Source organism: Rana temporaria, chromosome 1, assembly GCF_905171775.1.
Source record: "Rana temporaria chromosome 1, aRanTem1.1, whole genome shotgun sequence".
Taxonomy (NCBI): domain Eukaryota; kingdom Metazoa; phylum Chordata; class Amphibia; order Anura; family Ranidae; genus Rana; species Rana temporaria.
Window position 1 is genome coordinate 532,531,080 of NC_053489.1, and position 144,179 is coordinate 532,675,258.

The window sequence follows — 144,179 nt, forward strand, 5'->3', positions numbered from 1 at the left end:
TTACTGTGCTTAGCCAGAGATTTATAACTACCTTTTATGGTATACATCAGTCATAATTTTAGATATCCATAGATTGAAATGTTCACAACAATCTGCCAATCTGATCATATCTGGGGTGACTACTATTGTAACATGTGATTTCTGAACATAAGAAATTAATCTACACAGGTTGTACATTTTCAGTCAATTTATTCTTCTTGGGATAGAATAGAGGTGCTGCATATTAATACCGATAGGCTTTATTTTTTGCATAGGAGCACATCAAAAAGATGTGAAGGTTTGAATCAGACAAAATGTAGAGGATCTATGATCACATTACATTATTCACAATGTCGACCTTTTCTCACACATAAATTATTTAAAGTGACCCGTCACCAACTTAAAATGTTCAGGCAAAAGCATTGAAAAATCAAGTATTTTAAATGATTTTAAGTATTTTTATTTCCTTGCAATGGGTCTCTAAACGTTGACTATGTTGTAGCCCTCTCCTCTTCTGGGAGTTCTGATTACTCTCTGTGCTGGCCCAGCACCTCTGCCCCTCCCTTTGCCCACATACACAAACTTTTATGTAGCTGCCAAGGGAGGAGCAAATAGGAATACTATAGAGTGTTACTTGGGTGATAGCTCTAAATTTGTTGGGGCTAACATGATAGTAGCACAATAAAGCAATCATAGTTCTTTTGGAAGTCTACTTTAGACATGCTTTTTCAGTTAAACTACTAGGTTCATCCAATCTGTTGTGCTTTGTGCAATTTGGTAGAGCCCAGAGGTTTGCTATGCTCCTCTAATGAGATAAGAAAACTTTGTACACTAAAAATGATGCATCTTTATATTCCTACAACATAGCCAAAATGTAACAGAATTTGTAAAAAACAAACTGTTTTTAGTCACAAGTCTCTTAGGGCCAGATTCACAGAGCAGATACGACGGCGTATCTGTTGTTCTATCTATGCGACTGATTCATAGAATCAGTTACGCATAGATAGCCAGAAGATCCGACAGGTGTAATTGTTTTACACTGTCGGATCTTAGGATGCAATATCGCGGCCGCCGCTGGGGGGAGTTTGCGGCGTAATACAGTGTCGGATATGCAAATTAGGAGTTACGGCGATCCACGAAGATTTTTTCCGTTGTTACGTCGTCGCGAGTGTTAGATTTCCGTCGCAAATATAGGGCACCTTTAACATTGTGTAAAAGTATTCCACCATGTAAAGTATGCCCGTCTTTCCCGCGTCGCTTTTTTTTTTTTTTTTAATCTTTTCTTTTTCCCGGCGCAAGTCTTTTTTTCACGTCGCGATTCACAAAACGTCAGGGCGTCGTAATTTCGCGCAAAGCACGTCGGGAAATTTGCGACGGGAGCATGCGCAGTATGTCCGGCGCGGGAGCGCGCCTAATTTTAATGGTACCCGCCCCATTTAAATTGGGCCACCTTGCGCCGGACCTGTTTACGATACACCGACGCAAATTTCCAGGTAAGTGCTTTGTGAATCGGGCACTAAATCGGAAAATTTGCAGCGGTGTAACGTAAACGGGATACGTTACGCTGCGCCGCCGGACTGTGAATCTGGCCCTAAGTCCTTCCAGGGGCATCTTGAAAGACTGATGTCATCAGGCTTCCTGCCCTTTTTTTGTCCAACCCCTGGATTTGGATACATCTAGAAGAAAATGCTGAAACCAGGAAGTGCTAGTGATTCAATCTCTTTTAATCAGTGTAACAGGATGGATAATCAATTGAATTATGAGACAGACAGTAATTGTAAGGCAGGCCATAGGGTCATCAGCACAGGCAGTGCTACCAGGGGAATCCCTCTTGCTGAGACCTCTTGCATTATCCTGGTGGGGGGATGAGAGTGATTATTGAGAGGATGTACACTTGGAGGGTAAATCTAAGGGGTAGAGGATTTGTGCTAGGATAGGTGACTTTTTTTTTGGGATGGGGCATTTGTGTTGGGGGAATTTGGGGGATGGGGGGCAAAGATTTGTGCTGGTAGGGGGATTTCAGCAGGGGGCGGATTTGTACTGGGGGAAATTTGTACATGCAAATAAGTGCTCAATTTTTTTTTTTGGAGGGGGGGGGTATTACTGACACACTATGCTCATACTGTACATTTTGAGGAGGGGGCACAGTTTGGCATGTTCGCCCTGGGCTCTAGATGACCTTATCCTGGCACTGGCTGCAGATAGTTAGTTAGTCAGGTTGAAAAAAGACACAAGTCCATCCAGTCCAACCACAAAAAAAAATAATAAACAAACAAAGTAAAAAACACAGTACAATCCCATACACCCAACTCCATACCCACAGTTGATCCAGAGGAAGGAAAAAAATCCCAGCAGAGCATGATCCAATTTTCTACAGCAGGGAAAAAAATTCCTTCCTGATCCCCCAAGAGGCAATTGGATTTACCCCGGATCAACTTTACCTACACATCTCAGTACCCAGTTATATTATGTACATTTAGGAAAGTATCCAGGCCTTTCTTAAAGCAATCTACTGAGCTGGCCAGAACCACCTCTGGAGGGAGTCTGTTCCACATTTTCACAGCTCTTACTGTGAAAAAACCTTTCAGTATTTGGAGATTAAATCTCTTTTCCTCTAGACGTAAAGAGTGCCCCCTTGTCCTCAGTGTTGACCGTAAAGTGAATAACTCAACACCAAGTTCACTATATGGACCCCTTATATATTTGTACATGTGGATCATATCCCCCTTATTCTCCTCTTCTCAAGAGTGAATAAATGTAGTTCTTCTAATCTTTCCCCATAGCTGAGCTCCTCCATGCCTCCTATCAGTTTGGTTGCCCTTCTCTGCACTTTCTCCAGTTCCCTGATATCCTTTTTGAGAACTGGTGCCCAAAATTGGACTGCATATTCCAGATGAGGTCTTACTAATGATTTGTACAGGGGCAAAATGATATCTCTCTCTCTGGAGTCCATACCTCTTTTAACCACTTAAGCCCCGGACCAATATGCAGCTAAATGCCCAGAGGTGTTTTTACAATTTGGCACTGCGCTGCTTTAACTGGTAATTGCGCGGTCATGCAATGTTGTACCGAAACAAAATTTGCGTCCTTTTCTTCCCACAAATAGAGCTTTCTTTTGGTGGTATTTGATCACCTCTGCGGTTTTTATTTTTTGTGCTATAAACAAAAATAGAGCGACAATTTTGAAAAAAATGCAATAAATATCCCCCAAAAATATATAAAAAAACATTTTTTTTCCTCAGTTTAGGCCGATACGTATTCTTCTACATATTTTTGGTAAAAAAAAAAAACGCAATATTTTTTTTTTTACTACTAATGGCGGCGATCAGCGATTTTATTCATGACCGACATTATGGCGGACACTTCGGACAATTTTGACACATTTTTGGGACCATTGTCATTTTCACAGCAAAAAATGCATTTAAATTGCATTGTTTATTGTGAAAATGACAGTTGCAGTTTGGAAGTTAACCACAGGGGGCCCTGAAGGAGTTATGTTTCACCTAGTGTGTGTTTACAACTGTAGGGGGGTGTGGCTGTAGGTCTGACATCATCGATTGTGTCTCCCTATAAAAGGGATGACACGATCAATGCAGCCGCCACAGTGAAGCACGGGGAAGCCGGGGAGCGATCGCGAGGGGGCGGCTAGAAACGAATAGCCGCGCCCTCATCCCGGATCGCTCCCAGAGGCTTACCGACCGCCGTATGTACCGGGGGGGGGGGGTCCCGATCGGACCCCCCGACCCACGTCTAGGCAGCAACGTGCGGGCACGTCGTTCTGCCTGTCTGTGCCATTCTGCCAACGTATATGTACATGCGGCGGTCGTTAAGCGGTTAATACAAGAAAGTACTTTGCTCGCTTTGGAAACCGCAGCTTGGCATTGCATGCCATTATTGAGCTTACTATCAACTAAAACCCCCAGATCCTTCTCCACTACGGATCCCCCCAGTTGTACTCCCCCTAGTATGTATGATGCATGCATATTCTTAGCCCCCAATAGCATAACTTTACATTTATCAACATTAAACCTCATCTGCCACTTAGTCGCCCAATTATCTAGTTATCTAGTCTAGATCTAGTAGGGATGATTAAAATATTCAGACTGAATGTAAGTTCGGACTGAACAACGTTTGTCAAGTCTTTTGTCCAAACACCTAATGTTTAGGGCATCCAGCATGGCGAACATGACATCTTCCAGCTGTCAGTGCAGCTGCTGTGTTTTTACTAACCACTGATGGCCACATGGCCAAAGCGGGGAAAGGAGCTTTATATCATTGCCTAATGATAGCCGCATGATAATATTTGGGCAATAACATTACCCAAGTTTGGTCATGCCACATTTGGGCAGTGATGTCACCAATATATACTGTCTAGATAGATAGATAGATAGATAGATAGATAGATAGATAGATAGATAGATAGATAGATAGATAGATAGATAGATAGATAGACGATGACAGCACGGGGAGCTATCATTTGGCTAGTGTTTCTATTAGGACTTGGTCCTACGTGGCAGATTGTCACATTTCCAGTGAGTCACAGTGGCGGGCATCGTAGTTGATGGTGGATTTACAATGAAAGACTTTTTTTTAGGATTTTTTTTTTTATAAAAGGCTTGTCAAATGCTTGGGTTTCTCTTTTTGATACCCCTCCACCTGGTCTCCCCCCACTCTTCCTGGCCAGCCAGGCTGCATGCATGGATAAAGGATCTAGTAAGGATTTCTAAGGAAACTCTTAAAGGGTCTGATATGCCTTTTGGGGGCAGCTCTATGCCATTTTTTTCCTTATTGGTCTACCATGTGCTATAGCAAAAATTACATTTACAAAGGGAAAAAACAAATCAGTTTAAATTGCTGGCCAATGACATTCCTTGCCAGCAACTTTAAAACATTTTTCTTTGCAAATGTCAATGCTGCTGCAGCACTTTCTGTGCATCATAGAGATGTGCCCCTTCACAGACAGGATTAGGACATGTTATTGAAAATAATTTTACATTTAATGTTTCACTTTAAGCAATTAAAAATCACTGTTCCCGGCAAAATGAAATTAAAAAAAAAAATTTGCATTAGTATATGTTCCCCAGAGCAGTGCCTACTCCAGCGCTATTTTGTTTACATCACCCTTGCATATATAGCCCTCTTTTTTTTGGGCTTGGAGTGGGTTTAATTAAGAGGGATTAAAGCCTTGTACAAACAATCAGATTTTCAGATGGAAAAAGTGTGATGACAGGCTGTTGTTGGAAAATCCGACCGTTTGTATGCTCCATCGGACAATTGTTGTCAGATTTTCCGCGGACAAATATTGGATAGCATGCTTTAACATTTTCCGACAACAAATGTGTGTTGGCGGATATCCGATCGTGTGTACACAAGTCCATCGGAAAAATACTCCAAAGTGCAAACACGCATGCTCAGAAGCAATGCTCACCATAACACAACATTAGCAGAAGTTGCCCAAAGGGTGGCGCTAAAGAGCTGAAACAACACATACTTTCTTGTTTGTTGGCCGACAATTCATTGCCTTTTGTATGCCATTCGGACAAAATCCCTACACTTTGTCTGTGGAAAATCCGATCGTGTGTATGAGGCTTTAGAGTGGGTTTGATAATAAAGTTGGCAGGGCCTCCACCCAGGACAGGGCCTCCGTGGTCAGAAGAGATTCCCTTCCTGGGAAATGATCAGCAATCTAAACAAAGTAATTGGGAGCAAAATAACTATTACACCCAGCATAAAACATTATCCATACAGTAAGCATAGAGATGCACACCAGTATAGAAATATTACACGCTTTATATAAAAGGAGATTAATAAAAGTACATATAATCAATGTACAAACCGGTATTATCATCAAAAGGGCCAGATAAGAGTCCTGTTATATATATTCATAAAAAGGGATACCTCTAGATGAACCTTGCAGCAAAGTCCAGTTGCAGGTGCCCCTGAGGATGATGTGGCGTATGTCTGAGGCCTGAAAACAGAATCAACTTATTCCTCCTTTCCTCCTCTCTTTCCAGAGTTTTCTGCAGTGGCGGAGGGCCTGCCAGGGGTATGTGAGCATGCAGCCACTTGGGAGATGTAGCTTGGAAGGAAGCACTGGACCCGAAGGTGAACTAAGGTGGAACTACACGCAGATAAAACCCCAGAGGAGGAGAAAGATAGTTTTTCCTGGGATTTGCAGCATGGAGCAGAGTGGGAGGAGTGGAGCTGGAGAAACCTGTCATTGGTGTGCAGTGAACAGAGGCAAGCCACTGGGAGGCAGAGTGCTGGAAACAAGCCACCAGATTGCTCAGGACTGAGCCACCACATTGCTGAGGACTGAGCCATCAAAGATACAGTACCTGAGGTTCAGTGACAGAGTGTGGCCAGGACTGGTGGGCAGTTGCATCCAAGATTATTTTGTTACTTTTAGGACTGGTACACACTAGAAGTTCTTTTTTGTTCAATCCAGCGGGCTAAACGGAAAAACAAAACTGAAGAGATTGGGAGAAGCGGCTGTACCGATGATCTGATGTTAGTATAGCGATCTTCCACGCTGAGCTATTGTGTTCTGACAGGGGGGTGTCCCCCCCGCCTGAAAACACTGGTCAGGCTGATCAGATGGCGATCAGCAGACCTTTTTCAGTCATGCCCCTTTGGCAAAAGCCAGCCAAATGGCCAGCTTCTGTCAGACTGGCTGCCGTACACACGGGCTGAATATCGTCCAGTTTCTATTGAACTGGTGGATGCTGTCCAATATTTGGTCCATGTGTATGGCCCTTTAACAGTTTAGTATCATAGGAGACTGAACATTACCTTAGTAACCCCTAAGATCAATCACTGCATGCAGAGCCATTATTAGGTGCACCACTGTACAGATTGGACCCCACCGCTGAGGTAGGCTGAAGTTGCATCAGATAATGTACAGCAACTTTAAAAAGGAAAATAAAGGGTTAAAAGCACTTACAAGATCGTTGAGTGTTAAAAAACATGATAAAATCAGGAGTCCTCATCTGTGGCATGTGTCCATCCCCGGCACGGCAGTAGAGAGCAGTGAAGAGCCGTCCAGCAGCTGTAAAGCGTTCTCGTATGTGCTGGAGAGAGGAGGCAGCAGCGAAGTCTGTGTTCACTGTGGGACACACAAGGCTGATGGCGTCAGTGGGGAGACAGGGCCAGTAATGCGTTTCGGAGCATGTGTGGCTCGCCCTGTCAATCTTGTTTCTAGACTTCAGCTCAACACACATTTCCATTTCCTATGTTTATGATCTGGTTTTGACCTTCTTGATGGTCTTTGAAATCCTGGCCCTAGACACAGGGTGTTTATACCTGTTGAGTTCTTTAAAAACCAAAGAACGTTACAAGCTTTTCTTATGATGAGTGTTGTCTTTGCAAATGGTTGTTATCGATGACTGGAGTTTCATGCACCTTTGCATACTCTCAGGCCCTTGGACCCATGTATCTACACTTATTTTCACATAAAGAATTTGTGGAATAAACTGAACTCTGAATAGTTACTGCACTCTGCAGTCAGTATTGTGCTTATCTCTTTCTTAAAGACAAAATCCAAGCAACTAAAAAGTCATCCCTTGTAGTGGGGCTGTGCCTGCACTGCAAGGGTTAATTTTTTGTTTAGGTCTAGGTAGGGTGACCAAATTTCCAAACGGCCATTCAGGGACACCCCCCCCCCCCCCCCAACCCCCACAAAAAGATGATTTTTGACATATTTTTTTCAGATTTTTGGGGCAGAGGCATATGAAATTAGCGGGCCCGTGTGCAAGATTTTGGTAGGACCTTCCTGAGATACAAATAAAATCCTGTGTATCCGGACTAAGGGTCTGTTTATACCAGAATGCTGTGAGGGAATCCTGCGTTTTGTGTGCATTTCAAAATGCACTCCCATAGCTATCTTTAGTGGGTGTCAACTTAACCTCTTTACACTTTGCCCCCTGGCACACACGATCCAAAAACTCCTGATCGCTTGCAGCGATCTTGCTTGCTTAGACGCCGGTAACTGTGAAGGGGGTGCTCAGGCTGTGCACTCTCTGCACAGCGCTACTGATCGCAATTCATTCAAATATGTGACCTCTCTGTGCCAAGGCCCAGGCACAGAGAAGCCGCATATTTGTGTGTGGCCGGTGCCAAGGGGTTAATGACTACCCAAATGCAGGTAGCAAATGCAGTGTTTGCCTGCCCCAGAATGTATGATCAGCAGTACCATGTGATCCAGTGGCTGTGCATTTTGTAAACTAGCGCATGCACAGCTCTTGGTGCAGACCGACATGGTTTCAGCCCATTCAAATGAAAGGACTGAAATCGCACAGCACCTGGAAGGCATGTGAATTGCAATGGAACGCACAGCATATTCCTATGTGATTTGTGGTGTGAACCAGCCCTGAGTCTTGGAGCCCATTGCTGAAAAAAGGTCTGGCACCTCCTGCTCTGATAGAGGCACTAACTTGCCTGACGGGGGGGGCACTGGCACCTGGAGCAATTTCTCTGAATCTCTAGCAAAGTTTCCAGATGGTACAATTGTCCCCTCAATAGCAGACATTGAAGATGGGAAGGGGGAAAGTTGTCAAAGAAGAATACTTGCAGTGATTTTGGGGAATAAGAGCATGCTGTATGTGTTGGGGGGGCACACTTTGAGAGGGGAGAGAAATTGTGCTGGAAGGGGGAGTTGAATAAAAAACAATTTCTCTCCCCTCCTAAAGTGCCCTCCTAGCACATACAGCATGCTCTTATCCCCCAAAATCATTGCAAGTATTATTTTTTGACAACTTGCCCCCTGTCTCTGTGTCTCCTTCTCCTGCAAGTGCCAAGCATTAATATTTTGTATGTACTGACCTCAGATCAGCATGTCCCGTCCTCTTGAGTGCCATGTCTATTCTCCTCCCCCCTCCTTCCCTCCTGGGGACCTCCAGGGGACTTAAGTCTGTGTGTTAGTGTGAGGTGGGCAGGAAGGGGGGAGGAAGAGAGAAGGAGAGATGCCTCGCAGCGTGTCAGGAAACACCCAAAAGGAAGCAGCAAGCCAGTCACTGGAGCAGAGGTGAGAGAACCAGCAGTGACTCCCCAGCAGCACTAGCGCGGAGGAGGAGGAAGTGAAATCCTCCTCCGCTTTCAACGTGGGCAGTGACGTCACTGGTTGCCAGACGCCAATCGGCTATAGCAACCAGTGATCAGGAGTAGGTGGGGGCGGAGCCAGAGCCAGCGATATGGCGGCTCGGTCCGCCCCTGTTCCCACACTGTCAGTTTCATTGCGGGACACTGTATAGTCCCGCAATGAAGGTGTCCAGGACCGGGGACAAATATGTACATTACAGGATAATCCCGGGCAGACCGGGACACGTGGTCACCCTAGGTCTAGGGTACATTAAAAAGAAGAGTTACGTACCTGACCCTTCACTTCTCTACGCTGCTAGATTTGTCCCCACAGCATCTTGTTCCCCACGCTCTAGAGGTCCAGAGTCTTAACGTCATGAAGAGCTGTGCGTTGGACATGAAGATTTCGAGGGACAGTCCCCTGCCAAAGGAGGAACGGGGGAGTGAAGGATCAGTAAATAAAAATACGTCACCTCTCCCTAGACAAAACCAGCAATAATACCTTGAAGTGCAGGTGCAGCCCCACAGCTAGGGATAATTTTAACATTTCTTGGAGTTGGACTTTAATAAATAAACCTGTATATGCATCTATGAATTCTGATCTAAAAATTCTGACAGTGAATGAATGAAGGCGAAAAGGAAACTGCATTTGTACTTATAAAGATGCTACACGGGTTTGTTACATAACGTTCATCAGGCTTTTTGCAAATACGTTAATTGATGAAAGAAACCTCCGAGGAGCTTTTGACATGACTGGAAAGTAGAATGTTTTCCTACTCGATATTTGGCAAGGGAAGGGGGCAGGGAAGGTCACGTGACATACTGCTCTCCAGGGTGTCTCTGTTGTCACAGTTCAGCGGCACACACTGAAGTGATCCTGCATGGCAGATTGGTGTGGCTAATGCTCTTAGTTTGTATTCTGTAAGAGAATTGAGGAGGCACAAATCTCGCCTGAGCCTCTTATTTTTTCCACAATTCTCTGCAGCCATACTTTTAAAAGCTGTCTACCGAGAAAGATTTTAATAGCATCACAAAGATGCTTGTTTACTTTGAGGAACTCTGTTCAAAGAGAAGTATCACTAACATCAAATAGGCCAGTATCTTTGTGCTGTGTGCTAAAGCTAATATAGATACCTTTTCTGGGATATAATACTGGCCTTGTGATCTCTACTCTATTAATCACATTAGTAAGTACACTACTGGGCAGGTGGGTGAACATCCTAGTATAGCCCCTGCCCTACCTCCTTAAAATCCCCATAGTTTTATTTCTCAGATCAGGTCAATTAAACAAATATACACTATGGCCCGGATTCACAAAGCACTTACGCCGACGTATCTCGAGATACGCCGCGTAAGTCTATCTATGCGCTGTCGTATCTATGCGCCATGCCCACAATCTGAGATACACCTGAACATAGGCTGCATACGGCCGACGTAACTTTCCGACGCCGGCGTATTGTGGGCGCATATTTATGCTGGCCGCAAGGGGCGCTCCCATTGATTTTCTATGCACATATGCAAATGAGGGAGATACGCCGATTCACAAACTTACTTGCGCCCGGCGCATAATATACACGGTTTGCGTAAGGCGTACGTCCGGCGTAAAGTTATTCCACATATAGGAGGTGCAACTCATGCAAAGGTATGGACCAGGGAACAGAGCCGTCGTATTTTACGTAGTTTACGTAGTACGTGAATAGGGCTGGGTGTAGGTTACGTTCACGTCGTAGGCAGTGATCCGTCGTATCTTAGGGAGTAGTTCCGACGTGATACTTGGCATGCGCACTGGGTTGTGTCCACGGGACGGCGCATGCGCCGTACGTTATTCGTATCTTTATGACGCTAAGTCTATCATTTACATGGGGTCACGCCTCATTAGCATGGCTCACGCCCACTTCCACCTACGCTGCTTACGCCAAGGAAACCCAGCGTAGATTTGGGGGCGAGTGCTTTGTGAATCCAGTGCTTGCATCTGTGCGCTGCGTCGGCGTAGCGTATATTAGATACGCTACGCCCGCATAAATATGTGCCGATGTATGTGAATCCGGGCCTATATTACCAAAAGTATTTGGAAGCCTGCCTTTATACACACATGAGCGTTAGGCTGGGTTAACACTGGTGCGACACGACACTAGTACTACTTTGGATCCGACTTTGCCCTGCGACTTGAAGACGACATACGTCCGACTTTCAATGAACAGGGATCTGTCTTGGATCCCTGCCAATACCAGGCACTGTGTTTGGTATGAATCTTGAGGGGGAACTCCACGCCAAATTTAAAAAAAAAAAAACGACATGGGTTCCCCCTCCAGGAGCATGCCAGGCCCTTTGATCTGGTATGGATTTTTTTTTTTAACAAAAAGGTTGTTTATTGATGTAAACAGACAGAGCAAATGAACAGTTGCCAGACAGTAGTCATACATAAATCAGCAGTAAATGCAGCATTGAATACAAGGAAAAGCATAGTAAATTAACATATAAGGTGAACGTCCATGCATGGGCGCACTCCCCTGTACTACATTCATTAATAGAAATCACAAAAGAAGAAAAAAAAAAAAAAGGGGAAAACCCAAATAGTAAAAGGGAAACAAAAAATATCAGGTCACAGAGTGGATATGCAGTACATGGTCTGAAAGACATCAAACATTCCAGTGACTGTGGAACCCCAGTGGTCCCCGCCATCCCCTCCCACACAGATACACACATGTCGGGAACTATAGCTGCGTGACAGAGTTCCCACTTTAAAGGGGTCCAGTTTCCCCCTCCAGGGCAAAAGGTAAGACCTCCACCACTGTACCACGGAGCATGCATCTAGGAGAGTAGGAAATGGGTGGAGGCAGGGGAGGGGTGATTCAGGTTACTACCCCAGTGAGGCCCCACTTGGCTCCCCTTGCATCCAGCCCCAGGGTTCGCAAAGGGCACCCAGGCCATCTTGAGATACCACCCATTAATCCAGCTCCAGCCTTTCAGCCTTCACCCAGGCCGTCCAGATTTTATCAAACTTCCCAAGACAGTTGCGACCCAAATATGTGAGTTTATACAGGGGGAGAGCCGCATTGATCAACGCTCGCCATTGCTGCACCGAGGGGGGAGGGGCCTCCTTCCATTTTAGCAGGATTGCTTTCCTGGCATAGAAAGCTGCGGAAAAAAAAAACAGTTTCTTAGCTTGAGTACCGGGTAGTGTATCGACTATACCCAAGAGCAGCGGCAAGGGGTCACAGGGTACACTTATCTTACTCACGGATTGGATCACCTTTACTACCCCCTGCCAGTAGGTTTGCAACGCGGGACATGACCAGACCACATGAAAAAACGCTGGTATGGATTTTAAGGGGAACCCCCTACACCCAAAAAAATGCATAGGGGTGCCCCCAAAATCCATACCAGACCCTTATCCGAGCACGCAGCCTGACCGGTCAGGAAAGGGGGTGGAGACGAGCGAGCGCCCCCTCCTGAACCGTACCAGGCCACATGCCCTCAAAATAGGGGGTGGGTGCTTTGGGCCAGGGGGAAGCCCTGCTGCCCCCACCCCAAAGCGCCCTGTCTCCATGTTGATGAGGACAAGGGCCTCTTCTTGTCCACCCTGGCCATTGGTTGTCGGGGTCTGCGGGCGGGGGGCTTATCAGAATCCAGGAGCCCTCTTTAATAAGGGGGCCCCCAGATCATAACCCCCCACCCTATGTTCAGTTCTGTGCTGATGGCACTGCTGGACATCTTCTGATGTGATGTGTCTTTCATCTGATGCATTAACTTTCCTTAGCCAACCACTGCATCTACAGTCCTCATCATTGCCCCTTTCTTTGTGTTTCTTCAAAAGCGCTTAAACAGCACAACTTGAAACCCGAGTCGGCTTTGAAATTTCGACCTTGCTTATATAATGTAACTACCTTTTATCTTGTTGCAGTGCTCAGTCTTGGCATGGTGTATGACCTGTGCCTTCCACAACCTCATATTAGTAGTAGCTAAGTTTGGCTGTTCCTCACCCAGTTTTAAATCTACTACACATCTGTTTCTGTTTCAGTTAATGACTGTGATTCAACCTACAACAACATATTTATATTGAAAGCATTCTTACTTTACTACATTTCTTCACACCTGCCTAAAACAGTACTGTGTGTGTGTATATATATATATTATAATATATTCAACACTATTGTGTTGAATATTTACCTGTGCTGGCAGCTTACACAAAACCTATACTAGCACCTACCTACCTGGTACTGTTTGTCCACACTGTGATCCCCAAATCCTCATGCAGGTATCTGGCTGCCAGTGGGAGACAGAGGAGACATCCTGTAATAGAGAAAGTGGTGTGTTATTTGTATTTAGTAATTTTGTTGTGTTTTTGCATCTTGTTGAGTTTATTGTTGTGATCTTGTGTTGTCTTGTTAAGTGTGTGTGTGTCGTAAACATTTCCCAATTTCCCTTTGGGATTAATAAAGTATTCTGTATAGTAAACCTTGACTATTGTATAACAGATGTACTAAACTTCCCATACTGCCTGACCAACCACTACTCAACCCCCCATACCATTTTCAATTAATAGAGACCACACCAAGTTGGAGTAAATATTGGCCGTAAATATAGGCCTCTAGCCGACATACTGGCTCGGAGACAACCAACTGACCGCAGTGCACCCGTACCAGCTTAACCACCGTTGGAATACCACCGTCGGGACTCATACCACTGATGGGTCCCGAACTCTCCTTATCCGAGGTTTCTTCATTCACCCAAAAAGACCAACACTCGCCAACTGCCATGACATCCTGAGGACACACCGATCTGTGGAAAAAGATATATTGAAAAACAAAACAAAGAGGGAGGGTGGGTGGAAAGCTTGTTCCTCCACGTTGCTCTGATGCTGAGGGGGAGGGGCCAGCTCCTTTTACTCCTCTGACCCCTCCTTCCCCCAATTGGATAAGACCTTTCCTTCCTGTCTGTACCCTGTTAACCCTGTCATGCCCAGCCCTCTGCTATTTTTCCCTTTGTCCTTTTTGCTCCGGGCTTTCCTATTCTTTCTTTCCTCAAATGGTACCTCTCTCTAACACTATTCCAACTCTCTCCTTAACCAGTTGAGGCTCTGTTCCAACCTACTCCCACACTGCAGACACACAGGACTATCCATCTATTTTTCGACTCTTTAGTCATATTGGCTGCCCAAATTTTGCATGAGTTTGGTATCCAATAGAATATTTGTTCCAAGGTGACTGTCTGGAGCCTATAGAATGAGACAATCAGGCCCAGATTCTCATACAATTACGTTGCTCCTGGGCAGCGTAACGTATGTGATTTACGTTACACCGCCGCAGGTTTACAGCGTTAGTGCCTGATTCTCAGAACACTTACCTGTAAACTTGCGGCGGTGTATCGTAAAAGCGCTCGGCGCAAGCCCACCCATTTCAAATGGGGCGGGCACCATTTAAATTAGGCGCGCTCCCGTGCCGAGTGTACTGCGCATGCTCCGTCGGGTAAATTACCCGACGTGCATTGCGCTAAATGACGTTGCCCCGGCATCATTTGCTTAGACGTTAACGTAAATGGCGTCCAGCGCCATTCACGGACGTCTTACGCAAACAACGTAATTTTTTGAAATTTCGACGCGGGAACGACGGCCATACCTACCATTGGTTGCCCCTCATAATAGCAGGGGCAACTTTACGCGTCGCTTAAGCTACGGAAACGTCGTAAATTCTCAGCGTCGACCGCGCGTATGTTCGGGAATCTCGCGTAATTACCTAATTTGCATAGACGACGGGGAAAACGACGATGCGACACCTAGCGGCAGGAAAAAAAATTGCATTTAAGATCTGACAGCGTAAGAGCCTTACGCCTGTCAGATCTAATGGGTATCTATGCGTAACTGATTCTAAGAATCAGTCGCATAGATACCCGGGGCCAGATTAGGACTTACGACGCGGCAAATGGTGTTGCGCCGTCGTAACACCATTGAGAATCTGGGCCTTAGTCTTCAAAGGGCTCCTGTCAGCCTGAGGAAATGGCACAGTGCCACCTTTAGGTTGGAGGATATATTGCAGCCTCTGCCTATACCTACGTAGATAGTCTCAAAAGCTGAATATTACGGGCCTGATTCCCAAAAGAGATACGCAGGCGGAACTGCTGTTCAGTCTGTGCCTAACTTTGGAAACGATCCTCAAAAGGCTTTTTCCAAAGTTAGGCAGAAAATCTGACATGTGTAAGACACTTACACGGTCAGATCTTAGGATGCAGTACCCCATCCGCCGCTGGGGGCATTTCTCATTGAAATGCAGCTTTGAGTATGCAAATGAGGACTTAAGCAGATCCACAACGCTTTTCAGCACTGTGATTTCTGCGTAAGTTCCGATTTGCTTGCGCAAAACTAGGGCTGGTTTTACAATGTGGAAAATTAGTCACACCTTGTAAAAGCCCATTCAAGCGACGGCATTTGGTATGCATTCCTGAGGGAGAACTCCACGGCAATTTTTAAATTCAAAACCGGCATGGGTTCCCCCCCAGGAGCATACCAGGCCCTTAGGTCTGGTATGGGTTGTAAGGAGACCCCCCTACGTCGAAAAATCGACGTAGGGGTCCCCCTACAATCCATACCAGACCCGTATCCAATGCACGCTACCCGGCCGGTCAGGAATGGGAGTGGGGACGAGCGAGCGCCCCCCCCCTCCTGAGCCGTGCCAGGCCGCATGCCCTCAACATGGGGGGGTTGGGTGCTCTGGGGCAGGGGGGCGCACTGCGGGCCCCCCCACCCCAGAGCACCCTGTCCCCATGTTGATGAGGACAGGACCTCTTCCCGACAACCCTTGCCATTGGTTGTCGGGGTCTGCGGGCGGGGGCTTATCGGAATCTGGGAGTCCCCTCAAATAAGGGGGCCCCCAGATACCGGCCCCCCACCCTAAGTGAATGGATATGGGGTACATCGTACCCCTACCCATTCACCTGTAGGCAAAAAGTAAAAGTTATTAAACACACAACACAAGGGTTTTTAAAATAATTTATTAGTCTGCTCCGGAGGCCCCCCCTGTCTTCTTTATTAGCTCTAATACCAGGGGGTCTTCTCCGCTCTCCGGGGGGGGTTTCTTCTTCCGCTCTCCGGGGGGGGGGTCTTGACCGGCCGGGTAGCGTGCTTTGGATACGGGTCTGGTATGGATTGTAGGGGGACCCCCTACGTCGATTTTTCGGCGTGGGGGGGTCTCCTTACAACCCATACCAGACCTAAGGGCCTGGTATGCTCCTGGGGGGGGAACCCATGCCGGTTTTTTATTTGAAAATTGGCATGGAGTTCTCCCTCTCAGGAATGCATGCTGAGCGACGCTGTCATTTTTTTTTATAATTATTTGTTTTCCCGGCGTGTATATTTTTTTTCACCCGTCGCAACTTTAGTGTCCCGTCGCAATCCACAAAGCCCGGCGTCAATTACGTTCGCGCGCTGCACGTCGGGAAAATTACGTCACACGCATGCGCAGTACGGCCGGCGCGGGAGCGCGCCTCATTTAAATTTTAAACGCCCCCCGGAGAGGAGGACCGCTTTCCGACGGAGGCACTTAAGTTACACGGCGTGAAATTTCTAGCTAAGTGCTTTGTGGATCAGGCACTTAGGTAGAAATTTTAAGTCAGTGTAACTTAACTGCTGAAAGTTAAGTTAGGCAGCTTTTTTGGGAATCAGGCCCTACATGAATATACTTCCATTGCAGGCACCAAAGACCCACCTGCATGAAGATATCCTATTAGTACAGGCGCAGACAACAGCATTAAGTTCAAGGATAAATGAACTGCACACAGTCTTCACTCCAACATACAGTATCTATATCGGTGCATCATAAGGTGTATACAGTAGTCGCCAAGAAAAAGTTGATGTATATCATTGGAAATCTTAGGTATAAAGTGCCCCACTGAGGGTGATTTACTGCAGTAATGCTTTTTTTATTTGAACCTGTGTTTACTTTGAACACCCAATCACATATAGAGAAAGTTCCTTGTCACGTCACAGGTTCATTGTAGTGTACAGGTGAAACTCGAAGAATTTGAATATCGTGCAAAAGTTCATTTATTTCACTAATGCAACTTAAAAGGTGAAACTAATATATGAGATAGACTCATTACATGAAAAGCAAGATAGTTCAAGCCATGATTTGTCATAATTGTAAGGAGTATGGCTTACAGCTCATGGAAACCCCAAATCCACAATCTCAGAAAATTTGAATATTGTGAAAAAGTGCAATATTCTGGGCTCAATGTGCTAATTAAGCCATAACACCTGCAAAGGGTTCCTGAGCCTTTAAATGGTCTCTCAGTCTGGTTCAGTAGGAATCACAATCATGGGAAACACTGCTGACCTGACAGTTGTGCAGAAAACCATTATTGACACCCTCCATAAGGAGGGAAAGCCTCAAAGGGTAATTGCAAAATAAGTTGGATGTTCCCAAAGTGCTGTATCAAAGCACATTAATAGAAAGTTCTGTGGAGTGAAAAATTGTGGAAGAAAAAGGTGCACAAGCAGCAGGGATGACCGCAGCCTGGAGAGGATTGTCAGGAAAAGGCCATTCAAAAGCGTTGGGGACTTTCACAGGGAGTGGACTGAGGCTGGAGTCAGTGCATCAAGAGCCACCACACACAGACGGATCCTGGAAATGGGCTTCAAATGTCATATTCCTCTTGTCACCCCACTCCTGACCAACAAAAAACATCAGAAGCGTCTTACCTGGGCTAAAGAAAAACACACCTGGTCTGGTGCTCAGTGGTCCAAAGTCCTCTTTTCTGATGAGAGCAAATTTTGCATCTCATTTGAAAACCAAGGAGCCGGAGTATGGAGGAAGAATGGAGAGGCACACACTGTAAGATGCTTGAAGTCCAGTGTGAAGTTTCCACAGTCTGTGTTGATTTGGGGAGCCGTGTCATCTGCTAGTGTTGGTCTACTGTGCTTCTTTAAGTTCGGGGTCAATGCAGCCGTCTACCAGGAGATTTTGGAGCACTTCATGCTTCCTTCCACAGGCGAGCTCTATGGGGATGCTGACTTAATTTTCCAGCAGGACTTGGACCTGCCCAAACTGCCAAAAGCACCAAAACCTGGTTCAATGACCGTGGGATTACTGTGCTTGATTGGCCAGCAAACTCGCCTGACCTGAACTGCATTGCCAAGAGAAAGATGAGAGACATGAGACCGAACAATGCAGGAGAGCTGAAGGTAGATATTGAAGCATCCTGGTCTTCCATAACACCTCAGCAATGCCACAGGCTGATAGCTTCCATGCCACACCGCATTGAGGCAGTAATTGCTGCAAAAGGGGCCCAAACCAAGTACTGAGCACATATGCATGCTTCTACTTTTCAGAGGTCCGATTTTGTTCTATGTACAATCCTTGTTTTATTGATTGCATGTAATATTCACATTTTCTGAGATTGTGGATTTGGGATTTTCATGAGTCTATCTCATATTTTAGTTTCACCCTTTAAGTTGCCTTAGTTAAATAAATGAACCTTTGCACGATATTCACATTTTTCAAGTTTCACCTGTATATAGCTTCAGTCTATCAATCAATGTGGTGCTCATTAGTACAATGCAGTCATCTACTGCAGGAAATCTGCAGCTAACGTAGAACTGTCATGCAAATTTTACAACTGCATTCATATCTCTGTGTTGCAGTGCAGCATGCTGTTGAAATCGTCTCTATACACATTTTAATGCAGGAATTAATGGTAATGCAGCAGAAGAGACACAATGGGGGTTATTTACAAAAGGCTAATCCACTTTGCACTAAAAGTGCAAACTACAAGTGCAAGGAGCACTTGAAATTTCACTAAGGCTAGGTTCACACTGCTGCGAATTAAAAATAGCGGTAAAATCGCGATTTTACCACGATTTCGCGGCTGCAGTTTTGCTGCGATTTTGCCACGATTTCGGCCGCGATTTAAGAGACATCTGTGCAGGGTTCAATGTAAATCGTGGCCCGAAATTGCAAAAAGTAGTACAGGAACTACTTTTTGAAATCGGTGCAGCGCCGCAGATGCGGCGTTGCACCGATTAGGCCGGTGCCATTGCGGACAATTGCCGCCGATTTAAGATGTGCTGCAGTTTTGCCGCGATTTTGGCTGCGATTTAAGAGACATCTGTGCAGGGTTCAATGTAAATCGTGGCCCGAAATCGCAAAAAGTAGTTCAGGAACTACTTTTTGAAATCGGTGCAGCGCCGCAGATGCGGCGTTGCACCGATTAGGACGGTGCCATTGCCGACAATTGCCGCCGATTTGAGATGTGATTTGACATGTGAAATCGCATCTCAAATCGTACCCAGTGTGAGCCTGGGCTGAAAGATTTGCAGCTCTGCCCAGAAACCAATCAGCTTTAATTTTTTTTGGCAAAGCATAATCGAACAAGCTGAAGTTAGAAGCTGATTGGCTATCGTGCACAGCTGCACCAAATTTTGCACCCTCCAGTCTTAGTAAATCAAAATGCTGGTAAAACACAATAAAACACACACTGGGGGTTATTTACTAAAGGCGAATCTACTTTGCACTACACGTGCAAACTACAAGTGCAAAGTGCACTTCAAATTGCGCTGAAAGTGCACTTGGAAGTGCAGTCGCTGTAAATCTGAGGGGTAGATCTGAAATAAGGGGAAGCTCTGCATATTTTATTATCCAATCATGTGCAAGGTAAAATGCTGTTTTTTTTATTTACCTTGCATGTCCCGCTCGGATCTATAGCGGCAGGGCTTCCAAGTTCACTTTTAGTGCATTTCCAAGTGCACTTTAGTAAATAACCCCCATTGTGTGTTTTAACAGCATTTTATCTTACTAAAGCAGGCCATACATGGTCAAATTTGGAATAAATTTTCTTTTCAAAATCAGAAAGTTCGTTTTTTTGTGATCCAATGATGCCACCATTGATTTTCGAAATTTGGCCGACCAAACCTTCATGTTGCCGGGAATATTCAGTTCTCTACGGAAATATTCTTTTCTCTCCGGGAATATTCTTTTCTTGCACATGCGCATTTTTTTTTCTATTACATTTCTCGCACGATTCTCCCATCATTGATCAGAAAATCGTTAGTTTTTCAAAAAATTTACAACATGTCGGATTCCTCAAATTTGTTTGCCGCACGAAAATCGGATGTTGCTAAGGGGGCGAAATTCGTACGAAAATTTTTTGATACGATTTTCAAAAGAAAATTATTTCGAAATTCATACCGTGTATGGCCGCAAGACCGGAGGGTGCGAAATCTGGTGCAGCTGTGCATGGTAGCCAATCAGCTTCTAACTTTAAGCTGATTGGTTTCTGTGCAGAGCTGCACCAGATTTTGCACTCTACAGTTTCAGTAAATTAAGCCCTATGTGAATAATATCCACGGCAGACAGACTATTTTATTTTTTTACAGGAAAATACATACAAATGCATGTTGTAAAATACAGCAACAAGTGCATTAGCTCACACCAATGCATGAAAAAAAGCATAGGAAACTGTGTGCATTTCCACAATGAAGTGTGAATCTAGCCAAGCTGAAGGGAAAAATGAACTCATACAGTAAATAAAAACTATCCTTAAAGTGGATGTAAACCCCCAAATTTTTTATTTTTTTTGATGTCACAATCTAGAGAAAAAGATTTCCTAACATCTGTGCCCAGTCTTGCCACACAGAGTTAATCCAGCGCTGAGCAATCCTCTTTTTATTGTTCAGTGAAATAAAACAGACTTCCAGATAAAGACCAAAGTCCTTGCTTGAGTGACAGGTTATTTACATATCTCGTGCACTAGCTTGCAGACATGCACAGCGTCTGTAAAGTGCACAATTCACATCCCCCTCCCCTCTCCTCCTCTCCTCTCCCATCCAGCTCTCCCAGGATTGGCTGTCTTTCCTGTGTTTTGATTAAATGTTTTCAAAATATGGGGTGATCCACAGTTCAGTGTAAACAGCCATCAGAATATACATAGACAAGAAGCTGTGCATGTCTGCAAGCTAGTGCACGAGATATGTAAATAACCTGTCACTCAAGCAAGGACTTTGGTCTTTATCTGGAAGTCTGTTTTATTTCACTGAACAATAAAAAGAGGATTGCTCAGCTCTGGATTAACTCTGTGTGGAAAGACTGGGCATAGATGATATGAAATCTTATTCTCTACATTGTGACATCAAAACATTTTTTTGGGGGTTTACATCCACTTTAAGCAAGATGCTCTGTCATATGCGCCAGAAGTTTTCTTTTGACTCCTGTCCTTAGTAAAGACGAGTTAGGCTTCTTTCAGTTTGGCTTACTGCCCGCAGATCGCTTTTCAGGGGGCAGTATAGCAGCAGTTGGCATGCATTCAGGAGGTGATCCTGCCATCTCCTAAATGTCTGTTTTTGAAAAATCCCAAAGTAGATTCTGTAGAAAAAATTGCATTGCAACCGTGAACCGAGTGTTTGGCTCATGGTTTCGGTACATTCCAAATAAGCTCAATAGGCAAGTTTGACAGGTGGTGGTGCCTGTTTAACTCTTTAGCCCAAGTTATAAATGCCACAGCTTCAGAATGTGCACAGCCCTGTCAGGCTGTAATGTTAGCATTTTGGAGGGTGGTAAAACCTCAGCTCAGCCTCAGCCGCCTGTTGAAAGAGCCCTTGAAATACACATTTTGTGTGATAATCAGTTTTCTTGCACTGAATTCTGTTCTAGGCAGAAAGCTTTGCTTTAGCTTACAATAAAAATAATCAAGTATAAACTACAATGCAATGATGATACTACCCATTTGGAGCAGATAGCCTCTACTTATTTAGATACATTATACTCACAGGTTAATGAGATGAGCGCTAATGTTCAATAAAATGTGGCTTATCATGCGGACCCTGCAAATATAATACTCATATAAATACACTAAACAAATAACTTCTTGCATCCACTGAATATAAACAAGAGAAAAGAATGGCTCAAGCAGACTGGGTAACTTGAGTGTAGAAAAACACTGCTTTAGACAGCTCTGCAACACAAAACAGCACACCTTCATCCTATTGAGAAAATAAACCTTTGAAAGCTCCCTGAATGAATTCATATCCTAGAGACATCTATTGGACCTTTTCCTGTAGTGAAGAGCCTCTCAATAAATACAATGTGCAACCATGTACAAAAGCAAGAGGGCAATGCGTTGGCTGTACTGTGTGCTCCAAATTGTTTTCTTTTATCCTGTGTTTTTTATTCTCTCTCTCTTTGTAAATCGTGGTAAACAACATTATCATTACACAAAAGTAGCAGCTTGTGTTTTTTTTCCAGCAGTTCTTTTTGGTCGTGGTGCACTCTGTCTTCAAACATTTAAAAAAAAATGTTTTGTTATGTAATAAAATATTATGCCAGATCCCCACATCTACAAATAGAGTGGAGAAAATAATTATTTTATCCCCCACAGATTTTGTACGTTTGCCTACCTACAAAGAAATAAAGGGTCTATAATTTTTATCATAGGTGATATATAGACAGAATATCAACCAAAAATACACAAAAAACACATAAAACAAATGCTATTAATTAAGTTGCAGTTCAGTGAGTAATGTTGTCACTTTTGTGGTAAATGAGTAGGGGTCCCCTTGTTAAAGGGAGGCTTCCAGATTCTGATATGCCCACTACCCGCAGACCCCCACAACCACCGGGCAAGGGTTGTGGGGATGAGGCCCTTGTCCCCATTAACATCGAGGACAAGGTGTTTTGGGCGGGACCCCAAAGCATCCTCCCCATGTTGATTGCATGTGGCCTGGCACGAGGCGCTGTCTCGCCCCCCTTTTCCTTCTGCCTGCCAGGTTGCGTGCTTGGATAAGGGTCTGGTATGGATTTTGGGGGGACCCCTACACCTTTTTTTTTTGACACAGAGTTCCCCTTAAAATCCATACCAGACCTGAAGAGCCTGGTATGGATTTTGGGGGGACACCCACGCATTTTTGTTTTTGGTGCAGTGTTCCCATTTATATTCATACCAGACCCAAAGGGCCTTGTAATGCACTGGGAGGGGGACCATGCCGTTTTATCAATGATTGTTATCTGTATTGCCTGGGATCCGACAATACATTACAGCTGCGAGCAGTTGTAAATTACTTGTTTTCATTTAGAAATTACATTTTTCTGTGGTATTGTTCTAAACACTGGAAAAATGCACAACTTTACAGGCATACTAAGGACACCCCCAAGACACAATATTTAAATGAATATTTCATTTTTATTTTTTCACTTTAAGCATTATTAAAATCATTGCTCTTTAAAAAACTGCAGTTTTGGGGGCATGGCTACCGCGCGCGGCTGTATGGATGTGTGATTCCACAGCTCCGCTCCAGGCAAGGAAACCGCCAGCGATAGCGACATCACCATCGCCTGTAACCCCCTGAGTCTTCCGCATAAAGGTCCCAGGACACCCGCGGAATGACCCGCAAAAGAAAGGAGACGACAGCGTCGAGGAAACTGAAGGAATTCTATCCGCCAAAAGGATGCGGCCTGGTCCAAGATGGCGCCGAAGCGGGAGATGTCTCCCCCTCCTCCTCCTGTGGCTCGCGGTCTGCAGCATCCAGCCCAGGAGAGCAGTCGGGCTCGACGCAGTGCTCCCCAGCAGCATCAACCCCTCTCTCCAGGAGCCCCAGCAAAATCTAAGCCATGATGTACTGTATGCGCAACTTTAAATCTGAGATAGGAGAACTGGGGAATCGGCTGGCACATGTTGAGGAGAAAATGGGAGAATTTGCAGCTTCCCACAACACCCTGATTGACGCTTACTCTGATCATTCAGAGGAACTGGCTTGGCTTCGGGCAAAGGTAGCTGACCTTGAGGACAGGTCAAGGAGGAACAATGTCAAGATTAGGGGGGTGCCTGAGACTGTGCTCCCAGTGCAACTTCACCAGTACGTCCGCAACTTATTACAGCAGATTCTCCCCTATGTTCCTGTGTCAGAATTGCAAATAGATCACATACATAGGCTCCCTAAGCCGGCCCACCTCCCAGACAATATACCCTGGGATGTCTTAATGCGTGTGCACTTTTATCAAGTTAAGGAGCAGCTCATGATGACATTTCGTAAGACACAACAACTTGCAGAGCAATTTGCGCATATTCAACTCTTTGCGGACTTATCACAATTCACAATGCAAAAATGTAATTCTCTGCTCCCGGTGACCAAGGCCTTGCGTAATCATAATATCCCTTACCGCTGGGGTTACCCAGTTAAGTTCACTGTCACACATGATGGAAAGAACTCGATGGTGACAGATATAGAGGAGGGCCTTGCATTGCTCCGTTCTCTGGATATTCTTCCGGACCAGACACCTGCAGGCCCCTCTCCTCCTGCGAAACTCAAAGCTCAATACGAATGGCAAACAGTGTCGAAAAAGAAAAGCGGTAAAAAGCACAACGCATAATTTGTCTCTCTAAGTTCAAACGTGCTTTCAACAACCAAGGTTCCCACTGTGACCTGGTGTACCATGTACGCAGTTTTTGTTTACCCCTTCAGTTATGGGCAGAGGTTCTGCCCTCAGGTTCTTGCTTGAACAAGTTTTTTTTTTACTACATTACCTGTTGTTTTACTTTGTTTTTATTTTCCTATCTGCTTCCTTTCCCCATTGCCGGTCTGCCCTGCGAATGAGTCATCCTCTCTACACAAGTTTGGATTGGTTCGTCTCACCCCTCCCTGCTCGTCATCGACGGCAAAAAGCTGGACGACTCTTTACCATTGAGAGTAAGGTACTGTTATCATCTGCACCTACACTGTGCACATGGCGCTTAAAATAGTTTCTTTTAATGTAAACGGCCTCAACCACCCGGCTAAAAGGGCCTCGGTCTGGAGAGAAGTGCTCAAACTCCAGGCTGACGTTCTCTGCATTCAGGAGATGCACTTTCTGGCTGTTGAGCCCCCACGCTTTAAACACAGAAATTTTCCGCATGTTTTATTGGCTTTAGCTTCTACTAAACACAAAGGCGTATTGATTGCTGTCAGAGACACTGTTGCCTTTAATATGATGGAAGTCCATGACGATCCTGAGGGGCGGTATCTTATTCTGCTTGGTGAACTCAACAACAAACCCTTTACTATTGTTAACTTTTATGCTCCAAACTCCCACCAATTTTGTTTTTTAAAGATACTTTACTGTAAAATTGCCACCCTTCGGCGTGGGTCCCTGGTAATTTGTGGGGATCACAACCTGACAGTGGATCATTCTTTGGACTCCTCTTCCAATGTGAAACATCCTCCTCCCCAGCTTCAATGATTGCTCCATTCTGAAGACATTTTTTGATGTTTGGAGGTGTCAGCATGCTAATGAGCGTGATTATACCTATCACTCTGCTAGACACAACTCTTACTCGAGAATTGATCTCATTTTGGTTGATAAAATGCTCTTGCAGGCAGTGTCCTCCTCCACCATCCATGACATCTCATGGTCTGATCATGCTCCTGTCTCAATTACGGTGGTGGAGGGACACACTCCCAGTCCTGCCTATGTGTGGCGGGCTAACCCTTGAGTTCTTCAGATGCCCTCCCATGTGGCTATGTTATCTGACAGTTTATCTAAATTCTTTGCCGAAAATACGGGCTCAGTTTCAGACCCTGCAATGCTATGGTGTGCCCATAAGGCATTTATTAGAGGTATCATTTTGCAAATATGTGCAAGTGAGAAGAGGCAGAGGACACAACAAGTAGGCCATCTTCTTAATGACATCAAAACCCTAGAGGCAAAAAAAAAAAGCTCAGGGCAACTGCACAATTGGCACAACAACTTTCCCAACATCGCTCTGATCTCAGACTCCTACTTATTGACCGTTATGATAAACATCTCCACAACTTGAAATTAGCCCATTACTCCTCGGGTAATCGAGCCGGCAGATTCCTGGCCCAGAGGCTTAGAGCCGCAAGTGTTAAATCTAAAATCCAATTTTTACTTCATCCGTCTAATAATCATAAAATTATTAATCCCAAGGAAATAGCAAATTCCTTCGAGGAGTATTACTCAATGCACCCATTGAGGAGTCTGAGATTAGAAAGATCATTAAGACACTTCCATTGGGCAATTCTCCGGGCCCTGATGGTTTGCCAAATGATTACTATAGAGCTCTTCAAAGCAACTTGACGCCTGCTTTGCAGGCAGTTTTTGCTAACGCAATGTCCTCTGCCTCGTTTCCCTCTGAGATGCTTAAAGCGTATGGGGTCAAGATTCCCAAACCAGGGAAGGATCCCACTACTCCGGCAAATTTCAGGCCAATCTCTTTACTCAATACCGATGTCAAGTTGTATGCAAAGATTCTAGCACATAGACTTCTGCCTGTCCTCCCTACTCTAATCAGATCTGACCAGTCTGGCTTTACCCCGGGGAGGCAGGCGTCGGATGCTACCAGGCGGGTCATTGGAGTTGTTCAATATGCCAGATCTTGTTGAACGCCTTCTCTGCTGTTATCTTTGGATGCGGAGAAGGCGTTGGACAGGATACATTGGGGCTACATGAAGAATACCTTACAGAAATTTGGCTTTGTGGGGCCTATCCTCTCGGCCATACTTGCTTTATACTCATCTCCCTGCGCCCAAGTTTACACATCCAATTTGCTACCAGACAACTTTGTGATCTCTAATGGTACGAGACAGGGGTGCCCCCTGTCCCCCTCGATCTTTAATCTCTTGATAGAACCCCTGGCAGAGAGGATCAGGTCCCATCCAGGTATCACAGGTTTCCCCATCCAATGTAGATCTCATACTATTAATCTATTCGCAGATGACCTTATTCTTTTCTTATCTTCCCCTTCTGTTTCTCTTCCAAATGCCCATGACACCTTAACAGCATTCATCAACATCTCCTATTATGAGGTGAATTTCTCGAAGTCAATTATTCTTGACCTTGGCATTTCACCTTCTATAAAAGCCCAACTTCAGACAACTTTCCCCTACTCTTGGAGCAAATCCTCTATTTCCTACTTGGGAATTAAGGTAATGGCGGATCCGCAACATTTAGCGGACACCAATTACTTGCCACTGATCGACAAACTAGCTAAGGACACTAAAAGATTTTCCAATGCAGAACTGTCCTGCACTGGACTGGACGTCTGGCCACATTTAAAATGATGATCCTTCCGCAAATACTTTATATTTTTAGAACACTCCATGTTCCCATACCCAACTCACATCTTAAAGCACTAAATGCTTTGCTATCTAAATTTGTCTGGAAATCAAAGAGACCGCGATGCTCCAGGGTTTTGCTTTGTTAAGCATAGAGCGGCGGGAGGGATGGGTCCAATTAATAACCTTAGGCTCCTTCTTTTACTAGATGTATGGAAACCATTTCCCATACGTACTCTGCCGCCCACGCTCCAGGCCTCTCTGGCGGTCTGGAGAGACCTTCGTAATACACCGTCCCTACCCTCCAGTCAAATAGAAATTCCTGTGTCCATAGCGATTCTCTCCCAGGAAATCCCTGACCTCTCTGTGTCTGATTGGCAGGACAAGGGGGTTGTAACTATAGACGATTTATATCATGGTAACACCCTCCTCTCATTTGCCTTGCTTCAAAGTAAATTCGCCTTGCCCCATGCTGATCAGTATAAGTACACTAGAGTCGCTCATTTTCTCTCTTTCTCTCTTACTTCCCACCAGATATACTTGCCGAAGGAGGTGTGGCGCTTCTACACGTCTGACCCTGCCCCCTCCAAAGGCATTACCTTTTTCTATAATCTCTTCCAACATAAGTTGCATTTCACAAAATCTCAACCCTTTAGAAAATGGGAAGAGGATCTGGGGGTGGTTATCTCAGAGGAGCAGTGGCAACAAGCGTTACGATCATTATATAAGGCGTCCAGTTGTGTCAACCACTGGGAGCTGACCCAAAAAATTGCCCTTAGGTGGTATCTGACTCCCTACAGGCTCTCTAAGTTTGTACACCTTGGTTCCCTGTTATGTTGGAGGAACTGTGGGGAGACGGGTAACTTGCTACACATGCCGTGGTCGTGCAGACACTTAACGAGTTTCTGGAACTCCACCTTCTCCTATATGTCTAGGATCACTGGGTTTTTGACCCGTCCTAACCCTAGCCTGGCAGTACTCCATGTGGGCATTGAAAAGTTCCCCCCTCTTAGAGTAGTGATAACTCATATTCTGCTTGCAGCTAGGACTCTTATTGCAAGACACTGGAAGGCAGATAGAGCTCCCAATGTGTCAGACGTTCTGTCAATCATGCAGACGCACTATGTATATGAGTCCCTAATGGCAAATAAGAGTGGTGACAGGCAAAGGTTTGATAATAATTGGAAAACGTGGACAGCACACTTCCAAAGTAATGGATGAGCTTACTTTATGGAATATCTGTTGTATGTTATTTCCCATTTTGGCATGTGTTAATCTTTTCTTGATTGTTACTTAGACCGCAGGCAGACCCCCCCCCCCCCCCCTATCCTTTCCTTCCCCCCCCTTTCCATCCCTTCCCTTCTTCCCCCTTATTATTTTGAGTGGGCTAGCTTACACTTCATATATGGTTCACTATTTGCGTATCCCTAAGACCTTTTCTTGTCATTGCATTGTTGTTGATCCTGTTCGTGAGATTGCTGTAAAGCTTGCCTACTATGTCTTTCTTTTTGCACTATATCTTGTAAGGAAAACACTTTTTTTTCTCAATAAAAACTAATAAAAAAAAAATGCAGTTTTAAAACCTTTTTTTTTTCTTTTGCATTGATACCCGCGGGGTAGGACCTGGGTACCCATACACTTTTTATGGCAATAACTTTTATATAAGCCTTTAAAATTAGCACTTTTGGATTTTTGTGTTAGTGTCCCATTGGCTTTAACGGTGTTCCGCGGCTTTGGAATTTGCTACGAACACTGTATAATGTTCGCTGTTCGGCAAACACCCAATGTTCCAGTTGAACGTAGGGGACACCTGTGTGGGCATGCTCCCAGCCAGGGCTGTGTGCGTCTATTTTGAACACACAGCAACTGGCAAGCCATGCCCCTGCTTTCTCCTCCCAACAAAATTGCAGACAGCTGCTGGATCTTATTGCTATCCAACCCTCACTGTCTCTTCTACAACTCTAAGGTTTAGGGGATGATGCAGGTCCTCAGAAGACCATAGGTAAATGCGTGGATAGGTGAAGAAATGCTAGTGCTGACTGCTAGTCTAAGGAGCTTTGTAATGATACTTGGTGATCTTACGGCTGTGCTGATCAATTTTCTCCTTGCTGGAAGCTCTGATTTGAAAAAGCAAAGCCCTGCCTCTACCAAGATAGCCACATCCACCACAGACCCTGTAACACCAGGACACGTACTGATGATGTCACTTATGACAAACTTTATTGAGCCAGTACAACCATGCTGAGAACCCCTGCCTATTGGCAGCCCCTATCCTGATTAATGTTGCAATTGTGCAATAAAGAGCACCATTGTTTCTGTTTATGCTGAATTTTTCTGCATAATCACTGCAAACAGATACAGCTACACTGCTCACATTTGCAGAAACATGTCTGAGCAAGAGTCTATGCCACAGGTGTCAAACACAAGGCCCGCGGGCCGAATCCGGCCCTCCAGGCCATTTCATGTGGCCCTCACACCTCTCCGGAAGTTGCAGGAGGGCTCCATCCCCTGTAATTTCTGCTTTCAAGCAATGCATCCATCTTCTTCCCAGCAGCAGCATAAGGTAAGGGGGGTGCACTGCGATGTAAGTGAGGATGGGGGACTCAACTTCTGATGTTGGGGTGGCTCTTGACATCTAATGTAAGGGGGAAGGGATGTGCTGGACATCTAATCTTACAGATACAACAGGCCCCTTTGAGGGCAATCATAATGCTGATACAACAGCCCTGATCCATTGAGGCATATACTCTATGAGACCTCTGAATGTATGCTGTGGTATCTGGCACCAAGCTGTCAGTAGCAGATCCCTTAAGTCCTGTAAGTTGCAAATTAGTTTGAATTTATTTTGTTCCTGCACCTCTCACAGATACTCGATTGGGTTGAGATTTGAAAAACATGCATGCCAAGTCAACACCTCAAACCATTCTTAATCCATTTTTACAGTGTGCATTATCCTGCTGAAAGAGTCCACTGCCATCAGGGAATTCAGTTTCCATGAAGGGGTCTACTTGGTCAGCAACTATGTTTAGGTAGGTAATACGTGTCAAAGTAACATTCACAGAGAGCTGTAGTATTGGAGTTTCTCTGACCCAGTTGTCTAGCCATAACAATTTTTCCCAATCAAAGTCGCTCAAATTATTACACTTGCCCCTTCTGCCTTTAACACATGCTGCCTAATATATCCCACTCACTTTCAGGTGTCATTGTAGTGAGGTAATCAATGCTATTCACTGCACCTGTCAGTGGTCGTAATTGTATGGCATGGTAGTCTAAAAAAGCCTTGTGTGAATCGTTATTCATGGCCAGCGTCCTAGCCTGAATGACCCCTAGACTGAAAAGCTAAGGGTTCATTTCTTTTTCGTGAGTGGGGACACAGGAGGGGTTTGGGGCACACCTTGAAGTTTGGAGCACTTACAAGTGACCCATAGCAAGTGGCTTGCTATGGGGGCAATCAACAAGATGGGGAGGCCTAGAGGGGACCTGAAAAGAGGAGGATCAGAGCGGTAAGTATAACATGTTTATTTAAAAAAACGTTTACATAGCGAATCTACAGTCTTCTAATTGTATGTTAACTAATTTTCTTTTTTTCAAATTTTCCTTACACATGATTTGGCATTCATGTGAACACAACTTTACCTTGTTCAGTAAGTTGAGCAAACAATCCCTGCTATTCATTTAGTTTGAAGGGCGTTCAAGTCAACCTGGGACTTTTACAGGTATAAAAAGGGACGCTAGCGTGGCGTCACTACACACAGTAGTAAGTGGCAAGTTTGTCCTATTACTGATAGATGGCACACATGTCACAGGCCAGTCCAGAGACTATTAATCATGATGGAAGACAACAGTGTTAGTTTGTGCATGGAACAGCGTGTGGTGATGACGTTTCTTGTGAACAAGGATATCTACAGAAGACTTCAAGCACAGTACTGAGACGCTCAGCCTCAGTAAGACATTTGAATGGTGTTAACATTTCAAAGATGGCCATACTTCAGTCAGTGACGATCCCGGTCATTGATGGTTCCCAGCCCACAGCAATCATTCCTGTGAACATTCAGCGCATGGAACGCCTGATCCTGGATAATCAGCACATAACCTGTCCTAAAATTGCACAAGAGACTAATCTTTCTGTTTGGAATGGTGAACATAATCATTCACTGCTGTCCTAGAATGGTTTAGGCGTACTGACAAATCTTTCTATGCCTAAGCTTTCCAGGCATTCGTTAAACGCTGGGATAGGTGTATAAATGTAGCAGGGGAGCATGTAGAAAAATATATGCAGTTTCCACTCCTTGTAATGTGTTCTTTTATTATATAAACTCAAAAGTCACGCTTTGATTTAAACGCCCCTCGTATATAATTTCCCTTGAATCTAAGCAAAACCTACCATTTGATTATGCCATACAAGACATAATGCTACTTTGAAATACCCAACTCAGTGGATGCAGTTATTGCAGAGTCCATCCAGCTGCCTCAAATCCAACATATCTAAAGAATTGAGGCTTAAACCACCCAAAATTCGATAACTTTATTGTCTCATATGTCTTTTCTAACCCTGAGGCTCCGCCTCCTCCCTCCTGCCATTTAATCTGAACTGGGGACATAATTCAGCCTTTGTGCAGTTTCTGAAGAAGGAACAACTCTATTAATAAATAACTGCCACAATTTATGGGATCACATGTGCCTCATTTGTGCATTTGTAGCATAAATTAAAAGTGACCTTGTAGTCATAGAAAAAAGTTATAAAGCAAGTAAGTAAAATAGGAAAGAACATACACACCTCTCCTACTTCCTGCACCAGCAATGTGTTTTATGAATGTACTCTGGGGTATGTCAACTTTGTAACTGATAAAAGCATAATGCAACAGAACTGAAAGAAAATTCCACCTATGGAATATTTATGTAAAAATGTTCACAAGCTTAAACATTTCAATATTATATTCCAACTTAACATCTATTCCTGAAAAACTAATGCTGCGTACACACGATCGGAAATTCCCGACAAGAAAACTGTGGATTTTTTTCCGACGGAAGCCTGGCTCAAACTTGTCTTGCATACACACGGTCACACCAAATTCCGACTGTCAAGAACTACGTCGAGCATACACACGGTCACACCAAATTCCGACTGTCAAGAACTACGTTGAGCCGAGAAAATTAAGTTCAATGCTTCCGAGCATGCGTTGACTTGATTCCGAGCATGCGTAGGGTTTTTCTCAGTCGGAATTGCATACAGACGATCGGAATTTTCGACACTTTTCCCGTCTGAAAAATTGAGAACCAGCTCTCAATTTTTTCTTGACGGAAATTCCGACAGAAAAATTCCAATGGAGCCTACACACAGTCGGAATTTCCAAGCAAAACTCACATCAGACTTTTCCTGTCGTAATTTCCGATCGTGTGTACGCGGCATTAGTTGTATGGAACGTTGGAAGACGGATTTGAATGAAACTGTAGAACTGAAATATTGGTATACTTTAGCTCATAATGCCTCGAGATCCATAATCAACACTTCTATCATAGAGGCTAACTACAAAGTTTTCCTAAGATGGTATCTGGTCCGAAAAGGATAGATTCTTATGTCACAGTAGCTTCTTCATTGTGTTTTAGAGATTGTGGACATGAGGGAACAATGTCTCACATTAAAGTTGGTATTTAGAATAAGATCTGTGTTGATTGCACCTAGAGCGCTTGTGCGAATTGAAATCAGACCCCCTTTTTTCAATTTATCCATATAAATGTTTCACATATGGTGGCTATGCCACACAGTAAAACGTTTTTGGAATAAAGTTTATGATCTTATTTCTTCTATCACTAATATAGATTTGAACAGCCAAATGGAAAAGATCCCTAAACACTCCAGAAGATTGATAAATTATATATTTATAGCAGCAAAAATCACTATAGCCAGATCTTGGAAAACAACAGCCCTACCCTTTGACATCCTAAAAAACAGCTATATTAAATGATAAGACTCGATTATTTGCGAAATCCTGAAAAAAAAGAAAAAAATTCTGCTAAAAATGTCATAAGGAGACCAGCTCTCCTCCAAATATGGAGCTCTCTCTTCCTGTTAGGCAGAGAGAATTCAGCATGGCTCACCCCGCTACACACTGCAACCCAATTTTAATGAATGGGATGGGCATCAGTGTCTATAGTGAATGAGTATTTAACCACTTCCAGACCTCCCGCCGTCATTTTACATCGCTATTTGAAGAGGAATACCGGGGTTATGGTAGCAGCTAGCTATCATAACCCTGGTATCCTCTTCAAGAGCGGGTGGTCCGCTTCAATATAAAAGTGATCTCTGTGGCGGATTCGCAGCGAGATCACTTTTATTGGTGGCGGGACAAGGCCCCCCTCCCGCCGCTCTCCGGTGCCCTCCGTAACTCCCGTCGGTAGCGGTGGAGGCGATCGGATACTCTTACTAGCCTGACATGGAGACGAGTGAGGGGAAGATGGCCTCCACCCGTCTCCATATCATTGCAGGGCGGAAGCGACGTCAAAACGTCACTTCCGCCCAATGCTCTTAAAGAAACATTTTTTTTTTGTATTGCCTTTTAGTGTAATTATGAGACGTGAGGTCTTTTTGACCCCAAATCTCATATTTAAAATTTCCTGTCATGCTTTTTTTCTATTACTAGCTCGCGCGCAGAAGCGAACGCATACGTCAGCAGTGCCTGCATATGAAAACGGTGTTCAAACTACACATGTGAGGTATCGCTGCGATTGGTAGAGCAAGAGCAATAATTCTAGAACTCCTCTGTAACTTAAAACATGCAACCTGTAGAATTTTTTAAACGTCGCCTTTGGAGATTTTGAAGTGTAAAAGTTTGTCGCCATTCCACGAGCGGGCACAACTTTGAAGTGTGACATGTTGGGTATCAATTTACTCGGCGTAACATTATCTTTCACAAATACGGTGTGTCAAAAAGTATTGCAACGACCGCCATTTTATTCTCTAGGGTGTTAGAAAATATATATATATATATATATATATATATATATATATATATATATATATATATATATATATATATATATATATATATAATGTTTGGGGGTTCTAAGTAATTTTCTACCAAAAAAATGTTTTACTTGTAAACACCAAATCTCAGAAAGAGGCTCGGTCCTTAAAGCGGGGTTCCACCTGCAATTTTTTTTTTAAAGTCAGCAGCTAAAAACACTGTAGCTGCTGACTTTTAATAAGGACACTTACCTGTCCTAGGCGCCCACGATGTCGCCCCCCCCGAGGCTGATCCCTCGATCCTGGCAGTTCCCAGCGCTACCATCCTTACTGAGGGAAACAGGCAGTGGAGCCTTACGGTTTTACTGTCCGTTTCCTGCTGCGTATTGCGCGAGTCTCACGGCGCTTTTGTGAATGGGCGGCTGCTTTCTGGGATACACACAGTTCCCAGAAGGCAGCACGCCCTATTCCCCATAAGACACCACATGAAGGACAAGGATGAAGACCTGCTGCGGACTAGGAAGAGGCAGATTAGGAACATCTGCATAGCAACCGGCATTTCTGGTAAGTAAAAATATTTTTTTTTTTTGCAGGTTTTTGGTGTAATTTTTTTTTTTAAGGTGAAACTCCACTTTCAGTGGTTACTGAAGAGTGTATTGCAATGTCAGATTTCAGTTTTAAATGAGCCACCTATATTAATCACTATGCTCCTGCTTGTTTTTATTCCTGTAAGAGCAGGTTTTAGAAGGTTTGATGCAGTGTAGTCTGCAGAGAAATCACATTTACAGAAGTACCTTGCTGTACTGTCAGGCCTCGTACACGTCCGAGTTTCTCGGAAAAAACCAGCAAGAAACTTGCTGGGATTTTTTTTTTTGCCGAGGAAACCGGTCGTGTGTACATTTTTAGACAAGGAAACTGTCGAGGATCCCGTTGTGGGAATGGAGAAACTTGCCTTGTCTAGTTCCTCGACAGCCTAACAAGGAACTCGACGAGGAAAACAATGTGTTTCGCCCGTCGAGTTCCTCTGTCGTGTGTACGAGGCTTCAGGCATGGGTGTCTGGAACACAAGACTAGCTAAAAATAAACAATTCAAAGCATTTGTATTTAGGTGTTTGCTTTGGGTTCAGCTTTAAAGGGGTTGTAAAGGTAAAAAAAAAAAAATCCCTAAATAGCTTCCTTTACCTTAGTGCAGTCCTCCTTCACTTACCTCATCCTTCGATTTTGCTTTTAAATGTCCTTATTTCTTCTGAGAAATCCTCACTTCCTGTTCTTCTGTCTGTAACTCCACACAGTAATGCGACACTTTCTCCCTGGAAACATAAATCATTATCTCGTTTATGCATGTGTCTGGTACTCTGGGATTTCTTTCATGCAACAGACTCATTAATTGAAGTTAACAGTTCAATTTAACACACTTGTTATCATTTTTTTTCCTCCAAGGGTTTCTAAATATATTTGGTCCAATATAAACGTGTTTGGTAACGGGGTTGTAAAGGTAATTTTTTCCCCCAAAATAGCTTCCTTTACCTTAGTGCAGTCCTCCTTCACTTACCTCATCCTTCGATTTTCCTTTTAAATGTCCTTATTTCTTCTGAGAAATCCTCACTTCCTGTTCTTCTGTCTGTAACTCAACACAGTAATGCGACACTTTCTCCCTGTTGTGGAGAAGGCCTCTTGAGGGGGGAGGGGGCGAGCAGGAGGGTCAGAAATAAGGACATTTAAAAGCAAAATCGAAGGATGAGGTAAGTGAAGGAGGACTGCACTAAGGTAAAGGAAGCTATTTTGGGGAAAAAAATTACCTTTACAACCCCGTTACCAAACACGTTTATATTGGACCAAATATATTTAGAAACCCTTGGAGGGGAAAAAAAATGATAACAAGTGTGTTAAATTGAACTGTTAACTTCAATTAATGAGTCTGTTGCATGAAAGAAATCCCAGAGTACCAGACACATGCATAAACGAGATAATGATTTATGTTTCCTTATTACCAGACTGGGACAGGAGATAGCAAAATAATGCACTTATTCCTAAGTGAAGTGAATCATCGCAAATACAGAAATGTGCTTGAAAAATGCCACTGCAATGTGTAGATAGCAATTGGAAAATGTCATTACTATGTGCTGGCAGATGCAGAATCTTATTTTTTAATATGAACTGAGTGCTGATAACTAATATATCTTTTACTGAATGACAACAATGTACCAAATGCACTTAAAGAATAGGAGGATTGCAAGTCATTTAACTTCTGTTTAATCACCTCTTATAACCAGTTATGTCACGTTCAACAAAATTCAGATTTAATTGTCTTTATTTCCTCAACAATACCTGTTCCTTCTCATTCATACAGACATAATGATGAATATGTTGACTCTCTGTATGATATTATTTACTGCTTACAAGTCCTTACCTAAAAAAATAATTATTCCTCATTTAGTAGGTTTGTGACTAGAAAGGCTTGAGTAATAAAAAGTATTTCTTGATTGCTGAACTTACTTGACCAAAAATCGCAGTTTAAGTTACCTACATTAATAGGGCTATGAACCTAATACAGCATTTGGTAGCAAGTTATATAGAACTGTAGGGGATGTTCCATGTGTTTTGGTATTGACACTAATGCACATCAATGTTTGGGATTATTATTGCACTCACTGACACCAGTGCCAATTCTGTAGGTTTATTATTTTACTCACTGACACCAATGTTGGGGGTTATTAATGCAGTCGCTGACACCAATGCTGGGGGCTATTATCACATCCACTGACACCAATCCTGGGGGTTTGTTATTGCACTCAATGACACCAATGCTGGAGGCAAACACAATCATCTAGTTTCTTCATGGTAAAGACCGATTTCTATGGGCTAAAGAAAATGTGCAAACCTAAGTGTGCCAAGGTATCCCAGTGACTGCTAGGCATGGTAAAAAGTGGTAGTTTCTAAAGGACATGGTAAAAATTGTGACACACCGTGACCTTCATATCTTCCAGCATCAGTTTCCTTTACAGTCTTCAACATTTAACCATGACATCTCAGAATTGCAGATGAAGTTGGTTCTGGGAGACTTCCCTTACCTAAAAACTTTGGGCCTGATCCACAAAAGGGATACGCCGGTGTATCTACTGATACGCCGTCGTATCCCTGTTTCTATCTATGGAACTGGTCCACAGAATCAGTTTCTCATAGATAGGCAGAAGATCCAACATGTGTAAGGGACTTACATCTTAGGATGCAGTACCGCAGCCGCCACTGGGGGCATTTCTCGTCTAAATCCAGCGTCGGGTATGCAAATTAGCACTTACGGAGATCCACAAAGCTTTTACGCTTCGTTTTTTCTCCGTAAGTATTAGTTTGCCGTCGCAAAATTAGGGCTGCTTTTACAAGGCGTAAACTTAGTACACCATGTAAAAGTAGACCCTTCTATCCCGCGTCGCTGTCATTTTTTTTTTTTCTGTCGCAACTCTTTTTTTTTTACGCCCGTCGCGATTCTCAAAACCCGGCGCAACCTAAATCCGCGCAAAGCACGTCGGGAAAATAACGTCGGGAGCATGCGCAGTACGTCCGGCGTGGGAGCGCGCCTAATTTAAATGGGACTCGCCCCATTAGATTAGGCACGCCTTGCGCCGGACGGATTTAAGTTACACCGCTCAAAATTTCTAGGTAAGTGCTTTGTGGATCTGGCACTTAGGTTGAGATTTTGCGGCGGTGTAACTTAAATAGGAAAATTTAAGTTATGGCCACTCTTTGTGGATCAGGCCCTAAGATTGCAGATCTGATTGGGGAGAAGACAATTGTTTAATGCCCACCATGTATCAATGACTGGTCCTGCTCTGATGGATGTCCGAATAGTTAAGAATCTCCACTATGGGCCATCAGCCCAACATATCTTATTAGAAATGTCCCCTAGGGAAAATGCCCTCTCTCCTTGCCCAGTGCTGCCCTGGATGTACTTCCTGTATGCATCTTAAGATTTTGAAATTAAAAATGTTTGATTGAAGTATAAATAATTATTTCCATCCTACCTAAATAGGTTTCTATAAAAACACAGTAGCAACATCAACATTTTCAGCACCTGAAAAGATTAAACCTAATTTGAAGGATCTCAGTAAATTTGATCCCAAGGGTTTTCTTCTTCTATGTTGTCATTCTGAGCTTAATTGCCATTAGTATTGTCTATACTGCCCCTTTCATGATATGGCATAACACAGCTGTTTTATTAAAGATAAGCTTTTTATGAAGCTGCAAGGAAGTTTGCTCAGCTTCATGTCTAAAAAGACAGTGGAGCGTTCTGTTTTTAGCACTGTCATTATTGTAAAGGGAAAATAACCAACTTGATTAATGTAATAAAAAGTCTTAAAATAAAATTCAGAAGAGGATCAAAAGGCTGGCTATGCAAGAGAAAATCAATTGAAGAGTTATACCTAGATTACAGATGATGCTTGATGCTGCGGTTACATATTTTACATAATTCGTACGGTGAGGGAAAAAAATGGTCATGTGCTATTAGCTTTCTAGTTTTTGTTCCTATAAACCCAATCCTCTCAACAATGACAAGAGTATTACATTTTTACTGATCAAATGAGTGATGTCTAGGTCAGTTGATCAGCACTTTGCACATTTCCCAGTTCTCATTTAAAGATAGTAATTATTGAGTAGGTTTAGGTTGGCTAAGTCCCTAACTGCTCCTGAATCTTGGCATGTCATCCAACCTCAAGGACTAAAGCTTCACAGAACAGTTTTAATGGATTGGAACAGATTTTGACATGCTGAGATTGATTTACAAAAGACAAAATGGAGGTTCACTTTGCAAAGGGTATTTAGACCTTGCAATGGAATGTTTATCAGTGACCACTAAGGGAGATTTGTAGTATTATTATTTTTTTTGGCTGTGGTATCCGGCAGGTATTCATGGTAGAAAACTCCCCCCCTCTGTTTTTTCCCCTCCAAATAATTTTAAGTGCATAATAATAAGAAATATTCACACAAGTAATTTTTGACCTTTCAGACCTGTGTGGGTATAGCATTTAATCCAGGCGGATTTATCAACTGTTCAGATATTAAATACATACAGGCAAAACTACAGTATACAGTATATATTGGTAGGAGTATTTTATTTTTTATTTTATATATATATATATATATATATATATAAAATAAATAGATTTTATATATTTTTATAGAAGTAAATATATAAATTTTATGAATATTTTAAATATTTATACATATACAATTTTAAACCGTACAAGGTAGATATTGGTTATGAATAACACATATGCTATCTTTTCTGTATTGCTATTTAATTTATTTATTAGCTTATTTGTCATGTTATTTAAGAATGGGATATAAACAATGTAATAGTGGCCATACAATGCATCATTCAGTTTTATTAAGTGCCTATTACTGTGACTCTGTACAGAGGATGTCATTTGTGGTCATGTATTAGCTCTCATAGATTAGAGATATATGCTGTTCAAACTCTAACATCTCATATATTATCCCCAATTGAATTACATTGGCAGTCAGTGACGGCGGAGCTGTCACAGCGTGGTGACGATGAGGAATCCCGATGCCCAGCTGACAGAGATGCCGCTGTGTGCAAACAACACACAAAGGCATCAAGCCCAAGATATTAGCGATTGGCTGCTTGAGCCTGTGGCGCTCGCAGAAGCGGGCGGAGCGGCTTAGACGGGGCGAATCACACAAAGGGGAGGGCGGGTTTAACCTAACCTATCCCCCTATTTAAATGAGCAGTCGGATCATGTAGCCACGCCCTCTGAAGACGTGAGCCAATGACGAAATGCGTCAGGGCGTGGCTACACGACAGTTCTCTTGCACTGAGGCTAGTATCTATCCGGATCTCACGGAGCAGCGAATTTGGACTTAAAAAAAAGCCTTTCCCTGAGTGAGCTGATTAAAGTGACAAGTCTCTATTTATCTTTTAGCGTGTAAGCTTATGTGGGTAGCAGGGGTATTATTGTTTAAATAAAGGGTTTTACACCATATGCAGTCTCCTTTTGCTTCCCTGCATGACCGCTGTGCTGCACGCATGATTCAAGGAATACCATCCACATTCACGGAGAGGAGAGCAGCATAGGATTGATACACAACAGGATCCCATCAACGCTGTCAATTATCCACTTCTGCGAGGAGAAAAGCTGAGATTCAGTATATTCAAGGCAGTTTTACACCCATCATCTGGTGAGTACAACACCTTAAGGGGAGCACAGTAGTGTGAAGCATACATGTCCCTACAGTATCTGGAATATACAATCTTCAGCTTCTCGCCAGAGAGAAATATTATGTGAACTGATATTCTGATATATATGGATTTTTATTTTATTTTATTTTAATTTATTTTTTTCTGATAGAGCTACATGCTTTAAGAGACTGATATCTTCGGGTAAAGGTCTTCCCTTGAGAGCTTTTTTGTTATCAGCATTAATAGGTTATGAGCCATTGAACTCATGAGTCAGTTTCAGTGACTCTAGCGCTGTTAATGTTTTATTAATATCCATTGATAATACATATATGTTCTTTAGGAATGTTAACCTAGCTTAGTGAATGTGGTTAAAATTCATGATGCAAACAATACCCAATCACATGCAAGGAAAAGTAAAAAATAAAAACAACAAACAACAGTATTTGTACTTGTACTTGATTAGATGATGGAAATCAGCAACCTATTTACCCTTAGTAAATAAATCCATCTGTCTTTAAAAATAATATGGAGTAGTTAATATTGGGAAAAAAATGATTACAAGACTGTTTTTTTTTAGGATTTTTTTCCCCTTTAATTGGTTGAACTAGACGGACATGGGCATCATTGATATGGAGGCACTGGCAGGCATTACTGATGGGCACAGATTGGCATCATTTGTGGGCATAGATTGGCATCCTCGGTGGGCATTCCTGGTGACATCCCTTGTGGTCTTATGTGGGCATCCTCAAGGGGGCTGAGCTGATAATCAGTCTTGCAGACCCCCCTGTCAGGAGAGAAGCCAATCGACTCTCCTCTAGTTGCGTCTGTCAGACGCGATAGAGAAAAATCTGATACACGGCTCTTCCTGTTTACACCATGATCAGCTGTGATTGAACATACTAGTGCCAATTTGTATGCAAGAATTGTAAGAACTACACCTCGTGCAATCTTTTCTGCTTAAAGCGGTATTGTATACCCAAATTTTACACTTTTACCTACAGGTAAGCCTATAATAAGGTTTACCTGTAGGTACAATTAATATCTCCTAAACTTATACGTTTTAGGAGATATTCCCTATGCATGCAGCCGCTGATGTCAGCAGGGCATGCGCTCTGAATTCCCCCAGCTTAAGGTCCGGCAGCGTTGCCGGACCTTGCCGGGAAGAAAACTCTTGCGCACTTGCATGGGAAAGACGTCATCGCAGCTCTGGCCACTCACAGCGCCCGAACCGCAAACCCGGAGGTCAAGATGTCGGCTTCCTCGGTGTGGACCGGGCTTCGATACGGGGGCTTCGTTCTGAGGTAAGTATTTCATAATGAGCTAGTATGCGCATTATGCCTTTGCCTTGCAGGTTTTTTTTTTTCTGTGGGTTTACTATCGCTTTAAGGAAAATAAATTGTAGGTTGAAATAAAACAAGACATTTTTTTTTCTCCAGTTCACTGACATTATGAATTCACATACCTGTAAAGTCTTGGTGGAATTTTGTGACTAACAGAAAGCAGTATTGGTCTAGGACAACTGACAGAGCAATAAAAATACCAGTGACATTTCTAATGGAAGGTCATTTACTGTTTACTAAATAGGGTTTAAGGTCATCCACTCTCACTCAGCACTCCAATAAATACATGGATATTGTCCTTCAAGAAAATGAGTTCTATGGAAAAATTCTGACTATTCTTGGAGTTTATTGAAGATTAATGGCATATAGGTCAGCCATGAGTTGATGTTGCATTTTTCGTGATGTAATTGACAAAAATAAACCATTACACCACAACTTCATTTTTTTTTTTCAGCAGCTTCCTGTATGTGTGACTTGATTATTATGCGTCACTGCAGCTGAGTAAAAGGAAGGTGTCAGATTTAGTAATTAAACATATATAAATCACATTGTACCAGAACCAGGAGATGCAGAGACATCATGCATTTTTCATGATATTCATCAATTTGAGGATAAAAAAAAACAAAAAAGGAAATGAAATGCTCTCAGAGTGTATACTTTCGCTCATACAGGCTATATCCTATCAGCAAAACCTAAACTTATATATGAGTAAAAGGATATAAAAGTTTTAAAAATATAAAAAAGGGAAAAGAAAAACCTATAGCTGCTGCATGTGCGTTTTCTTTTTAAGCACGTTCTTAAACTGTTTTTATATAGTTTTGAAGTGTTTGGGATTGATTTACTAAAGGCAAATAAGCTGTGCTTTTTACCAATGCATTTTCTCCAGAGCTTAAAGCTGTTCACCTTTTTTTTTTCTAAATTCCAGCTCCCCTATGTATCAATATAGCATTAATGTACTTATTTTACAAAAATAAAACAGCTTTTCATTAATTCTACACAGGCTTACCTTACTCCCTTCATAGCTGTTTAAAAACACTGTTTGATTACTTCTGCCTTACTTCCTGGACAGATTTTAGGTCATGACACAGGAAGGAGTTGACCAGCTGATGATGCAGGGTGTGTGATAATGAGCTTAGCTGGACAACTCCTTCCTGTGTCTGTTATGACCTAAAGTCCATTCAGGAAAGCTGAAGCAATCGAGAAGTGTTTTTAAACAGCTATGAAGAGAGTGAGGTAAGCATGTGTAGAATTCAAAGAGAAGTATGTTTTTTTTTTTTTGCTAATTATACTTACCTCGGTGGTGCCTGCATCTGTCCCCCGGCATCTCTGCACTGAGAACACCGACGATGGCTCGGTTCTCACTCCTCCCCGAGCAGAGCGATGCTGACTGTCAGTCAGGATCTCTTCTGCTCTACTTCTCCATGCTCATTAGAGCGCTGAGTTGTGGAGGGGTGGGGAGTGGCCGTCTCAGTGGCTCGTTGAACCGCTGTCTCAGTCTCAGCGTTTCAACGAGCCACTGAGACGGCCGCTCCCCACCCCATCAATCAGGGCAGCTGGTAGATCCAGACTTCAAAATGTCGGGATGACACGCTGCCCCGACTGATTGCAGTGATGTTAGCGGAGAGTAGAATTCAGACCGCTCTCCGCTGAAAACGGGCCACAGGAGTGCAAAACGGATTGCACTCCTTTGACCCAGAGGAGAAGCCCAGCCTAAAAAGCTCAGGCTGGACTTCTCCTTTAATAGAAAGCTGTTTTATTTTTGCAAAATAAGTACATTAATGCTATATTGGAATTTAGAAAAAAAAGTGAACAAAGAAGAATTAGCATTTAAAGTGTTACTAAACCCACAACAGTAATATCAGTGTGTATACAAAGTAAAGCATTCTTATTATACTCACTGTGGAACCTATGAGGGTTAATCGTCACCAGTGTGTAAAAAAGCTGTTTGATCTCCATCTTCTCTGATCCTTCCCTTCTTTAAGTGTCCCCAATCCATCTACTGATAGAAGAAAACCCTTGGAGGCACTCTGCACATGCTCAGTTTGGTGTGTATAGCTTGAGATTTTTTTTTTTTTTTTTTTGGGAGAGTGCATGTGATCAGCACAGGGCGAATCAGCACTGTCAAGACAGAGGTCATTTAGCCTGATAGGACAGTCAGAGAAGAATGAAAACTCCTCCTACCAAGCTTTGACCAGACACTGATAGAAACCAATGCTATATACTGCTGATGAGAAAAAGGTATTTTGCCGTTTATATTTGCTAAAATAATTGCATTTCCATGTTCTGTGTACTGTGGGAGACCAGATATAGTGTATACCATCCATCTGAATGTCTCATCTGAAAATTTCTTCTGTGCCTCCACAGGTATGTCTTCCTGATTCAACTTCACCTTAAAACTGAAACACTGCTATCTGCTTTTGGTCATGTCTGTTTAATAATGCTGGTATGTTATTTTGATTAACCATCTGTAGACCTTTCCACATTACAATGCTTTATTTTCTCTAACTTTAGTGCCCTCTTGCTAGTCTGTTTCTGAAGTGAGAATATTGCTCTGTTTAGCCAGCTAACCTTTATTATCCACTGATTAGATAATTGGAATCTCTTGGGGATGACACATTTGCCAAGGGGGGCACATTTGGTGGGGGGGCTCTTTCTAAAAGTGGGGGTATTTCTATAAGTGGGAGCACTTCTGACTATACACAAAGCGAATGAACACAACAAAATACTCTGAAAAGACTACACAGACTATAGGTGATCTTGTTTACCCCTACAGCTCTTTCTCCTTGTAGCATGCACTCTCTGGCACTCAAAGGCGTAACTAGAACCTTCAGGGCCCAGTGCAAAAAAAACATGATGGGCCCCCTGCCCCCTCTTCCATCAGCATCCGTCAGTGCCATTTATCAGTGCTCTTCAATGCCACCTATCAGTGCTCAATGCTCAATGGCCATCGTTGCTGCCTATCAGTGCTCATCAATGCAGCCTATCAGTGCTCATCAATGCTGCTTATCAATGCTGCCTATCAGTGCCACCTATCAGTGCTCACCAATGCTGCCTATGAGTTCAGTGTTTCTCATTCTTAATCCTATGATATAAAACTTTGTTTATACATTGTATATTGCACTGCACTATTTTATTGGACACTTGGATTAGAGGTGTTGTGGGATTAGCCTTAAGATCCCTTTCACACTGGGGCAGTGGGGGCATCGGCGGTAAAGCGCCGCTATTTTTATCGGCGATTTAACGTAGTTTTAACGTCACTATTTGGCCGCTAGTGGGCCGGAAAAGGGTTAAAACTGCCCGTAAAGCGCAGCTGCAGCGCTGCTTTGCCGGCGGTTCGGCGGCACTCCCCATTGATTTTAATGGGCAGGGGCCCTTTAGGAGTAGTGTATCCACCGCTCCTACAGCGCCTCAAAGATGCAGCTAGCAGGACTTTTTTTACTGTCCTGCTAGCCGACCGCTCCCTCTTGCGCTTTCACACTGGAGTGAAAGGAGCGGCTTTTTCAGGGCGCTTTGCAGTCGCTATTTTTAGCTCTTTAGCGCCTGCAAAGCACCTCAGTGTGAAATGGGTCTAAGTGTTCAGATTGCAATTGTACGTTATTCTGTAATTTTTTTGTCTTGTTTGTGTTAATTACTTTTACCTATATAGGGCCAAATTCTCAAAACCATGTGTAAATTTAGGATTATCTAACTTATGTCATTTAAGTTAGGTCGCCCTAAGTTGGTGTCGTAACTACCGTATTCTCAGTGCATTTGCGCTCAAAACTGCGCCATCCTTAACTTAAGTTTCAATGCCTAAGGCGTGGTTATGGCAAGTGGGATTGAAGTGGGCGTGCTTCATTGTAATGAGCCGTGACCCCATGCAAATGAAGTGCCGGCCGTACTGCGCATGCGCGCACGAATCTGGACCTCAATGCGCATGTGCAGAACTTTGGTCAGCGCAATCAGTGAGATAGGTAAAAGGCCAAGCGTACTTAGTTTGAAGATCGCCCTGTGGCTAAATAGCCCCAGTCAAACACACTTCAATTGCAAAAGTATTTCCCTGTGTTCCCTTCCTAAAGCAAGTTGCTTCTGCTTTGAACGTTTGTCAGTGTTTGTTGGTAAGATTGTTTTGTGAGAAAAGTGTTTGTGGAGTTGGAGGGTATAGTTGGTGTTTGTTTTTGCTAATTTGTTTTTTGTTTTGATTGTTTGCCTGTTTGTTTTTACTAATAGTTTTTTTTGGGTTTTGTTTATATTTTTTGTTTTTCTTTTTTGCCTGTTTGTTTTCGAATTAATAGTAGCTGTCTGTCTATTTTTTATTTTGGCTTGTTTGTATTTTCTTTGGTGTGTGTGTGTATTGTTGTTTGTTTGTTGGCTGAGTTCCCTGTTGCTGGGTGTTGTCTGTCATGGCTCCCAAGCGCAGGAAGCTAAATTTTTCACCGGCAGAGAAGCATATACTTGCTCAGGGCGTCCTTAAATTTGGGCGATTTCTCCATGGCCCTGAGAGCCACACCACCACCCCGGCCAGGAGGAAGGAGATCCTTCAAAAGATCACCGATCGGATCAATGCGGCGGGGGGGGGGGGAGACCAGGACCATCGCTGGAGTTCAAAAAAAAATAAATGACTTGAGGAGCGTGTCCCGGAACAAGCTGGCAACGCTGCATGCCCATACCAGGGGCACTGGAGGAGGGGGACCCTGCCCAGTCAGGATGAGTGAGGAGGAATGGGCAGTGGCCCAGTGTTTCCACCCACAGCAGGTGGTGGGCCTGCCTGGCTTTGACAATGATCCTCTTATGAGGACAGGTAATTTTTTTGAATTTCTATCTGGTGATTAGCATGTGTGGGTGGGGGAAGGGAAGATGTGCCAAGTTTGTGGATACAACAACCTGTGATTGTTTTGTGTCCTCCCCAGATGGCCAGGAGGTGGCAGCCCCATCAGCCCAGGAGGTGGCAGCCCCATCATCCCAGGAGGTGGCAGCCCCATCATCCCAGGAGGTGGCAGCCCCATCAGCCCAGGAGGTGGCAGCCCCATCAGCCCAGGAGGTGGCAGCCCCATCAGGTCAGGAGTTTGCTGGCCCATCAGGTCAGGAGGTTGCTGGCCCATCAGGTCAGGAGGTTGCTGGCCCATCAGGTCAGGAGGTTGCTGGCCCATCAGGGCAGGCTGCTGCACCACCCCCAAGACAGGCTCATGCAGAGTCACAAGAAGGGCAGGATTCGCCATGGGAGGGGAGTGCCCACAACTCCCCTAATTTGGATGTTGAGTGGGAGGAGGATGAGGGGGAGGAAGATGACAATATTCTGATTGGGCAGGAAATAATGATGGGCCAAGATATGACCTTTGAATCATCCCCTGAGGGAACCCCACAGGCGCCCAGAAGTCAGGCCACCATCATGGGTCGCCCCTTCCAACCCTCCTCCAACATGCAGCAGCACCCATGGCTCACTCCAACTCCTCCTCCAAGGCCACAAGCCTCAGGGGCAAGTAGGATGCCGACCCCTGAAAACAGGGGGGGGTTGGTGCGTCTGCCGGTCAGTCTGTTGAGGGACAATGTCCGGCAGACCCGCAGTCTGTCTGCAATACAAAAAACTATCAGCAAGGTGGAGCGCAGCCTGGGTGCAATGAGGGAGTCACTGGGTGACGTGGCCACCAACTCCGTGGGGGTCATCACCTGTTTGTGGGACATGAGGAACGCCACAACAGGTGTGGCCCAGGAGGTGACTGCCCTCACCCAGGCTGTGCAGGCCAATACCCGGGCTGTGCAGGCCAATACGGCTGCCATAACTTCCTGTCTGACAAGGATAGCCGTTGCCTTGGAGGGAAGGCCAGCAGGAGGACAGACACCAGGGGAGGCTGCTTCCTCCCCTGTACAGTCCCCCCGCCCTCAAAATACTCCCTCCCCTGCACAGTCCCCCCCCCCTGAAAATACTCCCTCCCCTGCACAGACCCCCCCCCGTGAAGATCCCCCAGTTGGCCGTGGCCGTCCCCGTGGCCGTCCCCGTGACCGTGCCCGTGCCCGTGGGCAGCCCAGAAGGAGCACTCGGCAACATCCCTAATTTGCAGGGGTACTTTTTTTTTTTTTTTTTACACTGTACTTATGATTTGGTCTATGTGTGTGAATGATGTGTGAATGTGGGGGGATGGCATTCCTGAAAACATAAGGGTGTCACCCTCAGTTTTGGTGGAGTAGGGATCCCCAGGACCAGGGAGAAGTCATCCTAGGTTCCTGAATGGTGTATGAATGCACAGTGACATAATTGGAGCCGTGGCGGGGCGTTACTGCTCCCAAGTACCAAAGGGGGGGGGGGGGTACTTGGATCTAATCCAATTCTATGTGCATGTGATGTGTCTGTGCTAGGGACCACAGTGACGTGCATTCATGCATTCTCATTGTGAGATAATTAATGTGCGTTTTGTAAATCAAAATAAACATTCTGTTTGGCATATAAGTAATGTGCATTTATTTAACAAAATAAAGATTTAAAGGTCACATAATCTCTGTGATTTGGTCTTGTCAAATCAAAAACAAAAATTGTATTAGGATGCATTTACTGGGCAAAGATGCCTTCAGACAGTTGTCTCCTGATTGCCTGGCCCTCAGCAGACCGGGTAGAGGGGTTTGGGGGGGGGGGTTGCCTGGGTGGGGGGTCAGGTCAGGAGATATGTCCACATGCATGCCCTTTCTTAATGCAAAATTGTGCAGTATGCAACATGCACCAATAATTTTGCATACAAAGTCTGGGGAATACAATAGTGTACCCCCAGTCTTGTCCAGGCATCGGAATCGTGACTTTAGCATGCCAAAAGTCCGCTCAACTATAGCCCGGGTCTGGACGTGCACCTCATTGTATTTTCGTTCTCCGGGTGTTTGGGGGTTTCTAAAGGGGGTCATCAGGTGGGGTCCCAATGCATATCCTGAGTCACCTGTAAGGGAAAAGACAGGAGGATATTAGTCATGCATGTGCCCCTTGTGATGTCTCCATCATGGGGGGGGCATACCTGACACCAATGTCACTCACCAATCAGCCAGCTGTCTCCATAAACGTTCATCTCCAAGTCTTGGTAGATCTTGGTCTGCCGTAGAATAAAACTGTCGTGGCACGACCCTGGAAACTTGGCACAAACGTGCCAGATGAGGCCATGGGCATCTACAATCATCTGGACGTTGATGGAATGCCACCCTTTTCTGTTTCTGAACAGGTGTTCAGTTTCATGGGGGGGCTGGAGTGCCACATGGGTGCAGTCAATCGCACCGATGATCTTAGGAAAGCCAGCAATATTGTAGAAGTCTGTCATGGCTTGCACACGCTGGTCCTCCTGGGTGGGCATGACAAACTGATGGCTCATGCGCCGCAGTATGGCAGGGACCACCTGATGTAGGCATTTACTCATGGTGGACTGCACCATCCCAGCCACACCTCCAGATGCTCGCTGGAAGGAGCCACTCGCTAGAAAATGCAGTGTTGCCATAACTTTTTCCAGAGGTGTCAGGGCATGGGAACGTAGGGTTGGGGCGATTAGATCCTCATGAAGGAGTTGGGTAATCTCCAGGATGGCCTCCCTATCAAATCGGTAGTTGCCAATGACCTCATAAACTGGCATTTGCCAAATATCACGGCGTGGCCGATAAACACGCGCCTGTGCCCTCATCCTCCTCCTCTGTGCCCTCCTCCTCCTTTGTGCCTGTAAGGCAGCAAGTGCCGTCAAAATCATTGCTGGTCCTGGCATTTTTCAGCAACAAACTTCACAACTAGAGCTGTAACTCCCTTCTGCAAACCCTTCCACAGCATGTGTAAAATTAGGGCTGGTTTTATAATGTGGAACTTTAGTCAGAAAAACTAACAGGTGCGCACAGGGCGGAAAATACGGCACACACACTTAATTCTGAGAATCGCCCTAACTCCCTCATTTGCATCTTTGCCTATCAAAAACAGCGGCGAGCCTAGCGTAATTTGCGCCCGGGAATGCGCAGGTGTAACTACTTTAAGTACGGCTGAAAATACGGAAATCTTTGCTTAAGTCATTTTGACGATCGCGCGCAAATATACGCGCCGTGTAAAATTAGAAAAATGGAGTTAAGTCTGCGTATCTCTTTTGAGAATTTGGCCCATAATGCTTACTGATATTGGTGCAACCCTACTTTTTACTTTGGGTGTTAAGCAGTTACTGTAGAAAAAAGGTATCCAGGGCCCATGATTGCATATTGTGGATGGATGAGCAGAAAATGATTCTGTCCCGGGCAGAGTGTGGCTAATGGGTAGGCAGAAGAGGCAATCACCTTAAGTGCTTCAGTAGGAGAGGCACAAAAAGGACAGGACCTGCATGCTATGCTGCTGAAGTAATTTACAGCTCCTAGAGGGGGTACATGTTGTCCTTTTTGCCTTGGATGTTAAAGGACCTTGTCCTAGCACTGGTCCCCGGGGCCCAAATTAGCTCTAAACCCTAAAAACATTGGGGCAGGTCCACAAAGCACTTATGCCGGCGTATCTCGAGATGCGCGACGTAAGTGTAAATATGCGCCGGCGTATCTATGCGCCGTATCCCCAAAACGAAATACGCCTGAAAACTATTTTTTTCCGACCGACGTAATTCTTCTACACCGGCGCATCGCGGGCGCAAAAATATGCTGGACGCACCATTGTTTTTCTTGGCAAATATGCAAATGAGTGAGAAACGGCGATCCACGAAAGTACATTTGACCGGCGCAGGCTACGCGCTGTGTGCATAAGCTGTATGTCCGGTCTAAAGTTACCCCTCATAAAAGCAGCTTTAACTTTGCACCAGACTTGTCCAGGTCAGCTAAAGCAACACCGTTAGGGACGAGCTGAGCAGCCACACTTGCAGGACAACAATCTGTATGCCAACATGCCAGGGGCATCCATGGTCATAGCTATACTACTGGCTTTAGATGTGCGTAGAAGGAGGATGGCACGGAGGAGGAGGAGGGCACGGGAGAGGATCTACCGACCGCGCATAAACGTCTTTGGCATGTGTGATTCTGAGGTGTATCGCATCTTCAGATTCAGCCCTACTGCCATCATGGAATTAACCACAACCCTGAAAGATGACATCACCAGCCAGACAAAACGCTCACATGCAGTGGAGCCACTGGTCAAGGTACTGGCAAAACTAAATTTCCTTGCCAGTGGCTCGTTTCAGCGTACAAGTGGAGTGGTGGCTGGGATGGCACAATCCTCCATTAGCAGATGTGTGCACCAGGTTATCCCCGCAATCCTCAGACGCATGGCCAACCAAATCATCAGACCCACCCAGGAGGACCTGCGGGTGAAGGCAATGCGTGATTTCTTCAGAATTGACAGATTCCCACGCACTGTGGGGGCCATTGATTGCACACGTGTGGCACTACGGCCCCCCCGTGAGACAGAGCACATATACCGCAATCGGAAGCACTGGCATTCCATCAACGTACCGGTGATAGTCGATGCCCAATGCCTCATATTGCATGTCCGTGCCAAACACCCCGGGTCCAGCTACGACAGCTACATATTCTGTCAAAGCCCCATCCCAATGGAATTTGAACAGAACGTGTATGGGGACAGCTGGCTGGTTGGTGAGTGACATGGGAGTCAGGCATGACTGTCCCCCCCCATGATGCAGACATCACGAGGGGCACATGCACGACTAACATCCTCCTGTCTTTTCCCTTCCAGGTGACTCTGCATATGCACTTGGACCCCATCTCATGACTCCATTCCGGAATCCTGAAACCCCAGGAGAGCAAAGATACAATGAAGCACATGCACGTACCCGTGGAGTGGTGGAACGCACCTTTGGCCTCCTGAAGTCCCGTTTCCGATGCCTGGATAAGTCTGGGGGTACCCTGTTGTATTCCCCAAACTTTGTGTGCCAGATCATCGCTGCATGTTGCATGCTGCACAACTTCGCCGTGAGAAAGGGCCTGGAGATTGACATACGTGATGACCTGACCTCCGAACCAGACAATCCCCCCCTAACCGAAGGTCCCCCGTCTCTTGAGGGAAGAGCAGTCAGGAGATGCCTCGCAGTAGGCATCTTTGCACGTTAAACACACACATTAATCATGGCACAAGGAGAATGCACGCATGCACACCACTGTGGTCCCTAGCACACACCCCACATCCTTATCAAATTGGATTAGCACAAGTCCACCATGCAGGACTTGTGAGCAGCAACGCCACGCCAAGGCTCCAATTATGTCACTGTACATTCATACACCATTCACACGGACCTGGGGATCACTTCTCCCTGGTCCTGGGGATCCCTTCTCCACCACAACCGAGGGTGACACCCCTTTTCCGGCAGGAATGTCACCCCCACATTCATATATCAGTCACACTGTAGCCTGCCTGGGCTACAAAAAAATAAAACAAATCATAATCACAGTAAAATAACAAATAAACACAAAACACTCATCACCTGAGTAAAAAAAAACAAAAAAAAACCTAACGGCGCTGGCGTGGGCCACGGCCCTGGCTCCTCAGGGGAGACTCATGGGGGGGGGGAATCAGGGAAAGGAGGAGCATCCCCTGGTCTCTGCCCACCTGGCGGCCTGCCCTCCAACGCCAGGGCGATGCGTGTGAGGCCCACATTGAGGGTTGCCGTGTTGGCCTGGACAGCCTCGGTCAGGGCGCGCACCTCCTGACCCACGTCTGCTGTGGTGGTCTGCATATCATTGAGGCAGGTAATCACAGCCAGGGAGTTGCAACCCATGTCCTGCACAGACTCCTTTATGGAGGCCAGGCTGTCCTCCATGTGGTCCAAAGTCTGGGTAACCTGACCCAGATGGAGGGTCTGACGGGCCTGGTCCCTCCTGAGATTTTCGGGCAGAACCTCTGCCACCCCCTTGTCTTCCGGGTCGCCTTCCTGTCTCCTGATGAGGCTTGGGGCCTAGAAGAAGGGGAGACCCTTGGGGGGGAAGCCCTGTTGGGGGAGGAGTGGGAGGGGCTAGCCCTGATGGAGGCCTGACTGGTGCCAGCACCAGGGCTAGACTCCTCCAAATGGAGCGTGACATCATTCCCAGACAGCACCTCCTCCTCCTCAACCTCCTCATGAGGAGAGCTGGGGCCACTCCCCTCCTCAGAGGACTCCTGGCTTGCCTGGGGGTCCGCATCAGACTGATGTCTGGGGGATGGTGCGGACTGGCCAGATGGCCCAGCACTCTCCTGCACATCTGTGGATGACACAAAACATTCACAGGTTGGAGGATCCACACACTTGTCACATATTCCCTCCCCCCCGCACATGCTACACACCAGATAGAAAAAAAAACACTTACCTGTCCTCAAGACCTCCTCAATGGAGTCAAATCCAGGCACTCCCTCCACTTGATGCCTGTAGAGGCACTGGGCAACCACACGCTCCTCATCAGTGAGCCTTATAGCAGTTGCTGGTCCCCCTCCAGTGCCCCTGGCATGAGCTGAAATCTTTGCCAGCTTACCTCTAACCACGCGGCGGAGATCATTAATCTTTTTCAAGATCTCATTGGGGGTCCTGGTCTCACCCCCCAATGCATTGATATCATCTGCAATAATTTGCAGGATCTCCCTCCTCCTGGTCGGGGTGGTATTCAGACTCTCAGGCCCATGGAGAAACCGATCATATTGGGTCATGGCCCTGGTAATGATGGCCTTCTCCCGCAGGGAGTAGTTCAGCTTCCTCTTCCTCACTGACATCTCTCGAAAAACACTCTCCAAAAAACACACGCTCCAAAAAACACTCCGACACAAACCAACAAACACCAACAGACAACGGAACAAAAGCACCTTGCTTCAGGGGGGAAACAAATGGATGTACTTTTGCAATGGGGGGGTGTATGTCTGGGCCTATTTATGCCCTGGGCGTATCTCACTAATTACGCCGGGCCTAGTTCCTATCTCACTGATTACGCTGGGCCAAGTTCTGAGCATGCGCAGAGAGGCGCTGACCATAGTCAGCAGTCCGGCCGGCCCTTCATTTGCATGGGGTCACGGCTCATTTCAATGGAATACGTCCACTTCCTTCCCACTTTCAATTACGGCGGCTTACGCCTCGAAATTTACGTTGTGCCGGGGCAACGTTGTTCGGAAATACTCTGTGGATACGGCACTTGCCTCTCTAAGTTGAGCCGGCGTAACGTAAAGGAGATGCGCTACGCCGGTCTATATATGCGCCGATGTACGTGGATCTGCCCCATTGTCTACACTCTCCTGTTAAAATGTCAGGTTTCTGTGATGTAAAAAAATTAGACAAAGATAAATCATTTCAGAACTTTTTCCACATTTAATGTGACCTATAAACTGTACAACCGAGGTGAACAACAAACTGAAATCGTTTAGTTGGAGGGAAGTAAAAATAAAAAAATAAAATAATATGGTTGCATAAGTGTGCACACCTTTACACTAATACTTTGTTGAAGCAGCTTTTGATTTTATTAAAACACTTAGGCCTCGTACACACGACCGAGTTTCTCTGCAAAAACCAGCAAGAAACTTGCTGGGAGATATTTTTTTGCAGACTAAACCGGTCATGTGTACATTTTAATCGAGGAAACTGACGAGAAACTCGACGAGCCAAAAAGAGAGCAAGTTCTCTATTTCCTCGACGGGAATGGAGAAACTTGCCTTGTCGAGTTCCTCGACAGCCTAACAAGGAACTCGACGAGGAAAACGGTGTGTTTCGCCCGTCGAGTTCTCGGTCGTGTGTACGAGGCTATAGTCTTTTTGGGTATTAGTCTATCAGCATGGCACATCTTGACTTGGCAATATTTGCACACTCTTCTTTGCAAAAAACATCTCAAATCTGTCAGATTGCGAGGACATCTCCTGTGCACAGCCCTCTTCAGATCATCCCACATATTTTCAATCGGATTCAGATCTGGGCTCTGTCTGGGTCATTCCAAAATTGTAATCTTCTTCTGGTGAGGTCATTCCTTTGTTGATTTGGATGTATGTTTTGGGTTGTTCTAATGCTGAAAGATAAAGTTCCCCCTCATGTTCATCTTTCTAGCAAAACCTGAAGGGTTTGTGTACAAATTTGCTGGTATTTGGAACTGGTCATAATTCCTTCTACCTTGACGGAAAAAAATACCCCAAAGCATGATGCTGCCACCACCATGCTTCACTGTGGGTATGGCAATCTTTTGGTGATGTGCAGTGCTGTTTTTGCTTCAGACCTATCTTTTGGAATTATAGCCAACAAAGTTCAACCTTGGTTTCATTAGACCATAACATATTTTCCCACATGCTTTTGGGAGACTAGATGTGTTTTTGCAAAATTTAGCCGGGCTTGCCTGTTTTTCTTTGTAAGAAAAGGCTTTCGTCTTGCCACTCTACCCCATAGCCCAGACATATGAAGAATACGGGAGATTGTTGTCACATGTACCACACAGCCTCCTGCAGCTTCTTTAATGTTTCTGTAGGCCTCTTGGCAGCCTCCCTGACCAGTTTTCTTCTCGTCTTTTCATAAATTTTGGAGGAACGTCCAGTTCTTTGTAATGTCACTGTTGAGACATATTTTCTCCACTTGATGATGGCTGTCTTCTGGAAATTCTTTTGTACCCTTCTCCTGACTAATACCTTTTAAGAATGAGACCCCTCTGGTTCTTTTTAGAAGCTCTCTGCGGGCCATATATATATATATATATATATATATATATATATATATATATATATATATATATATATATATATATATATAAGGTATATGTCAGCCAATCTGGTCTGTTTAAAACTAGCTGAAATGTAAACATGCATGTGGGCTGAAAAATATAAATATGTAAAACAGTACAAAAGGGGTCCTCAACACACTTTCAAGCTAGCCAGCAAATAAAAAAAAGATAAACAAACAAAAAAAATGATGTTGTGGCATTTAGCATCAAAAAAGTGAATTCACAAAAGTTATCCCATGTGTCTTGCATTCTGTTAGCAATTAAAGAGAAATAAATGATTTCAATGGTTAAATAACTTTTTTAAGAAAAAAAATGTAAATGTCACACCAATGCAATATTTTTTATATCCACTGAATATTTTGATGTGAAAATTGTCATGCAATTAAATAATACAAGTAGGTAAAATAACTCTAGGGGTCTGAATACCAGAAATATTTTTCATTTGTGAGAAAAAATATTTTAGCATCAGTGGAAGAGTGGATACAGAGTGAAAACTAAACGAGATAAAGTTTGTCTCTAATAGCAGGATTATATTATGTTCTGTTGCATTTTATGGGATTTTTGGAGAACGTTTAACCACTTCAGATCTGTAGGACGTCCTGGGACGTCCTCCACTTTGAGCGGTGATATCTGAATGATGCCTGCAGCTGCAGGCATCATTCAGATATCGCCGTCTTCAGCTGGCGATTCTGTGCACCAGAAGAACGATCAAAGCGGCTCGATCGTTCGTTCCGCCGCTCTATCGTTCTTCTAGGCAGCGGGAGGGGACGTCCCCCCCTCCCGCCGCCATCCGGTGCTTCTCCGGGCTCTCCCGTGCCATCGGGGGCCCGGAGAACGAATCGGCCGGCGCTCGTTGGTGAACCATAGAGATGACTGGTGACCAGATGGTCACAGTCATCTCTATGACCGTCGGAGGGCCGGGCGCGACGTTATGACGTCACGCCCGATACCCGGAAATAAACAAAGCCGCTATCGCGGCTGTCGGCATGTAATCGGTGAATTTTTTTTCACCGATTTCATGCTTGTAAGCCTGTAGGAGAGATGTGGGGTCTTATTGACCCCACATCTCTCCATAAAGAGGACCTGTCACACTGATTCCTATTACACGGGATGTTTACATTCCTTGTAATAGGAATAAAAGTGATCAAAAAAAAAAATGTCAAAAAAAGTGTAAAAAAAAAAAAATTAAGTAAAAAAAAAAAAAAAAATTAAAACGCCCCTGTCCCGGTCGCTCGCGTGCAGAAGCGAACGCGCATACTAGTCCCGCCCACATATGTAAACACCGTTCAAACCCCACATGTGAGGTATCATCGCGTGCGTTAGAGCGTGTGCAACAATTCTAGCACTAGACCTACTCTGTAACTCAAAAATAGTAACCTGTAAAAAAAATTAAAGCGTTGCCTATGGAGATTTTTAAGTACCGAAGTTTGGCGCCATTCCATGAGTGTGCGCAATTTTAAAGCGTGACATGTTAGGTATCTATTTACTCGGCGTAATATCGTCTTTCACATTATGCAAAAAAATTGGGCTAACTTTACTGTTTTGTTATTTTTTAATTGATGAAACTGTTTTTTTCCTAAAAAAAGGCGTTTGAAAAATTATTGCGCAAATACCATGCGAGAAAAAAAGTTGCAATGACCGTCATTTTATTCCCTAGGGTGTCTGCTAAAAAAAAATATATAATGTTTGGGGGTTCTGATAAATTTTCTAGAAAAATAATTGTGATTTTTACATAAAGGAGAAAAGTGCCAAAATAGGCCCGGTAACGAAGTGGTTAAAAAGTAAGAATGATACTGCTAAACTAATTGTGCAATTAATTAGAAATTCAGAACAGCATATTTTCACATTGCAACCAAGGGCACACTCAAAATTCTTTGGGTCAGGGAGGGAAGGGAATACGCTGTTTGTCTTCAAGGAAAAAAAAGGAGTCAGTTGACATTAGGATGTTTATTTATCAGCAACAGAACTTGATTAAGTCAACTGCGGCAAGGTTAAAAGATGAATTGATATAGTTGATTATTTTATCATAATACTGATGTATACTTTACTGCAGGTCTGTTTTTTTATGTATATACAGTACTGTACATTTTCCTATCTAGAGTAAACCATTTCAGTTAATGTTCCTTTTAAGTCTATAAAATACATGTTAAAGGGTAACTCCACTTTCATGGGAAGAAAATAGCAAAAATAAATATATATATATATATATATATATATAGCATATACAGTTGCGACACAATTCATAATGTAATTGAATGTTATTAAAGACTACCTTTCCTTTTCAATCTGCAGCCGCTGTAATTTTCTGAAAATAAAATGCAATGTGGCTACCTGGAGGTACAGAACGTCCCCCCAGAAACATAATTTCCTGCTTGTGTGATTGGCACACTGATTTTTCTAGAAGTCTGCATTAAGATCAGGGCTCAAGTCCTGCGGGAACGCGTGGGAACGGAGTTCATGCACTTTTTTCACAGCAGGAACTCAGTTCCCTTTGCAGGACTAGAGCAGCCGAGCCGCCCGAGCCAATCCTTCACTAAGCGGCGATGCCCAGCTCGAGTCACTGTCAGGGGCAGGCGAACCTTAGTAATCATTTTTGTTACTGACCGCTTCCTGTATATGGATTCATTGGGTAGTGTGCGGGTATTCCGTCACTTCCTCGATGCCGCAATGTCTCCTGGGAGCTTTTGTCATTGTTTCCAGGAGACATTGCGGTCTGCCGCGAGTTATCGCGGGATTTAGAAATAACTTGCTTACAGTGGTACAGTGGATCGTATCATATTTTTTTTTGGTGGGGGTGTGGATCTTGAGTGGGGGTTCCCACACTTTTTTCCCCAGGACTTGACCCCTGATTAAGATACAAGTCAGATTTCAGGTATCCCCTATATCTTTTTGGTAAGATACTCCCAATAGGAAATCACACATAAAAGGATGCAGACCCTGCAACTTTCCTCATCAGTGCCCTGATTCTGCAACTTTCCTCATCAGTGCCCTGATTCTGCAGCAGCTGGTTGATAATTATGAAACCACTCCCATTAGATCCACCAAGAACAGAGGCACAGAGGGCTGCTGCACACAGAATGCCTTGTGCCTTTGCAACCACTTCAATAGAAAACTGCATATGTTGTGTTCTTTTTTTAAATAAAATGCTGTTTATAACTTTGTTTTGGTCCTTTGCTTCTTATAAGCACTGCTGATCTCCTTCAACCTCATTGCAGCCACTTCCTGTCTACATGAAAGCACTGTAAAAGGGTGGCACATGCTGACAGGGCTCTACTTCTCTACTGCACAGGAGATGACACCTCTGTATTCTTTAACTCTAGAGATTCCAATAGAGAATATAGTGTCACCCTCTATAAGCTAATTGCCTAGATCTAGCTTTAAAGTATAACTGCACTTTAAGTGCAATTCTTTTTTTGATCTTTGCTAATTAAAGGATAAAAATACAACTATTCTTTAAGGGGCATGGCATGTTAAAAAAAAAAAAAAAAAAAAAACAGAAAATGCTTTCATTTGTATAGCACCTAAATATATATGGCTTATAATTTATTAATGAAACTTCAAAGAATGTTTGCTGCTGCATTGAGCAGTCTTTTGTCCCTTGTGTCCTGAGTCATCTGTACATATGAACTTAAGTAAATGACTGTATTTAAAGCTTTTAATAGCAGAGACATGGAGGATCATGAAAAAAGATAAGTTACTCCCTGCTGTGTTCCTATATGGAAACAGAAAATTCACATGTGTGTGTGTGTTGTGTATGTGGTGTGTGTGTGTTTTGTGTGTGTTATGTGTGTGTTTTTTGTGTGTGTGTGTGTGTGTGTTGTGTGTGTTTTGTGTGTGTGTTTTGTGTGTGTGTGTTGTGTGTGTGTGTGTGTGTGGGGGGGGGGGGGGGGGGGTTGCTCCTTAACTACAGAAGGGCTCCTAAGGGATACCTCCACTCAGAAGATCATTCTGATGCACATTTATTATTTCAATGCACTACCCTCCTACCCTCTCTCAGATAGTCACACAACCATGTCTAGTAACTGTCTGGGTCCAAATTTCATATCCTGATCAGCACTGTTGTTTTATAGCACTATTGAAGACAAGGAACACGCCACGGAATTTTCTCTTTACTGTGGCAAAGACATGGTCTAACATGGCAATGCCTAGTTTACTGGAAATAATAAATGTTTCTTTGACTGTCTCTGCTTAGCAGCATAAACAGGCCTCAGTGGAGCAAACAGGTGAATGTCTACCATTGTCTGCCAGGCCATCTACATATACCCAAATGCCCTTTGAGATCAATGATAAAGACAGTAAACTTTGTCATTTCTTCCTTTTCTTAATGAACACAGTGAGTGATTCTTATTGATCACTCACTGTGTTCTTAACTGAAGCATAGTAAACCCATAGTGAACCCTGCATCATGTACGTACAGTACATAGTGCATCCTTAAACCCTGCACTCTTTATGAAGCACACTCTTAAACCTTGCACTCTGTGAGCAACGAAATACTCAACCCTGCACTCCTGAACCTTTGACTCTATGTGTAGTGTTCTCCTGAACCCTGTAGGTTGCATTTTCTCCTAGCAACTAATCAGTAAGTCGTACTGTGTGCTATAACCTCTAGCAACCAGTCAGTGAATGGTATTGATATGCTGTAACCTCTGGCAACCAATCGCAATAACTGCCTTAATAATTTACTGGTATAGCACTACCCTCATAGAAGCCACTGGATATAGCAGCCAACCACATGGAGATCGTACGTGCCCTTAAACACTGCTGTGTCCCTTGCAGGGAAGCTCCAGACATGTGAGGTTTGTTCCTTCCTGTCTGCCTTCATTAAAAGTGTACCCGCGCACGCGCATGCGCCTGGGCGTGTCCCCCGTGCCTATTCAGACCCTCCCCCTCTCCTACTGAGATCGTCATAAAGCGTTCCCCCGTGTGAGCGCGTCCTAGGGGCATCCTCCACACCCCTGTGAGGTTCTCCTTTTTTTCAGGGATCCTTCAGCTTTCTGTGGAAGAGGGAGGAGGGAAATGCAAAGCTTGCAGCAAAAGGAGTGTGCTTTTCGTTTGGACTGACACTGCTTTGGAGCTTGGTGAGTGAAAACTCAGCTCTTTACTCCCTCTAGTGGCGGCTTAACAAATTACACCCACTCTAAATAGGAAAAGTCCTTAAGTTTAACACTTTTTCCTAACTCACCTTGTCCCCGCCGTAGGTTCTCTGTCATTCAGATACAAATCTTCCCCCATCCCGGCGGGGTCTGCGTTCCAACCTTCAGGGATATGGGTTTCTACGTAAAGGAGACCTCTTCCCTGGGCCTTGTAAAGGATTCTTACCAGGACTTTTAGCGTATAGAGCGAAAGTGCTGGACCCCAGAGCCCAGTCCTCCGGAGAGAAACATTACAGGCTACACCTCGTCCATGAGGTCTGGATACCATTCAGTTTTGGCGTAATATAATTAAGCGTATTGGATGGACCCACAGTGTAGCTATCTACCCTCATAGGGCTTCTTGGGCAGAACTTTCTTCAGGACATTTTCCTTGCATCCCTTAGACACTGGTGAAAAAACTCAGGTACTTCACTGATGGGAGGGGTTATATGGAGGGGAACTGGTTTGATTGGTTGTGCCAGTGTCCAATCACCTCTGGCGACCATACAACCCATTATGTAATGATTTAAGGCTCTGTGTCCCGTGGTGTACGATAAAAAAATGGGATATAGAGTGCAGTATGGGTGCAGTATGAATTGTGTAAACTTGGTATCCAGCTCTTAGTGGCTCAGTCTCTGCTGGCAGTATCAGCAATGTGCAAATAGCCCTCTCATCCGTCCCCAGGATGCTGCAGAGACCTCTTGCTGTAGAAGGGGGATCCCCTCAGACTCTCCCCCAAAAACCTCTGGAATCAGCAGTGGGAAGCAGAGGGTGAGTGGATGCTCCAGTCTTCCTGCAGCAGCAGTGCAGGTGCTGTAAAGTGGGTGGTGCTCTGGTGCCCCTGGGTGTCCTCACTCCCAGTCTGAGGCACAGATCTCCGCTGGTATGATCTCCTGCTGGCAGGCGAATATCCAGACAGAGGTGGTCTCTTTCTAACTCCCTCGGGTACCAAGTGGAAGAAATTTCCATGGAAATATAATACAAATTATCTCTCTACTCCTTCTACTGCACAGTACCTATTGGGATCTGTAGTGTTATGAGTCTACTCAATAGCCTTCGTCTCAAACTACAACTCCCAGCAGTTTCAGCGCTCAAAATTGCTGGAGGAGAATGGTGCAGCATGAAATCAGCATCTCAATAGAGGAAAAGAAGAATAAAAAGCAATGGGGTTGATTTACTAAAACTGGACAGCGCAAAATCTGGTGCAGCTGTGCATGGTAGCCAATCAGCTTCTAACTTCAGCTTGTTCAGTTAAGCTACGACAAAAGAAAAATGGAAGCTGATTGCTTTCTATGCAGAGTTGCGCCAGATTTTGTACTCTTCAGTTTAGGTAATTAACAATTAACATTACCCATGTAACGGAATGACCCATGAGAAACAGAGACTTTTGCAGGATGAGGGGTACTCCTGTGCCAGCGTCACTAATAACTCTTGTGTCTAGGGTCACCCTGTGTCCCTTTTGGGCATAGGGTGACTGAGAAATATTAATGAGAAATTACATGAGATGTGACTGATAACTGATAATTCATATTGCAGGATATCTTGAGATATTCAATTGATTTCATGCTGACCCACAACCGGTCAATAATGACTCATTCCTCTGTGTAACATAGGCTGTTGATATGCTAATTGAGTCTGTACTGGGGTGAGGTGGATTTGAGCTTGGTAGACAGCCTGGCTCCTGAAAGGCACACTGTTTTATGTGTGGAATGTGACTTCTCAGCTATAGTAATTAGGTCATGTTAACTCAGTGCCAAAACGTCTGTCATAGAAATGTGTATTCTGCATGTGAATCACTTGGTATCAGAGTCCGAACGTCTGTGGAATAATTAGCTCAATGGGATGTCATTGTCTAAGAGAGTGTGTATTGAAGTGATGTGTGGGTGGAGAGTTATTTTTTCCTTTGATTACTGTAATATGTTGTACTGTATATAAGACTGAAAGTTACCATTAAAAGTGTTCATACATTTTGACTCAGAGAACAGAGCTTGTCTTGTTATTTCTGGGGAAATGGGATGTCTGATGTCTGCTAGATTGTGGAGTGTCAGATAAGCTGTCGTGACTGATGGAAGGGAAATCGTAAACGGTGGTGACCGTTACAACCAATATTTGTAAAGATCCCTGGAGGAGGGAGAGTAACGAGATATTCCTTGCAGATTGGGAGAGGTGGGAGGGAAACAAGCACAAGTGACTGCACTGACTTTTCCACTGCATGACTGAACCCATACTGGTTGCCTTGTCATTTGTCAACATTGTAGGATGTTGTCGGCGACTCACTGGGTCACTGACCATGGAAATAGTCCTGTTAGTTTCATTTCACTGTCACTGTCACTGTCATTTCAGCTATGAGGTCTCTGGGCAGGTGCTGAGGAGCTACGATTTCCAGCATGTCCTCCAGCCAAGTGACACAGGTGCCATCCACAGCTGCCATGATCACAAACAGGAACAGTTTCCCCACTCTCCGGTTAGACACCAGCACTGGATGCTGAAACAAGCATTCCTGCACCTGGCACCGACACATGGTATGGAACCACGGGACCCTGAGATCTGGTTAAATTCCAGAGACAGTCCTGTAGACATCCAGATTGTTGGGAGGTGTGATCCACTTTTATTTCTTTAATCCCATTAACCAGCAAAGCTTTAGGATAACATATCCTTTAAAGGCACTTCTCAATGAAGTGTACAGTAAAACCTTGGATTGCGAGTAATGCAGTTTACGAGCATTTCGCAATACAAGCATATTTTTTTTAAGTCCTGACTCGGTTTGCGATTCAGCCTCTGGGGTGTACTGTACAGTACCGCATTTAATCAGAGGTGCAGGGGTGCCGGTGACGCTCTGAGACACTCGGAGCTGCTCGAAGACACTCATAAACACTCAAAAAATACTCCGTTCCAGAGTGTCTCCGAATGTTTCCGAGCGTCTCCGGTGCCCCCCATCTCTGGCCACATGCGGTACTGCATACACTAGCAGTGACAATGGAACAAATTATCTGAGTTTCCATTGATTCCTATGGCTTTGATATACGAGTGCTTTGGATTACAAGCATTTTTCTGGAACGGATTATGCTCGTAATCCAAAGTACTACTGTACTAGTTTTCTTTGTCTAATTTAAAACCATTACTTTACATGATACTTGCTTATGCCTTCAAATTTGGCAAACTATTTTACTGACCTTACTGGACACCTACAGAAATGATAATATTTCACACCTCACTTTCACGGTTAGGAAATATCCTATCTAACAGCATTCAAGTAATATCCTATTACGACAATTATTGCTGAAGAAACGAATGCTTAGCAAACCTGCTGAGTAGGGTTCTTCCTCCACATAATGAAGTACAAATGGTGCTCTCTACAAAGTACATTCTTGCCATATCAAGGAAAAGTAAATCAATGATTGCTCTGATCTGTATAACCATATTATAGTCAATGACCTTGAATATTCTAAGTCTTTCCTTCTCATACAATTAAACTCAATGTTTCATTGCAGCTTTGAAGTATCTTATTAGATTTTTGAATTTCATCCAACTATAATATAGAAGTTTGATTGGCATACGCTTAAAACGTCTTGTTTAAATCGGGTTAGCCAATTTACTGCCGTATAAATACCAGCAAAACTGATATTGACACAGTTAAAGCCTTATTACATTACATTACATTATTGCATACTGCGTTTGAGCAAGCAGGTCATCAATGGGACCAGAATATTATGGATCTATTTGATTTCTACTATTAGGAATTATTTTACTGGTAATTTTTTTTTCCTGTCCAAGATAAACAATTTCCCTGGATTTGGTTAGAGTGACAGATGATGTATTTTAAAATTGTTCAAATGCTTGATGAACCTCTTCATTTAACCCCCCTGGCGGTATTCCCGAGTCTGACTCGGGGTTAGATTTTTGTGCTAGGATCGGTAACCCCGAGTCAGACTCGGGCTTGCCTCGCTGGATCCACAGACAGTGTTTACTTACCTTGTCCCTGGATCCAGCGATGCCACCGCGCTGTGTGAGTGAGCGGGACCTCGCTCGATTCACACAGCGTCCTCCTGTGCCGCCGATCTCCGTTCCCTGCGATGTTACGACGCACGGGAGCAGAGAACGGCGCCAAATTCAAAAACGTAAACAAACACATTACATACAGTATACTGTAATCTTATAGATTACAGTACTGTATGTAAAAAATACACACCCCCTTGTCCCTAGTGGTCTGCCCAGTGCCCTACATGTTCTTTTATATAATAAAAACTGTTCTTTCTGCCTGCAAACTGTAGATTGTCCATAGCAACCAAAAGTGTCTTTTTATGTCAAAAATGGTTTTAGAGCAGCTAGAAAACAGCGATAATAAATTATAATCACTTGCAGAATTGTGCGATAGCGATTTGTGGGGAAATTTGTCATAAAAAAATAAAAATAATGACAGCGACAATTCTGCAACTGAGCAAATTTCAGTGATTTTGATTTGATTACATTATTGAATAATTTTTATTATAATTATATTATTATTTATTATAATTATTTATAATTATTTTGTTTTTAAAAAAAATTTATACCCGGGATCCCTACAATACTCTTGTTTGGTCAGATTTAAGTGAGTTATTCCTAAGAATTACAGGCCTGCAATATAAAACGCCAAATTTCCTTGCAAATAATGGTACCGCTTTCAGCACCTTTTTTCTGAAAGAATCATACCGCCAGGGAGGTTAAAGGCTAAGTTCACCTTTTCACTTGTCATAATAAATAGAAGCCTTTTCTAATGTCTTTTCTGCTCAAGCCACCCCAATGTGCCCTTAGTCCATGGCACCCTCATTACTATACGACCTCCTTTTTATTTCCACCCACTTTCCTACTTCTTCCTTCCAAACACTGTTCAATCTGATGGTACAATCCCCTTTAGATTTACCGTTAGCTATGAAGCGCAATAGCCTGCCTGATATGATACAAATTGAATAGATTGCTCAGGTGGGTCCTCCTATTACACAGTTTTGGTAAATCCAAATGAAATTGTACAGAGATTGTGCAATCAGATTGCATGGAGTATGACCAGCTTTATACAAATACATGGGAGGGAGTGGGTGGTGACACTCAACTGTCACTGTTCTTGTGTAAACACACCAATTTAACTTTCAGGCCCTATTCACACTTAGCGTAGTGGGAGCATGCATTTTTTGGCATGTTTTTTTCATGACATGCATCTGGCAGCCCATTGATTTTAATGGACTGCCCTACATATGGCAAAGTAGCTCATGGGCTTTTTGGCATGTTGTGGTATACATGTTTTTTTTACTGCGCAATTTGCTGCATTTGACGCCCTTTTTTCCACACAAAAAAATATGTGGTTGCTTTTGTGTTTGGGACACCATTGACAATTAATGACACGAAAAATGCAACTTGATTTTTTTAGGTGTGTAAAGGTGGCCATACCCTATACCAGTGATGGTTAACCTTGGCAACCCAGATGTTTTGAAACTACATTTCCCATGATACTCACCCACATGTGCATCATGGAAAATGTAGTTCCAAAATCTGGGGTGCCAAGGTTCGCCATCACTGCCTTATACAATTTATGTACAATCTCCTTTAGGTTTACCAAAACTATATAATAAGAGGACATACCTATCTATCCAATCACTCTGTATCCAATCAGGCAGTAGATCTAAAGGGGATTTTACAATAAGATTGTAAAGTGTATGGTGAGGGACACACTTCGCTTTGTTTTCAACAGCTCTGCTTCATATATGCTGATCACTCAGCTCCTTCACACTCTGCCAGATGAACGATCTATGCAAAAAGAAGGTAGGGTACAAAATGGTTCATCAGTAGAGGAAGACACAGGCTGTGTACTGAGGTAGAACGGTGCTCACTGACAATGAATGCATGTAACTGCAGAGGTGGGAGGGAGAAATCTCCTGGAGGGGTAGGGCAGGTGCAGGGTGTGAGTTAATGTGATCAGCTGCTGAAGTACTTTCTAACAGTTTTCACATCCCAAAAGAACAAATACTAGGAATTTATTGAGGAGTTTTCTATAGGAGACCCTGGGAGCTGAGGTAAAGTCTGTCCTAGAATACAGGGAAAGCTTTTTCTTGTCCGCAACAAAGGTACATAGAATAAATGTACTTTTATATAGGAGGGGTCTTCAAAAAGTTTCCTCACTTTTATATTTTCATTGGAAACAAAGTAGTAGTTGGTCGTATATGAGAGTGTCATGTGACTTGTCTGTTTGGCAAGCCATATGAACTTGCAGTTTAATATAGAGCTATTTGTTTTCGAAATTCTACATAAAATTAGTTTAAAAAAGTGCGGAAACTTTTTGAAGAACCTTTAAATTAAAAATAACCCAACCTTTTAAATTTTAGAACTAAACAGTAATACATAACAAAGATCCCCAACCACCATGAGTTAGAAAAGAAAAGAAAAGAAAAGCATAGCATTTTCTTTTTTTCTGCAGAGGTACATTAATGGTATATTGGTACATAAGAAAGCTGGGATTTAGAAAGAAAAAGCTGAACTGAGCCTTTTAACTACTTGCCGACCAGCCGCTGCAGTTATATGGCGGCAGGTCGACTCCCCTGCGCAAGGTCTTGTAGATCTACGTCACCTTGCGAATCGGCCACTAGGGGTGCGTGCGCTCGCCCCTGATCCCGATGCATGTGCCTGGCGGGTGCGATCACCGCCGGGCACCCGCAATCGCTCGTTACAGACCACAAACACACAGCTCCCGGTCCTGTCAGGGGGGGAAATGACCTATCGTCTGTTCATACATTGTATGAACAGCGATTTGTCATTTCCCCATGTCAGTCCCACCCCCCCCCCTTCAGTTAGAACACACCCTTTGTTTTTTGTTTTTTTCTTTTAAAGTGTATTTTGTGCGTGTAACCGAGAGAGGAGCCGGACTGCAGGAGTTGGGAGTAGGCAGGCCTCCCCCAGAGGCAATCTGCCACCTTTCTCCATGCCCCGGGTGGCAATGGTGGGTGTGTGAGGGGGTCCTCCCACACAGCCCGCCCTACCTGCTCCGCTTTGAAGCCCAACGGGGCAGAGGGACTCCCTATAAGGGAGTGAGAGGATCTAGCCCGCTCAATCAGCCCCGTTAGTCCTTCGCCTCTCATTTTTAGAGACCGCGTGGTCAAAGTGTGTGCATGTTAACCCAATTTCGAGTGCGTGTAAGTGTGGTGGTTTTTGCGGGAGGGGGGTGGGCGTACTAAGCGCAAGCTTACCTCGCATAGCACACCCACCGGGAGCCGGGCTGAGACCACCAAACTCAATTCTCATGTAGCTGAGACCGGGATCCGAACCTCTAGCTGCAGAGGTGAATGGCTTGTCAGCGCAGTGCCAATGGCGTTGAGCCACCGCAGCTCCAGGGAACATGATTAACCCCTTCCTCGCCCCCTAGTGTTAACCCCTTCACTGCCGGTGGCGTTTTTATAGTAATCAATGCATTTTTATAGCACTGATCGCAAAAAAAATGCCAATGGTCCCAAAAATGTGTCAAAAGTGTCCAAAGTGTCCGCCATAATGTCGCACTACCGATATAAATCGCTGATCGCCGCCATTACTAGTAAAAAAAAATATTAATAAAAATGCTATAAAACTATCCCTTAATTTGTATAACTTTTGCGCAAACCAATTAATAAACGCTTATTGTGATTTTTTTTTACGAAAAATATGTAGAAGAATAAGTATCGGCCTAAACTGAGGAACAAAAAAAAATTCTTATATATTTTTGGGGGATATTTATTATAGCAAAAAGTAAAAAATATTAATTTTTTACAAAATTGTCGCTCTATTTTTGTTTATAGCGTAAAAAACGCAGAGGTGATCAAATACCACCAAAAAAAAGCTCTATTTGTGGGAAAAAAAGGACGCCATTTTTTTTTTGGGAGCCACGTCGCACGACCGTGCAATTGTCAGTTAAAGCGACGCAGTGCCGAATCGCAAAAAGTGGCCCGGTCATTGACCAGCAATATGGTCCGGGGCTGAAGTGGTTAAGTACAGTGCAAATGGAAAAGGAGACCAAGAAGATCTAAAATGTGAAAAATAAACATATAATGGAATATAGAGGGATATGACTTTATTCTATGTTGTTTTCAAACAATACATCAGTGTCAAAACTACAATTTGATAACATATAGGTGCAAAAAAGGTACGTGAACCTTTTGAAAAGTGCTAGATTTCTGCATCTTTATCTAAGTCATAATCACAAAGATTTTCTCATTTAATGGATGACTGTACTTTTCGAGAACATGTTTTGACTGTTAGGCAGTCTCTTCTGCAGTGGAAGAAGTCTCTACTGAGTCACGTCCAAGCTAAGGAAGATATGCTCTGAATGAAACTTTCTGCCTGATTTACTAAAGGCAAAAAAGCTGTTCACTTTGCAAATACATTTCCAACAAATCTTTGTGAATTTGGTGATATTTTATTTTGCAAAGAATACCTAATCATGTGTGTAGCGCCTGGCTATTTTCAGAGCCGGTGCTATGGTAAATTTAGGGGAAGGTCAGAGAAATAGTTGGCTCTGAACTAGTTTAATTGTTAAATTTGGGGTCTCTGCTCTAGCTTGGCTGTGCTGTGTGCTATCCTTTTGTCCGGGGACTCCTGTCACCCCCGGATGGCAGATGGCAGCAGTGGGGTCAAGTTTCTTTGCATATCACTCCTCAGCAGCCTATGAGGAGGTTGGGCCACCTCACTGTGCATGATGGGGAGGGGTATTTAATGGACAGACACCATTCCTCAAGGTTATTCCTTGTGTGGCGCCCACCATTGGGGTAGCCATTCCACGACACCTCTGCAAATGGCCCTCCTGGCCGGGGTGTGCATCTGTTGCAGTGTTCCTGGTTAGCCCACGTTAGCCTGGAGCGATTGATCTGCTGTGTGGACCCTGTGATCGACTGGGTCCCCAATCTGAAGGGGGTCCTGAGCTGTCCATCCAAATGCATGTGTGTTTGTCTGTGCCTCTGCACTGAGTAGATATAATGTGAGTAGTTTCATAATTAATTGTGAGGTGTGCAGCTGCAGGGCACTAATGAGGAAATCTGCTGGGCCTGCATCCCTTTGGCCTTGTACACACGGTCGGTCAAAACTTATGGAAACGGACTGAAGGTCCGTTTCATCGGTCCAAAAATGTAGAACTTGCTTTAAAATTCAACCGATGGACGCCTAACCGATCGGTCAAAACCGACGGTTAGTATGCAAAAGCATCGGTTAAAAGCCTGCGCATGCTCAGAATCAAGTCGACGCATGCTTGGAAGCATTGAACTTCATTTTTCTCAGCACGTCGTTGTGTTTTACGTCACTGCGTTGGACTTCGGACCGTTCTCATCGGATGGACTGATCGTGTGTACAGGGAGACGGTTCATCCAGGACCACCATCCCATTCCATTGTTTGGAACGCCTGGGCTACTTTATTTTGGGCTTGGCTCTAGGTAAATTATTACACGTCTTGATGCGGCTTTGCGGCAACTATAACCCAACCATTAGAGGCCACTTTAACTCACCTGTCTAATTATCCATTCCTCTTATCTTTTTTAGCTAATTTGCTTGCACCCCACTCCTGATGACTGGCTTTAAACACCAAGAAACGCGTCGAGTTTATGCTCAGGGATGCCAAGATAAGCTTGCCCAATGATATATTCTCATTCAACTGTTTTCTCTTATCACAATTCCTTTTTGGACAATTATGTTTATTGGATTTGTTACTGTTGTGTCAATGTATTATGATTGCTTTTATTATTCATGTCCTGGATTCCAAATATCAATTATGCCAATGTGATTATCACTACATGTATTATGCCTTTGACAGCATGATCTTTGTATTATATATTATGAATGATACATATTACATTGACTCCTTGATTTTCTTTTTCTCGGATTAATTATTTAGCAATTTCATTTGACCACAGAGATCTCCCTGATGGGACTGTGTCAGTCAATCCATTTCTGATATTCCAAACCATTCCATACGCCCTTCCATGCCTCATTCAAAGTCCCATGGCCCTTTTCTAATTTTTTCTATATAACAAGGATGGAGGCATGGCCAAGGTTCACTTTGTCTCTTTTAGGGCTTTAGACGTGTTCCTACTGAGAGTGTCTCACCGAAAAAATGTATTTGCCTGAAATCTGACTTGTATCTTAGGCAGACTTCTGGGAAAATTGGTGACCCAATCACACAAGCAGGAAATTATGTTTATGGGGAGTGGTCAGTACACACTCTGTGTATAGAACAACTACAGGTATCCATATTGAAATGCACTCTCAGAAAATTACAGTGGCTGCAGATTGAAAAGGAAAGATCATTTTTAATAACATTCAACTACAATATGATTAGTGTCACAATTATATGTGCTATATTATTTTTTCTTTATTTGCAATTTTTTTCCCCACAAAAGTGGAATTACCCTATCAGGTAAAAGTCAGGTAAATAATGTCTCCAATACTTTTTGGAAAGTGAGTAGTTGTACTTCATTGACCATGGTCTGAAATATTAATGTTTTTAATTCAGGTATCAGGCTTTCCAGGATTTGGCAATCATATGCTTAAAGGGGTTGTAAAGGTTAATTGTTTTACTAAATAGGTTCCTTTAAGCTAATGCATTTTTGGTTCACTTACCTTTTCCTTCAATTTCCCTTCTAAATGTTTTTTTTTCCGTCTGAATTTCTCACTCCCTGTTTCTCCTCAGTAAGCTTGCCCCCATCATCTGAGCCATTCTGGCTGGGGGTTAGTCAGCGTGCTCGACCCCTCCCTTGGGACTACATCCCTGCGGGGTGATGCTGTGAACATTGCCTCGTGTTTTTTCACCTTAATGCATCCTATGCATTAAGGTGAAAAAACACCTTGCAGTCATGCCCCCCCCCTCCCAAACCCTTTTATACTTACATGAGCTCCAAATCTCCGTGGGCGCGATTCCACGTTGCTTTCCCCCAGGTCTTGTCGGCTCTTCATTGGATGATTGATAGCAGCGCAGCCTTTGGCTCCCACTGTTGTCAATCACATCCAATGACTCGGTCACCAGGGGACGGGGCCAAGTCATACAACTGGCGGCTATGGATGCCGTTTGTATGGCATGGGAGCGCGCATGCAAGCTAACCCCCTTGGGAGAGCGCTTCCCAGAGGGGTTAGCTCTTGCGGGGAGGAGGCGGAAGTATAGCATTTTTGTTTTTTTAAAAATAATAGCGAAACCTTTACAACCCCTTTAACCTCCCTGGCGGTAAACCCGAGCGTGACTCGGGGTTGATTTTTTATGCTAGGATCGGTAACCCCGAGTCACGCTCGGGGTGGACGTGCAGAGTGTGCAGCGGCGCGGCTTACCTTTCGCTGGATCCACAGGCAAGTTACTTACCTTGTCCCTGGATCCAGCGATGCCACCCCGCTGTGTGAGCGAGCGGGACCTCCTCGCTCGATTCACAGTCTCCCCGTGTGCTGCCGATCTCCGTTCCCTGCGACGTTACGACGCACGGGAGCGGAGAACGGCGCCAAATTCAAAAAAGTAAACAAACACTTTACATACAGTATACTGTAATCTTATAGATTACAGTACTGTATGTAAAAAATACACACCCCCCTTGTCCCTAGTGGTCTGCCCAGTGCCCTACATGTACTTTTATAAAAATAAAAAATGTCATTTCTGCCTAAAAACTGTAGATTGTCCAAAAGTGTCCCTTTATGTCAAAAATGGTTTTAGATCAGCTAGAAAACAGCGATAATAAATTATAATCACTTGCAGAAATGTGCGATAGCGATTTGCGGGGAAATTCGTCATAAAAAAAAAAAATAATGACAGCGACAATTCTGCAACTGAGCAAATTTCAGTGATTTTGAGTTGATTACATTATTGAATAATTTTTATTATACTTATATTATTATTTGTTATAATTATTTATAATTATTTATTATATTATAATTTATAATTTTGTTTTAAAAAAAAAATCATACCCGGGATGCCTACAAGACTCTTGCTTGGTCAGATTTAAGTGAGTTATTTCTAAAAATTACAGGCCTACAGTATAAAACGCCAAATTTCCTTGCAAAATAATTGTACCGCTTTTGGTACGTAATTCCAGACAGAATCATACCGCCAGGGAGGTTAAGGGTTGGCAGTTTATCTTAGCATGAAATGTCTTGAGTGGTCAATTTTATTTTTTGAAACATCTCAGAGCGTCAAAGGTGGGAAAAAATATAGTTTTTAGGAATAATGGGAATGGGAGGTAGGAAAAAGAACAGAATAGTTTACTTCATCCCATATCCCAAAAGAATGGAAAATATAAGGATTGCAAAAATGTAACTCATCTTTGAGGTAAAAAATACCAGGTTATCAATTACCAATGATTCACAGTTTATTGTTTCCAATTCCATTTAAGCCTCGTACACACGACCGGTTTTCCCGATGGGAAAACTGCGAGGAGAGCTTTTGGCTGGGAATCCCGGCCGTGTGTATGCTCCTCGCAGTTTTTCAGACGGGAAAACTGCCCAAAAAATGCCAGACAAAAAAAATAGAATCAGCTCTCTTTTTTCCCGCGGACTTTTGCCTGGCGGTTTTTGACAGTTTTCCTATGGGAAAAAATGCGATGGAGCATACACACGGCCGGGATTCCCGACCAAAGCTTCTTCGCAGTTTTCCTGTCGGCAAAACCTCTCGTGTGTAGGGTCAAAGCCTGACCGAGCAGGTTCTCTGCTTTCCCCTCGGGATTTCCGACGGGAACTTTTCCCGTCGAAAATCCTGCACGTTTGTACGGGGCATTAAAGTTTGATCTTGGGTGCCTTGTGAAAGTTTGTGAGCTCAGCAATTGCTTGAAGTATTTAACAATACAGACCCAAAGACCTTGTTTAGTTCTAACTTGAATCATAGTGTGGTAGGATAACAGGTGTTACGCTGGTGCCAAATTAATTGTGGGATCTGCTTTTAGGAGATGTGGGAGGGAGTGGTATGTGTAGTCTAGCAAAGCTAAGTCATCAAAGTCTGTGAGACAATAATGAGAGAGAGGGGGCGGAGCTGAGCCTGAATGGACACAAAGCGCAGCGGCTTGGCACAGGTTCCCCCATAGCAAGCTGCTTGCTGTGAGGGCACACGGCGGGAGGAAGGGGCCAGGAGAACCGGCAAGGGACCAGAGAAGAGTAGGATCGTGGTTGCTCTGTGCAAAACCACTGCACAGAGCAGGTAAGTATGACATGTTTGTTATTTTTAAAGGAATAAACAAGACTTTAGTATCACTTTAAAGGCTTAGTTCACTGTTCTGACCATGTTTTACATCACGTCCATATTTATGGTGTACATGAAACATGGTCACATTCCCCAACCCCTAACCCTTAAACCACATATCCACTTATTGGAATCATGGGGTGCTTCTACCTGCAGTGTCTTGTGGATATTTAAATTTAGCATGGCTGTTTTGGGCTCCACCCACACAGTCGCATCATCTATTCACAGATTTATTCACATGGACCTGCAAATGGAAAAGTCCCATCTGCTACTGCGGCAGAGGGTCTCATATCGTGCTGGCACAAGTGCAGTGACTTCACAACACTTGTACTTTATTGTCTACTTCCTCCTGCCTCATAACTGTAGGTCTGTACCCCTGTATAGTCCTGAGGCTAAGATGAAAACAAGATGTACTGATTGCTGTTGCCATACTCTGCAGGCTTCAATGAAAAAATGTAATAAATACACATTTTTTAGTTTATTAATAATTCAACAGCACAGGTAGCTTGATCACATTTTGCAGGATGTACTTAAACATGAATTTTAACAATATCCCAGGAATGAGGAGAGAAGCACTTTAACTAATGAACATGAATGTTTTTCAAGCCCACGTTTGAATTTATCTTTCTGAATCTGTTTGCAAAGAGAAAAATAATTTAAATCTTCTCAACGCTATATTTACACCTACGCATATTCAAGAAACGCCACTGTTTCTTCTCCTCACAATCATATTGTTCATTGAACAACAGGGAGGCTTTTTAAACAAATCCTGAGATTTTCATAAAATTGTTGCCATACCAACATTACACAAATGACTATATGATGATAACTACAAGAGAGGTCGTTTAAAGCTGAATTAGGACCCTTTATGTGTTAATAACATTGAGGAGGAGGGAGCTAGTTTCCAGAAAATAGTTACAGTATGTTGCTAAATGAAATACTCTCCTTACAATTCTTCAGCTTTAAATAGAAAGTAAACCCAGCAGTGTTCTAATCAGTTATCCTAGATGTTACAGATATTCATTCAGTTGGAAAAAGACCTATGCTAAGTTTAAAGACAAAAAGAAAAAAAAAAAGCATTATTACGAACCATCAAATAAGCAGAAAAATTCCTTCTGACCTCTACATTGCAATTGCAATTATGTGGCTTTTTTTATTAAAAGTGAGCAATCCTTTCAAAGGGACAAAACTCGTTAGGCGAGGATGTCAGAGTATGCAGGAGCATATTAATAAAGCTGTAGATTGAGGTGGCATCATTGGGGTGCACCTGCTTGTTTCTTAATTTCTTGATTAGAAGCGTGGGCTCCCGGGCTGGCACCTGAAAGTCCAGAAGTGGAGGGGATGGGACAGAGGATTGGAACAATGGTGGTTTCCTTTTCTTTATATGCATCATGTTTTGTTTTGCATTCTTCACCAGATTTTATTGGCAAAGCTTAATTGAACAAGCTGAGGTTGTTTAATCTCCGCCGAGGGAAATTCGGGGCTCAGGTAAGTAAAACAGGGGGGGGGGGCTGGGGGGCCGGTCACTGCCAGAAGTTTTTTCAACTTAAAGCATAGGATGCATTAAGGCAGTGGTACAAACTGCAGCCCGGGGGCCAGATGCGGCACTTTGCTTGCCTGAACCGGCCCTTGGAGCACTATTCCTCCCACTGATACAAGACACAACTCAGCCAATTGACAATGGGGCACCATTTCTCCCACTGACATTAACAATGGGGCACCTTTCCTCCCAATGATACCAATCATAGGGCACTATTCCTCCTTCTGATACCAAATGGGGCGATGTTTGCTCCCACTGATGCCAGAAAAATTTCCTCTCCTGCTGGCCACAGTCCAGCCCCCCTAAAGTCTGAAGAACAATAAACTGGCCCTTTGTTTAGAAAGTTTGGAGACCCCTGCATTGAAAAAACACAAGGGTTTACAACCTCTTTAAAGCAAAACTAAACTGTATATGAAAACCAAAAACTTAAAACGCAATTGAATTCATTTTAAACCACTCCTGGACCACCCAACGCACATATACTGCGGCACTGCAGCCCGGCTGCACGAAACTATGTACCTGTATGTTGCTTTGTGCATGAGATACTGTGGGCATGTGTGCCACTGCATACCTTGGGAGCGCGGGTCCGGCACACTTGATGCCCGCCCGCCACCCGTAATCGTGGTACAGAGAGGCAGAGCGGTAATCGGCCTATGTAAACAAGGCGGATCCCTGTTCTGACAGGGGACAACATGGAGATCTGCATTTACTACTGCTCAGTAACAGCGATCTCTGTCTTGTCCTAGTGAGCTCAACCCCCACACAGTTAACACACACCCAGGGAACACAGTTAACCCTTTGATCGCCCTCTAGTGTTAACCCCCTCCCTGCCAGTGTCATTTATGTATTGGTGTCACTGGTCCCCAAAAAGTGTAACTTAGGCTGCATTCACACCTAGGCGACAAAACGCCTGAAGCGCGACGCTACAATACGATGGAGGGGAGAAATAACATGATTCTCTATGGAGATGGTTCACATCTCCACGCCGAACGCCGAAATGCCGAACGCCTGAAGCTCAAACAAGTCCCGGACCCTTTTTTGTCGCGGCATATCGGGCGACTTCGGCGTTCTCCATACCCGACAATGACCTATACAAAACCGTGGTAAAAAACGCTGCAATTTGTCGCGGCAAATCGCGGTAAAAAACGCCGCAAATCGCCTACGCTAAGGTGTGAATGCAGCCTAAGGCCCCGTACACACGAGAGGATTTATCCGCGGGAACGGTCCTCCGGACCGTTTCCGCGGATAAATCCTCTGGCGGATTTGGATCCGTTGGCATGTACTCACCATCAGATCCAAATCTGCGCGGATTTCAACCGCGGTGACGTGTCGCGCCGTCGCCGCGATGATGACGCGGCGACGTGCGCGACGCTGTCATATAAGGAAATCCACGCATGCGTCGAATCATTACGACGCATGCGAGGGACGGGTTCGGACGGATCGATCCGGTGAGTCTGTACAGACCACCGGATCGATCCGCTGGAGCCGATTCCAGCGGATAGATTTGTTAGCATGCTTACAAATTTTTATCTGCTGGAAATCGGAAATATGCGCGGATAAATATCCGCTGGAACGTACACACCAGGGGATCCCTAAATCTGTCCCTATTTTGTAGACGCTATAACTTTTGCGCAAACCAATCAATATTCGCTTATTGGGATTTTTTTTACCAAAAATATGTAAAAGAATACATATTGGCCTAAACTGATGAAAATATATATATTTTTTTTTTTAATTGGATATGTATTAAAGCAGAAAGTAAAAAATATATATTTTTTTTTACAAAATTGTCACTTTTTTTTGTTTATCTGTTGCCATGAGCATGCATGGCTAGCGTGGCATGCTGTGATTGGCAGCCCTTGCTCCTAAACAGAAACATAACCGATGGGTCCAAGTGGCTGCTTGTTTTTGTTTGGGCACATCTGGTTGATGTGCCCAATCCATTGCACATACACTGATGCCATGCATGCGGGCTGTATTCCGCAATAATAGGGATTTACTGCCCGTGCCTGCTTTAAGTTACTTTAATGTCTTTTGGTTTTTGATGTTTTCTGGCAGGATTCTGACATCACATTGACATCACAGGGTGGGGGTGATACAATTTTTTCTATTTTTGCATGTTCTGATTGGTGACTTATGTACTTATATTCTGCTCTTACACTGTTGCACTTTATCACATGCCTGACGAAAAAGCCCTGCGCGGCTCCGAAACGTTGCACTTATCTCTGTGATGTAATCTCTTTCAATAAAATAAACCTTGGGATGGAAGTTGCTGATCCATAGTGTGCTGGCGAATATGTACACTTGCTTGATGTTTCTAGGATCCCACTGGTAATTGCTGCAGCACCCACCATTTTAAGAGCCATAATTGTAAGGAACAGGTGCAATAGGAATACAGTGAAACCTCGGATTGCGAGTAACACGGTTAACGAGGGTCTTGCAATACAAACATAAAAAAAAAAAATCCTGACTCAGTTTGCGAGTGTTGTCTCGCAAAATGAGCAGGATTCAAGCTTGTGCGGTGTGCAGTACCGCATTTGGACAGAGGTCAGAACCGATCGGAGCCGTTCTGAAATATTCGGAAACACTCGGATACACTCTGTTCCCCCGAGCCTTTCTGAGGGTTTCCGAGTTTAGCCGAGCTGTCCCAGAGTATTCCCGAGGCTCTCCGGCGTCCCCCACCTCTGGCCACATGCGGTATTGCATGCCATGGAAGTCAATGCGGAACAAATTATTTTCGTTTCCATTGACTTCTATGGGGAAACTCGCTTTGATAAGCGAGTGCTTTGGATTGCGAGCATTCTCCTGGAAAGGACTATGCTCGTAATCCAAGGTTGTACTGTATTGCCAATTTTTTTGTTTATAGCGCAAAAAATAAAAAACGCAGAGGTGATCAAATACCACCAAAAGAATCAATTTAGTTTGGGTACAGCGTCACATGTCTACGCATTTGTCAGGTAAAGCGACGCGGTGCCGTATCGCAACAATTGGCCTGGTCATTAAAGGGGTAAATCTTTCTGGAGCTGAAGTGGTTAATGTTCAAAACAAACTCACCCATCCATCCATGTCCTCCATGTTTTATTTTGTTGAGAAATCAATCTGAACACCCCCCCAGCATTTCTAGCTGCAATCATCTTAAGTAAGGGCAAATGATTCATGTAGCGTTTACTTCTTGGAATCCATCTGCCCTTAGCTCAGGCACACAGGCAAGATATTGTGCTTAGCAGAAAAAGCTCCAGATGAAAGAAAAAAAATGCCCATGAAGACTCATGGAATGTATGACATCATTTTGACCTAGGATAGAAATCGAGAAGCAACTGAAGATATGTAGAAAAAAGTTTAAAACAAGTACTTTCCTATCTATTTACTAACGATAGCAGCATAAGTATTACAAATGGTTTATTGATTGACAGAGTATAGTTCAAAGAAAAGAGTACAACATATTGAGTTTTATAGGATCTAACGTGGGTGAGCTACATTTTTTCATCTGGGAGTTTGTATACATCTTAAAGCGTAATTGTGAAAAAATAAAACAAAAATGTGATCATGGAATAAGCAATGCCAAATATATTATTTTACTTTCAGCAATTTAACTGACCATTTTTTTAGTATTGTTTCTCTAATTAGTGATTGTTTCTGTGTAGTGATCTCCTCTACTTTTAAAACCAATGGATATTTATTTCAACAGAAACTAGAAAAGATACAATTTCTGGGGAAATTGTGCGGCGTGGTCTTGCCTCCACCAATACTCCTGACTGGAGACGGTGCCCCTGGAGATGTAAATGTGATCCAACAGTGTGTCGAGCCAGTTCGGTCCATTGCCCCATCAAAAACTGCTCCATTAAAAACTACCCCATCAAAACTGCACCATCCTATTTGCCCCATCAAAAACTGGTTGCTATGGAGGGTTGCTATGGACTGGTTGCTATGGACTGGTTGCTATGGAGTGGTTGCTATGGAGTGGTTGCTATGGAGTGGTTGCTACGGAGTGGTTGCTACGGAGTGGTTGCTACGGAGTGGTTGCTATGGACTGGTTGCTAGAGACTGGTTGCTATGGACAGTTGCTATGGTCGGGTTCCTATGGACGGTTGCTATGGACTGGTTGCTATGGACGGTTGCTATGGACGGTTGCTATGGACGGTTGCTATGGACCGGTTGCTATGGATGGGTTGCTATGGAGTGGTGCTAGAGACTGGTTGCTATGGACAGTTGCTATGGTCGGGTTCCTATGGACGGTTGCTATGGACTGGTTGCTATGGACGGTTGCTATGGACGGTTGCTATGGACGGTTGCTATGGACCGGTTGCTATGGATGGGTTGCTATGGAGTGGTTGCTATGGACTGGTTGCTATGGACTGGTTGCTATGGACGGTTGCTATGGACTGGTTGCTATGGACCGGTTTCTATGGACGGGTTGCTATGGACGGGTTGCTATGGACTGGTTGCTATGGACAGTTGATATGGACTGGTTGCTATGGACTGGTTGCTATGGACTGGTTGCTATGGACGGTTGCTCTGAATTGATTGCTATGGACTGGTTGCTATGGACTGGTTGCTATGGACTGGTTGCTATGGACTGGTTGGTATTGACGGTTGCTCTGGATTGGTTGCTATGGACTGGTTGCTATGGACTGGTTGCTATAGACGGTTGCTATGGAGTGGTTGCTATGGAGTGGTTGCTATGGAGTGGTTGCTATGGAGTGGTTGCTATGGACTGGTTGCTATAGATGGTTGCTATGGAATGGTTGCTATGGACAGTTGCTATGGAGTGGTTGCTATGGAGTGGTTGCTAGAGACTGGTTGCTATGGACGGTTGCTATGGACTGGTTGCTATGGTCTGGTTGCTATGGTCTGGTTGCTATGGACGGGTTCCTATGGACGGTTGCTATGGACTGGTTGCTATGGACGGTTGCTATGGACCGGTTGCTATGGACCGGTTGCTATGGACGGTTGCTATGGACTGGTTGCTATGGACTGGTTGCTATGGACGGTTGCTATGGACCGGTTGCTATGGACCGGTTGCTACGGAGGGTTGCTATGGACTGGTTTCTATGGACTGGTTTCTATGGACTGGTTGCTATGGACAGTTGCTATGGACTGGTTGCTATGGATTGATTGCTATGGACTGGTTGCTATGGACTGGTTGCTATGGACTGGTTGGTATTGACGGTTGCTCTGGATTGGTTGCTATGGACTGGTTGCTATAGACGGTTGCTATGGACTGGTTGCTATGGACTGGTTTCTATGGACTGGTTGCTATGGAGGGTTGCTATGGTCTGGTTGCTATGGACTGGTTTCTATGGACTGGTTGCTATGTATGGTTGCTATATGCAGAGCATGCAGAAGTTACGCAGTGCCAAAAAAAACTGAGCCATATCACCTCACAGTGTGTGGGAGGAGCTATAGAAAGCCCTCACAGATGTGTGTATGAAGGATTTTACCTCAGCGTCTCCTAGGAAACCAATGTAAACATATGCAAACACACTCGAGTCTCAAACTGGCGGCCCTCCAGCTGTTGCAAAACTACAAGTCCAATGAGGCATTGCAAGAATGACAGTTACCAGCATGACTCCCACAGGCAGAGGCATGATGGGACTTGTAGTTTTACAACAGCTGGAGGGCCACCAGTTTGAGACCCTTGCAAGCAGAGGAAAGTTCCCTCAGCCTTGTGTGGGAGGAGCCAACTCACCTCACAGCTGTTTGTGAGGTGTTATTAAACTCCTCAGCGTCTCCTAGGAAACCAATTGTTTGGTTTGCAGGCTCTCTGTAAACACAGCAGAAATTGAGGATTTTTTTTTTAATACTTGTCCTTCAAATTAATGTATTTACCTCACAGAAAACACCTCATTGCTACCTCACAACTGTGTGTATGAAGGTATTTACCTCACAGAAAACGCCTCACAACTGCCTCACAACTGTGTGGGAGGAGCTATAGAATCCCCTTACAGCTGTGCGTGAGGAGTTTTTATTACCTCAGCGTCTCCTAGGAAACCAATGTAAACATAAGCATGCAGCCTCTAAGCAGAGACTCAGATCCTGGATTTTTCTTAAATACTTGTCCTATTCAAATGGTTGTATTTTAAAAACTATGAATCGTACAGCGAATATCTTTATATTTTACGAATCACAAGACCCAGACCTACATTTTGATGTATAGTATGTCTCTGAAATAATAAAATTGAAGGCACAGTCGCAGTTTACAAATTCCAAAGATGATTTTAGTTTTCTAAACTTTGACCTCCATTGACTTCCATTGAAATAATGGATGGCGTAGGTTGCAAACAAATTATCATATTGTGAAAACGGTTTGATCAATCACTTAGCCGTGAACACGTGTGGAGGCAGCAGGGATAGCTGAACGTTTTGATATAAGATTTGTGTAGGTCGGCTTGAAAATGAGGGTGTGGTCGCAGTTTGCAAATCATGTAATGATTTTTCATTTTTAGAAATCCCACACTCTACCGCTCCCCATTCATTCCTATGGGAAAATTTTGCCGCAAAAATTACAATATTTCGCGAATGATTCGGCGAAATTTTCCACACAGTAATAGCCCACCGATCGGGAACAATCCGCACGATTCGATATATTACTCGTCTATGTAGTGTAAAAACTGTGGGAGGAGTTAGGGGGGCAAATTTGGCTATACGAATAATAATAATATATATGTGAGATAACAATAAGTGCTCTTGCTATGCAAGACCACTTAATAAGTCAGTGAGCTATGAATGCTATGCAGTATATCCAGCTAAAACTTCAATTACCGATAGTTTACATTGATCTGAATTTTGTGAAATGAACTGTAGAAAAAACACACAGCTTCATTGAAGGTCATTAGGAGCGCATGAGAAGTGTACTTCTAAAATATCTGAGGCCTCGTACACACGACCGTTTTCCTCGACAAAATCCATCAAGAAAAATGCTGGCAGAGCTTTTTTGCTGAGGAAAACGGTCGTGTGTATGTTTTTCGTCGAGAAAACTGTTGATGTTCTGTTTTTTCTCGTCGGGAGTCTCAATTTCCTCGTTGTGTTTCTCGTCGGGCTGGCTTACGACGAGAAACACGTTCGTGTGTATGCTTAGAAACCTGCGCATGCTCAGAATAAAGTATGAGACGGGAGCGCACCTTCGGTAAAAGTAGCGTTCGTAATGGAGATAGCACATTCGTCACGTTGTAACAGACTGAAAAGCGCGAATCGTCTCTCACCAGACTTTTACTTAACATTCAGTAACATGAGATTAGTAAAAGCAGCCCCAAGGGTGGCGTCAGTGGAATCGAACTTCCCATTTATAGTCCCGTCGTACAAGTTGTACGTCACCGCGTTTGAGAACGACGAGATTTTGTCTTGACAGTGTGTACGCAAAGAAAGCTTGACAAGATTCTCGACAAGCCTAACAAGGAACTCGTCAAGGAAAACTACATTTCTTTTACGACGAGATTCTCGGTCGTGTGTACGAGGCCTGAGAGTTTTTGTAGTATACAATCTTTGCATCACCAGTCACATTTGAACTTCAGATTTAAAGCTGATTGGTGTCTCCAATAAATGTATTTTTTAATAGCACAAATATAATTTTACTGACTAAAGAGACTGGGATAGAAAGCAATGCCTGAATGAATAACATAAGTACTGAATAGGTTGCATGTGCTAACCTGTATGCATCTCAAGGGTTTAATTTAAAAATGTCCTAGGGTGTAGGTTTATACAGAGATTAACATTATTGGAATCTGCAAGCAACATACCCTTTGACACAAATAGTAAGAAGAGCTGGCAAGACTGCAATCCTTGAAGTGTCATTTATTGGTACATCAGAGTGACAATAAAACAATAATGTTGACGCGTTTCGTCCTTAGTCGTAGACTTTGACACCCAAAGCCACACCGTTTTGCTAAGATTCCCTCTTTTACAATGAATAGTTTCTTGTTTTACTGGTCCTAACCTGGTTTATAATATTATGATCATCTCTAAATAAGCTTATATAATAATAACAACTGTATTTCTACAGACAATGTAAAAAAAAAACATGTGGTCCATTAGTGCACATGGATGCCACCTATAGGCACAGGCCTTGTGTACCTAATGGTAAATCTGGCACAGCTTTTAATATAACTTTAGAACATATAGTAGTTGCTACTAACTTTAGACAGACTTTGCTTTCCTGGTTTTATAGTACTAAAAAGATACAATTTAAAGAGACTATTTTTCTTGTTCCATGTTCCTGTCTGTCTCTGAAAGCTTAAAATGGATGTAAACACTCCAAACACCCAGTGAAGTGAACAGCCTCAGATGATACACAGGAATGAACCAAATCTCCCTACATAGGTTTTATATGCTGTCGTCACATTTATATACTGTTTAGAAAGTTCAAATCGTGTTAGGACATTTTCTCTTTTCTCTCTTACTCAAATTTCATGAATTGGGTTTACATCCACTTTAAGATGTAGTCCTGGCAGCAAGTAATTCAGGATGAAATGTAGAAAATAGAGGTATATAAAAGCCTAGCACTACTACTAGATTGTTAAAAAAAATCACTTTTTGGACTGCAGAATAATTATCATGGGGCAATTCTTGTCTTATGCCGCGTACACAAGATCAGAATTTCCGACAAAAAATGTTCGATGTGAGCTTTTGGTCGGATTTTCCGACCGTGTGTACGCTCCATCGGACATTTGCTGTCGGAATTTCCGACAACAAATGTTTGAGAGCTGGTTCTCTTTTTTTCCAACGGCAAAAGTTCCCGTCTGAACTTCCGATCGTCTGTATGCAATTCCGATGCACAAAAATCATACGCATGCTCGGAATCAATTCGACACATGCTCGTAATTATTGAACTTCATTTTTCTCGGCTCGTTGTAGTTTTGTACTTGACTGCGTTCTTGGCGATTGGATTTCCGACAACATTTGTGTGACCGTGTGTATGCAAGACAAGTTTGAGCCAACATTCTGTCGGAAAAAAGATCCACGGTTTTGTTGTCGGAATGTCCGATCATGTGTACGTGGCATTAGTCATTGGTTGGTATTAAAGTCAATGTTTGAGAACCAAGTTAGGTCCTTGGTCTTTTGGAAGATAGACAACAATATCCCACAACACTTTAAAAGTAAATCCTTGGGGAATGCTAATGCCGCATACACACCATCACTTTATGTGATGAAAAAAAACGACATTTTCTGTGAAGTAAAAAACGAAGTTTTTGAAACTTCAATTTTCAAAGACGAAGTTGCCTACACACCATCGTTTTTCTCACAATGTTCTAGCAAAGCGAGGTTACGTTCCACGACGTTTTTCCATTGAAGCTCGCTTCATAAGTAGCTTCTGGGCATGCGCGGATGAAAAAACGTCGTTTTAAACGACGTTTTTGCTACACACGGTCAATTTCTGTGAAGTAAAAGTTGACGTTTTGAAAAACGAAACATAAAATTGAAGCATGCTTCAATTTTTTTTGGTAGTTTTTTAGAAGACATAAAACAACGTTTTCCCCCACACACGGTCAATTAAAGTGACGTTTTTAAAAACGTAATTTTTTTTCATCACATAAAACGACCGTGGGTACGTGGCATAAGACTTGCCACCAATATAGGCAAAAAATGTTCCAAGCTGTCCAACCACATACATATTTAACTACAATAATAATTAGTTTACCAATAAAAGGTTCTGCAAGGACTATTGTGTCAAGATATGTAAATTTGGAGGATATGCATTTGCTTTCCTTGTGTTTCTTCTGTGTGGACCTATTTACTTCCATAAAAGCAACCCTGTAATTTTTTTTTTTTTTTTAACTACTGTAAGTAATCAAAGAGCCCCCTAGACAATAATCACTACAATAAAGAAAGGACAGATCCTATTTACTAATTTCCGTTGTATTCTCTACATAAGTGGCACCTAGTTTTCCTGGCCACACCTCCTTCCATGGGCTAAACTGTGCAAGTCCTGGGCCCTTATAAACCCAACACCATTGGGAGCTTGATTGTGATACCTCTCTAGAGCAATTTGTTAGAAATTGTTTGCATTTGCATACCCCAGGTAAGGGGTTTTCAAAGTTATTTTTGTTTAAAAAAAAAAGAATTGCAGCACCTACATCTCCTTATTTATAGACCACGTTGTGAGCTTTACATTGAAAAAAACACTAATAAAAATTGACACCTCTATAGGCAAATAGCCAAACTTGATATAATACCATTATTAAAGGATAAGTTCACCTTTTTGAACATGTTGCATGGTACACCCACATTTAGGGTATAACATATAATATGTTCAGCATCTGCCCACTCTCCCCCCAATTCTCCCTGTGACAGTGGGCTGGGGATCTCTTCCCCTCTCCCGCTGTCACAATTCAAAATAAGTATGGCTGTGTGGGGTTTTGCCCACAAGACCACATCATTCATTCAGAGATCCATGTGAATCAATGTACTACAAGTACCATCAACCTTTGTGGCTGACATATTGTAGTTCTCAAAGAATTACTAGGTCACTGTTAAGCACTCTAGGTAGTTCATTGAACTTCCTGTCATTCAGTAAGTGTCTGCCCATATTGAAGGTACATGCAGACAGCTACACTGACAGTCTGCAGGAGCATGGCATTACACCCATCTGCTGATCGTGGGAGCTCCTAAAAAGAAAATGCAAATTTATTTTCCTGAAAAAAATGTGCCTTTATTATTTTTGTATAAAGATGAACTTATCCTTTAATTCTTGTGGTGCAATCAAAAAGCAGACAGACTATCATTACATTATACGAGATAATGGGTAAGCATGTCAGGATCAATTAATAGAAAATGTATTTCTTTTTTGCAAATGCAGTTCAAGTCTCATAATGTATGCCAGGTTGGTCACATTCAGGTAAAGAGTGAAGTATAGGACATATGGGGAAGTCTTTGCACGAAACAGCCAAACGTAGATATCTGACCTTCACACCTATATGAGCTTGTTGGACATCCCATTCCATAAGCATGGACAATTTTATGGAGCTTCTCCCCCTATCCCCACCCATTTGTAGCTATAGTAAATTCAACTATTTTGACAAGGCTTTGCACAAGATTTAAGATGTGCCAGCGGAGATCTGTGCACATTCAGCCAAAAGAGTATTTATGAGGTCAGGTACTGATGCTAAAGGAGAAGACCTGACTTGCAATCAACATTCCAATGGTGTTCAGTAGGGTTGATGTTAGAGATCTGTGCTTGTCATTTGAGATTCTCCACACCAAATGAATTTAAATAATGTGCCTAGGGACCACGCTTTGTGAACATGGACTCAATCATTTTGTAGGTGTCCCTTTTATTTTTTTGATCATCTATTGTACCTCCTTTACCTCAATAAACACATTTGCCTGGCACATTTTTTCATGCACAAATTCACAGTTATTGAGAAAATATTAACAGCAGACATCTACACAAGAATGCAATGATGCAAATAAGTGAGTATGCAATGTTTTAACTTTGAGCCTTTCATTTTATCATCTAGTGTAATTTTGTTTTTCCCTTTTATCCTCTGTTTAACATTATGTTTATTTAATTTCTATAGTGTTGTAATTGTTTGCAAAAGGTTTATGCAAATCTGACGATTGTTAGTGTATATTGGTTTTATTTCTCCTCTATCAATTTTTTTTAAAACTTTTATAGCAATTGAGCTTAGAAAAAAAAATGTTTCTGCTTAGAATGTACCTATTTTTACCGAGAATGTTTCACATAAAAAGCTTTGTCACACTGATCATGTTACCTTGACAACCAGATTGCGCCCCCACATTCTCTGTACTGCTGGAAAATCAAATGTTTCACAATTGCATTTCCATGAATTATGTTTGTCCTGTAAACTCATGTGAACCTTCAATTAAACACACAATTATTCAGGACTTGATTATCCTAATCCATATTTTATCTGCAGATAGAGATGTATATGAATATTTAATGTTAAGAGTAACATCACTTTAGATTCATTAAAGACTAAATGATATATCATTGCAATTTGTCTAAAGGTTATACCTGCTTTTAACAGATTTCATGGAAACATAAAGGCTTATTTTTTAAGGGCTCATTCACGCTACACAGGGTGCAAAATTGTACACCATAAGCTGGCCGTAGACAGGTATTTTTTTTTTTCATTTTGCCAACAGATTCCCCCATCTATAAAAGGGAGGTGGATGGAGGAACCCCCCCTACCGGGACATTGTATTCTAGCAGCGTATTCTAGCAGCGGAACCCGCTGTTGTCAGAATACACAAATTGTCTGCTGCTGTTGATTGACAAAAGTTTTACTGCATGTCCCTTCAATCAAATGATCAACTTTTGTTGAGCAGGGATGACCACACACTGATCAGAATTCAGCCAAAGCTGTCTATGGCCAGCTTAACATGTGTACACTGTAAATATGTGCCACTGAGCACTTTGACACATTGTTAAAATGCATTGCTTTCTTTCTTTCATTTTTTTTTTTTACTTCTATGAAATTTAGTGTATTGCAGTCATGTTTTTGTGTGCTGTGATACAAAGAAATTGGTAAGTCAAAGTGCAGTACAATAACAACGTGACATGCAATTTAGTAGAAATCCCAATATGTCACTTCAAGCAACCAAAGCAGTTGACAGGAGTGAATTGCGGACACTCATGGGTGAATGTAGCAGCTTTCATTACCTTCTGTTTTGCCCAAAAGGAGTGCCATTATGACAAGCAAAACAGCTTTGGCCTTTTCTAATAGTGACCAAGATTCTCTAGCCCTGCTTGCTAATAAGACTATAAATAGCAAGGGGACACAGAATAAAACCAGCAACACATGGTGAAGCTAAAATGGCCGTGCCCTCTTTATTATTGGTATAAAGTTTATAGTAGATCATAACCAACTCACTCAAAACATACCAGTAAAAAAACAACACGGCCACTACGACTCATGTTGTCATAATATCAAACTATTTTATTACCCGTCCTCCATAAGCCATGATTGTTCACTAAACAAACTTGGCCTAACCCCCATCCACCCCCCCCCCCCACTCGCACCGCGGCCAGCTTTATCATATTTTGCAGATTATTATTGAAAAAGTCAAGACCTATGTCCGACAAATGGACACCCTCCTCTCTGTAGAGTCCAACTACTCCACCCTCTAAATCTACATGTTGGAAAGAAAAAACACCCAGAGTAGGTACAATCTTTTCCAATGCCCTGTTTATTCTTTTTCTAACTTTTTCAAGAGGTGAGTTGAACAAAACCAACCTTGGCACAATTTTGGAAAAAAACAATACCATATTAAGAAATTACATTCCGAAGCGATGTAAATTATTTCTAATTTGAAAAATGATGTCTAACATTTTAACCTTCCCAGTGTAATTTCTTCCATAATTAAGAATTAAAACATAAGGTGCTGGAAAAGGTTGAAACATGTTAGTTAATTTAAAAAAAATCCTGCCACCGTATCCCCCGCATACCAGCAAATATTCACTATAGAGGGGTCAAATTCAGGCTTTCGGAAAAAATAAATTCTTTCAGCCCAGAATATGAAAGATTGTCCCACCATCCAAACAGACAAGAATTGACCTGAAATTAGAAATGATAGTTAGGGTGGATATATAATTTATATGCATTCGATTGCCATCTTCCAATCTTTTTAATGCTGACATCTAAATCAATCTGGTTGTTTCGGTGGCCACCCCAATACAGAAAGAATGCAAAGATAGATTAATTTTGTTCAATTTAAAATTAGTCAAGTATTTATGAAGAACAGCATTGAATTGAAACCTAGTTAAAGGTGACCTGGTACTATGAATAAACAATAAATCATGCAGAGGGGGTCTGGACTGTAAAAAAAAAAAAAAAAAACAGATAGTAAAATCACTGGACAGAATGGGGAACCCAGAAAGGAATGGAAATGCAAAGAGCCTTTGGCAGCTTGGTCAGTTTTAGATTTTGGAATAGAAAAATTTAGTTCGCCCTTTCAACCAAACATGACTGAATAAAATGACTGATTTGTTATATTTGTTTGGGGGTACCACTTCAGAAATCCCTAACACAGGAATCCTTAACAAGGGAATGGAAAAAACAGCCCTAAATAAACTTGACTAATAAGAGAAAAAACAGACTGTATCAGCTGACCTACAGAGCTGACCAAGAATAGAAGGCATGATGGCCATTCTAGTATCTGGGTGGAAGGAATCCTTCTTGTAACCCTTTAATGCCTGTTTCACTGAAAATTACGTTAGCAAGATAATTATATAATTTCAAGAAAAAAAGAAAAAAGAAAGCCCTGCTAAAGTTTTATTAATATGGGCCCAGGATAGGGATTGGGGCATCAGATTGTTGAGAAAAGATAAAAGTAAATATTCAAAGAATGGATGATAGTTTACCTTTTGAGGTCAATTAAGAGAGCCACTGCAACCATGCTGATGAAAAAGCCGCAAAGGTAGAAGGCGCGATGGATCCCTTAATGCTTGTGCAAACCATTTCTAAATTAGGTCCCCATGGTGCGAAGGACATTGGATTCCTATCTGGTCTGTGGTTGGAAAAAGCAGCCTGAATCTGTTCATCTGCAAACGTGAAAGAGAATCTGCAATCTCATTTTGCTTACCTGGTAAGTAGCGGGCCTTCATCCATACGTTAAGACTCAGGCATTTGAACACAAAATAACTCATTAAAATGATGACTGGAGAGGATTTTGAGGATAATCATTTTATAGCGAAAAGGACCACCTTGTTTCCAGTGCTAAAAATAATCCTTTTATTCTTAAAAGACCCCAAATATCCAACGCAACCAGAATAGGAAATAATTCCAACAGCACCACATCCTTACAATACCTCTAGCTCTCCAGAAAGGATGCCACAATGACGCGCACCAACAGGTTTTGCAAATGCAGAACCCACCGATCCCGCTGCATCAGTGAAGATAAGCATTTGTTCTTAAGTAATAGTTTAATGGAGGTAAAAGACTATTCTCACACTAGAAAATGTGTAGTTTTTCGATTAAAATATTTTGGTTTTTCAAATATTGCATTTACCAGCTCCTTCTCACATACATAAGTTGCAGTCAAGATATACCTAGGCCGTCTTTGAAAGAAATTATAAATGTTATTGCTGGATTTGCACAGCAATGTTTACTAAGTTTGGTCACTTCACCTTAGGTACTCCTGCGAATTAGCCATTTGCATTACATTACACAGTGCCAAGACAACTAAAGCAGCTTTGTCTTTTTTAGATTTGGCATTGTTTGTGCTTGGGAAAATTTCACTTTCTCTATACCTGCAATCCCCACATATTAACATCGCTGGGCAGATGTTTATCATATTCTTACAGAAAGCGAAATAAAAATGACTTTAAAGTTATATAATATGCTTGCAAAGGGAATATGTCTTTTAAATATTTAAAATGCAGTGAAGCCTTATAGCTATCATGCACCATAAGTGCACAGCCAGTTCTGTGGTAAAAATGAAATCCATTGCCTCTCCTGTGCATTGCTCCTGACAGACAGCTGACTGACCATTCTTGCCTCAGGACCTTTATGACAAAAGGGTTAGGTAAGGACGTTGAATCTGTGTCCAGCATTTGATTTTGGTATCATGTTTTATATTACGTGAATATTCTCTGTTTTACTGAGTCAATGTTACTACATGTTAGAGACAGAAATACAGAGAAAGATACAGCAACGGTGCTAATAATGTTATACCGCGTACACACGATCGGTCAATCCGATGAGAACGGTCTGATGGACCGTTTTCATCAGACCAAACCGATCGTGTGTGGGCCCCATCGGTTATTTATCCATCGGTTAAAAAAAATTGAAACTTGTTTTAAAATTAGTCGGCGCATGCTTGGAAGCATTGAACTTATTTTTTTTTAGCACGTCGTTGTGTTTTACATCACCGCGTTCTGACACGATCGTTTTTTTAACTGATGGTGTGTAGACACGACTGACCATCAGTCAGCTTCATCGGTTAACTGATGGAAAAATCCATCAGACTGTTCTCATCAGATTGACCGATCGTGTGTACAGGGCATTAGAGATGAGGTTCGAAGTAGCCAAATCTTTTGTTTGAGGTAGATCTAATGCCGCGTACACACACTCAGAATTTCCAACAACAAATGTTCGATGGGAGCTCTTGGTCGGAAATTCTGACCGTGTGTAGGCTCCATCGGACATTTTCTGTCTGAATTTCCGACGACAAAAATCTGAGAGCTGGTTCTCAAATTTTCCGTCAACAAAATCAGTTGTGTGGACAATTCCGACGCACAAAATTCTACGCATGCTCAGAATCAAGTACGAGACAGAAGCACTCGGTCTGGTAAAACTAGCGTTCGTAATGGAGATAGCACATTCGTCACGCTGTAACGGACTGGAAAGCATGAGTCTGAAAAGCGTGAATCGTCTCTCACCAGACTTCTAGTAACACGACTGGTATTGAACCTCTCTTTTCTAGTGTCGTACGCGTTGTACGTCACTGCGTTCTTGACGTTCGGAATTTACAACAACATTTGTGTGACCGTGTGTATGCAAGACAAGTTTGAAAAAATCCACGGTTTTGTTGTCGGAATGTCCGAACGTCTGTATGCGGCATAACAGTTTAATGGCTCGGCAGCATTCTGAATTTTTGCCCTACTTAAATAAGCCCCTAGCAGCTAAAAATCTGAATGAATGGATAAGCTAGCCCCTCGTTTAAAAACGGTTGGGCTCCCAGCAGCCATTTTGTTAGGGTCTGTAGGAGCTGGTTAGGGAAAGCTAGAAAATGTATTTAGGAAAAGTGTGGAGAGTGACACTCTGCTATACAGGGCTATAATGTGCTTTATAGTGATTTATTGTGCTATATAGTGGACTGCAGCATGTGCATATTGTTGTCTACCCTCATCTTTAAAAATGTACACCTTTCCCATCTACCCTCATCTATGAAAATAGCTTGATACAGCCCCCAAACCTGTGATCGAAAGTTTGTATTTTTAAAATGTTTTCCTTGAAGCTGCAATAAAAGGTCCTCTTACTGCTGTACATCATTTATATTTATATGTTTGCCATTGGTACATGTCCCCTCATGGCAGTTGCCAGCTTCCTATGCCTTTTGTTTAGCTATACTTTTCTTATATGCCACACAAATAGAACAAATTAAACATCAGGAAAAAGTTCAGCATTTCCAAATTTTAAGGCTGGTAGCAATCAAACCCTGGCCGATTTGTTTATCCCCATTAATTACTAAGGGGTCCAAAAATGCAAAGTGCCTGGTACAGTCTGGCTGTAAATTTGATGTATGCAGATAGCAATGACATTTGGCATATTCATGTTCAGTTACAGTTCAATAACCTCTAATGTTTGCCACAGAGACATTAGTGCTTGTTTTAAAATAGTACAGGACTCTTAAGTATGATTACCAGTGGGAATTTAAAGTGTAATTGCAGCCATTTTTTTTTAATCATGGATAGTGGGAAAGGGTTGTGAATGCCCACCAATATACCAGGAACCACAATAATAATAATCCTTTCCATTCTCTGTTGTTGTCTAAATTGGCCCTAGTATGTATGAATGTAACTTAGAGACTTTAGATTGTAAGTTCCTTGAGGGACAGGATTGATGTGATGGTATAATATATATATATGTGAAGCGCTGTGTATATTGACAGCGCTATATAAGTGCATGTAATAAATAAATAAAAGAATGCTGCTATAGGGCCCAAGTTTTGTAGATGGTCAGAAGCATGTCATATAGGGGGGGGGGGATTGTATGTAAAAGACGAGACACTAGGCAAAAGACAGGAAGTCTACTTACCTGCAACCCGCCAGCTTCCAAATGTAAGTACATTTTCATAATAATGCTGGCACCTGTTCTCTAAATACATTTTTTCTTGTTGACAACCTTCCCAGATCAAATCAACATTTTATATTTTTCCTGTAGAATGTAACAGAAAGGAGGAGGATGGAGGAACATAATTTTATTATTCCTCTTGAATGATTATTTTATCTCCTCTGTAGTGTTTGCCAATCACTGTGTTCTCTGATTGACAGTCTTGAAATTACAGTGCGATGTTATGGTGAAAATAACAGAGCAACAAAAGGAAATAAATGGAAAACTTAATAAATATATCTCCCATAACCATTCATTTAGGTTAATCTGAAGATGTAAATATTATAGGTATCATGCACTATAAGTAAACATGGTCTTAGGCAGTACTTGGGTATTTGACAGAAGATCTCTACGGCTTCATTTGTAGTGAACTTTTCAAAAGGAAACAGTTTCTAGATGGTCACATTGCTTACTGAAGCAGAACAGAACAGACTAATGGTCTGAACGCACGTGTCCTGGATGAGGAGACACATCAAACTCTTGTACGGCACTCAGACTGCAATTTTTAAGGAAAAAAATAATATTTTAGGTGGAACTAAATCCATATTTCTTCTGCAACAAAGTCTTACCTGTCTATTTGCAAAAATCTGAAAAATGTACACAGAGCTACGAATGCAGTGCCTGGGGATTGCTGCACTTTGCCCATTTAAAATGGCTAAAGACAGGCACCTAGAAAAAGCCAAGGAAAAGATATCGGTGCCAGCGGAAGACCTTATGGGACTTGGACCACTGGAACTATATAAGTATATGTGTCTTTAGTTCCACTTGAAACCCAAAACAAACATTTTATGTAATGCAGCTTTCCAACCCTTATGCCGCGTACACACGATTGAAATTTCAGATGGAATTTTCCGTCGGAATTCCGATGAACCTGACTTCCATCAGTCTTGCATACACACTGTCAGACCAACTTCCGATCGTCCAAAACGCGGGGACATAAAACACTATGACGAGCCAAGAAAAATGAAGTTCAATGCTTCTGAGCATGCGTCGACTTGATTCTGAGCATGTGTGGGTTTTTTCTCCATCGGAGTTGAACACAGACGATAGGAATTTCTAAACACCAATGGAAAAAAGTCCGATGGGACCCACACACGATCGGAATTTCCGATGAAAAAAAGTCCATCTGACTTTTTTCATTGGAAATTCCGATTGTGTGTACGCGGCATTAGATGTGGTAGCTGCTTTAGGTTCATTTTTTTCCTATTTTCACCTGCCTGTTGTTCCAGCTAGTACATCTGTTATTTTTCAACTTTCTTTAAAAGAAAAAGCTGCCCAGACAGAAGTAGCAGTTAAGGGTTGAGACAAACAATTTACCATTGACAGGGGTGCTTACATACCTCAAAACTTTTTGAGATGGGGCAGAGGGACAACTGTTAGCAAAAGTATGTACAGCTGTGGCCAAAAGTTTTGAGAATGACACAAATATTAATTTTCACAGTCTGCTGCCTCAGTTTATATGATGGCAATTTGCATATACTCCAGAATGTTCTGAAGAGTGATGAGATGAATTGCAATTAATTGCAAAGTCCCTCTTTGCCATGAAAATTAACTTAATCCCATAAAAAACGTTCCCATTGCATTTGTGAAGAAGGCTTCAGGGTGCCCAAGAAAGTCGAGCAAGCGCAAGGATTTTCTCTTAGGCCTCGTACACACGACCATTTTCCTCAACAGAATCCATCAAGAAACTTGGTGGCAGAGCTTTTTTGCTGAGGAAAACGGTCGTGTGTATGCTTTTTATCAAGAAAACTGTCGAGGAACTCGACGAGGAAAAAAGAGAACAAGTTCTCTTTTTCCTCAACGGGAGTCTCAATTTCCTCGTTGTGTTCCCCGTCGGGCTGGTTTTCGACGAGAAACACGTTTGTGTGTATGCTTAGAAACCCGCGCATGCTCAGAATAAAGTATGAGACGGGAGCGTACCTTCGGTAAAAGTAGCGTTTGTAATGGAGATAGCACATTTGTCACACTGTAACAGACTGAAAAGTGCAAATCCTCTCTTACCAAACTTTTACTTATCACGCAGTAACATGAGATTAGCAAAAGCAGCCCCAAGGGTTGTGCCAGTGGAATCAAACTTCCCCTGCCGTTGTATGTGTTGTACGTCACCGCGTTTGAGAACGAGGAGATTTGGTCTTGACAGTGTGTACACAAAGAAAGCTTGTCAATTTTCTCGACAAGACTAACAAGGAACTCGTTGAGGAAAACGATGTGTCTTTTCCGACGAGTTCCTCCGTCGTGTGTAAGAGGCCTAACAGTTGATTCTGGCTTTTGGAGGCTGGCCTGGTGTCAAGAAGGGCAGCAAAGAAGCCATTTCTCTCCAGGAAAAACTTCAGAGACAGACTGATATTCTGTAATAGGTACAGGGATTGGACTGCTGAGGACTGGGGTAAAATACGTTTCTTTGATGAATCCCCTTTACGATTGTTTGGGGCATCCAGAAAAAAACCTTGTCCGGAGAAGAAAAAGCTAAGCACTACCATCAATCCTGTGTCATGCCAACAGTAAAGCATCCTGAGACCATTCATGTGTGGGGTTGCTTCTCAGCCAAGGGAGTGGGCTCACTCCCAATTTTGCCTAAAAACACAGCCGTGAATAAAGAATGGTACAAAAACATCCTCAAAGACCAACTTCTCCCAACATTTAAAGAACAGTTTGATGCCGAACATTGCCTTTTCCAGCATGATGGAGCACCTTGCCATAGGGCAAAAGTGATAACCAAGTGGCTTGGGGAACAAACCATCGAAATTTTGGGTCCATGGCCAGGAAACTCCCCAGACCTTAATCCCATTGAGAACTTGTGGTCAATCTTTGAGAGGTGGGCGAACAAAAAATAACCCCACAAAATCTGACAAACTCCAAGCATTGATGTCAGGTCACCCGTAGCCAGGTGACAAGTGCACCCCGTAGGGGTCAGGGATGCACCACAGGGTGGTGAATCCTATGGCCGACTACTGCTAGCAGAGACGAAGCGTGAACCTAAGATCACCCAGGGCGCGGAGTCTAAGACCCAGTTTTGTATTCACCAGAGCCTTTGATGGTAAGGATGGTCTTGGTCGCAACTGGGTCCAGGTCGCATCCCCGAGATTCCTCAAGTCACACTCCGCAGGGAGAAAGGGGAAGCAGTCAGCAGGACAAACAGTGGTGATGGGCAAGCCGAGGTCAGGGCAACAGGCAGACAAGGATAACTGTGGGACATGCAAATAGTCAGGGGCACAGGCAGACAGGGAAGTCGGGAACAAGCCAAAACAGTACACGGAAGATGAACGAAGCACTCTGCAAACAGGAACTAGCAACTATACTGCAGACAGGAACTAAGCATAGGAACACTGTTGAACAGCACTGCAGACCTGTAGAGCAACGGTTAATATAGGCTTCCTGGGATGGACTAGGGTGGAGCCATACAGGAAGAGGAAGTGATAAAAAGGGGAACCAGAGCAGGGTCAGCCTCTAATGGACACATGGAGATCAGGTAAGCAGACAGACTTGTTGCATATTCATGACAATTGATTATGCAAGAACGGGCTGCCAACAGTCAGGATGTGGCCCAGAAGTTGATTGACAGTATGCCAGGGGGAATTGCATAGGTCTTGAAAAAGACACTGAAAATATTGACTCTTTGCATAAACTTAATGTAATTGTCAATAAAAGCCTTTGACACTTATGAAATGCCTGTAATTATACTTCAATATGCCATAGTAACATCTGACAAAAAGATCTAAAAACACTGACGCAGCAGACTTTGTGAAAATTATTTTTTGTGTCATTCTCAAAACTTTTGGCCACGGCTGTAGGCATAGGACACACCCCCTGCCACACCCCCTTAAAAGAGAATTATACAAAAAATGATTAATTAAAACCACAAATGCATTTTTTACCACTACTATTCCTTTATACTATAAAGAGTCGCGCTATGCATACTTTGCAGGACTCTATGGTTTGAAAATGTTACAACTGTGTATATGTCTTATAGTAGAGTTGCAGCTAGAATTATTGCTCTTCCATTTTTGCATTTTTGATGATTTGATTTAACTGTTATTTAAGTGCAGTTTCCTATTGATATTCCTTTATACTGGCGTTTGCAATTTACAAATGCAGCAATTTAGAAATGGAATGAAAGTTTTTAGCACTGGGAAACACTATAGTGTTCAAAAGTTAATTATTTATACAACTACGGTATATAGATCAGACCAAAATGAGGGACAAATGAGGAAGAAAGAGGACAATCGTTCAAAATCAGGGACAGTTGGGAGCTATGGTGTTTACAATGATCAGCTTTTAATTATTTATGTAAAACCTTTTTTCCCAAAAGGAAAAAAACAAAACAACCCTTCTGTTGTAACAGTTAGCTGGATTGATCGTGTGTGGGCGCCATCGGTTATATAACCATTGGTTAAAAAAAAGCCAACTTGTTTTAAATTTAACCGATGGATTCCTAACCAATGTGAAAAAAACGATCGTTAGTATGCACAACCATCGGTTAAAAATCCACGCATGCTCAGAATCAAGTCGACGCATGCTTGGAAGCATTGAACTTCGTTTTTTTCAGCACGTCGTTGTGTTTAAGGTCACCGCGTTCTGACACGATCGTTTTTTTAACCGATGATATGTAGGCGCGACGGACCATCAGTCAGCTTGGCGGTTAACCGATGAAAACGGTCCGACGGTCCGTTCTCATCGGATCGACCGATCGTAAAAGAAAACAAATGCAGCCACCACATCTAAGGATTGTTAAGCTGCAATTTATAACATTTTTGTTTTTCAGTTTAATACTGCTTACACGGATGCCGTTATTTCTCCCCTTTTGAGGAGTTTCCTGGCTGCCATGCTGATGCTATGGCTTTAACGCTGCCTGTTCACTGAACTGGTACTGGTATAAAGAGGAGGAATCGTGACATTTCTAATATGCATTATTCCGGGTCCATGACTCAATCGCACTCAAACACAAAAATGCAGCTAGGAGTTTCAAAAGAAGGCTAGCAATGGCTGTCTGATAATTTTCTTTTAGCTTTAACCACTTAAGCACCGGACCATATGGCTGGCCAAAGACCAGGCCACTTTTTGCGATTCGGCATTGCGTCGCTTTAACTGACAATTGCGCAATCGTGCGACGTGGCTCCCAAGCAAAATTGCCGTCCCTTTTTCCCCACAAATAGAGCTTCCTTTTGATGGTATTTGATCATCTCTGCTGTTTTTATTTTTTGCGCTATAAACAAAAATAGAGCGACAATTTTGAAAAAAAAACAATATTTTTTACTTTTTGCTATAATAAATATGCCCAAAAAATATATAAAAAAACACATTATTTCCTCAGTTTAGGCTGATACGTATTCTTCTACATTCGCAATAAGCGTTTATTGATTGGTTTGCGCAAAAGTTATAGTGTCTACAAATTAGGGGGTCGTTTTATGGCATTTTTAATATATTTTTTTTACTAGTAATGGCGGCGATCAGCGATTTTTATCGTGGCTGCGACATTATGGCGGATACATTGGACACTTTTGACACCATTTTGGGACCATTGTCATTTTTACAGCGATCAGTGCTATAAAAATGCACTGATTACTGTAAAAATTACACTGACAGTGAAGGGGTTAACCTGTAGGGGGCATTGAAGGGGTTAAGTGTGTCCTAGGGAGTGATGTTAACTGTTAGGGGGCGAGGCTACGAGTGACACGTCACTGAACGCTGTTCCCGATGACAGGGATCAGACGATCAATGACATGTTTACACTGACATCTCCCCGTTCTTCAGCTCTGTGACCCAATCGTGGGACACCAGCGGACATCGAGTCTGCGGGTCCCGCGGGCACGGTCACAGGGCTTACGACCACACGCCGCCAAATTAAAGGGGAAGTACCTGTACGCCCATTTGCCCAGCCGTGCTATTCTGTCGACGTAAAAAGGCGTGCGGCTGTCCTTAAGCGGTTAAGCACTGTTAAAGATATCATGAAAGTGTATCACTAGCCAAAGTAATTTTTCTTAGTTGAATACGAAGAGAGGCACTGCTCCAGATGAGATGTTGACAACCTTGTGTTATCCACACGTGGGTGCTCACCACGACTCGCCACTGTATCGCCAGAAGAAATTACTGCACACCACTGCAGATCCTTATAAACCATTTATTGTGTCAATAACAGCACATGGAACAGAACACAGAGTAGCTGTGGTTCACAACCTTTTTAAGCCTCGTACACACGCTCGGTTTTCTCGGCAAGAACCAGCAAGAAAACCGCTGGCAGAGCTTTCTTGCCAAGTAAACCGAGCGTGTGTACGAGGCTTTCAGGTTTCTCGTCTGGAAATCTGGCCAGAATCTCGAGGAGAAAAATTAGAGATCCTGCTCTCTATTTTCTCGTCGAGATTCTTGTCGGCCTGTTTCCCGATTAGAAACCCGAGTGTGTGTATACTTACCTGTCGCCGTGGAAACCCGCGCATGCTCGAAATGACTTTGACGCATGCGCGGTAGCTTCCGCGGCTTAGGTAGGGTGAAGCAAGATGGCGGTGACGGCATCGAATGTGACAAGAGCATGCTCGTCGTACACGATGATGTCACCGCGTTCTTGCCTTAACGAGAACCGCGGTTCTTTTAAAAGGACTGTGTGTACACTCGGGCGGCAAGAGATTCTTGCCAAGAATCTCATCAGGAAAAACAACGTTTTTTTCCTGACAAGATTCTGTCCCGTTGGTACAAGGCCTCAGTGTTTGAGTGTCAAAGCCTAAGTACAGCCAAAATCAAAAAAATCAAAAATAGAAAAATCAGCACAAGGGACAGGAGGGTGTAACGCAACTAAAGAGCTATCACAGGCTCTCATCCCTTTCTGCCCAGCTCTGCTGTTCATAGAAGCCAAAACTACAACGCATATGAATAAAACAGAATCTAAAGCCTCGTACACACAATCAGATTTCCATCAGACAGAGCCAATTTTGTGCAAAGGGCATTGGCCGTGATCTTGTATTGTATACAAACGGCACACAATTGTCGGCCAACAAACACGAACGGAGTGACGTACTAGACGTACTACGTGGTTATTCAGCTCTTTATCGCCGCCTTTTGGGCAACTAATGTTGTCTTATGGTTAGCATTGGTTCGGAGCATGCGTGTTTGTACTTTGGATTTTTTTCCGACGGACTTGTGTACACACGATCGGACAATCCGACATCACACATTTGTTGTCGGAAAATTTTAAAGCATGTTATCCCACATTTGTTGTCGTAAATTCCGACAACAATTGTCCGATGGAGCATACAAACGGTCGGATTATCCGACAACATCCTGCCATCACACAATTCCCGTCGGAAAATCTGATCGCGTGTACGGGCCTTAAGGATGGAGGATGAGCGGATGACTGATCGTTCTGCCCCCTCCCTTCATAGATCATGTTTGAAAATTATCCCACAAAAATAAAAAATGGGAATAAATGTGACTCAATTCATCATTCGACTTTCTGATGTCTACAGATCAGTGCTTTCAAGCAGCTTTGTATGGGTTTATAATACTATGATTCTACTGTGTAATTTTGGTAAGTACTGACATTGGAAAGAATGTTTTCTCCTCTTCTCATAAGGGATGCATGACAGTCATGCAAATTATTTTGTTTTAAGTGCATTCTGATTGTATGCATTACATAATTACCTTTGCATTGCAAAGCTTGCACATAAACAGATGAGCTCTATGCACTCACATTTTTATGTATTTGCATTTTTCTAAATTCTCTAATGCAGTTAAAGGATAATTTAATCCAAAATGCTATAGGAGGAACAATATGTTTAAATGCACAACAAAGAGTTTAGTATCACTTGTGCCATAAAGAACATATTGTAGTTGCCATGGAAACTGCCCGCTGTGTTTTGTACAGTTATACAGTAATGCTAACCTCATTCAATTCTTGTTTGTTACAAAAAATATTGTCCCAGTTCAGCAGTTTATTATAAATAATATAGCTATACGTCTCAATTATGTTCACATACACTGGCTATGCTGTAGTAAGGTTCTTTTTTTAAACCTTTATATAAGCAATTGAGTTTAATCATGTCATATACAGCTCTTGCAACAAGTCATCGTTCTTCAGAAGAGCTTAAAGGGGTTGTAAAGGTTTGTTTTTTATTTTCTAAATAGAGCCAAATCGACCCGAGCTTCTTTCGGGAAGTCGTGACGCGCTGTATGCGCCGTCGTCAGTGCTGGGACAAGGCCATTTGGTGCCCAGGGCGAAGATGGCAAACTGCGCCCCCCCCCCCCCGTTTTTAAGAAACGCTGGTCAAGGACATTTGATGGGGCAAACTGGCAGCACACTGGCGGCAATTGATGGGGCAAACTAGCAGCACACTGGCGGCAATTGATGGAGCAAACTGGCGGCAATTGATGGGCACACTGGCAGCAATTGATGGGCACACTGGTGGCAATTGATGGGCACACACTGGCAATTGATGGGGCACACTGGAAGCAATTGTCGGTTACAGTGGCTGTGTTTGATGGCACCATGGCTGCATTTGATGGGCACAGTCAGGGCCGTCTTTACCACAGGGCAAATGGGGCAGCTGCCCAGGGCCTTGTCACTGTTGGGGGCCCAAAGCAACTCCCTAGGGCCCCCCCCCTTTTTTTTTTTTTATAAAAAAATATATATTTTTTTAATATATTTTTATTTTATTTTTTAGTAAAGGGCCAATTTTTTTTTAGAGTTTTTTTTATTAAAGGGACAATTTTTTTTAGGGGTCCCCAGGGGCCCAAAGGCCCCCAGGGCCCCAGATGGCAACCGCCCTTTTTTTATTTATTTTTAAATAAAAAAAATATATTTTTTTAATATATTTTTATTTTATTTTTTATTAAAGGGCCCATTTTTTTTAGAGGTCTGGGGGTCCCCAGGGGCCCGTAGTTCCCCAGGGCCCCTGATGACAACCCCCCTTTTTTTATAAAAAACATATTTTTTTATTTTTTTATATATATATATATATATATATATATATATAAATATATATATATATAAATATATATATTTATATATATATATATAATATATCATTTTTATTATTATTAAAGGACCCAGAGGTCCCCAGGGCCCCGGATGGCAACCCCCCTTTTTTATAATTTTTTTTCATATTATTTTATTTCTTTTTTTTCTTTTTATATATATATATATATATATATATATATATATATATATATATATATATATATATATTTATATATATATATTTTTTTTTTTTTTTTTTTATTAAAGGGCTCAGAGGTCCCCAGGGCCCCATGTGGCAAACACCCTTTTTTATTTTTTTTATAAATGTTTATTTTTTTATTTTTGTTATATTTTTTTTATTAAAGGGTCCAGAGGTCCCCAGGGCCCTGGATGGCAACCCCCCTTTTTTTTTTATAAATGTTTCTTTTTTATATATTTTTTTTTATTTTTTATTAAAGGGCCCAGAGGTCCCGGATGGCAACCCCCTTTTTTTGTAATTTATTTTTATAAAAAAAATTATTAAAGGGCCCAGAGGTCCCCAGGGCCCCAGATGGCAACCCCCTTTTTAAAAAAAAATATATATATATATTTTATTTATTTTTATTAAAGGGCTCAGAGGTCCCCAGGGCCCCGGATGGCTACACCCCTTTTTTTTATATATATTTTTCTTTATTTTTTATTTCTTTTTTGTAAAGGGCCCCCCGCTTCTAAATTCGCGGCAGCCCCCCCCGCTTTTCAATTCCAGGCGGCAGCACCCCCCCTGAAGCTGTGTAAGTGGCCCCATAATTCCTGATCCCTGCCGCCCGTTAAGCCCCTGTGCTGCCCACAAATCAGGCTGAAAATCATCAGCGGCACGCAGCCAGTGACAGTACTGCTTCCCTTCCCAGTGCTTTAAAATGTACAGCACCCCTGGCTTCCCTTTAGACGTGCACTTCTCCCTTCCTGCCACTGGGTGCTGCTTGTATATAAAAGTGAATTAGAATGTGATTTTATAACATCCCCAGTTTGCTCTTCCCGAGGCTGACTTCTTCATGTCCTGCTCCTCATGTCCTGCTCCTGTTTGCTAATCTATATTGTAAATAGAAGTTTTCTGTAGAGTGTGCCCAAAGTCTTTATAATATTTGATGATTCACTGCAGGTCTGGTCAGGGTTTTAAAAAGTTCCTCTATTTTACACATGGCATGGCATGGGGTCACAGCACCGTCTGTCCATTCTGCTTTAGCACCATGACACCCCATGCCATGCCATGTGTAAAATAGAGGAACTCTTTAAATCACAGACCAGACATGCAGTCCAGGCTAAGTAAGGCCTCAGAGCACATGGCATTACTGTCTGTATTTAACTGCTTGATGGGCTTATTTTGGGCCTGGCTGGTTCACATGTATGTGTTTTGGCGGCCCACATTTGCGCAGGCACAGCAGCCCATTCATTTGAATGGGCCACCATGCCTGCCTTTCCTGCAAAGAAAAGCACATGCCTCATGTAATAGGCTGCGCACATGGCACCCCTATGCCCATCAAGCACTGAAATACAGCACTGTCTGTCCATTCTGCTGTCTGCTGTGACTTATCTGCAGTTCCCGCACTGTCAAACTTGCTGCATTTTTAGACGTTTAGGTCACGCTTTTAAAAACACAGTGCGTTTGTGTGTGCAAGAACTGCAGGTAAGTAGCATGGTGCAAAAGCAGAATGGATTTCAAGGCAACTGTATGCACCTTTTTTCTGCAGGAAACGAAGGCATGGCAGCCCATTCAAATCAATGGACTGCTGTACCTGCACAAATGAGGACCGCCAAAACATACATGTGAACCAGTCAGGCCCAAAATAAGCTGGAGGGGGGCCCAAAAAAAATGTTTGCCCAGGGCCCAAACCATATTAAAGACGGCCCTGGGCACAGTGGTGACAATTGATGGCACAGTGGCTGCGTGTGATGGGCACAGTGGCTCTGTTTGATGGCACAGTGGCTGCATTTGATGGGCACAGTGGCTGCGTGTGTTGGCACAGTGGCTGCGTGTGTTGGCACATTGGCTGCGTTTGATGGGCACAGTGGCTGCGTTTGATGGCACAGTGGCTGCTTTTGATGGGCACAGTGGCTGCTTTTGATGGGCACAGTGGCGACAATTGATGGCACAGTGGCTGCGTGTGATGGGCACAGTTTCTGCGTGTGATGGGCACAGTGGCTGCGTTTGACGGCACAGTGGCTGCGTTTGATGGCACAGTGGCTGCATTTGATGGGCACAGTGACTGCGATTGATGGGCACAGTGGCTGCGTGTGTTGACACAGTGGCTGCGTGTGTTGGCACAGTGGCTGCATTTGATGGGCACAGTGGCGACAATTGACGGCACAGTGGCTGTGTTTGACGGCACAGTGGCTGCGTTTGACGGCACAGTGGCTGCATTTGATGGGCACAGTGACTGCGTTTGATGGGCACAATGACTGTGTTTGATGGGCACAGTGACTGCGTTTGATGGGCACAGTGACTGCGCTTGATGGGCACAGTGGCTGCGTTTGATGGGCACAGTGGCTGCATTTGATGGGCACAGTGGCTGCTTTTGATGGGCACAGTGGCTGCTTTTGATGGGCACAGTGACTGCGTTTGATGGGCACAGTGGCTGCTTTTGATGGGCACAGTGGCTGCTTTTGATGGGCACAGTGGCTGCTTTTGATGGGCACAGTGGCTGCGTTTGATGGGCACAGTGACTGCGTTTGATGGGCACAGTGGCTGCTTTTGATGGGCACAGTGGCTGCTTTTGATGGGCACAGTGGCTGCTTTTGATAGGTTGCATGGCTCATTTAAAATAACACACAAAAAAAAATTATCTGACATTTTTTATTAATAAGTGCTGGTCACCTCACCTTAGTCAGCCCCTCAAGAGCCCCCCCCCCCTCTTAGCCATTTTATTATCTGCTTACTTTACAGTTCAGAAGTCCGTTTTGTAGCAGACACAGGTTCCAGCTAGAGCCAGGCAGGCTCCTCGTCCTCGTCGGCGGCTCCTCCTCTCTAGCTCCCAGGCTGTGAGTCACATCACAGGCAGCGCCGACAAAGCTCCCTGCGCAGCCCTCGGAGTCCTCCATCTCCCCCCTCGCCTCCGGCCGTGATTGGTGTGACGTCACGCCGCTGGCAGGGAGGGACTAAGACTCCTCCGTAGGGGGAGTAAGCAGACAGGGAAGGGAGCAGGGGCGGGAGGTGGCGGACCCGGATACAGGAGTGGCGAGTGGCGCGTACACGGCAGTCGGCACGCTGGCAATGACCTAAGGTCACTTCACCTGCGGCTGCGCCCCCCCTCCTTTACAAAATGGTAGCGCCCAGGGCACTGGATCCTTCTGCCCCTGCCTTGTACCGGCCCTGGCCGTCGTTTAGCATGTCAATCAATTAGCATGTCAATAGGAACGCCCACTCCCGCGGGATTCCCTACCCGGAAGCCGCAGTGAATTCTAACGATAAACGCTTTCTACGGCAAAAAAAAAAAAAAAAGGTCAGTGTAATTTTATTTGCAGAACTGGGCTGGATGTAGTGTTAGAATTTTTTTATAGGGTGAACCTAACAGGTTCTGTTCTGCTTTCTTTTTTAGCAGCACAGCTCCCTCCCTGCCCAGCGCTCCGAGTCCTCCATCGCCTCCGGCCGTGACGTCAACGCGGCTCACGCCGCTGGACTGAACCAAGAGACTCCCCCATAGAGGAGGGGGAGTGAAGAGGGGAGTAAAAAATAAACAGAAAATTGAGCTAGGAAGAGCGCTCGCGGCAGTCGGCACACAATATGTACAGTGCCACTGCCGCTGCCCGCGCTCTGTACTGGTCTGGCGGCCGCGGCTACATTTGTACAAGAACCTGCCACCCCTCCTATACGCAATGGTACCACCCACGGAGGGCGGTCATTATCGGCAATTTTAAATGTATTTCAGCATGTCCCCCAAATTGCTATTTTCGGCCGATATGTATCGGCCACCGATATATCAGTGCATCCCTAATATTTATTATAGCAAAAAGAAAAACGGTGGTGGGGGGATAGGATCAGACAGAAGGATGGTGATGGGGGGTGGGATCAGGCAGAGGGAGGGATGGTGGGATGGATTGGATCAGTGGCAGAGGGATGGTGGGATGGATGGAATCAGGGCAGAGGGATTGTAGAATGGATGGGATCAGTGGCAGAGGGATGGTGGGATGGATTATATCAGAGGCAGAGGGATGGTGGAATCAGTGGCAGAGGGATGGTGGGATAAGAAGCAGAAGAATGGTGGGATCAGAGGCAGAGGGATAGTGGGATCAAAGGCGAAGGGATAGTGGGATTAGTGGCAGAGGGATGGATGGGATCAGGAAGATGGTAGAGGATGGATGAGATCAGTGACAACGACACTCACCAGCTCTCAGTGTCAATCAATTCCCCCTCCTCCAGGCTGTTCAGTGTGTTTTCTCCCTTCCGGTGCCTCCAGTGAAGCCTCTTCTGATGTCGGGTCTCCTCAAGCTCCTCCCCTTGCACTGTACTAGCTGTTAGCTGATCAGCTGACTTTCTGCTTCAGTGTGCATCCCTGTGGGCGGGGAAGGGGAGGGGGCTTAATGCACCAGGCAGGCTCTGTCTCTGTGTGTCTCTAGGAGAGGTAGAGCACTGCACGCACGGAGCTCCGGATGACATTATCGGAGATCGATTTGGCCGAGTCGCAGCATCGATGCAGAAACGCAAACTTCTGGATCGTGATGCATCGATGCTGCAATTATAATCAGCACCCCTACCCGGCACCCTGCACTAATGAATAAAAGGTTTGTCTCCTTCTTTCATAGATATTTGTCATTGGAAGCAATAGTACATCTTTTATGAATGGAGCAGGGGTGAACAAGGCAGGCATAGCCGGTCCTTTTCATGATTGTCAGGAATAGCTTCTCATATTAACCACCACAACACTGGAGGATCACAATTGCATGGGCATCTGGGGGCAGAGGAATGCAGATTCCAATGGACAGAGAAGCCACCAACACAAGGGACATGCTTTAAGCCCCTTTCACACCAGAGGTCTGATCGAGTCTGTTTTTCAGGCAGACCTGATCGGACCCCCCATTCTCCTCTATGGAGCAGAGGATGCAAACGGACTTGTATCCTTTTGAACCGGCCTACCTCCAATCCAAAAAAAAAATGGAAGGGTGTCCATTTCCCCCGTATCTATCCGGATCAGATCAGAGGGCAGTTGGGTGTTCACGGACAGCTGGTCCATTTACATGTGACTGTCAATAGAACACAGTGGGCTGTGTCCATGTCCGCTCTTCATAAAAAACTGACAGGCAGACCTGAACAGTCCAATCGTATCAAAGGGGCCTAATACCCATCAGAATCAGGAGGAGATAAAAGGACTGCAGAAGAAGTCCATAGTCCAAAGTGGGGAAGGAAAGGAAAAAATGTGCAGGATGAGAATTGGGTCTTATTCATTGTAAGCGTTGTCCTGGTGCTGATCTGCAAAAAAAAAATCACAAAACTTCAGCTTTAACCAGCATCTTGAATGATTATACTGGTTACCCATAATTGTATCAGTCTAGTACACGATTTGTTCACCTGTATTAGACCCAGGGCCAGTGCTAGGGCAAGGCAACATGGACACTTTCCTTACGGCAACAGCCAGGGAACAGGGCAGAAAATCAGTCGCCCTTTTGAGACCAGCACTCCAGCAGCAGGGCTGTTTCTAGACTGAGTGTGCGGGATGCAGTTCACTCTGGCGCTCAAGCGCCAGAGTGCTCCTCTCCCTCCTCCTCTCCTTGTCTGTGTCCGCAGCGAGGCTGCACTCTCTGCCGGTCACCGCCACGGTATTTCCTGGCCAAGTCCGTCCCCCTCCATCCTCCTGTCAGAGGAGATTGGAGCGGCTGTCTCTGTTTGGAGAGAGACCTGCACAGTGACGTCATTTGGGGGTGGGGCGGTCCGTGCAGTGCCCGTCATTTGTACTTCTCCTCCTCTCTGTCACAATCTTCTCCACCCAGGCGGCACAGCTGCACACTGTCCTCTCCTCTCCAGCTGCCACCCAGGTGGGGTTTGTCCTGAGGGGGGTCTGTACTAATGGAGGGGGTGGTTTGTGGGGGGTCTGTACTAATGGAGGGGGTGGTTTGTGGGGGGGGGGTCTGTACTAATGGAGGGGGGTGATTTGTGGGGGGGTCTGTACTAATGGGGGTGGTTTGTGGGGGGGGGGGTCTGTACTAATTGTTGGGGATGGCTTGTGGGGGGGTATGTACTAATGTGGGGTGGTTTGTAGGGGGTCTGTACAAATGGAGGGGGTGGTTTGTACTAATGGAGGGGGGTGGTTTTTACTGTGGGGGGTCTGTACTAATAAGGGGTGGTTTATGGGGGGGTCTGTACTAATGGAGGCGGGAGGTTTGTCCTGAGGGAGGGTCTGTACTAATGGAGGCAGGAGGTTTGTCCTGAGGGGGGGTCTGTAATAATGGAGGGGGGTGGTTGGTCCTGTGGGGGGTCTGTACTAATTGAGGCAGGAGGTTTGTCCTGAGGGGGGTCTGTACTATCTTCTTAGGGGACCATCTCTGTGTTTGAGTTACATGTGTAAAGGGGAGGAGTTTGTAAGATGACCACGCTGCACCCAGGCGCCTGTGACCCTAGGGTTGGCCCTGCCAGCAGTGTGTGTGGGCTGCCGCTGCGGGCGGCATTTGAAGGACGAGTCCGCGCCCCGCTCACCACACAGGCCGGACACGCACCCGCAGAGTCGACCGCGACTTACAGGGGTTCAGAAACGGACCGTTTCCGCGGATAAATCCTCTCGAAGATTTCCGCGGATTTGGATCCGACGGAGTGTACTCACCATCGAATCGAAATCCGCGCCGAAATCCCATCGCGATGACGTGTCGCGCCGTCGCCGCGATGATGACGCGGCGACGTGCGCGACGCTGTCATATAATGAATTCCACGCATGCGTCGAATCATTACGACGCATGCGGGGGATCCATTCGGACAGATTGATCCGGTGAGTCTGTACAGACCAGCGGATCAATCCGTTGGGATGGATTCAAGCGGATAGATTTTAAAGCATGTCTTCAAATTTTTATCCGCTTGAAATCCATCCCAGGGGATAAAAATCCGCGGAAACAGATCCGCTGGATTGTACACACCAGGGGATCTATCCGCTGGAGCCGGTCCGCGGATCAATTCCAGCGGATGGAACCTCTCGTGTGTACGGGGCCATAGAGTTGAATGGGACTTTAAAGGAAAACCCCGACCATGGCAAATGGGGGTGGGTAAGGGTTAAACCACCTATCCTATGTTTGTTGCTGACATATAAGTAACATGTGTGCCAAGTTTCGTGTTAATATCTTTAGCCGTTTGGACGTGATGCTGGAACATACATACATACATACATACACACACTTGAGTTTTATATATATAGATTATTGCTGTGATTTGTAGTCCTCTGTAGCTGCTGGTATTCTGCATTGCGTTTTATATAATGTATTTCTGGGATTTGTTGTTCCTCTATAGCTGCTGGTATTCTCCATTGCGCTGTATAATGTATTATTGCTGGGATTTGTAGTTCCTCTGGTCAGTGGCAATCTGCTTGGTAATCTGCATTGCACAGTATAATCATTATACAATGCAATGGAGAATACCACCAGCTATAGAGGACTACAAATCCCAGCAATAGTACATTATATACAACGCAATGCAGAATACCAGCAGTTACAGAGGACTACAAATCCCAGAAATAGTACATTATACAGCACAATGCAGAATAACGCAATCTATGCCATCTTTCTCTGTAAACGATAGATAAGTTAAACGATCACTTAAGCATTATAACCATTAAAGCTTAATGGAGAATAGATATAATGTATGGTGTGTGTGCACGTGTGCGTGTGTGCGTGCGCGCCCCGGGGTGGGGCGTCAAAATGCACCTTCGCCTGAGTTGGCAAAAATCCTTGCACCGGCCCTGTATTAGACCCTGACGAAGGGGGACCCTTTGAACTCCCAAAAACATGTTGGCCTTTTACAATATAAGACTAGATAATGTTGAATCTGGACTTTATAGATTCTGATCTGGCTTTCCTCTTGCACACCCAATAACTTCCTAATGGAAGATGGCGATATAACGTGTGTAGGTGATTTTATTTTATTCTTAAGTAAATGAATATTCTTACTCCCAAAGGCTCTGATTAAGCTGAAATAATGGCTGTAATGATTGTATGAATAGTTTTCTGGTGATCTGTAGCTAGCAGTGTTCTATTGTTTATCACTTTGTTATAAGTGATCACAAGCGACAATTTGCTGTGTCTATCCTTTTATTAGAGGCCTTCCTGCTCTGACACATGAACAAATGGAACCGCCTGTGGCAAAGTATGAAAGAATTTACCGTATCTTGACTTGTACTAGATTATAACTTGTACAGAACGGAGCCAGAATCTGTCATGTTATTTCTGTGCTGTGCGCTTCCTTCCATAGTGATGGCGTGTTCCTTTAATCACTGTGAAATAAATCAAGGCAATATTATGTAACCTTGCGATCCTAATTACTTCTTGATCGTTGTATGATAAATAGTCTCTCTCCTTGAAAGATGATGTTTACTTCTGATGTGAAGAGGTTTGTTAGCTGTGTGGAGGTTGGATATAAGCAAGGCCATAGACTGGTAACTGATATAGCAGAAATCCTGCTATAAAAAAGAGAAAAGAATATTAACCACTTAATCACCGCCCCAATAGCCGGTCAGGAAAATCTGCGAGAGTGCGGAGAAATATACTGATTTTACCCAAAGAGAGAGGAGGAGTTGGACTCCCAGACCCAATGGGCTACTATGAAGCTGCACATCTAGCACGGATAGTGGACTGGTTTACACACCAGGAAGATAAACCATGGGTCAATATAGAACAAATGGCTAGTAGTATTCCCCTAGAAGGAATGGCATGGCTAGACGAGGCCAATATCCCCCAGAATGCGAAAAAACATCCAATGATAAGTGCTACACTCCGAGTTATTAGAAGGATAGGTAAGAAAACTAAATTGTTGAATCATATTGGCCTAATGACGCCCGTTTTGGGCAATCCGAGATTTGAGCCAGGTTTAAAAGACCGATGTTTTAACAATCTGAGGCGGAAAGGAAATAGCAGGCTGACACATTTTATGATCAATAATCATGTGATGTCCAGTGAGGAGATGGAACAGGCATTCGGGGAGGATATAGATTTATGGAGACAAAATTAGCTGAAAACCTTTATAGGCTCCTTGAAAGTACGTAGGGAAGAGATAGGGACACCCTCAAAATTTGAGGAGATATGTTTGAAAAAAGAACCAATGAGACAAGCGCTATCATGTATGTACAATTTACTGATCGAGTCAGAAGCACCAAAAGAACTTGTCTTCATACAGGCGTGGGAAAGGGACCTGGGCATAAAGTTTTCAGAGAAACAGAAAAGCAAGATTTTTTTTCTTCTGATCTTTCTGTTTTTGTTGTGGGTTGTCCGGGAGGGAAAGAGGGAAATTGTCCAAGTGGAGGGAGAGTTGATATGGTGATAGGTATAAGATGAAGAACGATATAAAAGGAATAAGAGATGTTCATTGGATATGAAATAAGAATGTAATGATATCGAAGTCGATGTAAAGGTTGTTCTATGTCTTTTTGTATGTCGAAAAAAAAAATACATAAAATAAAGAATTATAAAAAAAAAAAAAGAAATATGTGAGCTGATATTGCTAGCCTCTTCTTGAAAGTTAACTGACAGTGGGTGTCTTCAGTACTTCTGATGCAGTGACCCAAACAAAGCATGCAGTAACTGAGAGATGGAGAGTCAGAATTTGTTATTTCTGTATTTTCTCTGGGTCAGTGATGTTGAAAGGAGAGGATCAGCTTGACAGTCAGGAGTCAGGAGTGGTCAGAAACTGCAGCCTCTATTTAGCAGATTTCTTTTAAATTAAACTTAAGGAAAAACTTTTTTTTTTAAGTTTTGGATAGAGTGGAGAGGGGTTAGAACACTTGTTGGGTTATGAACATTCTAACTCTCCAGTTGTACTGTTTACTATCATCAATGAGAGTGAAAGTAAAACACAATACTGTACCACATTTTGTCAACTGGAATATAGGGGAAATCAACCAATGGAGGCACTAATTCTGATGACCCTGAAGACAACCAGGCCGCGTACATACGGTCATTCCAAACTGATGAGAATGGTCCGATGGGCCATTTCCATCGGTTCACCGCTGAAGTGGCCTGATGGTCTGATACACACCATCGTTCCAAAAACCGATCGGGTCAGACTGCGGTGACTTCAAACACACGACGTGCTGAATAAAACGAAGTTCAATGCTTCCAAGCATGCGTCGACTTGATTCTGAGCATGCACGGGTTTTGAACCGATGCTTTCTGTACTAACCATCGGTTTGGACCGATCGGGCAGCGGTCCATCGGTTCGATTTTAAAGCATGTTTTAAAATTTTGGACCGAAGGACAACAGACCGATGGGCTATACACACGGTCGGTTTGGACCGATGAAACTGAACCTAGGTCCATTCTCATCGGTTTTGTCCGACCGTGTGTACGTGGCCCCAGAGATTCCCTTTCTATTCCTGTTTTGGGACAAGAAGTAAAGGGAGATCTCCTAAATGGAATACAAGTTGCAAAAAAAAAAAAAATGCTCGGGGTTATAATACTTCTAAACTCTATCCAAAATGAAAAGCCCTTAGTTCTAATTTAATGTTTTAAGGCAATATTACACACTGGGTGACACCATTGCTATATTTACTATGTTTGCTGCTTTAAAGCATGAAAAGTTATTTTAACCATTTAAGCCCCGGACCATTATGCAGCTAAAGGACCAGGCCCCTTTTTGCGATTCAGCACTGCGTCGCTTTAACTGACAATTGCACGGTCCTGCAACATGGCTTCCAAACAAAATTTACGTCCTTTTTTCTCACAAATAGAGCTTTCTTTGAGTGGTATTTGATCACCTCTGCGGTTTTTATTTGTTGCTCTATAAACCAAAATAGACTAAAATTTTGAAAAAAAAAACAATATTTTTTACTTTTTGTTATAATAAATATCCCCCAAAAATATATATATATAAAAAACATTTTATCATGACTGTGACACTATGGCGGACACATCGGACACTTTTGACACATTTTTGGGACCATTGTCATTTTTACAGCGATCAGTGCTATAAAAATGCACTGGTTACTTTGAAAATGACACTGGCAGTGAAGGGGTTAACATGTAGGGGCGCTTTAGGGGTTAAGTGTGCCCTAGTGTGTGATTCTTACTGTAGGGGGGCGTGGCTTGACGTGTGACTTCACTGATCGTCATTCCCTGTGACAGGGAACAGACGATCAGTGACAAGCCACAGGGAAGAATGGGGAAAGGTTTGTTTACACTCACCTCTCCCCGTTCTTCAGCTCTGTGACCCGATCGCAGGACACCGGCGGCGATCGGGTCTCGCAGGCGCGATCACGGAGCTTCGGACCGGGGTGCGCTTGTGACCCACAGCTGGGTTCTTAAAGGGGATGTACATGTACGCCCTTGTGCCCAGCCATGCCATTCTGTCGACGTATTTTGTCGTGCGGCGCTCCACAAGCGGTTAAAGATGACAAATACTATTTTTTTGACAAGTGTTAGGCCTGGAGGTAAGTGGAACTAAAGGGAGGGCAACATTACTTGGGCATGCAGAATAGGGGAAGTTGAGCATTTTGTTTGTTACTCAGGGGATTGTCCTTGGTGTGGGGTGAAGAGGGAAGATCTTGTTGGACGACCACTGCCAGCATCAAACAGGTTTCACCTGCCCTCCCTCCCCTGGATACCTTCTTTGGCATTCTTTCGCCTTCTTAATATCCTAGTTTAGTGTTCCCTCTTTCATTATCTTTTTAAAAATATATATTTTTTTGGGGGATAAAGGTGCCCTTGATCTATGGATGTAGGCGACTTATTCAGAGAATAGTTTTGTGTTCATTCTTTTATTTCCTAATGTGTTTTTTTAATATCATAGGCAATAAGGCCATTGAGTTTGTTTTTCATAGAAGCGAGCTTTGGGTCTTTGAAGGTGGTGCTGGGAATTATAGGTTAGGCCCATCTCAGGTATGGTTATTTCTTCCCATCAACAGGTTACATTGATTGGGGTGTGTCTGTACATTGGTGGTTAATTGTCCCAGAGGTGGTGTAGTAGTGGCCGGGGGCCTTTTTGCTGGGTGGTAGTGTGTTTGTGTAGCAGGGAGCTGGCTATCTTACCTGCAGTATCAAAATACACTTTTCAACATTGTTGCAATGAGACTGTTTCCCTCTAGTGCCAGCTAAGACTCTGTGTCATCACATCCTGTCAGCAGAGTGATTACCATCAGGAAGCAAAGCATAAAGGGAATTGTAGTTCCAGGACTCAAGTTTAACATTAAGATTTAACTGTATGAAACTACAAAAGACCAGCATGCTCTGAGGGCAGGAAAGGAGAGACTCCATTTTTATTTCCTGAGGAGAATTCCAGGGCTGTGGAGTCGAAGTCGGAGTCGGAGTAGAGGAGTCGGAGTCGAGGAGTCGGAGTCGGGGGAAATTTTGGGTACCCCGGAGTCGGAGTCGGAAAACAATGCACCGACTCCGACTCCGACTCCTACTAAATTTAGATTGGAATTAAAAAAAAAAAGCAAGTTTAAATGTCCCAATTCACAAAAAGTTATAATTAATGACTTCTCTACTGTAAGAATAAAGACCAATGCATGCAGTGCCTCACGTAACCACAAAACGAACACGTTAAGTGACCGTGAAGAAGCATGCTTTTCATGTGCTTCACTATATGGCACGCAACGCACAATTAGGAGCTGCAATACTTATACTTTCCATAGTGTTGTGTTCTGCTTTTACAGGGAACACAGCGTCCATGTGTAACCTAGCCTCTCACTGATAAGGGATTAAATAAATATGTTTTTTGCAGGACTAGAGAGTGAGACACTTGTATAAGTGAAGGGAATGGAGGGCCAATAGTTCAAGACTGAAGCTGTAAACCATTGGAAAAACTGCTGTCATTTAGCTAAGGCGATAAAAACTTGTAAACTCCGATTGTTAGCTTAAACTTTAAACATGACTATGGGATTCTCCTAGGAAAATCATGTTTTAGAATAAATGCCCCTTCCTGGATCCTCCCACTGCCCTATCTTCAGCAGCAGATAAGCACACAAAGGAGAAAGCAGCAGCACAACTACCTCTCTAAGATTATTTTCAGCCCTAAAAATAATAAAGTCTGACTTAAGAGCCTCTATGAAAGAGGATCTGGCAGAGGCAATTCTCTTCCTTAGAACTCTACATTGAATTGATTTGCATTTGCTAAGCCTATAACTACATTTCAAGATTAATATAAACCATTTCTAGGTTTTACAGATTTTGTTTTTGGTTCATTATAGATAAGCTTTGTTTTTGTTCTAAAACAACCAAATAATGTGGTTTGTATTTTTGAACTGGTAAAGATCCTGTTCCTGATGTTTATGCCTGCTGCTACTATCCAGTCACTTGATTGATTAATAAAAAAATAAATAATAAAACTTTGTTTTCATTGTGTTTGTCTTTTGCTTAAACTGTGCAATACAGTAGACTGTTGGCTTCCCAGCCAGTAGTCCTGTGGTAGGTTGCGTTTCTTTCCCTCAAGGAATGTATAAAATACATTTGCATATTAATACAGAGGAGTCGGAGTCGGAAGTACATAAAACTGAGGAGTCGGAGTCGGAGTCGGAGTCGGAACATTTATCTACCGACTCCACAGCCCTGGAGAATTCAGACAGCACAAGGAAGAGATCAGACCTAAGGGAGAGGTACAGCCTCCTAGGTGATTTCACAGCGCGATTTAGGCCTTCGCCACCAGTCAGGACATCCAGCCTGAGAGAGGGGGGTCCCAGAGGCATCCCATGTGCACAGTGGAAGGTGACCAGTCGGGTCACCAGGAGAGCCTGCTGTTCCAGAACGTTCATTTGAGCCTTGACTGCAGGGTTGGGTGAGAGGGCTTTTGCCCATTTGCAAGAAACAGGGACACTGCACCACAGAAGAAGTTAATTGGACCTTGTATACAGACATCATTGCTGTTTGTCATCTTGCTGACACTTGTAGTGCCACAGGGCTAATGGATAAGGCCATCCATTTCCAGGGACACTGTATACAGACACCATTGTGCTTTCACCTTCCTCAGAAAGATCCTGCGTTCTTCACTTGATAATCAGGGAAAGTTGTGTTGTTTGGCCCTGCTATTCAGGAGTCTAAGTGCACCATCAAAAATGGCTAGCGGATGACACAACGGTTTATCTTTTCTTCAAAAGGACTGAAGCTACTAGTGCCATACATACTCACACACACACACACACATGTTCAGGGCTCTGTATATGCAGTGGGTGTGTGGGACAGTTTATCTAGCAAGTTAAGCCATGACTATGGTATCCCATATTTACCCTTTTCTGCTAAGACCCCACCATTTCTACTCCCCCTTAACCTTTAATAAATAATGAAACCACCACTGTAAACTAGGAGTAAAAACTGGCCGTAGCAGCCTCCTTTATTTTAAATAACTTTAAATATTAAATAATAAATAACATATAACCAACAACATATTCCTGAAAACAGTTCTATCCATCACTAGTGCTGGACTTTGCAGGCACCACTAAACACTATCTTGTAACCGTTTTAACATTATAACATTTTGGCACTGCGGTACCTAACCTCTGGTCATAGGCCTCAAGCCGACAAGCTGGCTCAGAGACGACCACTGATCGCAGTGCCCCCATTAACCAACATTCCAGCTACACTTTGGTAAACTGGCAAAGAACACCCCTTCAGCACCCATACCACCGCTAGGTACGCTAGGTACTGGCATCCATCTTTGAGGTAATTTCTTCTCCTGCAAAGTCCAACACCCGCCACTGCCACGACAGCATAAATCTTGTACCTGCATAAGGAGAAACAAAACAAGGAAAGCATCCAAACAAAACCAAACTAGCACAAACCATTATAACCACCATACCAGCAAGCCCGTAACCAAGGGAGGGTGGACGGGAACTTTTTCCCCCACGCTGTGCTGCCCGGGAAGAGGGGAGGAGGAATTTATCACCTCTCCCCCCCTCCCCACTGCCCTCTCTCCTAACCACTCCTACATGCTTGAAAGGGTTTTCTGTTAACCCTGTTATGCTGGCCCTACGCCTATGTCTTCTGCTCCGGGCCTTTCTTTACATGTTGGTTTTGAATAAAGTTGGGCCTGTGGTGTCAGGGGACAGAAGAAAGAGGCCTGACACAAAGAGGGTCATCCCTCTGCTCTCCTCCTGCCTGGACTCATAGAGCCAATCTAGGTAAAGGTAACCAATCTGATACAGATTGCCATATTGTGATTTATTTGCCATGTAAGTGTACCTCTGCTCTTGGGATTATGCTCAGGTTTTTTAATCCCCAGAAAGCAGCCTGTATATACTATTGAGCTATATTGCTCATAACCTCAGTTATTGCTCTCCCATTGCATGCCTTGAACATATATATTCTTACTGTTTATTACCTTTTCACAGAAATATTGCAGTAAAGACAATTTCTGTGTTTTATCATAAGATGTGTGTTTCTCATTGATCATTGCGCTTACACTATTGCCAGGTGTGCCAGAGGGAGCTGAGACTGTTACTGAGGTTAAAAGGCAGAGTAACGAACTAAAAAAACTTAAGCGGCTATTTCGGGGTAGCAAACAAAGTCCCAATCAGAAAAAAAAAAAAAAAAACATACGGTGCCTTCCTTCACTATGAATGCAAATCCAACACTTCACAGCTGTACCGCTGAACTCAGATGAACGAGCACTCACAGGCAGGTATGTATATGAAAAGAAGAAAAAGAAAACCTCATTGCGCAAAAATCAAAATTAGATGGGTAATGCGATCAATTGCATCAACATGTGCACTCACGAATCCCCGCTTAGTTTAAGCATCATGGGTTCCCCATGATTAAGTCGCGTGCCTGTGACGTAACGCGTAGGGAGGAGCCTACGATCGAATCCGAGCCCACCGGATCGAATTGAGGAGAACGCATACTGAGCGGCGTTTCATGCTTAAACTAAGCGGGGATTCGTGAGTGCACATGTTGATGCAATTGATCGCATTACCCATCTAATTTTGATTTTTGCGCAATGAGGTTTTCTTTTTCTTCTTTTCATATACATACCTGCCTGTGAGTGCTCGTTCATCTGAGTTTAGCGGTACAGCAGTGAAGTGTTGGATTTGCATTCATAGTGAAGGAAGGCATTGTATGTTTTTTTCTTTTTTTCCTGATTGGGACTTTGTTTGTTAATCACTGTGCACATGTTTGAGGATTCGACACATGGTCTAGTGTCACTTTCACAGTTTATGGAGAAGTGTTTCTCCCTTGATTAGTTTGTAAGTTTGTCACTTATAAGTTAATATCAGCGCATCTATATATATATATCTATTTTCACTGTTTTGTTTTGGTACCACTCAGATAGCTGCTATATTATTTAGTTTTTTATTAAGTGCACCTGGAATTATTAATTTAATAGCGCTGTAGTATATCTTTGAATATTTCGGGGTAGCGCTACATTTGTATATGTGCCTTCAAAGACCTTAGACCTGGAAGGATCATTCATACAGATATTGTTCTGGTATGTTTTTTTCTCATTTTGTGTTTAATTTTGTTTTATAAAAGTAAGGTAAGGTGACCAGATTTTTAAAATGAAATCCGGGGACATATTTTTTTTACTATTAATGGCGGCAATCAGCGACTCTCTGCCCGTCACCGGCTGCCTCACAGCCTGTCAAGTCTTACTCTCCAGCCCCGGCTGGGTGGGGAGTGGAGGAAGATCACTCGACCAGGGAAGACAAGGAGATGAACAGGCAGACGGCTGGCCGGGACTTGAGCCAAGGCAGAAGAACTTGTGAGCGGAGCTGAATGGGCATGCACCCGAAACTGAAGAAATATTCCCTCCGCTCCGACCAGCGCATGATCATCAGAAAGGGGCACAGATAATGGGAAAAAAATACACCCCCATAGCTAGTAGGAGGGGGGTGTGTAATTCCCCCCAGCTCCTGTTCAAATCCAATCAGGGGACAAAACCGGGGACAGACTTGGTCCGGGGACAGTGTCCTCAAACTGGGGACTGTCCCCAGAAACCGGGGATGTCTGGTCACCCTAGAGCAGGGGTCTCCAAACTTTTCAAACAAAGGGCCACTTTATTGCCCTTCAGACTTTAGGAGGGCCGGATTGGGGCCAGCAAGGGAAGAAAAAGTCACGGGCCCGGCATCAGTGAGAACGTATATGGCCTCAGGGTTGGTGGTCAATAGGAAGATGAGTATTCCCCCTATTAGTAGGAGAAATAGTATCCCATCATTGGTATCAGTGGATAATATAGTGCCCCATTGTTGGTGTCAATGGGAGGAATAGTGCCTCATGTCAGTGGGAGGAATTGTGCTCCAAGGGCCGGATAAAGGCTAGCAAAGGGCCACATCTGGCCCTCGGGCCGCAGTTTGGAGACCCCTGCCCTAGAGTAAGGGCAACCTTGAGTAAAGGCAGATGACTCATTTACTTCCTGGAATACATCTTCCCTTAGCACAGGCGTGCGGATAGGAGGCTGTGCTTAGCAGAGAATGCCCCTCTTTCAAGGGAAAGAAAAAAATGCCTATGAAGACTCCAAAGAAGTATGACATCATTTTGGCCTGGGCCAGAAAGCAACTGTAATGCAAAAAAGTTTAGAACAAGTAAAATATAATATATCTTCCTATGTATTTACCCAGCCTAGCCGCATAAGGATTAAAAATAGTTAATGTTGATTGAGAGAGTTTAGTTCTGCTTTAATTGTGGTCAATAATAAGCAGATGTATATTCTATGTACCCCATGTTTGTTACTTGTATAACTCTAATTTGTCGCAAGGACAACTCGATGTAAAGAAAACTCAATGTAAATAAAACACTGAAAAGTGATCATGTTTTCCAGTCTTTTCATATTCTTCTTTAGTCTATGGCTATTCTATAGAGCATAAATACCAAGGTTAATATAGGAGATGTCAGCCTGTCTCAAATCTAGAACTGTAGTAATGTCAAATAATAAAATCTATCCATCATTCAAAATGAAGAAGCAAACAGACTTATAAATTATTCACTTTAGAAAATATATTGCCAAAAATACAATCCAACAGCTGTCCACAGATGTGTGTGGCATTCACAAGACAAGCCAGACATTTCTTTAAGTAAGCAGTAATATCTCAGAATGCAGAATCAGTATATCTGAACTTTTCGAAACACTGGAGAAGTCACCTGAGAAGTATAAATAGCTTCTTATACCTCCCAGATCACTTTTTGTAAAATCACATATTCAATTCCACATTGAATCTCAATTATTCTAGCCTATTTCTATTGATCAGACGATCTGATGGTAGTTTGTAAACTTACTTTGTGAAGATCCTGACACATTTCTCCCTTGAATTCTGTGACCCTATGCCCTGTTTATAGGCACAGCATTTTCACAGAGCCTATCTTCGGAAATACAGAGGTGCTGAGAGGAGTCAGTACAGGGATCACAGCTTGCAGGCATCAATGTACCATGGGATATGTAGTCCTCGGATATTGACAGGAAACCAGGAAGCTGCAAGGCATGCAGGGAATCCAGGAAGTTGTGGAAAGACGTGACCAGCAGACAGGAAGCTCTCACAGTATGAAAGGAAATTTTCAAGTAAGCTTATGTTGGATTGTCAATAATAACTATAATTTGTATTGTTGTTATTACGCTGATGTTATATAATGAACGTGTATGCTGTGACCATAGATTTCCTTTACACCAGGTTTGGCCCCATTTAGATGCATTTGGTCTTGTTTACTTGTGTTTATATGTAGTTTAACCACTTAAGACCCGGACCTTTAGGCAGGTAAAGGACCCGGCCAGTTTTTGCGATTCGGCACTGCGTCGCTTTAACTGACAATTGCGCGGTCGTGCGAAGTGGCTCCCAAACAAAATTGGCATCCTTTTTATCCCACAAATAGAGATTTCTTTTGGTGGTATTTGATCACCTCTGCGGTTTTTATTTTTTGCGCTATAAACAAAAATAGAGCAAAATTTTTAAAAAAAATTCAATATTTTTTACTTTTTTCTGTAATAAATATCCCCCAAAAATATATACACATTTTTTTTCCTCACTTTAGGCCGATACGTATTCTTCTACCTATTTTTGGTAAAAAAAATCGCAATAAGCGTTTATCGATTGGTTTGCGCAAAATATATAGCGTTTACAAAATAGGGGATAGTTGTATTGCATTTTTATTACTAATGGAGGCGATCAGCGATTTTTTTTTCGTGACTACGACATCATGGCGGACACACACGCCGCCAAAGATACACTACGCTGCCGTAACTTACGGCGCAAATTCTTTGAGGATTCGAAGAAAAAAAAATAAGTTACGGCGGCGTAGTGTATCTTAGATACGCTGCGCCCGGCGTAAATATGCGCGGAGGTACGTGAATCTGCCCCAAGAAGTCGGTGCTCTGGTCAGAAGAAGGTGCTCTGGTCAGATGAAAGCAAAAATTAACATTTTGCCTAAAAGCAAAACGCTATGTGTGGCAGATAACTAACAGTGCACATCACCCTAAACACACCACCCTCACCGTAAACCATGGTGGTGGCAGCATCATGTTGTGTGGAGGTTTTTCTTGTTTTTCAGCAGGGACAAGGAAGCTGGTCAGAATTGAAGGGAAGATGGGTGGAGCTAAATACAGGACAATCTTAGAAGAAAACCTGCTAGACAAAATTCTCACCGCTCCAGGTGAGCCTCGTAGACAATCAAGGGCTGTTGAATCACCAGGGTGCTGGCAATGCTGATGATAGCAAAAATAAAAGGACGAAAGCTGGACAGCCGCACTCCAAAATTTCTTAAAAAAGAGATGTCTTTTATTTTCAACTGTGCATACAGTCACTGCAAACCCACAACAAACAGTATGGCCAACGCGTTTCGCACTGGCAGTCAGTGCTTAGTCATGGCTAAGCACTGACTGCCAGTGCAAAACGCGTTGGCCATACTGTTTGTTGTGGGTTTGCAGTGACTGTATGCACAGTTGAAAATAAAAGACATCTCTTTTTTAAGAAATTTTGGAGTGCGGCTGTCCAGCTTTCGTCCTTTTATTTTTGCTAAGAAAACCTGTTAGGCCCCGTACACACGACCGAGTTTCTCGGCAGAATTCAGCCAGAAACTCGATCGGAGCTGGATTCTGCCGAGAAACTCGGTCGTGTGTACACTTTTCACCGAGGAAGCCGACGAGGAACTCGTCGGGCTAAATAGAGAACATGTTCTCTATTTCCTCATTGTTCAATGAGGAAAGTTGGCCCGCCGAGATCCTCGGCGGCTTCAACACTGAACTCGACGAGGAACTCGATGTGTTTGGCACGTCGAGTTCCTCGGACGTGTGTACGGGGCCTTAGAGTCTGCAAAAGACTTGAGACTGAGGTGGACTTCACCTTCCAGCAGGACAACGACCCTTAAACATACAGCCAGAGGACAATGGAATAGTTTAGATCATGGATGATCAACCTGTGGCCCTCCAGCGGTTGAGGAACTACAAGTCCCATGAGGTATTGCAGGGCTGAACAGTTACAAGCATGACTCCAAAAGGCTGAGGCATGATGGGACTTGTAGTTCTCCAACAGCTGGCGGGCCACAAGTTGAGCACCCATGGTTTAGATCAAAGCATATTCATGTGTTAGAATGGCCCAGGCAAAGTTCAGACCAAAAGCCAATTGAGAATCTGTGGCAAGACTTGAAAAATGCTATTCACAGGTGCTCTCCATCCAATCTGACAGAGCTTGAGCTATTTTGCAAAGAAGAATGGGCAAAAATGTCACTCTCTAGATGAGCAAAGCTGGTAGAGACATCCCCAAAAAGACTTGCAGCTGTAATTGCAGAGAACGGTAGTTCTACAAAGTATTGTACAGAGAAGTTGTTGGTTTTCTAAGCTAACTTGGACTTGTGCACATATGTTATGACTTTGCACTTTATATTTATATTTATATTAATTTAGATCTGCTTGTTGGTAAACTAGTTGCACACATCACCACGTATATATTTCATATGCTTAAAAGAACGGAACTTTGATATTTATTTAGTCACATGCTTGAGAGATTTTTTTGATATTGTCACTTATTTACCTATTTAAATCTTGTTTGGTGGCACAGTAGTTGCACTAGGCACTACGCAATTGTACACGCTCGTGAGAGCTGGATGCTGCAATTTATTTACTTATTAATTTATTTATTTGCATAGTTATTTACTGTGCTTTATCACGTATATCACTGCACTGGATTCAGCACTTTATTGTATCACATATAAGCTATTATTTTGTGTCATCGCGTATTTAGACCAGCGCAGTAACAACATTCTTCTGCATGTGCCAATTTGTGTTGGTCTATCACAGGGTCGGGAACCTATGGCTCGCGAGCCAAATGTGGCTCTTTTGATGGCTGCATCTGACTCTCGCCTCTCAATCTGCAGATCGCGTGGTGTGCCAATCCACAGATTGAGCCATAGGAAAGTCCGCAGCTTCGGCCTAGCTCTGGAGCGGCGGCCATCTTGGTACACCCGGCGGTAGCCTAGGTGAGCGGCGCACTGACGTCATCATCACCCGCCACAACTGCTCGTGGATCTGCCTGCTTGCGTAGTCACGGTAAACAAGCAGACAATCATAGGGGAGATGTGGATATTACAGTGGGGGAGATGTGGACATTACAGTGGGGGGGAGATGTGGATATTACAGTGGGGCAGATGTGGATTATACAGTGGGGGGAGATGTGGACATTACAGTGGGGGAGATGTGGATATTACACAGGGGGAGATGTGGATATTACAGTGGGGGAGATGTGGACATTACAGTGGGGGAGATGTGGATATTACAGTGGGGAGATGTGGACATTATAGTGGGGGAGATGTGGATATTACAGTGGGGGAGATGTGGACATTACAGGGGGGAGATGTGGATATTACAGTGAGGGAGCTGTGGACATTACAGTGGGGAGATGTGGACATTACAGGGGGGAGATGTGGATATTACAGTGGGGGAGATGTGGACATTACAGTGGGGGAGATGTGGACATTACAGTGGGGGGGATGATGTGGATATTACAGTGGGGGGGATGTGGATATTACAGTGGGGAGATGTGGACATTACAGTGGGGGAGATTCGGATATTACAGTGGGGGAGATGACGTGGATATTACAGTAGGGAGGTTGGACGTTACAGTGGGGGAGATGTGGATATTTCAGTGGTAGAGATGTGGATATTACAGTGGGGGAGATGTCTGTGGATATTACAGTGGGGACATGTGGATATTACAGTGGGGGGGATGTGGATATTACAGTGGGGGAGATGTTTGTGGACATTACAGTGGGGGAGATGTGGATATTACAGTGGGAGAGATGTGGATATTACAGTGGGGAGATGTGGACATTACAGTGGGGGATATGTGGATATTACAGTGGGGAGATGTGGATATTACAGTGGGGAGATGTGGACATTACAGGGGGAGATGTGGATATTACAGTGGGGGAGATGTGGATATTACAGTGGGGGAGATGATGTGCATATTACAGTGGGGGAGATAACATGGATATTACAGTGGGGAGATGTGGACATTACAGTGGGGGAGATGTGGATATTACAGTGGGGGAGATAACGTGGATATTACAGTAGGGAGATGTGGACATTACAGTGGGGTAGATGTGGATATTACAGTGGGGGAGATGTCTGTGGATATTACAGTGGGGAGATGTGGATATTACAGTGGGGGAGATGTGGATATTACAGTGGGGGAGATGTCTGTGGACATTGCAGTGGGGGAGATGTGGACATTACAGTGGGGAGATGTGGATATTACAGTGGGGGAGATTTGGATATTACAGTGGGGGAGATGTCTGTGGATATTACAGTGGGGAGATGTGGATATTACAGTGGGGAGATGTGGACATTACAGTGGGGGAAATGTGGATATTACAGTGGGGGAGATGTGGATATTACAGTGGGGGAGATGTCTGTGGATATTACAGTGGGGAGAGGTGGATGTTACAGTGGGGGAGATGTGGATATTACAGTGGGGGAGATGTCTGTGGACATTACAGTGGGGGAGATGTGGATATTACAGTGGGGAGATGTGGATATTACAGTGGGGGAGATGTGGATATTACAGTGGGGGAGATGTCTGTGGATATTACAGTGGGGGAGATGTCTGTGGATATTACAGTGGGGGAGATGTCTGTGGATATTACAGTGGGGAGATGTGGATGTTACAGTGGGGAGATGTAGATATTACAGTGGGGGGAGATGTGGATGTTACAGTGGGGAGATGTGGATATTACAGTGGGGGAGATGTCTGTGGATATTACAGTGGGGAGATGTGGATGTTACAGTGGGGAGATGTGAATATTACAGTGGGGGAGGTGTGGATGTTACAGTGGGGGGAGATGTGGATATTACAGTGGGGGAGATGTCTGTGGACATTACAGTGGGGGAAATGTGGATATTACAGTGGGGGAGATGTGGACATTACAGTGTACGGTATTTAGTTTTAAACATATTGTATGGCTCTCCTGTAATTACATTTTAAAATATGTGGCGTTGATGGCTCTCTCAGCCAAAAAGGTTCCTGACCCCTGGTCTATCACATAAAATGACAAAATGTGGAATATTTAAAGGGGTATGGATACTTTTTCAAGGCTTTGTATACCAATATTTTCCCTTTGCAAGCCTCCATCTGGAACATCTGACCATGGGGTAAATAAGTAATTATATAGATTTACTCCGAGGCCTCTTGCACACTGCAGCTCGAGAAAGCTCAGTACGGCGTTTTTAACAGATCTAAAATGTTGTCCTATTGTATACAATGTGACACGTATTTTCATGTAGGTGCATAAACAAACGCTGTGTATTCTTGAAAATATAAAAATCCGCTTTCCTGGTCAGTGTTTTGCACCTGTATGTGCAAATACGCGAATATGAGCATAAATATTTCGAATTTTCATAGATTTCACCATAAGAAATATATTACGAATGCACATACGCACAAATATGCGCAAATACACAGGAATCCGTGTAAATCAAGTGCCAGAAATACTGATGCTCAAACATCTATTATACAGCACAGGAGTTCAAACTTGCCATTGAATTTTTGGGGAAAAACAGTCAAGTAAAGATCCCAATAACGCATATCTGTGTCAAGACCTTCAGTGATGTAGCCTGACAATAAAATGCTTGTAAGCAACAGCAAGACCCCTGTTCTTTTATTGTTTGTATTGTGTGTGTATCTTTTCATAAATAAGTGTGATATAAAATAGATAAAGCTTACAGATAAAGCTTTATAGCTTCTATAGGGGTTTATAGGCCATCCAGGGAAAAAAGGAAAAGGGTCTCACGGTGCTGATACACAGTAGAAGACTCTTGTATGGAGATGGTTAAAATGGAAAATGACTTTAATTTTAATTATACAAAGGACTAGCAAATATTAATATACAGGCTTTTACATCCACTCATCAGTCTCATCTTGTTCAATTTTCATTCAATTTTAATAGGAATAGGTGCTGTTTCCCTGTCATTTATTTTTCAGTAATCCACAAAACATGCATAGTTGGATGAAACATGGTAGCTTAAACATGAAAGTCCCATTTACATTAAAGCTTGTGTAATGGAAAGTTAGAATTTGTCAGGTTTAATTAAATATCACGTTTAACAGGAAAGAACATGAGTATGTTGATTTGTTAGGTTGACCTGTTCTACTTTCAAGTAGAATTCCAGGCAAACAATAAAAGCACAGAGAGAATACTAACCAACATACCTGTACTTACCTTCTGGACTTGCCAAAGGGTTTGTAAGTATGCATAGCTAGCCTTATAAATAACAACCACACTGCATTTCATGGCTTAGCTTTGTAGCTTTTTGTGCAATACTAAACTTTTTGCTGCTGTGATGTGACTTCCTGTTAGAGGGTGGCTACCAGGGCTCAAGTCCTGCAGGAACGCGTGGGTACGGAGTTCCTGCACTTTTTTCACAGCAGGAACGCAGTTCCCTTTGCAGGACTAGAGCAGCTGAGCCGCCTGAGCCAATCCTTCACTAAGCGGCGTCACTGTCAGGGGCAGGCGAACCTTAGTAATCCTTTGTTACTGGCCGCTTCCTGTATATGGATTCATTGTGTAGTATTCCGTCACTTCCTCGATGCCGCAATGTCTCCTGGGAGCTTTTGTCATTGTTCCCAGGAGACATTGCGGAGGTCTGCCACGAGTTATCGTGGGATTTAGAAAGAACTTGCTTAAAAAAACATGCGGTTTAGTAATTATGCATATGAGCGTATCATTTTTTTTATTTTTTGGTGGGGGTGTGGGTCTTGGGTGGGAGTTCCCACAATTTTTTCCTCAGTACTTGACCCCTGGTGGCTACGTATATTCTCCATGGTCCCACTGTATGTAGGAGTGTAGCCACCCTCTCTTGCACACTCCTGAGATGGACTATGGGATTTGTAGTGTGCCTAGAGCAGTGCACATGACAAATTTAAAGGGGTTGTAAAGGTACAATTTTTTTTCCTAAATAGCTTCCTTTGCCTCAGTGCAGTCCTTCACTTACCTCATCCTTCGATTTTGCTTTTAAATGTCCTTATTTCCTCTGATAAATCCTCACTTCCTGTTTTTCTGTCTATAACTCCACACAGTAATGTGAGGCTTTCTCCCTGGTGTGGAGTGTCGTGCTCGCCCCCTCCCTTGGACTACAGGAGAGTCAGGACCCTCTCTACATTGCAGATAGAGAAAGGAGCTGTGTATTAGTGGGAGCCCTGACTCTCCTGTAGTCCAAGGGAGGGGGCGAGCATGACACTCCACACCGGGGAGAAAGCCTTGTATTACTGTGTGGAGTTACAGACAGAAGAACAGGAAGTGAGCATTTCTCAGAAGAAATAAGGACATTTTAAAACGAAGGATGAGGTAAGTGAAGAAGGACTGCACTAAGGTAAATGAAGCCATTTAGGGAAAAAATAATTGTACCTTTACAACCCCTTTAAGGGCAACTAGTTCAGAAACTCATAAAGGACACTACAGGAGGCAAAAGAAAACACAGTAAGAAACATTTTAACCACTTGGCGCTGGCCGCCTGCAAATATGCAGCCTCTTGGAGGGTGGGCCTTGCCACTGAGCAGCCACATATTTGCCTGCGTTAGTGCAAATACAGCTGTGTTGAGAGCATGTGCCCTGCACGTTCCCGCCACAATTACCAGCGTGTAATGGAAAGCAAGCAGTGATCAGGAGCTTTCCGATCATGTGACCACCGTGACAGCTAATCATGTCGGTCATATGACCATAAACTCCACCCCTGCCTCCCAGCATCCTAAACCACTTAAAGGGCCGGGAGGCACCAGGTCCAAGGAGTTAATGAAAACTAGATCACATAGTCATGTGTATGGACTATTTTTGAAGAATGAGGATTTTATTTAGAGCTAGAATCTTTCCTGCACTGTATTCCAATTGCACTGCCCTTAAAATCTGCAGCGGGTGTGTGAAAAGTTAACAACATCACAAACGCAAGTCACAAATGCAATGCATTTGCCAGCAACCAGATCTCATTGTACTTTTGTTTGCAGTGTGTTTCAAAAAGTAGTGCATGTGCTACTTTTGGTGTAGTGCGGTGCAACATCACACTGCACATTACAATGTAATACTGACATATAATCACACACATAGGTTGGACTTGATGGACTTGTGTTTTTTTTCAAGCTCACTGTAACGGTCAGGGTGTTAACGCCGTTACAATATTCCATTCCTCCAACCCAAGACAGCTTATCGACACTCCACAATCCAGCAGACAGGACCCATTAGATTTCCCCCTAGAATAACGAGACACAGCTCTGTTCTCTGGTTCCAAACAGACATATTTTAATGGTAAACTCAGGTTTGTTATATACAGTTAGAAGCCCCAAGAAACAATGGCTTAACTCCACCCACAACATGACACAATGGGTGCTCAATACACATTCCTTTAGATAATGACATTCAGATAATCTATATGAACTAATTACTAGTCATTTACCCAGACTTTCTGACTCCGCAATAAGCTATTCTCACCTGATACACAATCCACATTCTTTTAGTGAACATAAGTCAGACTTTCTGGCACCGAATCTACATGAGTCAATTACTATAGCTGACATAGCAGACATCATGACTTTTAGAGTGTGTTAACTACTAGCCGACCAGCCACCGTCATTATACGGCGGCAGGTCGGCTCTTCTGGGCGAGAGCCCGTAGATATACGTCCGCTCCTCGAGCGGCCACTAGGGGCGCGTGCGCGCCACCGGAGGCGCGCGCCCCCCGCGCGCCCCCGACTCCCGTGCGTGTGCCCGGCGGGCACGATCGCCGCCGGGCACACGCGATCGCTCGTTACAGAGCGGGGACCGGGAGCTGTGTGTGTAAACACACAGCTCTCGGTCCTGTCAGCAGGGGAAATGCTGATCTTCTGTTCATACAATGTATGAACAGAAGATCAGTGTTTCCCCTAGTGAGGCCACACCCCCCCCACAGTAAGAACACACCCAGGCATACTTAACCCCTTCCCCGCCCCCTAGTGTTAACCCCTTCACTGCCAGTGGCATTTTTATAGTAATCCAATGCATTTTTATAGCACTGATCGCTATAAAAATGCCAATGGTCCCCAAAATGTGTCAAAAGTGTCCGAAGTGTCCGCCATAATGTCGCAGTACCAAAAAAAAATCGCTGATCGCCGCCATTACTAGTAAAAAAAATATATTAATAAAAATGCCATAAAAATACCCCCTATTTTGTAAACGCTTTCCTTTTTGCGCAAACCAATCAATAAACGCTTATTGCGATTTTTTTTACGAAAAATAGGTAGAAGAATACGTATCGGCCTAAACTGAGGGAAAATTTTTTTTTTATATATTTTTGGGGGATATTTATTACAGCAAAAAGTAAAAAATATTATTTTTTTTCAAAATTGTCGCTCTATTTTTGTTTATAGCGCAAAAAATAAAAACCGCAGAGGTGATAAAATACCACCAAAAGAAAGCTCTATTTGTGGGAAAAAAAGGACGCCAATTTTGTTTGGGAGCCACGTCGCACGACCGCGCAATTGTCAGTTAAAGCGGCGCAGTCCCGAATCGCAAAAAGTGCTCTGGTCTTTGACCAGCAATATGGTCCGGGGGTTAAGTGGTTAACTCACAACACATATTAGCATCAATAGAACTTTCACACAATACAGGGTTAGTTAGCATAGCACCATGAAATATCTTAGAGAGAAGATCACCGCTCAAGGTAGGTCTATTGTAGGGTCGTTTCACAAATATAGGACTCCAAGGGTGCAGGCAATGCACTAAGGCAAATATTGGTATAAAGATGAGGGATGGACAGCCGCACTCCAAACCAAATGGGTTGTCTTTATTCAAATCAACAGCAAGAACACAGCAGATCACAGCAATAGGAACAGGAGAACAGGAGAATACCGACGTTTCGCACTGGCTTCAGTGCTTATTCAGCCATGAATAAGCACTGAAGCCAGTGCGAAACGTCGGTATTCTCCTGTTCCTATTGCTGTGATCTGCTGTGTTCTTGCTGTTGATTTGAATAAAGACAACCCGTTTGGTTTGGAGTGCGGCTGTCCATCCCTCATCTTTATGAAATATCTTAGGAGCCAGGCTTAATTAACACAATAGACAATAGAATGCAATCACAGCAAGCTTTCATCACTACAGCCAGGTAGCTGGAGGTGATTAACATCAATTAACATCTCAACAGTCTATGTTCCACATTGAAGGAGACACTCTATTGACCTGTTGTGTTCAGAAGGAACAACTTGTAATATTTCAAGATATCCTGCAATACATGAATTATCATTACTGTCCCATCTCATGTAATTCAAGATATCATTTCTCAATCATCCTATGCCCCTAGTGGACATAGGATGACCCTAGACACAAGAGTCATTGGTGAAGTTGAACCAGGAGTACCCGTATCCTTCAAGCACCTCTGGGTCCCACGGGCCATACCGTTACACTCACCTACGATGTAACTATGTAACTATGAATAGGAAAAGCACAGTGTTCCTGTGCCATTCCAATGCAATTCCTAGTGTGAATGGGCACTTAGTGTCACAATAAGCCTTCAGCCTGCTCACTGGCCAATGAAACTGCATGATCAAACCACAAATTTTGTGCTAATAAGCAGTTAAGTGACACAGAAAGTTGAAAAGCTGAACAAAACTGTCTGTGCAGTGTAACAGAGATGTGTATATCACAAGGCTGGATGATCAGAAACATGAACCTATTAGCAAGTAAAACAGCTTACAGATGTGTATGTATTTCAATTGTGTGTATAGTTTGCATGGACTCTCTGCTTAAAGTCCATCTGGGAGTTGGAATCTCTTCTGTAGCAGTTTTGCCCCTCCCCAAACATCCCTACATCCTTTTAGACTAGTTTCACACCTCTGGGCCTCACAGGCCCTGGTTTGGGCGGGCATGAGAGCCCATTCATTTGCATGGGCTGCCGTGCCCCGTGACATGCAAGAAAGAAGTCCCTGCACTATTTTTGAAATCGCAACCTGCACATGGTCCTTGGTTTCCAGTATGGTTGTGATTTCCAGGGCGAGTGGCGTGCTATTAGGATTAATGGCACCCGCCAACGAGTCCTACATTTCTCTGTGTGGGTGGTTGCCAGTATTGGTGCGGGTCCTGCAGCGGTACCACCCACACAGATTTGAACCTAACCTTAAAAAAAGTACATAATACCCTTTTTGACACTCTGGGCTCACAGTAAGTGGGCTAAATGACGCAAAGCATCATTCAACCCAAAAGAGGGCCAGCGATGGATCTAGAGCTGCTTTTTAATTTTTAACTACTATAGCTTAATTCAATTGCGTATTCTTTTCCCAAACTGGTTTACTACAACCATACGGAAAGGATACTTTACTGTGGACAGCAACTACAAAGTAATAATAACCACCTTTCTCCTCCAATATACACTTCTTTTCAATGTGAATCTAATTCCCTGGCTTATCCGTCTCTACATCATCAACGCTTGACACTGAGTAATCATCATTGCTTGACCCAATGTAAGTAGAATTGCTATGGGATCTAAAATCTGTGGATACTCATTATATTCATATATTATATTCATGGAAAAATGTTGCCTGAAGGAAGGCCTCCAGTTGAAACCACCAGCGACATTTCGGTTTCTATAAACTGGAAAAAAAAAGAAGGGTGCTTTGTGAAGGAGAACTGCTATAGTATGACATGGATTTCTTTTTATTCTAAATGTGCATCTTAAGGCTCGTACACACGGTCGGACATCCAACAAAATTTCCCTTGGATTTTTGTCCTAATTGATTTGTCCGATCACACCCATAGCATACACACGCTCGGACTTTTTCGGCAACCAACAAGAACGTAGTGACGTTTCAACATACTGCCGAGCGTTCCCTGCTGACTCCCTGTCCTTTGTCCTGCTGATGCCCTGTTCTCTGCACCGCTGACCCCTTGTTCTCTGCCCCACCTACTGCTGACCCTGGAACACTGCCCTATCTACTACTGACCTCTGTACACTGCCCTAACTACTGCTGACCTCTGTACACTGCCCTATCTACTACTGTCCTCTGTACACTGCCCCACCTACTGCTGACCTCTGGACACTGCCCTATCTACTGCTGACCTCTGTACACAGCCCTACCTACTACTGACCCCTGGACCCTGCCCTATTTACTACCGACCTCTACTGTGCCATCCTGTCCTACCTGAACACTTCCCCGCTGACTCTCTGTCCTTTGCCCTGCTAACCCCCTGTTCTCTGCCCCACCTACTGTTGACCCCTGATCTACTACGGAGTGGCTGATATAGGGATCATGTGGCGAGACTCAAGATGGTTGAAAATAGGTAAGTATTATATAAAGTATACAGTACCTGTACATCTTTCTTACACAGATTAGTTAGGCATAGGTGTTAGGAGGTAGGAGGGGACAGTTTTGAGGCTAGTTAGGTGTATGGCCAGAATTCCACTTTAATTTTGAGTCTGTACACCTAGAACAGAACTGCAAACAGACTAAGCTAAAAATGTGCCCTACCATTGGTTCTCTGTGTGTTGAAACAGAAAGACAGGTTGTCACTTTGAGCTTTTCCGGCCCCAGCCTCTGCATGCCTTGTGACTTCTCATTTTGTTAGGGTGATAACAAACCTAGACAGTGGACTGGGGTAGGAGAGGAGCAGCTGACTATGTATTTATTATAGACTGACTGAACATTTATTTTCCTGCAAAGGTAAAGCATAATGGGCTACTATGCATCACATAGCAGCCCATTATGTGTCACTTAGGGCCCTTTTACACGGGGCGGATCAGTAATGATCCGCCTCCGTGTGTCCGTCAGCTCAGCGGGGATCCTCGGTTAAATCCCCGCTGAGCCGTCGACTGACAGGGCAGTCCCCGCACACTGTGCAGGGACCGCCCTGTCTTTGCTACGCTCTCCCCTATGGGGGGATCGGATGAAGACGGACCGCATGTCCGTCTTCATCCGATCCGATCCGCAGATGGAATAAAAAATAGGATTTTCTTCCGTCCGCAAAATCGGAGCTTTGCAGAGGCGGGTGATTACGGGTTCATCCGCTGACACCCGCAATCACATAGGGACCAATGTATGTCCCGTTTTCATCCGCAAACGGATGGATGAAAATGCGGACATACGGTCCGCACATATGTAAGGGCCCTTACTTGAAACCGAAGTCTGCGATGTCACTGCTGTCCCCTGTACAGTAGGCATCCATTCTTTACCCCTTTTCCTTCCAGGGCCGCAGCGTGCCCTTTCTAAAGTGCACATGCACTGAATACATCGGCACATGCTCAGAAGACATCAGCGTACAGGGACATTGTAAACAGGAGATATTTCTAGCACCTAGAGGTAAGCCTTAATATAGGCTTACGGTTACCTGTGGGTGAAAGTGGTTGTACAGGCTGTACAACCACTTTAAAGATTATCATTAGAAACCAGAAACTAGCAAATGCACTTTATGTAACGCCTTTTGAACAGTGAGCATTTCCAATATAATTTTGGTGGAAATTGAAGATAGCACCGACCAGCCCTGCAAAAGAGCACTGTAAATATTGTAATCGCTGAATTAAAAAACTTAGCAAGTTCTTTCATACAACTAACGAGGTAGATGAAGAAATCCCTACAGTGGGACATTATATTTTGACAGCAAGTCTTGCCTCTTACCTGTCTGCTCATAGTCTTCTATTGAATGCACACTGAGCTGTGCATGCGCAACTCAACATGCAATCCTGCCACATTCTGGCTGTGCCGGAATGACAGAACTCTGTTCGCCTGAGCGGGATGATGTATTTCCCCAACAGGCCAATCAAGAGGCTAAAATCTCAGGAGCTGGAAGTAGCTGAGAAGAAGATAGCAGCTGATAAAAGATTTGACTGCCGCTTTGCCTAATTGAAAATGTGAGCATTTCTGGAAGTTTAGAGTTCTGTTTTAAAGTCAAACCCCCAGCTGCAGTATCACTTTTAAGCAGTTACAGCAGTTAGTTTAATCTCTTTTTTTTGGGGGGATAAAGTTTTACAGAAATTATTAAAAGCTGATCATTGTAAGAGAATGCATGAAGGTAAAAAACCTTGGGCCTGATTTCCAAAAAAGCTGCCTAACTTAACTTTCAGCAGTTAAGTTACACTGACTTAAAATCTCTACCTAAGTGCCCGATCTTCAAAGCACTTACCTAGAAATTTCAGGCCGTGTAACTTAAGTGCCGCCGTCGCAAGGCGGTCCTCCTCTCCGGGGGGCGTTTAAAATTTAAATGAGGCGCGCTCCCGCGCCGGCCGTACTGCGCATGCGTGTGACGTCATTTTCCCGACGTGCAGCGCGCAAACGTAATTAACGCCGGGCGGCTTTGAGAATTGCGACGGGACACTAAAGTTGCGACGGGTGAAAAAAAATATACGCGCCGGGAAAACAAATAATTAAAAAAAAAAATGACAGCGTCGCTCAGCATGCATTCCTGAGAGGGAGAACTCCATGCCAATTTTCAAAGAAAAAAACGGCATGGGTTCCCCCCCCCCAGGAGCATACCAGGCCCTTAGGTCTGGTATGGGTTGTAAGGAGACCCCCCCTACGCCGTAAAATCGACGTAGGGGGTCCCCCTACAATCCATACCAGACCCGTATCCAAAGCACGCTACCCGGCCGGTCAGGAAGGGAGTGGGGACGAGCGAGCGCCCCTCCTGAGCCGTGCCAGGCCGCATGCCCTCAACATGGGGGGGTTGGGTGCTCTGGGGCAGGGGGGCGCACTGCGGGCCCCCCCACCCCAGAGCACCCTGTCCCCATGTTGATGAGGACAGGACCTCTTCCCGACAACCCTTGCCGTTGGTTGTCGGGGTCTGCGGGCGGGGGCTTATCGGAATCTGGGAGTCCCCTCAAATAAGGGGGCCCCCAGATACCGGCCCCCCACCCTAAGTGAATGGATATGGGGTACATCGTACCCCTATCTATTCACCTGGAGGCAAAAAGTAAAAGTTAGTAAACACACAACACAAGGGTTTTTAAAATAATTTATTATTCTGCTCCGGAGGCCCCCCCTGTCTTCTTTATTAGCTCTATTACCAGGGGGGGCTTCTTCTTCCACTCTCCGGGGGTCTTCTTCCACTCTCCGGGGGGGGTTTCTTCTTCCGCTCTCCGGGGGGGGGCTTCTCCGCTCTCCGGGGGTCTTCATCTCTCTTCGCCGCTCTCCGCTGTTGACTCGGCGAACCCCGGTTCTTCTGCAGCTGTCCGGTGCCTTCTTCTTCAGCGCTGGCTGCCTGCTATCTTTGTGTGTTAGCTCAATTAGTAACAGGCAGCCGGCGCGGTCTTCTGTGACGTCACCTTCTTCTCTTCTGTTCTTCTCCCCTCTTCCGATGTTGCCTCGTCGCCTCTTGTCACTGTAATGATGGAAGCGCGCCTTGCATCCCATTTATATAGGCATCACCGTCCCATCATGCTCCGGCAGGTACCCACGTGGTGGGTGCCTACCCACGTGCACCCACCACGTGGGTACCTACCGGAGCATGATGGGACGGTGATGCCTATATAAATGGGATGCAAGGCGCGCTTCCATCATTACAGTGACAAGAGGTGACGAGGCAACATCGGAAGAGGGGAGAAGAACAGAAGAGAAGAAGGTGACGTCACAGAAGACCGCGCCGGCTGCCTGTTACTAATTGAGCTAACACACAAAGATAGCAGGCAGCCAGCGCTGAAGAAGAAGGCACCGGACAGCTGCAGAAGAACCGGGGTTCGCCGAGTCAACAGCGGAGAGCGGCGAAGAGAGATGAAGACCCCTGGAGAGCGGAGAAGCCCCCCCCCGGAGAGCGGAAGAAGAAACCCCCCCCCCCGAGAGTGGAAGAAGACCCCCGGAGAGTGGAAGAAGACCCCCGGAGAGTGGAAGAAGAAGCCCCCCCTGGTAATAGAGCTAATAAAGAAGACAGGGGGGGCCTCCGGAGCAGAATAATAAATTATTTTAAAAACCCTTGTGTTGTGTGTTTACTAACTTTTACTTTTTGCCTCCAGGTGAATGGATAGGGGTACGATGTACCCCATATCCATTCACTTAGGGTGGGGGGCCGGTATCTGGGGGCCCCCTTATTTGAGGGGACTCACAGATTCCGATAAGCCCCCGCCCGCAGACCCCGACAACCAACGGCAAGGGTTGTCGGGAAGAGGTCCTGTCCTCATCAACATGGGGACAGGGTGCTCTGGGGTGGGGGGGCCCGCAGTGCGTCCCCCTGCCCCAGAGCACCCAACCCCCCCATGTTGAGGGCATGCGGCCTGGCACGGCTCAGGAGGGGGGGGCGCTCGCTCGTCCCCACTCCCTTCCTGACCGGCCGGGTAGCGTGCTTTGGATACGGGTCTGGTATGGATTGTAGGGGGACCCCCTACGTCGATTTTTCGGCGTAGGGGGGATCTCCTTACAACCCATACCAGACCTAAGGGCCTGGTATGCTCCTGGGGGGGAACCCATGCCGGTTTTGAATTTAAAAATCGCCGTGGAGTTCTCCCTCAGGAATGCATACCAAATGCCGTCGCTTGAATGGGCCTTTACAAGGTGTGACTAACTTTACACATTGTAAAACCAGCCCTAGTTTTGCGCAAGCAAATTCGGAACTTACGCAGAAATCACAATGATGAAATGCTTTGAGAATCTGCTTAAGTCCTCATTTGCATACTCAAAGCTGCATTTCAATGAGAAATGCCCCCAGTGGCGGATGCGGTACTGCATCCTAAGATCTGACCGTGTAAGTGTCTTACACATGTCAGATTTTCTGCCTAACTTTGGAAAAAGCCTTTTGAGAATCGTTTCCAAAGTTAGGCACAGACTGAACAGCAGTTAAGTCTGCGTATCTCTTTTGGGAATCAGGCCCCTTATGCCTTTATAAGCACTTTAAGGATCAATGAACTACCTAGAGTGCTCATCAGTGCCCTGGTAGTTCATTTAGAACTACAATCTGAGAGCTGCAAAGACTGTCAGTACTTAAAGAACTGTAAATGAAAGACACGGCCTGGTGGGCGGAGCCCAGCGTGGCTGTGTTTTCTTAAAATTGTAACAGCTGATGTGGGGAGAGGATTCCTCGTTCACTGTTACAATGGGGGTTCAGGGGGGTGCAGGGACTGCTCTAAAAATTACAAATGGTGAACCTATCTTTTAGGCTGGGTTCACACTTGAATACGCAGCGGCTTAAAGCAGAAGTCTGGTGCGTCTTCATGCACCGTTTCAGGTCTGATTTCAGCCCAAATTTTGCGCTGAATTCAGACCTGAAATGGACCAAAACACGCACAGGACTCCTGTGCAAATCACACCGAGATGTGTGAACCGGCTCCAAAGATAGTCAGTCACAATCTCCTGCTATGCGAATTGGATGTGGGGAAACTCAGCCTCAATCTTTAAAAAAGAAAGATAGAAGTAATTAATGAATTTTGTTTGTTTAATACAACTTGGTCTATTTTCCATTACAGTCTAAAGCCTTGTACACACGATAGGTTAACCAGAGGACAACAGTGTGAAGGACCGTTGTCATAGGTTAACCGATGAAGCTGACTGATGGTCCGTCACGCCCACACACCATAGGTTAAATAACTGATCGTGTCAGAACGCAGTGACGTAAAACACAATGACGTGCTGAAAAAAACGAAGTTCAATGCTTCCAAGCATGCGTCGACTTGATTCTGAGCATGCATGGATTTTTAACCGATGGTCGTGCCTACTAACGATCGGTTTTGACCTATCGGTTAGGAATCCATAGGTTAATTTTAAAGCAAGTTGGCTTTTTTTTAACCTATGGTTAAAAAACCTATTGGGCCCACACACGATCGGTTTTTACAGATGAAAATGGTCCTTCAGACCATTGACCTCTGGTTAACCTTTTGTGTGTACGAGGCTTAACAGGTTTCCTTTTTTTTATCCAGAAAAGTGAAAATACATTTTGGCCCCCTTCACATTGAGGCGGGAGGTGCGGTGGCGGTAAAGTGCCGATATTTTTAGCGGCGCTTTATCGCTAAGTTCGCAGTGCTATCCTCTGCAGAGGTGCATTGCTGGCGGTATAGCTACGCTGTCCCATTGATTTCTATGGGCGGGAGCGGTGAAGAAGTGGTATACACACCGTTCCTTCACTGCTCCAAAGATGCGGCTAGCAGGACTTTTTTCCCCATCCTGCTAGCGCACCACTCCAGTGTGAATACCCTCAGGGCTTTCACACTGGAGAAACAGCAGCAGCTGTTTAGGGCCGGTTTGCAGGCGCTATTTTTAGCGCAATAGCGCTGCAAACCGATCCATTGTGAAAGGGGTCTTAGGTGTATGATTGCAATAGGAAGCACCTCCATTTTCTCAGCCCTATTGTTCCTAAATCAGTCCCTGTATTTCTAAAATGATGAAATTCAGAATAGCCAACTAACTACCCAATTCTGTAAAAATCCCATTACTTAAAACCCATGTTTTGTCTTTTTCAGTAGGCCACAGTTGCAGTTGACCGGATGGTAAAATGTCGGTCTTATTAAAATGCATGTAGTCAGAGCTATCCCTCGACCATGACGCTAATTACATCTGACGTTTAGCAAACAAGCAATGACGATCTCAGTGACATGAAGTTTACCATCAATTTATTGAACATTCTATCTGATTACAGAAAGATAGTAAAAAAAAATCCTGTTACTCAAGAATTACTGCATCTCATTTTATCAAGAAAATATATATATATTTATAAAAAGTATTAGATTTAGTTGAAAGGATCTGAAGTGTGGATCTGACTGTACCAAACCTAGCAATTCTTGGTGCTAGTTAAAAGCTCTAAGTGACAACCAGTCAGCACGATTCCATGCCGACTTCCTAGTTTCCATAGCAACGCACAATATCCTATAAAGCTGTGTGGGAAGTAGGAGAATTAGACAATGAAGTCATTTAAAAAAAAAAAGGGACTTGAATGCTAATTATCTTGTGGCAGCAACTTCAGCATTTTGCAAAGGTTAAACATTATATGTGCAATTATCCATGTACTGTAACATCAAAATGTTTTATTTTCTGGATAAAAAACATGCACAAACGCTGCCGTTGGCGGACTTGGCAAAAGCAGGCATTTAATGGGTTAATAGCATCTTTCTGGAGGAAGAACAGTCATCAAACAAGTTCTTCTTCATTGAAAAGTCAGACTAAAAATATCATTTTTCTTCCCCCACCCCTTCTATTAGCCTTTCCTGCAGACAGATAAATAGATAGAATCAGCTCCCTAGATTGGAATCAGTAAACTTTCCCTCCCTCCCCCCCACCTATTTTATTAGCCTATCCTGAAGACAGATAAATAGACTCAGCTCCCTAGATTGGAATCAGTAAACCTTCTCCCCCCCCCCCTTTTATTAGCCTATCCTGCAGCCAGATACATAGATAGAATCAGCTCCCTAGAGTGAAATAAGTAACCCACCCCCCCTTTTTATTAGCCTATCCTGCAGCCAGATAAATAGAATCAGCACCCTGAGATTGGAATCGGTAAACCCCCCACCCCTTCTATTAGCCTTTCCTGCAGACAGATAAATAGAATCAGCTCCCTAGATTGGAATCAGTAAACTTTCTCCCCCCCCACTTTTATTAGCCTATCCTGCAGACAGATACATAGATAGAATCAGCTCCCTAAGATTGGAATCAGTAACCCCCCCCCCTTCTATTAGCCTATCCTGCAGACAGATACATAGATAGAATCAGCTCCCTAGATTGGAATCAGTAAACTTTCCCCCCCCCCTTTTATTAGCCTATCCTGCAGACAGATACATAGATAGAATCAGCTCCCTAGAGTGAAAAAAGTAACCCACCCCCCCTTTTTATTAGCCTATCCTGCAGCCAGATAAATAGAATCAGCACCCTGAGATTGGAATCGGTAAACCCCCCACCCCTCCTATTAGCCTTTTCTGCAGACAGATAAATAGATAGAATCAGCTGCCTAGATTGGAATCAGTAAACTTTCTCCCCCCCACCCCTTTTATTAGCCTATCCTGCAGATATATACATAGATAGAATCAGCTCCCTAGATTGGAATCAGTAAAATCCCCCCCTTTCCCCCCCCCCCCCATTTTATTAGCCTATCCTGCAGACAGATACATAGATAGAATCAGCTCCCTAGATTGGAATCAGTAAAGTTTGCCCCCCCCCCTTTTATTAGCCTATCCTGCAGACAGATACATAAATAGAATCAGCTCCCTAAGATTGTAATCAGTAAACTTTCCCCCCCCTCTTCTATTAGCCTATCCTGCAGCCAGATAAATAGAATCAGCTCCCTAAGATTGGAATCAGTAAACCCCCCCCCCCCCACACACACACCCCTCTTATTAGCCTATCCTGCAGAGAGATACATAGATAGAATCAGCTCCCTAGATTGGAATCAGTAAACCCCCCCCCCCCTTCTATTAGCCTATCCTGCAGACAGATAAATAGATGGAATCAGCTCTCTAGAGTGAAATAAGTAACCCACCCCCCCCCTTTTTATTAGCCTATCCTGCAGCCAGATAAATAGAATCAGCACCCTGAGATTGGAATCAGTAAACCCCCCACCCCTTCTATTAGCCTTTCCTGCAGACAGATTAATAGATAGAATCAGCTCCCTAGATTGGAATCAGTAAACTTTCTCCCCCCACCCCTTTTATTAGCCTATCCTGCTGAAAGATAAATAGATAGAATCAGCTCCCTAGATTGGAATCAGTAACCCCCCCCACCCCTTTTATTAGCCTATCCTGCAGATATATACATAGATAGAATCAGCTCCCTAGATTGGAATCAGTAACCCCCCCCCCCTTTTATTAGCCTATCCTGCAGACAGATACGTAGATAGATGCAGCTCTCTAGATTGGAATCAGTAAAGTTTGCCCACCCCCCCCTTTATTAGCCTATCCTGCAGACAGATACATAGATAGAATCAGCTCCCTAAGATTGGAATCAGTAAAGTTTGCCCACCCCCCCCTTTATTAGCCTATCATGCAGACAGATACACAGATAGAATCAGCTCCCTAAGATTGGAATCAGTAAAGTCCCCCCCCCCCTTTTATTAGCCTATCCTGCAGACAGATACATAGATAGAATCAGCTGTCTAAGATTGGAATCAGTAACGATTGGGAAAAAAAAAAGGAAAAAAAAAAAAAAAGGAATCAGTAACGTTTGCCCCCCCCCCTTTTATTAGCCTATCCTGCAGCCAGATAAATAGAATCAGCTCCCTAAGATTGGAATCAGCAAACTACCACCCCCCCCACACCCCTCTTATTAGCCTATCCTGCAGACAGATACATAGATAGAATTAGCTCCCTAAGATTGGAATCAGTAACGTCCCCCCCCCTTTTATTAGCCTATCCTGCAGCCAGATAAATAGAATCAGCTCCCTAAGATTGGAATCAGCAAACTCCCCCCCCCCCCCCACACCCCTCTTATTAGCCTATCCTGCAGACAGATACATAGATAGAATCAGCTCCCTAAGATTGGAATCAGTAAAGTCCCCCCCCCTTTTATTAGCCTATCCTGCAGAGAGATACATAGATAGAATCAGCTCCCTAAGATTGGAATCAGTAAAGTCCCCCCCCCCTTTTATTAGCCTATCCTGCAGACAGATACATAGATAGAATCAGCTGTCTAAGATTGGAATCAGTAACGATTGGGAAAAAAAAAAGGAAAAAAAAAAAAAAGGAATCAGTAACGTTTGCCCCCCCCCCCTTTTATTAGCCTATCCTGCAGCCAGATAAATAGAATCAGCTCCCTAAGATTGGAATCAGCAAACTCCCCCCCCCCCCACACCCCTCTTATTAGCCTATCCTGCAGACAGATACATAGATAGAATTAGCTCCCTAAGATTGGAATCAGTAACGTTTGCCCCCCCCCCTTTTATTAGCCTATCCTGCAGCCAGATAAATAGAATCAGCTCCCTAAGATTGAAATCAGCAAACCCCCCCCCCCCCACACCCCTCTTATTAGCCTATCCTGCAGACAGATACATAGATAGAATCAGCTCCCTAAGATTGGAATCAGTAAAGTTCCCCCCCCCTTTTATTAGCCTATCCTGCAGAGAGATACATAGATAGAATCAGCTCCCTAAGATTGGAATCAGTAACGTTTGCCCCCCCCCTTTTATTAGCCTATCCTGCAGAGAGATACATAGATAGAATCAGCTCCCTAAGATTGGAATCAATAAAGCCCCCCCCCCCTTTATTAGCCTATCCTGCAGACAGATACATGGATAGAATCAGCTCCCTAAGATTGGAATCAGTAAAGTTTGCCCCCCCCCCTTTTATTAGCCTATCATGCAGACAGATACATAGATAGAATCAGCTCCCTAAGATTGGAATAACTAAACTTTCTCCCCCCCTGCCCCCCCTTTTATTAGCCTATCCTGCAGAGATATACATAGATAGAATCAGCTCCCTAAGATTGGAATCAGTAAAGTTTGCCCCCCCCCTTCTATTAGCCTATCATGCAGACAGATACATAGATAGAATCAGCTCCCTAAGATTGGAATCAGTAAAATTTGCCCCCCCCCTTTTATTAGCCTATCCTGCAGACAGATACATAGATAGAATCAGCTCCCTAAGATTGGAATCAGTAAAGTTCCCCCCCCCTTTTATTAGCCTATCCTGCAGACATACATAGATAGAATCAGCTCCCTAAGATTGGAATCAGTAAATGTTCTCCCCCCCCCTTTTATTATCCTATCCTGCAGACAGATACATAGATAGAATCAGCTCCCTAAGATTGGAATCACTAAACTTTCTCCCCCCCTGCCCCCCCTTTTATTAGCCTATCCTGCAGACAGATACATAGATAGAATCAGCTCCCTAAGATTGGAATCAGTAAAGTCCCCCCCCCTTTTATTAGCCTATCCTGCAGACAGATACATAGATAGAATCAGCTCCCTAAGATTGGAATCACTAAACTTTCTCCCCCCCTGCCCCCCCTTTTATTAGCCTATCCTGCAGACAGATACATAGATAGAATCAGCTCCCTAAGATTGGAATCAGTAAAGTCCCCCCCCCTTTTATTAGCCTATCCTACAGACAGATTGATAGATAGAATCAGCTCCCTAAGATTGGAATCAGTAAAGTTTGCCCTCCCCCCCCTTTCATTAGCCTATCCTGCAGACAGATACATAGATAGAATCAGCTCCCTAGATTGGAATCAGTAAAGTCCCCCCCTTTTATTAGCCTATCCTGCAGACAGATACATAGATAGAATCAGCTCCCTAAGATTGGAATCAGTAAAGTTTGCCCCCCCCCCTTTATTATCCTATCCTGCAGACAGATACATAGATAGAATCAGCTCCCTAAGATTGGAATCAGTAAAGCCCCCCCCCCCCCTTTTATTATCCTATCCTGCAGACAGATACATAGATAGAATCAGCTCCCTAAGATTGGAATCAGTAAAGTCCCCCCCCCCTTTTATTAGCCTATCCTGCAGACAGATACATGGATACAATCAGCTCCCTAAGATTGGAATCAGTAAAGTTTGCCCCCCCCTTTTATTAGCCTATCATGCAGACAGATACATAGATAGAATCAGCTCCCTAAGATTGGAATCACTAAACTTTCTCCCCCCCTGCCCCCCCTTTTATTAGCCTATCCTGCAGAGATATACATAGATAGAATCAGCTCCCTAAGATTGGAATCAGTAAAGTTTGCCCCCCCCCCTTCTATTAGCCTATCATGCAGACAGATACATAGATAGAATCAGCTCCCTAAGATTGGAATCACTAAACTTTCTCCCCCCCTGCCCCCCCTTTTATTAGCCTATCCTGCAGAGATATACATAGATAGAATCAGCTCCCTAAGATTGGAATCAGTAAAATTTGCCCCCCCCCCTTTTATTAGCCTATTCTGCAGAAATACATAGATAGAATCAGCTCCAAAAGATTGGAATCAGTAAATGTTCT